Genomic DNA, 144,179 nt, shown 5'->3' with positions numbered 1-144,179 from the left:
ACCACGAGCTTGAGAAATATCAGTAATGTGCAAGAAGCTGATGAACACGGTACGGGTTTATGGTAGGAAATGCCTTTCTGGTATTCATTTTCATACCTTAATATTTTTTGTTTGTTTTCCTTTGCCTGATTTTATCAATAATACCATCAATATGTCTAAATGTATTATTGTATTCCATCTGTTTGATGCTAAATAATAGATCATTCTTTACAGATAAATCTATCTTTTTAATGTCATTCAGGAACCCAGCCATAACTTTTTTGTTAATAATACCCAAACAAAAATGGAGAAAACCCTCACAAAACCATACTAATAAACCAAAAAAGTGAGGAATCACTAGGTTGACCCAAGCAAACTCAGAAGTATCTAAGGCATCAAAACTCAATGAAACAGAGGTATATAAAATCAAAATAGTATTTTATTCATAGTTAAGCACTTTTGTCCTTATGTCATCTGGACTTCATCAGATCTAAATCAAAACACACAACTGTCATTCGTCTTGTGTATTCAGATAAGAAGATGAGGCTTGGATGTTTGCTTAAGTTGTTTATTACACACAAACACATCACGATCGATGACTTGAACATAAAACCTAAATGAGCTGACTAACTGACTGATTGCTACACACATACATGCTTTCACTCCAGCTGCTCACTCAAAATGGCACTCTTGCTTGTGTGTGCTCACTACATATATGCATGTGCCCACTGACTGTAATGGCTCTTAAAGGTACAACACACACTCTAATCTGCATCTACCCTCTTTGACTATTCTGTCATGCAAATGAAAATGACAATTACATGAGCATGCAAATTATACAGACATATATAAACAATAATAATCATGTCCAGGTTGCCATGTGTCTAGGACTAGGTCTTGAGATACGACCTGACCTCATAATGTAACAATCAGAAGTGAGTTAGCAACAGGGATACTCACTGGGGAATGTTCTGCTTCAGGATTTTTAGGGATACTTTCAAAAACAGGAAGACATGATGAAATATCCTCTGGGACAGGAACATTGGACAAATCTCTCTGAGAATTAGAGTCTAAATTACAGGCAAGATGCTGTACCACTATGTTAGACACTAAAGGTAGTAAAGGTAGTAAATGTTTCTGATTCTGCCTGAATTCCATACCTTGTGACTCAATGATGTACGATGTTGGTTCTCACACAAATGTTTCACAAATCCTATTCAGTCAAATCCTTTTGGTGTCTGCATCCTCACTACCTCTCCTTCTTTTAATGGATTCAGAGGCTTGCTGGTTTTGTCATAGTAGGGCTTTTGGGACAAACCTTTCTTTAGGAGTTGAGCTTGTACAGCTTTGTTGTTTTTAGCACTTGGAATCAACAAATTCTTACTGATTAGTAGTGTGGTTCTGGTTTGTCTCGACGTAAGTCTCTGAGCAGGTGAATCATGTAAATCGTTGCAAGGAATTCAGAGATTAAGCATGTTAAGAGAAACATCAGTATTGTCTCATTTGGATTTCTCCAACAGCTGTTTTGCACTTTTGAACTACATGTTCAGCCAAGCCATCAGATTGTGGGTATTCAGAACTACAAGTAACATGAACAAAGTCCCACATTTCAGCAAATCTTTTGAACTGCTGACTTGTAAACTGGGCGCCATTTTCCGAAACAACTTTGTACGGACTACCATGGACAGAAAAATGTCGCTTCAACTTCATAATGACAGTACTGAAAGTTAGGTTAGGAAGTAGGTCAATCTTGAACCAATTTGAGTAAGAGTCTACTAACACTAAGTAATGTTGACCATCCCACTTGAAAATATTTGTAGCTACTGACGACCCAGGTAGTTCAGGAATCTGGTTTAGATGAAGTAGTTCTTTTTGTTAATGGGGTTTAGTACTATGACAAACAGAACAAGCTGAGATGGAACTCTCAATATCTTTTCACATAAAAGGCCAACATACTAGTTCTCTCGCCCTTCTTTTGGTAGAATCAGTTCCTGGGTGGCCAAGATGCAAGATTTTAATATACTCTTGTTGCAAGGGTTTTGGAACAATCACTTTTAGACCTTACCTCCTGATAAGGGTCTATATTAAATAAGTGAACACTTAAAAAAGCGAATGCTTATTCATCGACCCTAGTTCAGCGAACGATGAGAATGACGAACACTTAGAACAGTGAGGGAAAAAAAAAATCGCTGTTCTACAAAAAACAAAAAACAAAAAAAACTGTGCCCCCCACACCCCCTACTTAAATATTCCAACTCCGAGATCGCACCACAGTGGAGGAAATGGCAAACTCCCAAAACTGGCCCAGCAATTATTTTCCCTGAGAAAAAAATTGCTGTTCTTGGTGTTCAGGATTTTCAGCATTCGCTGAAATAGGGTCGATGAATCAGCGTTCTCTTTTTTAAGCGTTCGCTGATTCAGTATAGACCTCCTGATAATACCATCTCCCTTCAAAATCTCATCTCTGTAAGGACAATTCTGCTGCACATCTACTGGTAAACAAGATTGCTTTGATAGCCATCCTCGACTGATAAAGTGGTTGAGCTTCTGGGCAATTGGATCTGAAGCTGTGTGAATTCTAAGCTCATCAATATGTGTGGAAGAAAAAATTTTCACTTCCATGACTTCAAAATTAGGTTTCTCACTCTCATGCTATTCAGTGTTTTTTTTTCTGGGCAATTGGGATAAAGTATCAGCAAGATAAAGAAGTTTGCCTTTTATGTAAACCAACTGGAAATTGTACTTTTGCAATTTTAACATCATGCATTGCAATCTTGCAGGATCCGTGTGCATTAGCTTTTTCAAAATAGTGACCAAAGGCTGGTGGTCAGTTTCAGTTTGAATAGTTCGGCCATAAATATAATCATGAAACTTTGAGCATGCAAACACAATTGCTAAAAGCTGTTTCTCTATTTGAGCATACTTCATCTTGGTTTGGGTTAGCGTTCTAGATGCAGAGGCTACTGGTCTACCCTCTTGAAGAATGACTGCACCAAGACCAAACTCTGAAGCATCACAAGAAAGAGTTACTGGTTTGTGAGCATCATGATATCTTAACATGTGTGGACTAGCAATTTTCTGTTTCAGGACATCAAATGCTCTTTGGTGTTGTGCTGACCAGGTCCAAGTAACATTTATGCATGTCAGTTCTCTTAATGGTGTTGAAAGTTCATTCAGATCTGGAATAAACTTGCCCAAATAGTTGACCATGCCAAGAAAACGCTGTAAGGCTGTGACATTGTCTGGAGCTGGCATCTCAAGAATTGCAGTTTGCTTGGAAGGATCTGGTCATAAGCCTGAAATGGAAACAAATGACCCATATAAGTAAATTCTTGCAGCCTGAATTTACACTTCCGAGGATTCAGTTTAAGATACACTTCACAAGCATATTCCAGAACTTTCCTGAGGTTTCTATCATGCTCGACTTCACTATTGCCTCCTACAAGAATATCATCTTCTATAATGGCACAGGGATATCCAGAAAAAAATTTGTTCCATTGCACGTTGAAAGACTTCACTGGCAGAATTTATCCCAAATGGCATTCTCAAAAATCTGTACCTTCCAAATGGTGTACTGAAAGTGGTTAGCAATAAAGATTTTTTGGTCAAACAAAATTTACCAAAATGAACTTTTTGCATCTAAGACACAAAAACCAGTGGCATTTGGCATAAGGGCAGGAACTTCTTCAACTGATCGCATTCGATGATGAGGTTGTTTTAGTGCTTTGTTCAAATCTCTTGGATCTATATATATTACCAGTCCAAAAACACTCGTGGAGGAAATAAGGCTACAAATTCTTCTTTGCCACATGTTTAATAGTATAATCCACAAAATCCTTAAGACACAGCAACACCAGGAACAAGCCAAAAATCAAAAACACAAACGTGTGGCAAAGAAGAATTTGTAGCCTTATTTCCTCCACAAGTGTTTTTGGACTGGTGAGGTTTTGTATTTTACACTTGCCTCCATATATTTGTTTCATTGGATCTATATATATTCTAATATCATCTGAGCTTTTTTTATGAGCTACCACCGTGGAGGATACCCATTCAGTTGGTTCTTCTACTGGACAAATTACTCCTAGATGCACCATTCTGTCTAGCTCAGCTTTGACTCTGTCTTGCAAGGCTACTGGAACTTTCTATGCTGGCCTAATGACTAGACAACTTGTGGTCTAACTTCATGGAATATACAACTGGGAGTTTGCCTAACTTGTCTTCAAAAATATCAACATAGTCAGAAAAAAAAGTTTGTGCGAAAGTTTAATTTTTACATGTATATGGTGGACTTCTTTATAAGCAAAAGCAGTGCCATTTTCAAACTGTCCTTGAGACCTAATAATGACTGCTTGCCTCTTGACTATGTAAAACTGCAAGTCATAGCTGTTCCCAGCAGAATAACATGAGAGCACTACTGAGCCTTCATTTTGAATTTCTTCACCACCATAAGCAACAACCTTCGCACACTTTGCCAGATCAAGTTTCTCACCAGCTTTTACTCTAGCAAACACATCTGCTGACATAACATTGCACTTTGAACCAGTATCAACTTTAAGCTCTACAGGTCTCCCATTAATCAGAACAATACAAAATACTTCACTTTTTGCCCACATACCTACTGCATTGACTGTGTTTCACCAAGCACAGACACACCATCAACATAAAAAGTAGGGTTGCAGATTTCTAGTTGATCAACTTGCCTCTTTGAATGCTGTTTTTTAATAAAATAATGTGCCCATTTAGATTTACAAAGCCTTTTGAAACTATTCCACTTTTTACATGTGTGGTACTGCTGACCAAAAGCTAAGCACTTCTCTTACTTGGGCTCATGGCTACCTCCACAATTAGACAGTTGATTTTGAGGCTTGTCACAGATTTTGCTGAGCCACTCCTTTGTTTTACTCAGTGTGCCCTGGGTTTCACTGTAGCTGCTCTGGGTTTTGCTGAAATTACCACACCCTTAGGCTTGTATCTTTTAACCTTGTCCTGCGTACTATCAACATTCATGCTGGAAGAAGCTGTCTGCATTCTCTTTTCATTTGCAAGCATATTCATGTGCTTTTCTGTAAGCTCATATGTCTGACAAATCTCTATGACTTTGCTTAAAGTTAAATCACTGTCTTGAAGCAAAATCTTTCTCACTGCAACATTATTAACACCATACACAAGCCTGTCTTTTATAAGCTCATCTCTCAGATCAACAAATCTGCACGTGTTTGCCTTGTTTCTCAAGTCAGTTATATATGTTGCAAAAATGTCACCAGGCTTTTGATCTCTTGTGTAAAATATTTGCCTTTCCATTGTAACATTTGTTTAGGGGTTGTACATTTCTCTAAATTTACATTTTAAGTACTCAGGGTCTTTCTGCGTTTCAGCCGGTACCACAGTTTGGCTGTCTTCCCCCTCCCCTGCAAACACAGCAGGTGCATACATAAATGAATGCTCCCTTTCAAAGGCTTCTGAACCAGCTAGATTAAGCAGAATAAATGCCCTTGTACATGCATCTTTGTCATAAAAAGCAGCCTGTATGAAAATATTGTACTCTTGTTCAAACACTCTCCAATAATCTGCAACATTATTATCAAACACATGGGGATCAGGTTTGTGAAATCCTTCTGTCATGCCAACAAACAGTAGTATAAACCTGCATCTTGTAATTATGTTCAAATATACACCACATACTTGAAAAATATTCAACTGCATAACAATCTCTTCGAAATAACTGTATTCTGAGAAATAACTGTACTGTAATACTGCATACACTTGCCAACATTGCACAAGTTTGGATACTTCGAATATCTTTAGTTAATATAAAAAGAGGCACATAATGAAAACGTACAGTTGTTTTCCCTTTTTTATACATTTTATGGGATTTAGAAGTTAGAAGTTATTTTAATTATTTTTTTAAGCATTTTCTGTACTTTTATCAACATTTCGCAATTTCAAACATTTTGTTTAATTAGACATTCACTTTGAATGTTTTGAATGCTTTATGTTATATTCATTGCATAAGAAATCATTTAATCAAGTTTTGGTACCTGGAATTATCTTTCTGACCAGTTTGCAAGTTGTTTGAGCTTCGGATGATTCACCCGTGTATATTCCTCCATTACTGACTGTGCGCCTCATGATTTGGACTTCGGATCACATTCTGACACCATGTCGCTTGTCTTGTGTATTCAAATAAGATGACGAGGCTTGGGTGTTTGTTTAAGATGGTTATTATACACAAATACATCAGGATGGATGACTGGAACATAAAACCTAAACAACTAACTCACTGACTACTACACACATACATGCTTTCACTCCAGCTGCTCAATCAAAATCGCACTCTTGCTTGCACAGGCTCACTACTGATATACACATGCCCATGGACTGAATGGCTCTTAAAGATACAACACAAACTCTGATCTACAATAACTATTAGCCCTTAAATCAGCCCAGCATTCAATGAATTAAACAATTACCATAAGCAATATCCTTAAAGTGCACCATACCTTAAAAACATATTGAGTGTACTTAAATATTTTTTTATAAAATATCAAATGCATCTAACTGATTCAGACAATCTTCTCTTTAAAATGGTTACAATAAAATGTTACTTTAAAGATGATAATACAATTGTTTATAATTCTGATGCTCTTAGCTTAAGAGCTCTACTTACTGAGACAGCATTATTCAGACCTGGGTATAAACTAGCATTTAATCTAATCTACCACAGCAGCTATCTATATGCAAGCCTCAATTCAATGGCATGAGTCACAAAAAGCTAAATATAGTATCCCCTGACTATTACAATCATAATCAGTAATTTTAAACTCAAAATTTATAGACTTAAGGGTTATATTAAGCCCCTTATAGATATATATATATATATATATATATATATATATATATATATATATATATAGGGGAGCATTACAGAATCCTGAAAGACCAAAATCTCGAAAATTCAAAATACTGAAAAACTCAAAATACTGAAAACACACAGGATACCAACACTTACTATATTCCAGCACAAGTACATACAGAAACATATTACCCTTCAACTATACACAGGGGGGCAAGCCCCCCTGCACCCCGCATGTGGGGCGCAAGCCCTCCACAGCCCCTGCCACTTAAATATATCAACTCCGAGATTGTACTTACTGTAGTCAAGTGCAATCTTGGAGTTGATATATTTAAGTAGCAGGGGTGTGGTGGGTGCAGGGGGGCTTTGTTTCTGTATGTACTTGTGCTGGAATATAGTAAGTGTTGGTATACTGTGAGTTTTCAGTATTTTAACTTTCGAGATTTTGGTCTCAGGATTTTGGTCTTCAGGATTTTGGGCTCTCAGAATTCTGTAGCGCTCATATATATATATATATATATATATATATATATATATATATATATATATATATATATATATATATATATATACACTTACAGTAAGGGCAAGCTCCACATTTTTCATACCCTTACTAAATTTATTAGATAATGGTTTCCCATCTTTCTTTTAGGTTAAATTGTCACTTGTGACTATATCTCGGATTACCTTGTAGCTTGTTGCAACCACCATCATACATAATACATTTCCAATTGTTCACTAATATTTGCTTTATCTGGTTGCTTCCACTACCATATTTAATGGCCATGCTTAATTCAGAATTATTAAAACCACTATCTTTTGTGGTATTGGTTTCCCCCATTGTTTTCAAAAAAATATATATACCTAACAGGCAACAGAATATTCTGTTCTTTCATTTTTGTGTTACCTCACATTTAATTTGTTCTGCATATTCATGGAGGGACCCTCTTTCTGAAAATATAATCAACAGATTGTCAATTTCAGTTAAAACTCTGCATCTTCAGATGTTAACCTGGATGCTCTTAGCATTTGCCTAAGATGCATTTGATATTTTATAAAAATTTTTTTGCGTATACTCAATATGTTTTTAAGGTATGGTGCACTTTAAGTATATTATTTATGATAATTGTTTAATTGATTGAATGCTGAGCTTATTTAAGGGTTGGTAGTTGTGTGTATTGATTTAGTTATGATGAAGTCCAGATGATGTAAGGACAAAATCACTTAACTATGAATAAAATACTATCTTGATTTTATATGCTTCAGTTTTATTGATTTTTGATGCTCTGGATGCTTCTCAGTTTGATTGGGTCAACCTAGTTTTTCCTTGTTTTTTTTTTTTTTTTTTTTGTATATCTCTAAGTCATTCCATCTCTTGTGAAGTAATATTCAACCCCTAGAGTGATCCTACGGACATCTGACACTACCTGTGGAGTTTTCAGAGAAAGGGAAGATGGGAGTAGGCTGCCATTTCTTTCTTCTGAATCATACGCACATGCACTTGCAGGCTATTTAGGGACCCTAGTCCACCTTGCATCGTCTTTGCAATGTGGTAGTAAACCAGAGCACCCAGAGAAAACACAAGCGAACTCTACACCAGAGGCACCCCAGATGAGACTTGAACCAGAGAACCACTTGATAGGAGGCAGCAACATGACCTGTTGTGCCACTATGCCATCCCCAATTTAAAATAAGTAATTTTAAAATTAATTTATACTGATACATTTGTTTTGGCACATGGGAGTGGTGGTCCCCTTTTCAGAAAGGAGAGCAGGATTGTGTACTCTGATTACAGAGGGATTGCAGTCCTGGACATCTCTGGAAAAGCTTGTGTTAGGCTACTGGAAAGGAGACTTTACCCAATAATCAGTTCAGGAGAAGCAGTGTTGATGTTTGTCTATGGCTGTCCTTGCATCTTTCAAAACCATTGTCAATCAAATTTTCTGGTGTCACAGTTGGTAATTTAGGTTATACCCAGCCAAGTCAGAATGCAAAAAAAAATATGGCTTATGAAAAATAGCATTTTCTGACATTTTCCTAAATCCCAGATGTTGTTTTGGATGAGAAAGTCTTTTGTTTGTTATTCTGCTGTTCACCTACTCATTATGATCTTATATAATATCAGTTATCATACATGTCACAAATATTCTCTGCATAGACAATATCTGCTAGTCTATGACAGAGAGCTGTCTATAGGCACTGGAATGTTCATTATTCCAGTTCAGAAAGCATAATGCCTGTTCACATCTTCCGTATTACTGTCTGTTTACAGCTGTAGAAATCCAAAAGGAGAGAGTGCATTTTTAGTATTAGGCCAGGAAGAAAAGATCCATTATAGTAACAGATATCTTGGCACACATAGTAATATATCATACAGCCTATCCATATCACTAGAAGGAATTTGAGAATGACATGAAAAAATCTGCAGAAAGGAGATCATCAGAATATACTACTCTGGCAAGATAAGATGGTGGGGATTACAAACAATAGCTAAGAAATTAGCAGTATCAAGAAAATCAAAAAACATCAGCAAATGGAATGCCAAAAAAAAAAAGAAACAGTCGAGTAGAGCGAGCAAAGAGGCTGTAGGTACCTGAAGCATCTTAAAACACAGACGAAAGCTTAAGAAAAGAAATGTTACTTAAAACTTTGTATACGTCAAAGCTATTGTCAATATAGAAATAGTGATGAAAACCTTGTTTTTCTTTACAGTTGGTTGTAATGTCACAAAAATAAGAAGCTGTTGGAGCCATCAAATCACATGCTGTGTGAAATGCTTAACAAATAATGTCATTTGATAGAAAAATGTGGCTAGTTTGCAGTAAATTAGAAAAAAAACACTGAAAAAATGAAATTTACTGGAGCAAAATAACAAATAGGAAAATCTGGTACAATGGCCTCAAAGACGATAATCACTTATGCAAAAAAAATACCTTAAGTAAGTTGACATAATGAATCAGATAACTCAAGTAAAATATCTGCCAAAGAAGATTCATGCACTCAGATATAAACAGGTGTATACTGCTGCATTTATAGTTATAAAATAACTTCCAAAAGGAATGACGTAGGCACTGAGATTCAGAAAAACTGATCATCATGTCGAAGCCTAATCTCGGAAGATTTCTATGTTTTGGCATATTTATCCAATTTAAACCACTCTACTATGGGCTTTGTCTTGTGTGGAGGGGGTCTTAGCATTAAGAGTGGTCTTTCTGAAGATACTGCATACTATTGTAGTAGTCTGGGGAATGGTTAATGCTGATTACCCATGTGGTCTCCCCAGCAATTGTTTGCAGTTGAAGATAAACCAGGCAGAATGACTCAGGGAATAACTCTGTTGAATTAATTTGTAGACAGCGTTCTCCAATTTAGACCTATGGGAGTAATGGTAGTACAGGTAAGCACAGTGGAGCCAAAGGTGTATGTCTCCGTGTGTGTGTGTGTGTGTGTGTGTGTGTGTGTGTGTGTGTGTGTGTGTGTGTGTGTGTGTGTGTGTGTGTGCGCGCGTGGCGAGAGTGTCTGTGTATGTCTGTATGTGTATTTGTGTGGACATGTGGGCTCATGTCTGAAGGGTCACAAATGGAGTTGAATGAACATGTGTATATGTGTGCATTTGTGTATATATGTATCTTCTGGGGTGGTCACACTACAGGACTTAGGTAGGGGATGTAGGCTGTGTGTGTGTGCTCATAGGTTCATAGGTGTTTACTAGACTAACCACCACAAGGGCCTTTTTAAGCCTAGCCATGCATCCCAAACCTCTGACAAATTCTGATACCCTTGATAAGTGTAAGCAGGGGTTTGGGCGATGAAACATTTAGAGCCTGGAAGATTAACCATTTACAGGTTGCCTGAGTCCATTAGAGATATAGCTGCCAAACCAGGGATGAATTTCCTATTCTCCATCCAATTGTCCAAGTTGCACTTGAATTGGGTTAGGGAGGAACTCTGCTTCACATGGATGGGGAGCCTGTTCCTTAGACAGGGTAGTCTCTAGGATACATACCTGTATCTCCAGCAGGTCCTATGTATATCACAGGTAAAGTTTAAGTCTTTAAAAAGGATAATTCTGGTGCTGTTTGTTTTGTGGATATGCAGAAGGTCCATCACAGTGGAGTCTGAGAATGCCCTGTATGCCAGGCGTAGATCTCCCCTCAAAAGCCTGTAGGAGACAGAATATAGGGATACAGTCTTGAGGTGGTCTGCATAGGACATTTTACTTATGCCCTGTATTCTTTTAGTAAGGAAACTCTGTGGATGTTCCATTTGTTGGATATGCCTGGTTAGGAACATACCAAAGGGGGCATTGTACTCAGTGATAGGTCTGATGAATGCCAAATACAGTGGAACAATGACTTCCTTGGACTTAGATGACATATCTTTATTTATAAGTTGCGCAACATAGAATGATTTCCTCACTACTGTAGACATGTGACGGTCAAAGACTAGATTACTATCTATGTGTGTCCCTAAGTCCCTGACTACTGGGTCACCACCAAAGGGTGTCTTGTCAATATGATAGTTACCAGGGGTGGAGGACTTCCCAAAGGATACTATTATGTATTTCTTGGCATTTAGTTTTACTCCATGGCTCTGACATCAGTTGTTTTTCTGTTCAACCCCTCCTGGAGAACATTTGTGTCAGTGTGGGATTCAATGGCAGCTCCTAATTTGCAATCATTTGCAAATTTTGTCAGTCAGAGACCAATGACAATGGTCTTGACTTCAGAGAAGTAAATGCCAAAAAGGTGCAGTCCAAGAACTGATCCCTGAGGGACTCCACTTGTGACTGGCCTCTTTGTAGAGGTTGACTCCCCAGTTCTAACTTCCTGGGTCCTGTCTGTGAGCCAGATGGCTATCCAGTGGGTGACATACGAGTTTGTCAATAATGCCTGCATGGAGTATAGTGTCAAATTCCTTGGTCAGATTCAGGTAGGCAGTGTGAACCATTTTTCCCTCATCCATTGCTTTGGTTACCTTCTCAAAGAAGTCCACCAGGTTGAGTAAGCATGATCTGGGTTGAGTCCACTGTGTGTAAGTTTACTTTATCTCTTTTGATCATTTCCATGATAATTCTTTCCACGGCTTTACATATAAGCCTAGTGAGACTTATGGGAATGTAGTTTCCAGGATCTGTAGATGGTCCACCTTTGTGCAGGGGGATGATGGTTGCTGTTCTCCATTCATGATGCATGAACCCTGTTTGGAGGCTGCAGTTAAATAGTAATTCCAGAGGCACTGATAGGTCATGTTTTATGCTATTTAGAAGGCATCCTGAGATATTATCTGGACCCACTGATACAGTGCTCTTGGTCATGGAGACAGCATTAAGGACCTGTTCCTTAGTGATAGTATGGGGAGTTATATTTGATGATATTTCCTGTGGGAATGTTTAGTTAGAGAGACAGGTAAAGTTAGAGCTGAATTTATCAGCTAGGAGGTTGGCTGTATCTTCTGGCTCATTATAGGTGGCTCCATTTACAATGAGCTCTGCACACAATTGTGTATTGCCTTTGAGACTGTGGACATAGCTAAATAATGCTTTGTGGTTGTCCTTGCCCTGGGATGCCAAACTTACCTCAAATTTGGCTTTCGTAGACTTTATTTGTCCTCTGAGTTGTTTAGTTTGATGGGAGTACTTTTATCCTGTTGGGTACTCCTCCTCCTAATTTTTGCCATGATTTTCTTCCCTCTGTTATACACCCTACTGATTTTGTGATTCCACCGGGGTGCCTTGTTTTTTGTTAGTTCTGTACTTCTTCCTGTTTGTGCATGTACTCGTGTGTGTGTGTGTGTGTGTGTGTGTGTGTGTGTGTGTGTGTGCAGGCATGTCTGGGAATGTGTTTAATGTGTGCACACACGTATAGGGGGTGCCAGTGCTACCTTGATGTGTTGGCTGCTAGTGCAAACATGAGAGATGTCAGGTGTGACAGTGCAAGTTCTGAGAGGCATGGTAATGAACTGTTAGTGAGGTATTTAAATAACAGAAATTTTCACTGCAAACATCGCATTTAAAGAAAATTAATCAACATGTATTTCTGCAGAATGCTCTCTGGATTCATCAGTAGTCTAAAAAATGTTTCCATAATTCTCTCTGTCAATGACCTAATATTGTTTTTAGCATAACATTAGCTGCCTTCTCAGTGCACACAATAAACTGCTTCTCAGTTTGAGAAATACAGAAATCATTAGGTCAGTATTCTAAATTACTTGTAGTCCACCGTGTAGTGAAGTCTATAGTCATAAACATAATGACTGCCAAATATGTGTTTTCCCATGGAGTGGAGTGCCTATTATTGTAGGTGTTAGCGACTTGGAAAAATAAAATTTACTTCAGCATTCTGAGAAAAAAATGGGCAACTTGTGAAATAGAGTTTGCTATCCTATCCTTTCTGCAAATAGAATATGCTGAAACGGTTGTAAAGTATAACTAAATATACATTATTAGAAATGTACATTGTACCGAAAGGAGGAAATTAAATTAGTTTTGGGTACCTGAATGTAGTGTACTGTAAGAGGGTATATATCATACAGTAACACAAAATGTATTTTAAACGAGCATTTTATAAGATTTTTGTGATGTGGAGAATAACATTTAGGAAAAAACTTGAGCACAAAAGTGCACTGTTTTTCAGTTGTCATATGGTTCTTAAATATGCCACCTATGAAGGATCATAATACCTGACCATTACAACCATGCTTTTTTTAACTATCTAAACTGTATTTTGTATCACATATGACATACTAGCATTTCTTTACTACTGACCTGTCTCCTATGAAAAATGGGAAAACAGATATGACCTCATATATGCATGCTTTGTATGTGATCTAAAATCTTCCAAAACATGCATGCATACCAGTCCATAACACAATAATCACAAGATGTTGCATGTCAGCCACTGAAGATACAGAAGAGCAAATTAGTTTTCGCTCCACATGAAAGTTAAAGGGAAATTTGTAAGTCAGATGTTCTGCCATCATTCCTAGGAACAATATGCAGTCATGGAACATGCAACACTTGAATATCTACTCCCTGCTTTCCACTCCTGATTAACTTTAAGGAAATTATTCAGTTGGTATGCATACAGGACATGTTTAACGTTTCAGTCTTGGAGTTGTTTTTTGATAATACATGTTAGTTTTGGGTAGTATCTCCTCATTATAAAAATTAGATGAGAACAGACATGATTAATCACATTATTTTCACTTTCTCCAAGCGGGATTAAAAATTGCCATCGTTCAGGTGCCTGGATACACAGCGGTTGTCTTCTGTAGCAATTCCCCCTCCTCTAGGATAGATTTGTCTCACATGTGTCTGAGTTTACAGAATCAATGCAGCTACTAAATCTGGAACATAATTGTTGTCACCAGACCAGTGATCACATTTATTTTTAAAAGTGGCTAAGTTATTTGAACTTGTAATTTTGGAGACTAATTTATTCAAGACAACAGGTGTCCTAACTGTTACAATTTTTCTTTTCTCTTTGAAGTTCTACATTTTTTGTACAAAGTTTGTAGTTATTATTATGAAGAGAAAGAGTCCCAACATTACTTTTCTGTCTGTAAGTGGCTTGCAACAATTGACTGTAATACGTTTTATGTGCCAGAATAAATGTACATTTCTGGTATTGATAATGTACAGTATAAAGCTCTAATGTTTTGCATCTGTCACATTCTGAGGGCCAGAGTACTTTTTTAATATTCTCTGAACCCAGTTTGAGTTGTCCTTTACTTTACACACACAAACTACTATTACACTCAAGTATGGCTCTAATATGAGGTTCACATAATTCTGATAAACAGTTAAAATCTCTGATCATTAGATTTTGCAACATAATCTTAAATTCTCTCATTGCTTGAATTCAGACAGAATCAATATGTTTACAAAATGTAAACTTCTTACGTATGGTAAATCAAATATCTTAAAAGAAGTCAACTTAATTAAATTTATGTTGCTCAAATGTATTGGTTCAAAGACAGATTCTTTTTAATTATGTAACACTACATTTATCAGTACTAAAACTCATGCCTGTGTTATTAGCTATCCATGCTATTTCTTTGATGTATTCCTTGCTATTAGATAGGTCCATGCAGTTATTAACAATAAATACCATATTAAAGTTGTCAGCATATTTACTCACATAGCATGATTTCATTTGGAATAAAGATTTTATGACTATATTAAACAAAACAGGACAAGTACAGTTCCTGTGTAATTCCATCAATAATTGGTATATTGGAGTAATAACCATGACTAACAACAGATTGTTTTCTATCCGTTAACCAGTTCTTAATCCATCTTATGAAATAAAGGTTAATGTTTGACATCCTTAGAGTGTGCAGAAATATTTTACTGAGCAGCTGTCAGTTTGACTGACAAAGGTAAGTGGCGTTTGGGTAAGGTGGGAAGTTTGTGCGTGACTGTGTGTGTGTGTGTGTGTGTGTGTGTGTGTGTGTGTGTGTGTGTGTGTGTGTGTGTGTGTGTGTGTGTGTGTGTGTAAGGGCTAGCGTAGAGGTTAGGTAAGGGGACAGGTTTAGAGTATGAGTGACTGTGTTTATTTGGGTTAGAGTTACGATTAGAAAATGGGATAGATTTAGTAACTTGAGCACTAATCCAGGCATTCTTTAAAGTATCCAATTGTATTTATTACTGCTTGGTAGTAACTTGATTAAAGTGTAGCTATCATTCTAAGTCTTTTGGATTAAGCACTTGGGCTTCAGACCAGTTGTTTTACATTAGGAAGGTTTGTGGCCTGCCCTGTGGTGGCAGGACAGGTAGCTGACATCCTTCTAAGTTGGGAACTGCTGATTGAGGGCTCAGTGTCTGTTATTCTAAAAGTGTATTAGTTCTGGTTTAAGCACTTGGGCTTCAGGCCAGTTATTTTACATTAAGAAGGTTCGTGGTCTGCACTCTTGTGGGAAGAGAGGCTGGACTCTGCCCTTCTGAGCTGGGAATTTCTGGTTAAAGGCTTATAGTGCCTGCATATTTGAACTGTTTCTTACTGAAATTGGTACACCTTGTTTGCTGTAGCTTAGACTAGATCCAGGCCTGCTGAATCTAGCTTTGTTTGTATGCTTGTTGTTTGTTTGCTTGTTATTTCCCTGAAACGCTAATTCCACCTAAAATGCGGCTTTTCAGCGCTTCTGTGGATCCCTAGTGATATCTGCATTGCTTACTGTACTTATTTCCTTGTTTCACTTGAAAGAAAGTTACTGTTTGTCGTTTTTGCATTTAAGTTACATGTAACACATTGCATTTAAGTTACCTGGCACTTGCTCACTAAAGCAATTATATAAGTCAGCACTAAAAATTAAAAGCACTACACCCTCACAAACTCCCCTTGAGTACCTTGTTCCCCATTGGCCCTTTTTTTCAATTATAAAAGAATTCCCAATACTATTCTAGCATGTCCAAAGGTCAATTGTCAATCTCCTCTCCGGTCCAGCTGGTGAATCTGGGAATCTTGAGGCAATGTTACAACTGCCTCATGTACACTGACAACCCTCTCCTCCTCCCAACAAATTCCAACACATGTGAGGGATGCAAACATATAGCCAAACTGGAGGCTAAGCTCTCTCAACTCAGTACTGGCGTAACCAGTCAGGAGGAGAAGGAAACCACACTCACTACAATTCCAGTCTCACATAGACCTACCACGACAGCAAACCAAACACATAAACACACAAAAACATACTCGGAGGCTCTAAATAAAAATCTGCCTAAGCAGCAGAGACCTCCAAAGCAGACACCCAAGCAACCGCTACCCCAAAACAAAACACATGCAACACATAGCTCACAAAGCCAGTGTGCCGAACAGTCACAACCCTTAAGGCTAAACAACACACCTGATACACTTGTAATAGGTGACTCTATCATCAGGCACATTGACATCCCGCTCAACAGGCTGAACAAGGAGAAGGTCACGGTGAGCTGCCTGTCGGGCGCTAGGCTCCGCCACATAACACAAGCACTCAGGTCACTCCAAGGCAAGTACAAATATGACTCAGTCATTGTCCATGCTGGTGTGAATGACCTGAGACGTACCTCTCTGGACTACATGAAAAGAGACATAGAGGAGCTCTCTGAGCATGTAGCCCAGGCCGGTATGACCCTGACCTTGAGTAGCATCTTACTCTCACCAAGAATGATGCCACAATATGAAGACAAGATGATCAATTTCAACAATTGGCTTAAGTATTGGTGTCATTCAAAGGGGATCCAATGCCTGTCAGCCTGCGATGACATGCTCGACAAGCCACGATGCTTCGCTAGGGACGGCTTGCACCTGTCACCCCTGGGCTTTCGGATATTGGCAAAGGCTCTTGCTACCCCCATAGTGCCTTTTTTAGGCAAGGCTCAAAAGACAAACCCACCTCCATAGGTATCACAAGGGATAAGAAACTAAGAGTAATGCTACTCAATGCCAGAAGTCTAAACCTCAAGATGCATGCACTCAAAACTCTCCTTAGCATGGAGAACATCTATATCTGTGCAGTAACAGAAACCTGGTTCAAGGCTCCCGAGAACACCCCAGCACTACCAGGTTATACCTAATACCATGCTTTTTGGCCCCAAAACTTGGACCGAACCACAAAAGGAGGGGGAGTATCAATATTCGTCAAAGATACCCAAACCTCCAGGTTGGTGGCACAGCACGAAGCATCAGAGACTGTCCATGTGCAACTAACAGTGGGTAAAACTACCTTCCAGTTTATAGCCTGCTACAGACCACCCTCCCAAACCCAGGAACCCCACTTGGTCTTCCTGAGAACACTGGAATTATGAAGGTCTCTCCAAACACCATTATATTGGGCGACTTCAACTACCCATGCATAGACTGGGAGCATTACTCTAGCTCCAACACCCTAGCCCAAAGATTCCTAGAATTTATAAACTCAAATGCTATGGAACAACTTGTTACCACTCCCACAAGAGGGGAAAACATACTGGACCTGATCATCACCAACATGGGGACTCTATGCTCCAGACCAGAAATGTATCCCTCACTGGTAAGATCAGACCATAAACTAATCTCACTGGATATTCACATCCCGACCCCACCCCCTGCCCAGAAAACCACAGTGAAAAACTTCTCTAAAGCAAATTTCACACTCCTCAAAACCGAGGTGGAATCCTTCAAAGCCCCCGGGCCTGTGGAAAATACATCCCAGACCGCAGAATCCTTTATAAATGCATTCTAGGAACAGCTTCAGGAATGCATGGATCATGCAATCCCAAATAAAACCAAGACCCAATCCTCCAAAGGCAGACGTCCTGTCTGGTGGACCCCAGCCATAAACAAACTATACAATAGAAGGAGGAAGCTACTACATGATAGAGCAAAATCCCAAAAAGGGAAGGCATCTCTGATCAGTATTAGCAAAAAACTACGGGCACTCATAAAATCGTCTAAGGCCAGCTTCGAGAGAACAATTGCACAGGACACTAAGGATAATCACAAGGCTTTCTTTAGTTATGTTGGGAACCTGGGTGGGAATTCCCAGATATGCTCAGAATTAGTCCAAAAGGACAAAAGATACACCGAACCCATAGACATTGCCAACATCCTAGCTGACAGGTTCAGCACAAACTCCCCCCCTCCCCACCAAAAGGGCAAATATCTATCCCAGCAGAGTGCTGCCCCCCCCGACATCTCAGATGCTCAGGTAAGAGCCACCCTCTCCAAAGCAAAAAAAACACATCATCAATGGGACCAGACAGTGTCCAGGGCTGCATCCTACATGAACTCCAAGAAGAGCTAAACCCAAACATAAAACTACTGTTCAATCTCAGCCGTACTACAGGATATGTACCCAAAGAGTGGCGTACAGCAACAGTGGTCCCTCTCCACAAAGGTGGTGCCTCAACGGATCCTGGAAACTATCGCCCCATAAGCCTGACTAGCTTGGTCTGCAAAGCTATGGAAAAGATCATCATGGACCTTATAAATAAAGATATTGGGGACCTACAGACACTGGATCCTACACAGTTCGGCTTTGTTAAGGGCAGATCCTGCCTCTTAAACCTGGTTAATTTCTTTGAAACAGTCACCAAGGCCATTGACAAGGGGAAGGTGGTCCACACAGCCTACCTGGACCTCGCAAAAGCCTTCGATACAATACCCCACTCAGGCATTATAGATAAGCTCACCAGCTTAAATATAAACCCCTATGTCACTAGATGGGTTGCAAACTGGCTCAAGGACAGAACCCACATGGTTAGAATTGCTGGAGCCATGTCAGACTCCAAACCAGTTACATGTGGCGTCCCACAAGGCTCAGTCCTGGGACCTCTCTTGTTCGGTATATATTTCTCGGAGGTACAGGCCAACACGGAAGGACTGTGGCTGACCAAGTTCGCAGATGACTGCCAACTGGGCGCCATAATCGACTCTCCAGCCGACACAAGCATCCTCCAAAAGGGCCTCTTAGAAATAGACAACTGGTGCCAGAGCCATGGCCTCAAGCTAAACGCCAAAAAGTGTATAGTCATTCCCTTTGGCAAAAACAAAGTGCCCACAAATTACCACATAGGTGGTAATCCATTAAGTACAAAAGAAGTAATTAGGGACCTGGGGAACCAAGTTGAAAGCAATCTCTCATTTGACAACCACGTGGCCAAAGTGGTTAGAAAAACATTTTATATAGCCCACCTAATCATGAAGGGATTCACATCTAGATCAGGGGAGGTCATCGTGCCTCTTTACTCATCCCTCATCAGGCCCATAATTGAGTACAATGCCCCTTTTGGGATGTACCTTACCAGACACCTGCAGCAACTGGAAAGACCCCAAAAGTACCTCATCAAGAGGATCAAAGGGCTCAAACAGATGCCATATGCTGCCCGGTTAAAGAAACTCCAGCTCTACTCAGTGGCATACCGCCTGCTCAGAGGCGATCTGTGCCTGACGTATAAAGCCATGTTTAACCCAGAATTAATGGACATGCTGCACCTCAGAAAATCCAAATCCCATCGAGCTACGTGCTCGAGAGACTTGAACCTCAGCACTGAAATAAATAGGACATGCTGGAGGGACAGATTCATAACCCAGAGGCTCCTTTCACTCTGGAATAAAATCCCAGTCCAGGTTAGGCAGAGTCCCTCATTGACTCTCTTCAAGAGGAATCTTGATGAGTGGATGGGAGATCGTAGGTTTACCCCGGGTATCACTTCTGTGTCACTGTTAGACAGAGGCACAGTATACTAACCTCGAAAAAGGGCATAGCAAAATTAATTTAAAATGGGTGGCGAAAGCCAAATACACTCTGGCTAGGCTTATAAATGCCCTAGAGCAGATAGCCTAGTATGAACCTATGAACCTATGAACCTATATGTGTGGATCAGGGTTACAGAAAGGTTAGGTAAGGGTTTGCGTGTGTGTGTGTGTGTGTGTGTGTGTGTGTGTGTGTGTGTGTGTGTGTGTGTGTGTGTGGATTAGGGTTACAGAAAGGTCAGGTAAGGGTTTGTGTGTGTGCGTGTGTTTGTGCGTGTGTGTGTGTGTGTGTGTGTGTGTGTGTGTGTGTGTGTGTGTGTGTGCACGCGTGTGCGCACATGGATCATGAGGGTCCCTCTGTCTGTTCTATTTTGTTTAGTAGCAGTGTTACAGAAATAGTCTTCTTTTTGCCCTTAACCTTAACAGTGCACTTTAGGTTAGTACTAGCAGTACACTACTCACACAAATTTGAGCTGAATTTTGGTAGGGTTTGTGGTTTGTACACTGAAAAAAGAAATTTGTTTCCTTTTTCTATGCACTGAGTTTTGATTACTTATGTTGTTGGTATTTTGAATGGTCAACATGTTTTGTTTCAAATTTAACATGTTGACCATTTATGATATATTCCTATACATATATACACACATGACGTTGTAGTGGTGCAGCAGTTTGTGTTGTCATCTCACAGCAAGAGGTTCTCCAGTTTGATTCTCGGCTGGGGTGCCTTCTTTGTGGAGTCTGCATGCCCTTCCTTTGTTTGTGTAGGTTTCCTCTGGGTTCTCTGGTTTCCTCTCACGTTACAAAGACATGCATCTGAAGCAAGGGAGCCCGCAGGATTTTTTGCAGGGGGGTGCAAACCCAAGCCCCGCCCATGCAGCCCCACCCCCTCTGCTGCCCCGCCCACTCAGCCCCCCCCCCACAGCCATTCCAGTGTCCCATTACTTGGCTATTTCTCCCCATTTGTCATAGACACTGTTCAAATCTCTGTGTGCATACTGTTTTATGCTTTACTTCTACAATGATTACAGATATCTGGATTTCATTTACAACTTTTATTTCAAATTTTATAGCACAAACACTGATAGACATTTACTAAACCTAAACAAAGCAATCGAAACCCACATTCAACGAACATGCATCTGGCCAGTGGCAGGTTAAGTTTACCTTTGGCCTGTTTCCAAATCATAGGCTCCTTGACACATTTTTAGAACCATGCAAAAGTTCTTTGATTCACCTTCCTGACTGTATTAATTATACTACATAATAATTGAATTATATCCCTTGTATAATACAGCACCACTTGTTAGAGTGTGTTTTAAATTTATAGTTCTGAGCATTTTTCCTTTAAGCAATGAAACAAATCATATGAACCAATAATGACAACCTGCCCAATTTAGAACATGTCAACCATAAAGGGCCACTCAAACTTCTGTCATACAATCCACCAATATCAATCAATATGCAGAATATCTGCAGAAGTATAAATCATCTGAATAATTCCACATTAAATAGATCTGAAACCAATGAAGAGGCTGTTGCTGGAAAAAACTTTATTTCAGTGTTTCATTTACAAATTCAGTCTGTTGCCCTTGAAGAATAAATTGCCTGTGCTACATTAAAATAAATGGTAAGTTGGTATATTGCAATAGGGAAAGGGTGGCAGGCTGAAAAACAGGTTCATAGTTATTAGGTGTTTCATCCAAAGGAGGACATACTAAGAACTGCAGTACCATACCCCCCTTAAAATACAAATGTACATGCTGTACGAAAAGAACCTACAGTCCTTTGCATCAAGATGCAAGTATGCTGCCTGCTGTGCTAACACTGCTTTAAAATTCTCTACCATAATAACGATACCATTTGCTAAACAAAACAGTTGCACATTTTAAGCAGACTTAGCATGAGCAGCAGTAACCTTTGTTTCCCTTGAAGCTCACAATTCCTTGAAAATGCACTTGAAAATAAATTCCACCTGCTAGGGCATTTCTCTCTCTGACACACACACACACACACACACACACACACACACACACACACACACACACACACACACACACACACACACACACACACACACACACACACCTCAACTTCTTAGTGCAAGAAATACATAAATAGATTTTTTCAAAGTTACAACAACTGTAAACTCTGTGTGACCATGGTGTGTGTTTGTTTTTGACAGAAAGGTATAAAGGAAGTTACAAAAACTGTAAACTCTGTGTGACCATGGTGTGTGTTTGTTTTTGACAGAAAGGTATAAAGGAAGTTACAACAACTGTAAACTCTGTGTGACCATGGTGTGTGTTTGTTTTTGACAGAAAGGTATAAAGGAACTCATGGCTATGTATATAGTTGAATCTCTGTACTGAAGTACTCCCTACCATGATGCTGCTTTAATAGTGTGTTTGCATTCAGAAACTTTTACAGTTTTTATACTGAATTTTATAGCTACATGAATTAGAAAATAACCAATTTTCTTTTCCGAGCATAAGCTAAAAAGTCCACTCCTTACAAGCACTGCTTCCCCTGGAAAACATCTATATATGCATCACAGAGACCTAGTTCAAGACCGATGACAGCACTCCTTTAACGCAGGATTTCAATACCTGCCACAAGTTCAGGCCTATCACCCGAGATGAAAAGGTGATGGTGTCTACATATTTTTAAAGAACATTTCATCATCTCCAGACTTGCTAGGTGAGATAATGACGTGGAATTCTTCGGCATCCAACTTAGCATTAACAAAACTCCTTACTGTGTCATACCTAACTATAGGTCCCCTCTATGTACCCCATCAGTCCATATCTCCTAACTAATATTGTGTCCCTATGCATTAAGCCAACACCATTATTCTAGGAGACGTCAATCACATTTTCTTCCAAAATTGCCATTTTGAGGAAGGATTATTAGGGGAGAGCAACACTGAGCCAAAATTGGGGACAATGGAGAGGTTTGGATATTCCTAATTCTACAAAGCAATTTGCACATACCTCTCAACCTCTTAATGCAGGAAATCTGGACAAGGCCAAATATATTGGGGGAACATACAAACACTACTAAAAATTGCTCTTGTATAAACTTGACAGTTGATAGAACAGGTCTTGCATTAGCATGCATTTTTCTGAAGGCTATGATGTCTGAAACTCAATGTCTGTCATTTAGTGACTTCATTGTATGAAGAACAAACCAAAAATAAGAAGTAAATATCTATTTATTCTGCAAAAATATGGACAACTGAGAGGTATAGTTCAACCGGGGCTGTCTGAGTTTGCTACCCTCCCCCCCCTCACAAAATCATGGTCGAATGGAGCCTCCCCCCTGCAGCCATTCCAATGTCCCATTCCTTGGTTATTTTGCCCCATTTACCATAAACACTGTAATGTGCATACTGCTTTACTTCTGTGATGATTTAGATTTCATTTGAAAGTTTTATTTTGCATTTTACAGCACAAACCGTAATAGATATCTGTTAAACAAAGCAATGCAGTCTCACAATGAAAATAGACTTAACATTAAAACTTCTCTGCCCTTGAAACTCACATACATTGTAACAGCATTGAAACCCACATTCAAAGAAAATACATTTTGCCAGTGGCAGATAAATATTAACTCTGGGCTGTCTTCAAAATCATAGGCCCCTTGAACATGAAACATACACATGCTCTTTGATACACCTTCCTGACTGTATTACATTATATTCCTTGTACAATATAGTACAGTTGTTAGAAGGCATTTTAAATGTATTGTTTTGAACATTTTTCCAGTAAACAATGAAACAAAATGCATACACCAATGACAAAACTGCCCAACTCAGAACATTTCCATCATAAAAGGTCTACTCAACCTTCTATAGTCCACCAGTATCAGTAAATATGCACAATCTCTGAAGTAGTAAAATCGACATTAAAGAAATCTGTAACTAATAAAGAGGTTGCTGCTAGCAAACAACTTTATATGTCATTGTTTCATCTACAAATAAAGTGCCTGTTGCCCTTGAAGAATAAATTGCCTTTGTTGCATGCATTAAAAACATGATAAGCTAGTAATACCACAATAGGGAATGGATAGCAAACTGATAACAGGTTCATAGTTACTAGGTATCTTTGCCAAAAAGGACTGCAGTATCCACCCCCTTTACAACACAGTACAGTATCAGCAATGCATCTACCTACTGTGGGAGTAGAACCCACAGCCTTCAGCACCAAAAGCAAGTACACTACCTGTTGTGCTATTAACAATACAAGCAGATTGCACATAAGCAGCACTAAACTTTTGCTCCCCTGCAGCTGTCACCTCCTTGTAAAATCTACTTGACACTCAGCTGTATCTCTGAACTTTGCAGCACAAGAAATCTGGAAAAAGCCAAAATTTATTGGTGGGGGGGACAAAAGGCCAAAAACCAGGGACACATTTTAGGCTTGTTGGCTGTTGGTGAAGCACCCACAAAGAGGAGAAAACGCTGAGAGAAGAAAGGAGCCACTTTTGAGACTTTAAGTATTTTTCCTCTGTTTATTTGCTAAGTTTTTCTGCATAGCCACCTATTTTGAGCATTTTCTGGCTTGTTAAATTTGATTTCTGCATTAGTAACTGTATTTAGAGCACAACCTAGAGCTGTTTACTGAATTTCCTGTTTGCACTTATTTTTAAAATCGTTTTTTTCTCAAAACTTGCATTTTATCTGTCTTTGGCCTAGCACTCCTGTGTGGGGTCATTTACTGCACTGTTATAACTTGTTGATACTTGTTAACCTCTGCTATCTCTGAAAAAACAAAAAAAAAAACAAAAAAAATCTTGCTTTTTTCCCACTTTTCTGAGATTTAAAAAAGTTCAGTTACAGGCTTGCTGTTCTTGAACTGTTTGTAAGTTTCTGTGAGGCCATGTTTTGCTTAGGCTAAAGGAAAGTCTCTCTGTTGATCAGTGGCAGTGAAAAACATTGAGCAGCCTGTCTGCCCCTGTGGGAGTGGTTACTGACTTGAAACTGTAGTTTTATTGGCCATTCTGGGTCAATTCCAAAACTCCTTCATCTTCCTCTCTTAAAACCTGGTTGCCTCGTGGTTTTGGCATCTTTTCAGGCTTGTTGGCTGTTGGTGAAGCACCCACCAAGAGGAGAAAACGCTGAGAGAAGAAAGGAGCCACTTTTGAGACTTTAAGTATTTTTCCTCTGTTTATTTGCTAAGTTTTTCTGCATAGCCGCCTATTTTGAGCATTTTCTGGCTTGTTAAATTTGATTTCTGCATTAGTAACTGTATTTAGAGCACAACCTAGAGCTGTTTACTGAATTTCCTATTTGCACTTATTTTTAAAATCGTTTTTTTCTCAAAACTTGCATTTTATCTGTCTTTGGCCTAGCACTCTTGTGTGGGGTCATTTACTGCACTGTTATAATTTGTTGATACTTGTTAACCTCTGCTATCTCTGAAAAAACAAAAAAAAACAAAAAAAATCTTGTTTTCCCACTTTTCTGAGATTTAAAAAAGTTCAGTTACAGGCTTGCTGTTCTTGAACTGTTTGTAAGTTTCTGTGAGGCCATTTTTAGCTTGGGCTAAAGGAAAGTCTCTCTGTTGATCAGTGGCAGTGAAAAACATTGAGCAGCCTGCCTGCCCCTGTGGGAGTGGTTACTGACTTGAAACTGTAGTTTTATCGGCCATTCTGGGTCAATTCTAAAACTCCTTCATCTTCCTCTCTTAAAACCTGGTTGCCTCGTGGTTTTGGCATCTTTTCAGGCTTGTTGGCTGTTGGTGAAGCACCCACCAAGAGGAGAAAATGCTGAGAGAAGAAAGGAGCCACTTTTGAGACTTTAAGTATTTTTCCTCTGTTTATTTGCTAAGTTTTTCTGCATAGCCACCTATTTTGAGCATTTTCTGGCTTGTTAAATTTGATTTCTGCATTAGTAACTGTATTTAGAGCACAACCTAGAGCTGTTTACTGAATTTCCTGTTTGCACTTATTTTTAAAATTGTTTTTTCTCAAAACTTGCATTTTATCTGTCTTTGGCCTAGCACTCTTGTGTGGGGTCATTTACTGCACTGTTATAACTTGTTGATACTTGTTAACCTCTGCTATCTCTGAAAAACAAAAAACAAAAAATCTTGCTTTTCTCCCACTTTTCTGAGATTTAAAAAAGTTCAGTTACAGGCTTGCTGTTCTTGAACTGTTTGTAAGTTTCTGTGAGGCCATTTTTAGCTTGGGCTAAAGGAAAGTCTCTCTGTTGATCAGTGGCAGTGAAAAACATTGAGCAGCCTGCCTGCCCCTGTGGGAGTGGTTACTGACTTGAAACTGTAGTTTTATCGGCCATTCTGGGTCAATTCTAAAACTCCTTCATCTTCCTCTCTTAAAACCTGGTTGCCTCATGGTTTTGGCATCTTTTCAGGCTTTTTGGCTGTTGGTGAAGCACCCACCAAGAGGAGAAAATGCTGAGAGAAGAAAGGAGCCACTTTTGAGACTTTAAGTATTTTTCCTCTGTTTATTTGCTAAGTTTTTCTGCATAGCCACCTATTTTGAGCATTTTCTGGCTTGTTAAATTTGATTTCTGCATTAGTAACTGTATTTAGAGTACAACCTAGAGCTGTTTACTGAATTTCCTGTTTGCACTTATTTTTAAAATCGTTTTTTCTCAAAACTTGCATTTTATCTGTCTTTGGCCTAGCACTCTTGTGTGGGGTCATTTACTGCACTGTTATAACTTGTTGATACTTGTTAACCTCTGCTATCTCTGAAAAAACAAAAACAAAAAAATCTTGTTTTTTTCCCACTTTTCTGAGATTTAAAAAAGTTCAGTTACAGGCTTGCTGTTCTTGAACTGTTTGTAAGTTTCTGTGAGGCCATTTTTTGCTTGGGCTAAAGGAAAGTCTCTCTGTTGATCAGTGGCAGTTAAAAACATTGAGCAGCCTGCCTGCCCCTGTGGGAGTGGTTACTGACTTGAAACTGTAGTTTTATTGGCCATTCTGGGTCAATTCCAAAACTCCTTCATCTTCCTCTTTTAAAACCCTCTTTTGCGTGGTTTTGCACGTTTTTGAGCATAGCACAACAACGGGCAGTGCTATGCTCAAAAACGTAGCGCAACAAAGGGCAGCGCCGCCTAATTGGGTTTAAACTATTCCTGGCTCCACAAAGTCTGCGCTTCACTTTTTCCCTTAGAACTGCTCTATCTCTCAATTTAAACACCATATTCTCATTCTAAGGCCCTTCTCTGGTCCAATTAAGTAATCCTACAAGTTAGCACTATTAAACCATAAGCACTACTTACTCTTATACTCTCTACAATTACCCTGTCCTCTATTGGTCCGTCTTAAATTCAGTTTCCCTATTACTCTAGCATGTCCAAAGGTCAGTCAATGGTTTCCTCTCCAGTCCAGTTGGTGAATCTGGGAATTTTGAGGCAATGTTACAACTGTCTCATGTACACGGACAACCCTCTCCTCCTCCAAACAGTTTCAAATATATGTGAGAGATGCAACTATTTAGCCAAACTGGAGGCTGAGCTCTCTCATCTCAAAACTGGTGTAACCAGTCAGGAGGAGAAGGTAACCTCACACAACACAATTCCAGTATCACATAGTCCCACCACATCAGCGAACCAAACACATAAATACACAAAAACATACTCGGAGGCTCTAAATAAAAATCTACCTAAGCAACAGAGACCTCCAAAGCAGACATCCAAGCAAACGCTACCTCAAAACAAAACACACACAACACATAACCCACAAAGTCAGTGTGCCAAGCAGCCACAGCCCTTAAGGCTGAATAACACACCTGATACTTTTGTTATAGGTGACTCTATTGTCAGACACACTAATGTCCCGCTCACCAGGCTGAATAAAGAGAAGGTCACAGTGAGCTGCCTGTCGGGTGCTAGGATCTGACACATAACGCAAGCACTCAGGTCACTCCAAAGCAAATACAAATATGACTCAGTCATTGTACATGCTGGTGTGAATGACCTGAGACGTACCTCCCTGGACTACATGAAAAGAGACATAGAGGAGCTCTTTGATCATGTAGCCCAGGCTGGTATGACCCTGACCTTGAGCAGCATCTTACCCTCACCTAGAATGATGCCACAGTACAAAGACAAAATGATCGATTTTAACAATTGGCTAAAATTTTGGTGTCATTCAAAGGGGATCCAGTGTCTGTCAGCCTGGGATGACATGCTCGACAAGCCACGTTGCTTCGCTAGGGACGGCTTGCACCTGTCACCACTGGGCTTTCAGATATTGGCAAAGGCTCTTGCCACCCCATAGTGCCTTTTTTAGGCAAGGCTCAAAAGTCAAACCCACCCCCATAGACAGCACAAGGAACAAGAAACTAAGGGTAATGCTGCTAAACGCCAGAAGTCTTAACCTCAAGATGCATGCACTCAAGCTCTCCTCAGTATGGAGAACATCGATATCTGTGCAGTGACAGAAACCTGGTTCAAGGCTCCAGAGAGCACCCCAGCACTACCAGGCTATACCTCATATCATGCTTTTCGCCCCAAAACCCGGACCGAACCACAAAAGGAGGGGAGTTTCCATATTTATCAAGGATATCCACACCTCCAGGTTAGTGGCATTGCACGAAGTATCGGAGACCATCCATGTGCAACTAACAGTGGGCAAGACTGCTTTTCAGTTTATAGCATCCTACAGACCACCCTCTCAAAGTCAGGAATCCCATTCGCTTTCCTGAAAACATTGGAGAACATGAAGATCTCTCCGAACACCATTATATTGGGCGACTTCAACTACCCAAACATTGACTGGAAGCACTACTCAAGCCCCAGCACCTTAGCCCAAAGATTCCTGGAAATTATAAACTCAAATGCTATGGAACAACTAGTCACCACTCCCACAAGAGGGGACAACATACTAGACCTGATCATTACCAACATGGGGACTCTATGCTCCACACCAGAAGTATATCCCTCATTGGTAAGATCAGACCATAAATTAATTTCACTGGATGTCCACATGCCCACCCCACCCGCAGCCCAGAAAACCACAGTGAAAAACTTCTCAAAAGCGAACTTCTCACTTCTCAAAACTGAAGTGGAATCCTTCAAGGCCCCAGGGCCAGTGGAAACTACAGCCCAAACTGCAGAATCCTATATAAATGCATTCTACGGACATCTCCAGGAATGCATGGATCATGCTATCCCAAAACAAAACCAAGACCCAATCATCCAAAGGCAGGCGTCCAGTCTGGTGGACCCCTGCCATAAATAAACTGTACAACAGAAGGAGGAAGCTGCTACATGATAGAGTAAAATCCCTAATAGGGAAGGCATCTCTGATCAGTACTAGCAAAAAATTACGATCCCTCATAAAATCCTCCAAGGCCAGCTTCGAGAGAAAAATTGCACAGGACACCAAAGACAATCATAAGGCTTTTTTCAGTTATGTTAGAAACCTAGGATGCAACTCCCAGACTTGTTCTGAATTGATTCTAAATGACAAAAAATACACTGAACCCACAGACATCGCCAATATCCTGGCAGACAGGTTCAGTGCAAACTTCTCCACCCCCTCCCCCCCAAAAGAGCAAGTATCTATCCCGGCAGAGGGCTGCCTCCCAAACATCTCAGATGCTCAGGTGAAGGCTGCCCTCTCCAAAGCAAAAAACACTGCTTCCATGGGAACAGATGGCATCCCAGGTTGCGTCCTACATGAACTACAAGAGGAACTAATCCCTCAAATAAAACAGCTATACAATCTCAGCCTCACTACAGGATATGTACCCACAGAATGGCATACAGCAACAGTGGTCCCACTCCACAAAGGTGAAGCCTCTACGGACCCTGGAAACTATCGCCCCATAAGCCTGACTAGCTTAGTCTGCAAGGCTATGGAGAGGATCATCATGGAGCTCATAAACAAAGACATTGGGGACCTACAGACACTAGATCCTACCCAGTTCGGCTTTGTCAAGGGCAGATCCTGCCTTTTGAACCTGGTTGACTTCTTTGAAACAGTCACCAAAGCCATAGATGAAGGGAAGGTAGTCCACACAGCCTATCTGGACCTTGCAAAGGCATTTGACACAATACCCCACTCGGGCATCATAGATAAGCTACCCAGCTTAAATATAAACCCCTATGTCACAAGATGGGTCGCAAACTGGCTCAAAGACAGAACCCACAGACTGAGAGTTGCTGGAGCCATGTCAGACTCGAAACCGGTCACAAGTGGTGTCCCACAGGGTTCTGTCCTGGGACCACTCTTGTTCGGTATATACTTTTCCGAGGTACAGGCAAACGTGGGAGGACTATGGCTCACCAAGTTCGCAGACGACTGCAAACTGGGCGCCATAATCAACTCTCCAGCTGACACAAACATCCTTCAAAAAGGTCTCACAGAGACAGATAACTGGTGCCAGCGCTATTGTTTAAAGCTAAATGCCAAAAAATGTATAGTCATACCCTTTGGCAAAAACAATGTGCCCACAAATTACCACACAGGCAGAAACCCATTAAGTACAGAGAAAGTTATTAGGGACCTGGGGACCCAAGTTGATAGCAATCTTTCCTTTGAAAACCACATTGCCAAAGCGGTTAGAAAGACCTTCTACATAGCCCACCTCATCACGAAGGGTTTCACATCTAGATCAAGAGAGGTAATCGTGCCTTTATTCATCCCTCATCAGGCCCATCATAAAATACAATGCCCCTTTTGGGATGTACCTTACCCGACACCTGCAGCAATTAGAAAGACCCCAAAAGTATCTCACCAAGAGGATCAAGGGTCTCAAACAGATGCCATATGCTGCTCGGTTAAAAAAACTCCAGCTCTACTCAGTTGCATACCGCCTACTTCGAGGCGATCTATGCCTGACATACAAAGCTATGTCAAATCCAGAATTAATGGACATGCTCCACCTCAGTATATCTAAATCCCTTAGAGCCACATGCTCGAGGCACTTGAACCTCAGCACAGAAATAAATAGAACTTGCTGGAGGGACAGGTTCATAACCCAGAGGCTCCCTTCGCTCTGGAATAGAATTCCAGTTCATGTGAGGCAGAGCACCTCACTGAATCTCTTCAAGAAGAATCTCGATAAGTGGATGGGGGATCGTAGGTTTGTCCCAGGGATTACTCCCGTGTCACTATTAGACAGAGGCACAGTAAACTAAACCTTAAAAAGGGCACAGTATACTCAAATCAAGGGGTGGCGTAAGCCATACAGAATCGGGCTAGGCTTATAATTGCCCCAGGGCAGATAGCCTAGTATGAACCTATGAACCTATGAACCTAAACATTGCTTGTATAATGTTGGAAAGTTGCTAGAATAAGATGCTGCATTACCACCATACATTTCGCTGCCACGTCTTGAACCCAGGGTACCCTGTGCAAAACAGTCAGAGCAACATACCACTGTGCCAAATCAACTGTTTTGTGAAAGAGGAAGACTGAAACTTAAATGGCTACCATTTAGTGAATTCAGTTCTCACCATAGCACAGCTGTCAACCTCTTAGCACAAAACACCTGAACAAAGCCAATAATGGGCACAAAACACCCGAACAAAGCCAATAATGGGTGAATAAAGCCCCCAAACATTCAGTGAATTCAGTTCTCACCACAGCTCTCAACCTCTTAGCAATAAACACCCGGACAAAGGCATTAATGGGGGAATATAGCCCCCAAACATATTCAGTGAATTCAGTTCTTACCATAGCTCTCAACCTCAGCACAAAACCTGGATGAAGCCAATAACGGGGGGAATACACTCCCAAAGATAGGGATAAGTTTCAAATATCCATCTTATACACTTAGAAAATTGCTAGAATAAAAGCTTTTGTGTTACCATGCACTTTCTGAAGAATATGAAGTCTGATATTCAAATGAGTGTCATTGTTTTAACATTTAACCAGGAAAGTCTGACTTGGAACAAAAGCTAATTTTTAGCAGTGGCCCAGGGAGAAACACTCCAGACAGACATGTTTTTGTAAGATGGGCGGAAACAAAAACAGGGAGGGCATACAGATTCCACACAGAAGGTAAGGCACCCCAGCCAAGAATCAAACCAGAGAACATGTAGGTGTCAGGCAACAATGTTACCACTGCCCCAATGCACTTCTGGCTTTGCAAGGACACAAATACAGAAACCACAGATTTTATGAGGAACAAAACAAGTATGAGGGAAAAACCTGCAACATTTTTACAAATGGTGGTGGGTAGGGAATTCAGGCCCAAGGTACAGGGTTCAAGCCTTATTCTCTACCCACCACCATGTAGCACCGGGGGCATTTTACACACACACACACACACACACACACACACACACACACACACACACACACACACACACACACACACACACACACACACACACACACACACACACACCACCCTGAAATCCCATCCACACACACACACCACTATGAAATCCCACACACACCACTCTGAAGTCCCACACACACACAAACCACTCTGAAATCCCATACACACACACCACTCTGAAATCCCATCCACACACACACCACTCTGAAATCCCATCCACACACACACACACACACACACACACACACACACACACACACACACACACACACACCACTCTGAAATCCCATCCACACACACCACTCTGAAATCCCATCCACACACACACACACACCACTCTGAAATCCCATCCACACACACACACACACACACACACACACACACACACACACACACACACACACACACACACACACACACACACACCACTCTGAAATCCCATCCACACACACACCACTCTGAAATCCCATCCACACACACACACACACACACACACACACACACACACACACACACACACACACACACACACACACACACACACACACACCACTCTGAAATCCCATCCACACACAGACACACCACTCTGAAATCCCATACACACACACACACACACACACACACACACACACACACACACACACACACACACACACACACACACACACACCACTCTGAAATCCCATCCACACACACACACACACACACCACTCTGAAATCCCATACACACACACACACACACACACACACACACACACACACACACCACTCTGAAATCCCATCAACACACAAATCCCATCCATACACACACCACTCTGAAATCCCATCCACACAAACACCACTCTGAAATCCCATCCACACACACACCACTCTGAAATCCCATCTTACACACATTACTCACTCTGAAATCCCATCTTCCGTCCGTCCGTTTCTGAAATCCCATCTTCCGTCTGTCCGTTTCTGAAATCCCATCTTCTGTTTCAGTTCCCGCTCGCAAGTAGTCCTCTAAACCGAACCGCTCACTCGCAAGTAGGCAAGTAGTCCTCTAAACTGAACCGCTCACTCGCAAGTAGTCCTCTAAACCATCCGTTTTGGTTCCCGCTCGCAAACTTGAAAATATGTGCACTACGCGCGATGATGTCAGCACGCCCGCGACTAGACTTCTTTCTTCTTAGAGAAGAACGCCCTAAAAAAAAATATATATATTTTTTAATTAAATGATTAACTATTCAGCGGATTCCAGGGGGGTGCAAGTGCACCCCCTTGCACCTGCCTGCAGCCGCCCTTGATCTGGAGTGTTTCTCCCTGGATCTCTGCTGAAAACTGGCTGGTTCCAAGTTTGACTTTCCCAGTAATAAATATATAATCTCTCTCTCTCTCTCTCTCTCTCTCTCTCATTCTTTGGTTCTCTGGTTCAATTCTTTGCTGAGGTGCCCTCTCTGTGGAGTGTGCATGTCCTCCCTGCAGTCATGTGGGTTTGCTCTGGATCTCTGAAGAAGGATCATTAAGATCCAAAAGTGCTTATCTGTTGTGGTTTATTGGTTTTATCATTTATCTAATTAAAATGTTGTGTTTGGAAACAAGAACTCTTGCCTGATTTGGACGAACTCTGGCCATGATGACTGTGTTGGTTTTCTTTATCGCTAGATGTATATACATACATGAGTATGTATGGCAATATACTCATGTGAATTAAAGCCAGAAGACTGAGTGAAACTGCTGGATTTTCAAAATATCCAAAAAAAAAATAATAAAAAACAAATTAGCAGTGTTTTTTTGGGGGGGAGGTGGAGGGGGTGAAACCCCACACTCCTGCTTGTTTATTTATATATATATATATATATATATATATATATATATATATATATATATATATATATATACTTTCCATCAGCTGTTCATCTCTCTCTCTTGCAAACACAGATACCTGTGCGTATGATTGATAAATGGTACAGGCATCCATGCAGGCAACTATTTATCACATAGTTCTATATTTCAACTCACAGCAGAGGCGACAAATTGTCTTTTTGATCAACTAAAAGGCACCAGTATTAACAGACAAGAGAGTTTGAAAGACACAGCACTGCACAGTGTACTCCTGTGCTTTTTATTCAGATATACTGCAGTACCTCATTATTTAATCCTTGTGGTATTGTAAATACAAACGCACACACACACACACACACACACACACACACACACACACACACACACACACACACACACAAGTGCACACACACACACACACATGCATGCACGCACATACACACGCACACACACAAAACTAGTCATGTAGGAGGTGTCAGGCCATTGCAGGATACACACGCACACACACACACACACACACACACACACACACACACACACACACACACACACACACACACACACACACACACACTCAAACATGTTGTAACAAGCTGCCAGTAACTTTTCCTCTTTAAATGCTGTAATTGTTTTGCTTCCTACAGACTTACAGGAACTGGCAAATTATGTTAGCTTCCAAGTAATGCCTTGCCATTTCATAATTCAGACTGTTACTTGTAATAGCACCTTTTTACATTTTCCAGGCCACCCCACTTTCAAAGGTTCTTTATTTTCTTTAATAGTTCGGCCTGTTCTGCCTTAAGGGAGACATAAGTAAATAAAGAAGATTTATTTATCCACAGCTTATAAAATCCATTGTGTTCAGCAAAATGGTGATATCAACTGCCTCACAGTGATGACTGCAGTCTAGCTGTCCTTAAAATCTTCCTGTCTTTTGTATAATCTCTCATTTTCAGACTAAATTTTGATTTAATTATTGAAAAGTATTTTATTTAATTTGCATGATTGTGCTAGTCATTTTAATCACGATGAAATGCTCTCATTACTGCTTTTTGAAAAGTCACTTTCATGTCTACATCAGATCAGAATGACATTTTTTCTTTTACCACTTTGAATCCATTTTCTATCAGAAAAATGCATTCTACACCTTTGGGAATCAATGGTTAGCTACAAGATAAAAGCTCAAGAATGCATTACGTGATAATGGCTTTCTGAAAAAAAATGCTTTCCCAATGTCTGATGGAAGAATTTCAGATGTAAATGGCTACAGCTAATGTACTGAATGATCTTCAAGAACTGAAACAATGTGATCATATTTCCTTTCCAATTTAGCAGATATGTATTCGTGTATATTAAATCAACAAATGAATTCTCAAAGGCTTGCACTACAGTTATTCTGATACAAGCCATACAATATAATACAGTGGACTTTGTTGCGTCAAACCAGGAACCTCAGACATAAATGTTCAGAGGAATAATGTTTCTTGTACAAAAGTGAAATTATACTGATACATTCTGCATCCAAAACTCCAATAATTGATGTATACATATTACCTCTTAACCTCTAAGTGCAAAAATTCTGGACAAAGTGAAAAATGATGGCCAAAATTAGGGAATGGTTTTAAATACTGCCCTAAAAACTTAGAAACTTATTAGAATAACTGATTTTGAATTAGCTTGTATTTTCTAAAGGGTATTAAGTCTGAAACTCAGATGTACGTCATTATTAAGTGACGTCATTCCTCGACAATTTTCTAGAAAAACAGAAATTTTGTGAGGAACAGTCCAAAAATATTATTCAAAAATCTAGACATTCTTCTGTGAAATTCTGGACAGTTGAGAGGTATACATATGCATGTTTGTGTGTATGTTGTTATTCTGAGAAAATGAGATGTGGAGTATAAAGAAGCAATTTAATGTGGTAAAATTCATGGATTGATGAAGGGGTGTTATGTTTAACATCATGTTTCCTTATTTTTGACTATTTATGGATTTTACTCTTCATCTAATGTTTTAGAAGATAAAGGGCAGGATTCACGAAGCCTCCGTGTAAGAGATACACGGCTTACACGGAGGCTGCAGTTAAACGGTGTGACGTCAGCATGTCATGCATATGCATGAGGGCATGCTGAATCACACCGAAGGCTAACACGGTCCGTGGAAGACAGTAGGGGGCATGTCCGTAGGCTGAGCCCTGCAAGTGGACATGCCCCCAGAAGAGTAAAATTGCCCAAAGTAAACACCCACGACAGAGGCCATGGAAATGTGAATAAACACAACACAACACATGCCCCCACAGACTATGAACATAAAATATATAAATGAACATCTTATATATTTTTTTTAAACATAAAGATGTTTGCCCGTGAGTGCGCTTGTTTGCGCGGGCGTGCCCGTAGCTTAGCCACAGTTAGCAGTCAGTGGAAAAGCATATAAGAACTACATATGCAAAGTAAGCCAAGAAGCAATAGCGTAGCGGTAGAGACGTCGGCTGAAGAGCAGGCATTCATGGTTCGAACTCCCACAACACCAAATTTTATTTTTAGTAAAATAAGCACGAAACAAGTCCCTGACAAACATGTACACATATAAAATAATAGTTCATGTAAAATGTAATGAAATAGTCCATTTATTTTGAAAAAATGTGAGATAACAAAATAATAAAAAATGCCAGATGTGCCTATAGCTGAGCTACAGTTTAACAAGGTGAGTGCATCTGCCCGTAGGTGAGCAGTGGTTTAACAGGTGCAAAATGAGTGCCCAAAGGTGAGCAGTGGTTCAACAGGTGCAAAATGAGTGCCCAAAGGTGAGCAGTGGTTCAACAGGTGCAAAATGAGTGCCCGTAGGTGAGCGGTGGTTTAACACGCTGAAACTGTGTGCCCCTAGCTGAGCTGAGCGTAATATGCATGCTGATAGCCAAATGAGGCGTAAACCAGCGTACCCCATTTGCGCGGAGCTGAGCACCACGCCAACAAGCTAACCGACGGGCAACATTGAGCAAGCCGTATCAAAACTGCCTTTACACAGACACACCCCTCAGCCTGTCTAGACAGTCATAAAAAATAAAAAGCAGTGGCCAGGTTCAAACCCAGGATGCTATGCACCATAGTCAAGGTACTGAACCACTAAGCCATGACAGCAGTACCTATAAATGCAGTAATAGCAAATATATAGGAATGAATACAAAGTGGAGCATGACAAAGCAGGTTTTGTGAAGTTGATACAATTCCAAAATGGCCAATCACAGATATGTGCGGGAAAAACGGCATAGATAAGCCCCATAGGTGGGAATACACAGCATAAACGATTGTAGAACTGACTTGCAGCCAGAATGACAGGAGTAGGTGAGGGTAGCTGCTTTCGAGCACAGAGGTGGGGCATTGAGGAGTCCAGATACATGGTCTGGCTCCTAGTCCACAATCATGAGGCCCAACTCATGCAGGGCCAGGTCCTGTGGGGAGTATATAGGGCTGAGGCGTGGGACCGGTTGGCTCATGATCTCACCAGTGCCACAGGGATTCCAAGGACTGGTGAGCAGGTTCGTCAACACCATGCGGACCTGAAGAGACGCAAGCAGGACCAATTGAACCTTTGGATCCAGGAGGCCCGGCAAATGCCCAACGCCCCACTACTGAGTAAGTTACATGTAATTATGTATGTAAGAAATTAAACTAGCTGATATTATGGAGATGTGTATTCCAATATTACTTCATTTATATTACAGCTGCAGGTGTCCGTTCTGCGAACCGCAGAGCCTATGGCGATAGGCTGGTGCGGTTGCGCCACCAGGCAGGTCAGTAATCCTCTCCCAGTAATTGTAAAGAAATATAAAAGTATGACAGTTAGCAAAAGAGTGCAGTGTAGTCACTAAGTAATAGAATGTGCAAGTAACAAGTGTAAGAGTGTTTGCAAGTATTGCTTGATTACAAAAGTGTGTTGCAGTCTGTAATCCAAACAGAAAAATTAAAATGTCTGAAATAAAGTCTGAAATAAAGATGCCCCACCTGTAATATAATAGTACACAACCAGCAGCAGGCTGAAAAGTACAGCTGCAGAAGATGAGCAAAACACATGTGTGAAATATACCCCTGGTGAAATACTGAAACATGACAGAAGTGAGACTGCTGGAAAGGATTGTAATAACTACAGGTAAAACATGTCAATAAAGCCTAGAAGTAAGTACCATCCTGAATAGTAAAATGAAAACAAGTGAGAGAGTGTGAGAAAGTGTTATGAATCCACCAATAAAGTAGTAATAACCCCTGAATAAAGTATACTGCAGTCAGTACAGAATGAAATGCATGTGAGAAGCAAAACCAAACAGCGAAATCTGTTCAAAGTGTTGCTGCAGCTGGAATGTGTATCCCAAAATCTGGATATGTTGCTCTCAGTCTGCAATATGCAGATAGTATGATTGTTTGACATACCAAACATCCACAGTTGTCTATAGATATATAAAGCAAATGTAGCAGGATGATGTAGCTGAACAAAGCCAGATATGAATGTGTATGAAGAACAATAAAATGTATATTGATGTAGCAGTAACAGTCCTATCACCAAACAGAAGTAGTTATCATATAGGAAACTGTAGTTAGAACAGTAGTGTGTATATATGTGCAGCTATTAGAAATGTACAGCATATGTATTGGTATTCGAAGGTGTTAATATTATTTTCTTCACCCCACCCTATAACCACATATAACCCATTCCACGTGAAAATGGTATGTGCAATCACAATTAACACCCCTGGACATTTGTCCTGTTGGGTCATAAATATTTGCATGTCCGTTGATGCATCTGCCCTGTTCATACATCCAAACCTGATGGCCTGTTGCCATCAATCAACCCTGCATGTTGTTGGACTGTGTATTGCTGTTCAGATTATGCATGTGTTATGCTCGCTGTTCAATGGTGTGAATATCTGGGTGTTTGGTTAATGGGAATACTAATGCATGCTGTTACAACTAATTGTGAATGGTATTATATGTGACTAACCCAAACTGTCATGACATAATGCAAAACATAGGACGACAGGGAAGGCGGGTTCCAGCGGACCCACCTCTCCCACCTCAGCTGGCGAGTGCACCTGGCACTAGTGCCCAGTCTGGACTCTCCTCCGTGGCCCTGTGCCACTGCGGGTGGAAGCGCTGCAGGGGATGGGGCTCGTACCCCTCTGCAAGTGTGGCCGGAGGAGAACCAGCACTCATCCTCCGTAGCATCCGGACTGTGGTGCGTAGGGAGATCCAGGACTCTGTTCTTGGGCCCCTACGCCAGCTTGAGGCACAGATGGCACAACTTACGGGCATGCCTGTTGCCCGGCCTACACAGCCCCTAGCACAGCCCCGTCCTGGGCAGTGAAGGAACAGTGGCAACTGCCCATGGGTGGGGATATCAGTTCCACTGTTGCCATCTGTGGGCTCATGGGCTCTGGATATCCAAACCTCTGTCCCCGTCAATTGTGTAACCCCCCACACGTGTCATACACCGCCCCTGTATGCGTCTTGTTTGTCTTGTCTGTTGACCTACCCAACCTACCTCCCCAGCTATACCGACTTCCTTCACCTGACATACCACTCTCACCTGAAAAAAAAAAAAAAAGGGCACTCTGTACCCACAAAAAAATTACGCCCCATACATAGCTGCCCATTCCGCACACATGTCTGCTGGACATGGAAACTATCAATTACAATTGGCTGTACAACAAGTATTATTGTTGTCCTGACACCTCTCTCAGGGGTGGAAGGTTTCAAATGTGACACCAAATTAGATACATATGCACAGCTGTTGCTGATGAAGAAATGGGCAGCTATGGGCCTTACCTACATCCCTCCTGCAAATCCCAAGCTTGTTTCCCTACTGTCTTACCCTCTTTGTGACGCCTTTTTCACCACTTTCCTGTCTCCCCATTTTCATTTCTTTCAAAGAAAACAGTGCGGGTGTGCGCCAGAGTAAGCACTGTTAAGCGGTTGTAAGCGGGTGTGCGCGGGTGTGCGTGGAGCTAAACGCCAGTGCGCATGCGTGAGCTCCACGCAAACCAGCGCTAACCCGGTTACAACTGCTTAAAAGTGCCTTAGTCACTCTGATTGACAGGCCCTGTAGTCAGTTCAAAAGCAAAATAAAATCCCACTGTCAGTCCCGAACCCAGGACCTTGGAAACAGTATTCTGCATAACCTACCACTAAGCCATGACTCTTGTACAAGAACATTGTGCTAAAATAAATATATCATGTAATAGTAGGAATGAATGTAAAGGGAATATAGGATGTGTAGTACACAAAGCATGTCATTTAGAATTACTGTCAAAACTAGTGGATTTCCATAATAGTAGTGTGTGAACAGAAACAGCCATGCTATTTGGTAGCTAGTAGGTAATAATGTCAGTTAATGTACATATATAAATGCATATATATTTACATATATATATATATATATATATATATATATATATATATATATATATATATATATAGTTGTAGGTGTCATTGTGCATACACACTTACTACAGGGAACAGGAGAGAGGAATGGAGAAATGTGAATCTACAACACAGCCTGAATCATGAGAGAGATACTAACCTTTACACTCACAGAACAGTGTCCACAGCATACCAGCATGGTCCCCGCCCTTACAATCTGAAAGGGCAACGCCTATCTCACATATCCTTTTATAGCACTGTCCTGAAATCACAGTGAGAACTGCAATCAGTACACAACTGGCTGCATGCAATTAGCAAATGCTGGCTTACAATTGCTGCAGAGGCCATCACATGGACCTATGCAGATACCTACAAAAGCATCCTGTACTAACACTCCACACATGCAATACGTTCATTGCACTGTCTGGAAGCAGACAGAGGGAGAGAGACAGACAGAGACAGAGACAGAGACAGAGAGTGAGAGAAAAAAAAAATACACACGCTACACACTGAGTCTAAGCTGTCAGCAGTGACAGTAGCAAGCCATGCCAGCAGCAGCAGGAAGCTGAAGTAGTGGTAACGCAACCAGCTCTGACAAACACAGGTAATGTAAAGTAGCAGGTTAATAGTCTGCATACTGTGAACCCTCCAAATGTGTCATAGGTCTGTATCTATAGGTATGTCCATATGATATGTTGTGTGTACGTAGTTCCACCAAATGGGGATGACTATACATTACATGTCAGTCAGTGTTAGGCCATGATCCTGGCAGCAGTTGTCTGTGCGTTGCCCTCATCAATGGCTGTAGTGACTGTTTTGAAAGGTCAATCAGGTTCAAAAGGCAGGATCAGCCCATCACAAAGGCAAACTGGCCGGGAACAAGTGTCTGCAGGTACTCAATATCGCTGTATATGCGTCCCATACTGAATAATTCCATAGCTTAGCAGACCAGGCCGGTTATGCTTATGATGCGGTAGTTCCCAGGGTCAGTAGAGGTGCCTCCTTAGTGGTGTGGGACCACTGTTGCTGTATGCCAGTGTTCAGGTACATATCCTGTAGTACGGCCAAGGTTAAATATCAGTCTTATATGTGGTTGTATGTCCTCTTGGAGTGCACGTAGCACACATCCAGGGATACCATCAGGTCACAGTGATGCTGTGTGTTTTGCTTTGCTGAGGGCGGCCCTCACCTGGACATGTGAGATGATAGGGAGGTTACATTCAGCTGTGATAAGTATTTCTACTTGTGGGGGAGAAGGAGGGGGAATATGTGCACCGAACCTGTCTGCAAGAATGTTGCCAATATCTGTGTGTCCGGTGAATGTTAAGTAGGTGTGTATTAACTCAGAGCGTATCTGAGGCATTTGGTCCATATGTGTAACATAACTGAAGAAGGCCTTGTGGTTATCTATAGTGTTTGTGGCCGTTTCCCTCCCAGAGTAGGCCATGGCCATTGTTATGAGAGACCGTAGCGTATTACCAGTGCTGACCACAGATGCCTTCCCTTAATGTGAATCTGCTCTGTCCTGCAGTAGCCTCCTACTATTGTTATACAATCTGCCTCTGGCTGGGGTCCACCGGACAGGATGCCTAACCTTTGTGCATAGGGTCTGGGTTAGAAATGTGTGTGCAAGTTCCATGCAATCTGTGGGATGTCCATGGTAAGCTTTCGCAAAGGGGTCAGCAGTGTGGGTTGTGGCTTCCACTGGCCCAGTGGGCTGCATGGATACCATCTCAGTCCTAACAAGTGAATAACTGTCTAATCACATACATATCAAAGTAGTCTACTGTGCTGGTGGTGGTGGTGGGATATGTATATCCAGGCCGAGTAACTTGTGTCCACATCACACTAGTGGATGGCGTTCCACATACAGTACCTTGGTATGAACCCCCAGAGTGAGGTTGTGCATTGGACCTGTCGCAGTGTGCTGACCGATGGGTCATGCTACTATGTTGTATGGAATGTGGCAGGTATTGTTGCACAGGTGTTGGCTGAGCACTGATATCTGGCCATGTACTTGTGTATCCACCACGAGACACACACATGCAACATATGGGAGTAGTAGTATATCACTACACTTGAGTATCATGTATAGTATGTGTGCCATATATTGCTGACATAGTCTGCTGATATCCTGTTTGTGTTCTCTTCCAGGGAGATGGCGCGTCAGCGTAATCCCGCCTACTCTGCAGCGGAAGATGAGGAGATACACCAGAGCCTGGTGCGGGATTATGACATACTGTTTCCCCGCACCAGCCAGAATCAGCAGGAGAGGGCTGCACTGTGGCAAGACCTTGTCCGTAGGGTAAATGACATTGGCACGCATAATAGGACATATGAGCAGGTACAACATCACTGCAGTGATTTAATCAGAAATGTCCGTCAGCGTGCGTCGTTTATCCACAGGCAACAGGTAGCCACAGGAGGTGGGGTGGCCACACATCCCCCCCTCACCAGACTGGAGGGGCTACTCCTAAGTGTTGTGGCTCCAGCCCCGGAACAGCAACAGCAATACACCTGCATCATGATGGAGGCTGGATCCACACAGCAGCACGACATGGAGCGTGCAGGTAATATGTCATATGTACACTTGACTGTTCTGTACACTGTTAGTTTATGCATGTGTAAGGTGTGTCCGTGGTTTGTAGCTGTCAACATAGTATGTAATTGTGCATGTGTGATATTGGCAAAATCAGCAGCTGACATGTGAAAGGCAACTGGTGTACTGCTGCACTGTATCATATGCAGTATCAACGGCACAGTTGTGCCCACTGACATTAATCTCCTCATTTCTGCAGGTCCCTCCGGTGTTACAGCAAGGCAGGCCATCCATGCTGGTGAGTGTGTTTAACAATACCTATAATAGTCCTGATAGTGCTAGTAATACTAGTGTAACTCAGTAGTGCTCTGTGTGTATACTGCGGGGTGTGCATGTGTGCAGGTGTGCCTGTGTCCACGTGTGCATGTGTGCATGTGTGCATGTGTGCCTTTGTCCATGTTTGCATGTGTGCATGTGTGCTTGTGTGCCTGTGTCCACGTGTGCATGTGTGCATGTGTGCATGTGTGCATGTGTGCATGTGTCCACGTGTGCATGTGTGCATGTGTGCCTGTGTGCATGTGTGCATGTGTGCATGTGTGCATGTGTCCATGTGTGCATGTGTGCATGTGGGCATGTGTCCACGTGTGCATGTGTGCATGTGTGCCTGTGTCCATGTGTGCATGTGTGCATGTGTGCATGTGTGCATGTGTCCACGTGTGCATGTGTGCATGTGTGCATAAGTGCATCACTCGTAACATTGTGTGGACACTGTAAACTGTGTTTCCTGTCTTCCTCCCACAGGTTCTGGTGCTGCTCTGGTGTCCTGCAGCAGGGAACCTGAATCTGGTGCCACAGGTACTGGTAATGATGATATCTGTGTAATGGTACAGGAAGGTGTGTCAGGGTCCGCCATTGGTCAGCCAATTGACAGTACACAGCTGTCAACCCCATCATTGCGCACAGTCATCCTGCCAGTACATCCTTTGTCACCATTGTCCCTAGGTGATGGACAGGATATAGTGGGCATTGACCAGGGTAATGTGGTATCTGTGGCACATGCTTCCCCACACAGCAGCCATGGGCAGGGTCCTGCGATGGTACCACAAAGACAGTTGCCCATGGGTTCTCGTGGGAGCATCCATGGGCGTACTGCCTCTGGCAGACGTGCCCAAAGAGGTCTGTCAACCTCAGCTATGTTTCAGGCTGTCATGCAGGCACAGTCGCATATGGAAAGGTACACCAGAAAGGGTCTGAGGGAGCTGAAAGCATGTCGCACAGCCATGACTGACAGTATGCGTGACATCGCGGATGCTATCCGTAATTTCACCGATGTCATAGACAGACATTGTGGGGACATATTACAGCAGTTCCACAACCAAATGTCCATGAGCCAGGGCAATGGTGGGCGGTTGTGGCGTCGACGTGGCCATATGCCAGCAACAGCAGCAGCTGGCAGTCGGCATGGATGACAACAGGCCCACGCACGCCCCCATAGTGCCAGCAGCAGCCCCAGCAATGCTGGGTCTGTGCTGTCATCGGAACACCCCAGGAGACCACGTGCACGTGGCTCTGGACAGTCCCAACAGGGACCTGTGTCCAGTCAACACACTCCCGCTTCTGATGACAGTACCCAGTCTGGATTAGTACCGGATATGGTCCGTAGCACCCCTGCCAGGCACAGGTACCGTGTCCATGTCCACAGACACTGATCTGTATGACCTGCCAGGTGCAGTCTGTGGCTGTCCACAAACCCCTGTATATGGCAGCCATGAGGTGGAACTGTGTGCGTGCATACACACATGCGAAATGTTAACACCTAGGGCTACCACATACATGCACACACTGCACCAACAGTGCCCCATCCTGTACTGCTGTCCCTCACCAACACACATACACACACATGTCAATTGGTGGTATCAGTGGCAGACTCAGGCATACCTAATTCACACCCTGTGCATATGATGAAACTGTGCCACCTCCTGCAATCTCCAACATCAGTGCAGGAACAGGTAAACATGTTGCTGATGCACAGGGTGACTACATAGAAGTGTATTAGTAGTATCATGTTGGTAACAGTACAGTGTGCTGATATGACTGTGTGTATATCCCAGCATGCCTGATGCAGTAACCGTATGACTGTCCTGAATTGTTATCTGCACCCATAGTACGTACCAAAGTATAACAGCTGCACATAATTGCATACCGGTGGTAAGGATGTCAACAGATAGCCACATACATGGGTAGCACAGGGGGGAAGCTAATGCAAGTAGTGATATCCAATGATGGACATGTACAGTAATGGTGGCAAGTTGCCCACAACGAGTATGCAATGTGGATGTTTGCGCCTGTTGATATGTGTGCAGTACCAATGTAATCCAAATCACAATTAACTATGACATAATATCATTTCTACCATGGGCATCTGCGCTGTGCATTCCTGGGTACATGTTGATAGTGCCTACATATTTGCACTGTTACCTACTGTTAGTGTTACCCCTTCTTTGTTGTACAATGGACTACTTCCAGCCCTGCTTACTGTAGCTTTGTTTGCATGCATGTTCGCTTGGGGTTCCCTGGAACACTGCTTCCATCTGCAATGCAGAGTTACAGTGCTTCTGTGGACTCCTAGTGACATCTGCATAGCGTACGATGCGTATGTCAAGTTTACACATGACAGAACGTCACTGTCTGTCCTGTTCGCATGTACATTGCCTGTGACACATTGCACATGTCTTACCTGGCATTTACCCACGTGTGCAGTCATATATGCCAGTGCTGTGAAACAGTAGCAGTACACCCACACATACACACCTTCAGTATGTTGTTCCCCATTGGCCCTATGTGTTGGTACTCACCATGGCAATCACACTACCAGGGTAGCATGTGCAAAGGTAACCCGTGAATCACCTCTATGGTCCAGTTGTGGTTTATGTGAGTCATGTGGCAATGTCACAGCTGCCACATGTATGCAGTCAACCATCACCCTTGGCCAGGAATGTACAACACATGTGTGGGATGCCACCACATAGCCAATCTGGGGACTGAGCACTCTGAACCCAGTAATGCCATATCCTGTCAGGTGGCATGTCATACTACAGTGACTACAATACCAGTCAGACATAGACATGCACTGACAGCCAGCTGAACACACTGGGGCATATGTGGGGACTCAGAATAGCATCCTGCCTGAGCATCACACACCTCCACAGCTGGCACACAGGCATATGTTACGTCGGATCAGAGCACATGCCACACATGGCACACACATCCCATGTGCCACACACTCACAGCTTGTAGGGCTACACAACACACCTCCTACAGATGTGTCAGGTACCTCTCTTGGCCGCTGCAGTGGGGTCCCGCTCAACAGGCTGTACATGGTGAAGGTCACAGTGATATGCCTCTGGGGCACTATGGTCCACCACAAAACACATGCATACAGGTCAGTCAGAGGCATGGACACATATGACTCAGTCATTGACCATGCCACTATGGATGACCTGAGACATACCTCCCTGGACTACATGATAGGGAACATAGAAGGGATCTCTCAGCATGTGGCATGGGCCAGTATGAGCCTGATCTTGGTTGCCATCATACCCTCACCAGGTATGCTACCACTATATGTAGGAAGGGTGTTCTATGTCTACATTCTGCTCAGTCTCCAATGTCATTCATAGGGTATCGACTGGCTGTCAACGTGTGCTTACATGCTAGGGAAGCCACAATGATGTGCGAGGGGCAGCTTGCACGTGACACCCATGGCCCAATGTATATTGCCAAAGCCCCTTGATACACACATACTGCCTTATGCTGCAGGAAACGGATTACATAGCCACCTCCGTGGGTATCACACAGGATAGGACACTAACAGTGATGCTACACAACACCAGCAGTGTACAACACAAGATGCATGTACTGGACACTATCCTCAGCACGGTGAACTGCAATGTCTGTGCAGTACCAGAGTTCTGATTCATGGCTCACAGGTGCAACCCATCACTGCCAGGTTATAATTCATACCATGCCTGTCGTCCCCTACACATGTAACACTGGACAGGGGGGTGGTATCCCAAGGCACCACAGATACACACACCTCCAGGTTGTTGGCACAGCACAAAGCATCAGGGCCTATTCATGTGCAGCTAACAGTGTGTCGGACTGCTTCATAGCCTGGCACACACAACCCTCCCATACACAGGAAACCCACCTATCCTCCATAACAACACTGGCAATATGCAAGTCTCAAGAACTGTCTTTATATGGCTGGACTGCATCCAGCCAAACATTGTGCGTGAGCATTACTGTAGCTACAACACACTAGTTGAAGGGTTCCCAGCATGTGGTCACTGAATTGCTGTGGAATGACATGTTACCACTCCCACAACAGGTGGGAACATGCAGCACCTGTACATTGACTACATGTAGATTATATGGCCCAGACCAGATGTGTATCCCCTGCTGTAGGTATTTTACCGTATACACCCACACTGTATAGACACATACCGCATGCGGCCCCTGCACAGTAAGACAGTCATATTGTTATGCATTGCAAATACCATTTATCCACTCGAGGCATGTGTCAGACATGGTAACTACTGCAGGTCACAGGTATTTATGTGTATGTGTCACACACATACATCATGTGTGCATTGCCATTGCTGGTTTAGGCAATGGCATGCATTGTTATGCACAAAGACCCACACAAGGTCATAATGTGTGACACAACCACACATGGCAGTTGTGGGTTACCAAAACATACCTATCTGTACTCTGACAATGGTAATAGACCCAGTAGCAGAGCGCACTATTGGCATTACTGGCCAACTAGCCCTGTTTGGCTGTGCTGATAGTGTGGTGACATCCCCTGTGTTTACTGGGGGAATATGCAGCATCTGGTGTATTGTCGTATTTGCCAAAAGGATCTGTTCTTTCACACTTGCATTTACACACACCCTACTACCCCCACACACACACTTGCCATTTGCAGGATTCATACCCCTACCTAACTAAGTCACGACATGTGAGAGAGACGCACTATTCGGATTACTAGGAGGTTCCTCTTCTCTGGCTGTACTTATAGGGTGCTGACATCATCAGTGTTTTGAAAGGGTAATGTGCATCAGGTAGTGTGATCTCCTGATTGCCAAAACTAGCATGTTTTTCATACAGAATTGCACACACACAAACTCCCCACATCCAAACATACACACACTTGCAGGTTTCAAACCCCTACCTAACTATGTTATGACACTTGAGAGTGACATTGTAGCAGACTGCGCTATTCGGATTTCTGATAGGTGTTTCTTCTCCAGCTGTATGTTTAGGGTGCTGATATCATCACTGTTTGGAAAGGGTAATGTGCATCATGTAGTGTGATCTCCTGATTGCAAAAAAGCACATGTTTTTCATACAGAATTGCACACACACAAACTCCCCACATCCAAACACACACACTTGCCATTGGCAGGTTTCAAACTCCTACCTAACTATATTATGACACTTGAGAGAAATGCATTAGCGGAGTGCGCTATTCGAATTACTGGGAGGTTTCCCTTCTCCTGCTGTACTGACATCATCCGTGCTGAGATAGGGGAATGTGCATCCTGTAGAGTGCTTTCACAGTTGCCAAAAGGGACATTTCCCTCACACACACACTAACCCCCCTCCACACACACTGGGCAGTTGCAGGATTCAAACCCCTACCTAACTATGTTATGACACTCGTGACAGACGCATTAGCAGAGCGCACTATTCGAATTACTGGGAGGTTTCCCTTCTCCTGCTGTACTTATAGGGTGCTGACATAATCCGTGCTGAGATAGGGGAATGTGCATCCTGTAGAGGGACATCTTACACACACACACACACACACACACACACACACACACACACACACACACACACACACACACACTGAGCAATTGCATGGTTCGAACTCCTACCTACCTATATTATGACACTTGAGTGAGATGCATTAGCAGAGCGCGCTAACCGAATTACTGGGCATCTGGTCTGCACCTGCAGTATTTATAGGGTGCTGACATCTTTATTTCTACAGAGTTATGTACATCTAGTACTACCTGTCAGGTGGGGGATGGCATATATATGCATTTGCAGCCACCTACGTCAGGGTCAGATATGCACATTGCACTGGCAGGTTATGTTCTATACCATGCTTCGTGACCACAGGACCTGTAACACACAACACAACCAGTCCAGAACACCACACCCACATCCAGGACACACACTTAGCTTCCCTGGGAACAGTGCCGGGATATGCAGGTGTTCACATACACCATTCCAGTTGTTAACATCAGGTACAGGCATATTGTGTGTGAGAACTACTCAGGCCTCTACCACTTTACCCTACAGCCACTACAATTTGTGGGTCCATGTGCTATGGCAGAACCACACACCACAGCCACATGTCCATCTGCAACATGGGTACTCACTGTTCCACACCAGAGGTAGACCACCATTGTTGATATCTGACCATACCCACCTTTCCCTGGACATCCATATCCCATACCCACCCCCAGGCAAGGTTGTCACTGCACACAAACTGTATTTAGCACAAGCAGACTCTACACTTGTGAAGACTGGGGTGGCCGACTTCAAAGGCCCCATGCTGGGGGACTATACTGGCCACTCAGCATAATCCTTGCCAATTGCATTCTATGAGCATGTGTACGGTTTGCATTGATCATGCTATCCCACATATACCCATGACTACTCCACAACAAGACACCTGTCAGGTGTACTCCAGCAATATATGAGCCGTCCAACAGACAGAGTGAGCTAATACATTGCAGAGCTGTAGCCCACAGAGGGAGGACATCTGTGAACAGTTCCGGCACGACACTTCATTCCCACATAATCATCACAACACAGTGTTGACAGTGGAATTGTCCAGACAATGCAGATAGGGCTCCCCTCAGTCTGTTATTGACGTCCACTTACTGTTAGGGATCCTCTGCAACCCTCTTCCAGCACACACCAACAACATGGCTGTGGCTTAGCACATTCAAACCCTGGGATCTCCACTGTGCCCCTGCTTGACAGAGGCACAGCTCACTAGTCTCACACGTTGCCTTATGTGACCTACTTTACAGTGGCACAGTAGCCTACTGTACTGGGGATGCAGATGCCAAGCACACTCTGGCTGAGCTGTCATTCCCTCGAGCAACAAGCCTAGTATTGACCTCTACACCCATATGTTCAATTGTCAGATGCACAATATTTGTTGTGCTGTTCTACTGTTTACAGGTCTTTATTGCCATAGCATTCCCTGTTCCTATGACCAACTTGTGTATCTGTGGAAGATGTTTGCATATGACGGTGATCCACTATATCACTTATGTCTCTGTAGTCATTTACTGTGTGCACTGGGCAGATTGCTATGTTGTGGTTGGTTCCTGGAATGACATGTACAAATATCAGATATGTGTGGCCAACTGCTAAACGAAGATATGGCCTAAGTGTGTGAGCATGCCCAGTTCAGCCTTTCAATGGCATGTTGTCTGACATATGCCTCATTTATCAAAGTGTGCAAGCATGCCCAGTGTGAGCTTTCCATATGTTACACTCTGAAGTCCACCACATATTTGGGTGTGTGTGAACTTCAACAATATCTCACGTTTATGGTTGTGTGTTGGGTGTCATGTTGTGTACTAACTGGCCAACTGCTTCGTGTCTGCCACAACAGGGATTATACTGTGCCTGCAGGGCTTGCATGGGATACTTTGCAGACAGTTGTCAACATACTTTCATAATGACCTAACACTGTAGTACCGTATAGTGTACTGGTTCAGTACTTTTACTGTGGTGGACAGCATCCTGGGCTTTAGTCCTATCACTGCTTGACATCTTCATAGTGTGCACAACAGACTGTGTGGGGGCCAGTTGTGCACATATGACCATGTTGCATTATGTTCAGATATGGACTACCTACACCAGGCTCGTCCAACATTGGTAGTGTATTCCACAACATAGGTGGACATTGGCAAACACTAGCGATGTTCCCTAGGCCATTTCTGATGCTAGTCACAGGGTGTGTTTGTCTTTTGACACACATTGTAACTGGAGTTTGCCATGACATATGTCATGGTTGGTATACTGTGCCTCCGTCTACCTCTGACATAACAGTGATACCCAGGGTTAACCTACCATCTCCCATCCACTCATTGGGATTCCTCTTGAGGGGTGTCGATAGGTGACTCTCTGGCTAACCTGTACCGGGAGTCTACTCAAGAGTGGGGGTGCCTTCTGTGTTATGTATCATTCTGTACAGCTTGTCCTATGTATGTCAGTGCTGGGGTTCAGGTCTCTCATGTGCATAGTTCACTGCCATTCAGATTGTACAAGGTGCAGCATGTTCATTGATTCCAGGTTGGACATGGCTTCATACATCAGGCACAGCTTGCCTGTAGCTGGGCAGTATGGCAGTGTGTGGGGCTGCAGTTTGTTTACTCAGGCAACACATGGCATCTGTTCATGCTCTTTGCTACTCCTGGTGGGGTACTGTTGTGGACTTTACAGTTGATGGAGGTGTCTGCTGAGGTATATCCCACAGGGGCTATTGTAGTCAATTGTGACACTGATGAAGGATGACTGCAGAGCCACAGTGACCTCCCTTATCTACATCTGACAACCTTCATGATTGGGTGGGTATATGTTATGTTTCTCTGAACACTACAGCCACATGTTTGTCCAGTGCAGGATATCTATCACCTTGTGTCCCCAGGTCTCTCATTACATGTTAGGTACGTAATGGGTTAGCACCTGTGTGGTAATTTGTGGGCACTTACTGTATATCCACGGTGGTTGTCTATCCACAGTTCTGCAATTAGCTTGCTGACATGGCTATGGCTCCAGTTGTCTGTTTGTAGGTGGCCCTTTTGTGGGTTGCTTGTGTCAGCTGGGGGTCGGATATGGTGGGCTGTTTGTACTCCTCTGCATACATGTTCAGTCACAGTCCTTCCATGTTGGCCTATACCTATGGGACATATATACAGAACGGGGGGGGGCCCAGGACCAAGCCTTGTGGGATGCCACTCATATCTGCTTTGTAGTATGACATGGATGCAGCATGTCTGACCATGTCAGTTCTGTCCTCGGTCTGGTTTGCAACCCCTCTACTGACATAGAGGTATATATTTAAGCTGGTGAACATATCCATACTGAACTCGTAGGGTATTGTCTAGAAGCATATGCACGGTCCAGCTACGCTGTGTGGACCACATTGCCCTCATCAATTACCTTAATGACTGCTTCAAATGGGTCAAACATGTTTAGGGGCAGGATCTGCAGTTACGACAGCCACACTGTGTAGGGTCCAGTATCAGTAGGTCCACGATAGCTTTATGTCTGCGGTACATACTGATCCTTTCCATAGCTATGCAGACCAAGCTTGTCAGGATCCTGGGGTGGTAGTTTGCAGTATCCATTCAGGCAACACCTTTGTTGTGAAGGACCACTGTTGTTGTACACTGCTCTTTGGGTACATATCCTGTGGTAAGGCTGACATTGGGCAGTAGTGTGATTTGACATTCCATTATTCTTGGAGTCCATGTTGGCCTCAGCCCAGGACACCATCACATACCTTTGCTGCTGTGTGTTTTGCTTTGCAGATGATGGCTGTTACCTCAGCATCTGTAATGTCAGGGGACCAGCAGTCTGCTGGGATAAATATTTTGCATTCTGGGGGGGGGGGGTTTGCACTGCACCTGTCAGGTCGTATGTTGGCAATATGTGTGTGTGTTTGGTATGTTGTTTGTAATATCTGTGTGATTCGGAGCATATCTGTGGATTCCCAACATGGTTCCTACCATCAGTTAAGTAAGCCTTGTGATTATCCTTAGTGTCCTGTACAATTTGTATCTTATAGGTTCATGGGTTCATACTAGGCTATCCACCCTAGGGCATTAGTAAGCCAAGCCAGAGTGTGTGTGTCTTTCGCTGCCCCTTGCTATGTGACTATTATGGCCATTTATGATTTTTTTTACTGTGCCTCTGTCTGGTCGTGACACAGTGAAGACCCCCAGTATACATGTACAATCATCCATCCACTTGGCAATATTCCTGTTGAGGGGTGTCAGTGAGGGGCTCTGCCTAACATGGATTGGGATCCTGTTTCTGGGTGTGGGTTGCCTCTGGGTTATGTATCTGTCCCTCCAGCACATCCTATTTCATTATGTGTTGAGGCTGACATCTGTCACTGTCACAGCTCCAATGGCTTTGATTTCCTGTGGTGGAGCATGTCCATTACTCCTGTGTTGGACATGGCCTTGTACAACAGACATACAATGCCTCTGTGTAGGCAGTCTGTGACTGCATTCAGCTGGGGTGTCTACAGCCAGGCAGCATATGACATATATTTGACACCCTTTATCCTCTTAGTGAGGTACCTTTGAGGTCTTCCGAACCGCTGCAGGTGTCACATACAGTACATCCCATATGAGTCATTGTACTAGATTATGGGTGTGATAAGGGAACAGTACAGAGGCACAGTGACCTCTGTTGATGTAGATGTGAATCCTTTCATGATACGGTGTCCAATATCGACAATCTTCCTAGCCACATTGGCATTGTGTGTGTCACATGACAGATTACTGTCGACTTGTGTCCCTAGGTCCCTGATTACTCCTTGCATACATAATGGTTTACCACCTATGTGGTAATTTGTGAGTACCTTGTCTGGTATTTGGTGGGACATTCATTCTGTCCAGTGTCTTCAGGATGTCTGGGTGGAGTTCTTGTGTGTGAGAGTGTGGTCTGTCACATGCTACAGACTGTACAGCTGTTTTGACTACACTTAGGTGCACATGGGTGGTCTCCACTGCTTTGTGCATTGTCAGTTACCTGGCCATATGGGTGTCTGTGCTGCATATGGATACTCCCCCTCCTTTGATGTTTTGGTCCAGGTGTTGGGGCCATAACGCATGATATGTGGTATAACCTGGTAGTGCTGGTGTGCTATCACTAGGCTTGCAGCAGGCTTCTGTCACTGCACAGACATCGATGTTCTCCATACTGGGAAGTGCCTCAGGGGCATGCATATTGCAGTTTACACATCTGGCATTGGTCAGCATTACCCTTATGTTTCTTACCACTTATGTTTTCTAGGGTGGTGGGTAGTCCTTTTGGCCTTGCCTACATACGGCTCTATGGAGGTGGCAAAGGCCTTATCCAGTATCCAGACGCACAGGGGTAACAGGTGCAAGCCATCCCTGGAACAGCAGCATGGCTTGTCATGCATGACATCTCAAGCAGACAGACATTAGACCCTCTTGGACTGACAGCTGTAACTGTGCCACCTGTTAAAGATGATCATTCTGTGTTTGTACTGTGGCATCATTCTTGGTGAGGGTTGGATGCTGCACACGGCCAGTGTCATACCGGCCTGGGGTACATACTCAGAGAGCTCATCCATGTCTCTTTTCATGTAGTCCAGGGAGGTACATCTCAGGTCATTCACACCAGCATGGACATTGAGTGCATCATATTTCTGCTTGCTTTGGGGTGACCTGCATACTTGTGTTATGTGGCATATTGTGGCAGCCTACAGGCAGCTTACTGTACCCTTTCCCTTGTTCAGTCTGGTGAGTGGGACAGCAGTGTGTCTGCCTATACAGACACCTATTACAACTGTATCAGGCATGTTGTTTCTCCTTCTGGCCTGTGACTGTTTGGCACACCAGCTTTGTGTACTATGTGTTGCATGTGCTATGTTTGGAGGTTGTGGTTGCTTGGGATCTGCTTTGGAGGCTTCTGTTGATGTGGTGTGTTTGCAATTAGGGCCTCCGGGAATGTTTTTCTGTGTTTATGTGTTTGGTTTACAGTTGTGGTAGGTCTATGTGGGACTGGGTTTGTGGTGTATGTGGTTACCTTCTCCTCCTGACTAGTTTTGACAGTACTGAGTTGGGGGAGCTCAGCCTCCAGTTTGGATACATGGTTGCATCTATCACATATATTTGTATTTATTGGGGGGAGTTGTGGTTGTCTGTGTACTTGGGACAGGTGTCACATTGCCTCTGGATTCACAGATTCTACTTGTTGTGGCTGGCCTTAGTGGATTGTATGTGTGGACATATGTTATTGCCATACTACTGATCAGTGATTACTTCCCTTTTTATGTTTGCTCTATCATGTGGTAGCTTCCTCATTCTCTTGCATGGTTTGGTAATGGCTGGAGTCCAGCATGCCAGAAGCCTGCGTGTATGGCATTGTGTCTTGTTGTTATTTGTGATTGCATACTCCAAGCATTCCTGGCTGTGTTCATGCAATGCCTGTATAACATGCTCTGCGGTGTGTCCCATATTCTGCACTTGCACAGGGCCTTTCGTGGATTCCACATCGGTTTGGAGGGGTGCAATCTATGCTTTACACATGTTTTTCACTGTAGTATTCTGGCCAGGGACTGGGGTTGGGATGTGTATATCCAGTGTGATTACTCTATGGTCTGGTCTTACCAGTGAGGGATACACTTCTCATCTTGCCATCCAGTACACATGTTGCTGATTATCACATCCAGTATGCTTACCCCTCTTGTGGGAGTGCTATGTTGTTCCTGGGCATTTTGGTTTATGGATTCTGGGAACTTTTCTCTGACTGTGTTGGTGCTAGTATAATGCTCCCGGTGTATGTCTGAGTATTTTCAGTCAAGCATTATAATGTGGTTTGGGGGGCTTGATATATTCATGTATTCCAACATAGGCCAGGTGCAGTTCCTGGTATTAGGACAGTAGTGTGCAGCAGGCTATATACTGGGAGGCAGTTTTAGCCATTGGTATTTGACCATGGCTATTCAATGCTGCTTCTTGTTGTGGTACCAACATGGGGGTGTGGTTATCCTTGACATTTATTGCTAGTCACCCTCCTTTTGTAGCTTGTTCCATGTTTTCTGGCTGTACAGCACAGTATGAGGAGTGACCTGGTAGTGTTAGGGTGCTGATGTGGGCCTTGACCCAGTTTTCTATTACAGGACTGATATCTACATTCTCCATACTGTGTGCGTTTACACTGCACAATCTTGCTGTTTAGACTTCTGGCATTGGGTAGCATTACATCTAGGTTCCTATCCCTTGTGGTACCTATGAAGGTGGGTTTGTGTTTTGAGACTTACCTATTCAGGGCATGCTGTGGGTACTGCCAGCCTTTGCCAGTATCCATGGGGCCTGGACTGATAGGTGCACGCCACCCCTAGCAGGTGGTGCATCATGTCATGCTCCGCATGTCTTCCCAGGCTGGAACACATTGGCTCCCCTTTGACTACCTGCATTACTTCAGCCAGTTATTGCTATTTATCATCCCATCGTTATTTTGTGGCTTCATGCTTGGTGAGGGTGGATGTTAGTCAGGGTCCTCAGGTGTGCATATAATACATGGTGTTACATTACTTAACACATGGCATTCATGCCTCAGGTGGTGCTGCAGGGCTGCCTCTGTCGGATGCGAATATTACCCTCCCTGTACATGTTTGTGAGCAGGTCATGTCAGTTTAGGCATCCCTGTTATTATATGAGTGAGTCAGAGGGGGTATCATTCCCAGGGTTCCTACTGAGCCAGTGTATGTGCTATGCGTTGCCTCTTTGCCAAGGCCAGGGCATACTGGGCACGCCTCCTTCTGCCTACTGGGGCAGGCTCAGGTTGTTGCTCCTCTGAGTCACGCTCTGCCTGTGATGGCCTTGGCAATGGTGGGGGGCTGTTTGGCCCAGCCCTATGCTGGTCCTGCTGCAGCTGTTTTCGCAAGATCATATTATATAGCATAGCACATACCATGACAATTTGGGTACATGTAGTTGGTGTGTACTGCAAGGCTCCACCAGATGTGTCCAGACACCGAAACCATGACTTGAGCATCCCAAACACACGCTCTATTAAATTACGTGTTTGTGCATGTGCCTCATTATGGCATTCCTGTTCAGGTGTGTGTGCGTTTCTGATGGGTGTCATCAGCCACGGCTCCAGTGCATAACCTGCATCCCCCACTAGGTGTCCGTGTGGCATGTCCCCATTGGCAAATGTCTGGTACAGCTGCGTCAAATGCCAGATGTGGGAATCATGGTAACTCCCAGGGCAGCCAGCACACACATTCATTATTATGCCCTGGGCATCACACATGACCTGGCAGTTGATGGAGGGGAAGCCCTTGCGGTTAATGTAGGCCCTACCCTGCTCACCGGCTGGTGCTTTGATGCATATGTGCGTGCAGTCTATTGCACCCACTACCTCAGGGTATTCCGCTATTTGCTGGAAGAGACGCATATTGCTGGCCAATACCTCACGGGCATTGGGGAAATATACATGATCACCGACATGTGCTGACATGGCATCCAGGAACTGGTGCAGTACCCTGGAGGCTGATGCCTGTGATATCCCCATCATATCACCAGTTGGTCTCTGGAAGGTACCTGTTGCTAGTATTCTTAGGCCAACACATACCTTGGTTTCCACTGGGATGGGTTCACCTCTGTTGGTTCTGTGTGTGAGGCGTGGCCTGCACAGCTCAACTATTTGCTGCAGGAGCTCTCTGTCCACTCTATAGCTCTACTATCTCCAGCTCATGTAACCCGTGGTAGGTGACCCTGGGCCTGTACACTCTTCTCCGTCTCCTCACTGTGGGTTGTCTGGCACCATCTGCATTGTCACCACCCTCAGCAAGTCGCCTATGTCTCATTATGACAGCTATGGCAGCCCCTAACATTTCTGCTCTGAGTGAAGCTTTTTCAGTTTTCACTTCTATTAGCTTACTCCTGTCTTGCAGTGTCTCTTGAGAGAAACATCCTGCACTGCTGTTTGCAGAGTTTTAAGTGCTGGGCTGGACTACTATTCTGCCTGTGTAATTGCCTGCTTCTAATTGTTTTCACCTGCTAGCTCCAGCAGTATTCCCTGCTAGCTTCCTACTAATTCTGTTGCTTCCTTTTTCCTTTCTGTTTCCTCAGGGGGGAGCAGCGTGCATACCAGCAGAAACACGCTCACAGTGGCTTACACGCACGCACACATGCTTACACGGTTTACAATCATCTTATTCGGGTTAAAACGCGCGCACACCAGCGCAAACAGTGTTACAGGTCTGCCAACAGGCTCCTACATGCTCTGTCTGCCTTACACGCACGCACACTGCCCTACTCACGCTTCATGGCGCGCACACGTGAGCATGCACGCCCAGCAAGAAACTTTAGTGTAAGTAACAGTGTACACCTTCCATTTCTTGACTTTCCCAGACTTATCTTGTGGCACTCCTCTTTCCCTGATCTGTGTCTGTCATCTGTCATGTTACACTGACCTCCAATGAACTGCATTTCTTTCTACCATTCCCCCCTGTGATGTCACCTATCTCCTACTCTATTCCTCCCCCTTATATATCTCTTACACTACTCAGACTGTGCTCATTTGCTATGTGACTGTGAGATTCAGTATCCTAACCCTCATTTACATGAGATTGCCTACTAATGCTTAGTTACATGTCTTACACTCAGCTTCCCCCCTTAGCAACCACTACACGGTGGCCATGTTGTTTTTGGTCTGCTGGTCCCTGCATTGTCATTCCATGTATTGCATAAAACCCACATTTGTGGGTTTATAACCTTCATTTTTATGTTTTATACAGCGCAGCCTGTTTGTGCGGGGCTGCACTGGGTTTAAACGTCGGCGATCGCCGAAAAAAAAAATTATATTTTTCTTATTTTTGCATCGGGTTACCTTGCCAATGGCCACATATTTGGCCATTGGCATGCTGCCTGACACATATGCACCCTTTATTTGGAGCTGACATGGCTCCATTGTGAATTTTGCAGAAACGTACTCAGTTGTCAACTGAGTACATTTCTGCAGCTAAAACGTCTCTTACACGGGCTGGTTTCTGCTTCGTGGATCGCTAATATACCTCATTTGCATACCTTTCGGCTGCAAGGGAGGTATTTAGCATGTCCACGCCCAGTCCGTGTAAGAGACGTTTTAGCTGGTCTCTTACACGGAGTTTAGGGCTGTTCCTGGATCGCGAGGCTTGCATGGAGTGTTACACGTCTCTTACACTCCGTGCAAGCCTTCGTGAATCCTGCCCAAAGTCTCACCTGCTTTAGAACAATTTGTTTAATTAATAATCCTCTTAATATTATAATTGTTTGCAGATTTAATATCACTTGTGCAGGGTACATATATAATAGAGTACAATAACAGTTTAACAGGTGTCTGCATTTGTTACATTTCTTACAGAAATGTAGTGATGTCACACAGGTGCAACTATCGTAGGGTGTCATTTTTATGCAGAGAGGATGTTGACAGAATGCACAGGACACATTAATATAACTTAACATAACTGCATTATTACAAAGCTCAATTCATGACTGCATTAGTGTAAAATTAAAGCCCTGCTTAGCTACTGGGGGGGGCTGCACTGTCATAGGAGGTAATGGGGTGACAAAAATAAGGTATTCCCTAATATTCTACATTTTCAGTACTGACAGGATATTACCAAAATGGATCAATGCTGCTATGTAGGGCCCATGCAGGTGTTTGAGAAGAGTATTAACACAGTAAGCACTGTAGTGTCAGATCAGTGTTGACTGATAATATCTGTGGAAACTGGACATGACTGGTATATTTACAACACGGTATTACTGTCCATTATAAATCAACTCCATATGTAGTATGGGACTACAGTGGCACTGACGGCGTTGTAAGGCTATAACAGCAGCACCCTGTCATCCCTGTGCACACTATATGTTGTCAGGAGATTTAATATATTATAACAAAATGATACTATCAGCACAACACTCCCTGAAAAAAATCACACACGTTATATTAGGGGTAGTGTGATATCACAAGCAATGCATAATGTAAGTGTTGTACGAACCAGATGTTCACAGACTGAGTCACACTTAATATTATATTCAGACATTATGTGGACAAGGATAGAAGTAATATATTGCAGATAAATGCTGTACAATATTATGGTCTGTGGACCATTGTATTTCATTCTAGGTTGTTAGTTCTAGTTCATTAATTATATGGAGAAAAATGCATAGAGATCTCAATGTACAAAATGCCAAATGTATATTACTGAGCAAAAAAATCACATATGAAACTCTAGGTAACCAAATATACCCTTATTTCTTCCTTATTAGGCATACCTCTCAACCCTTAAGAGCAAGAAATCTGGACAAAGCCTGAAATAATGGGAGGACAAAGGCCCAAAAATAGGGACAGATATTTAATATTGCTCTTATGAACTTAGAAGTTAGAATAGCAGGATTTGTGTTAGCATGCTTTTTCTGCAGGATATGAAGTCTGAAACTCAAATTTATGTCATTATTTAGAAAGTTCAGTCCTCAGATCATCCCAGTGATTTTCCAGAAAACCACACATTTTATGACAAACAGACCAAAAATATGAAGTGTAAATATGGACATTCCACAAAAATCTGGACATTTGAGAGGTAGGTTTGTAGGAGACTGAGGCTCACATCATGCAGGCAGCTGTGTCCAGTGCAGTGAACTCTTTTGACCATTATCTTTCAATGAGTTGACCAAAACTGTAATTTGAGTCATTTTAACTAGTTTCTATTTTCCCAAACCAGAAACAATTGTAACCATTAAGAAACAAAAATACAAATATATAGATTTATCATCTTCCAGTAATATCTAGATAATTCCAAGCAGTTGTATAAGGTATGAAATAAGAGGACATGCTAATTTATAAAGCACAGTACAAAAATGCTTCTATTTGCTCTAGCCAGACACAAACACCCAGTCTAACCTTCAGCCCATTGAAAAATGCTAAGATAAGCAGTTTTGTAGGTGGTCTAGCCTTGCCTTGCATGCAGCATTATTTATTTATTTATTATTTACTGACATTTGTTAACCGGGTAGTGTTCGACTGGGCCAAGAGCCCATTTCCAGTGGAGACCCGGGGAGAAAAGCTCCACAAACTAATGATAAAAAATTAATAATACAATACTCCAGTAAGTAATCATAATAATACCGTGCAAACAGTAAGTTTAAAAGCATTTGCAAACAATTTTGGTATGAAGTTAACATTGGTAACAATGGTAAGCTAAGAAATATAATAAATATAATGTAGATTATGTGCAGTTAAAAGGTTAGGACATGAAAACAAAATTCAAGAGACATTCACATTTCTAATTAGAGATTATTGATAATTTCAGTACTTGAAAAAGTCTACCTGTGCTTGCGCCCAGAGTTTAAAGAAAAACTCATTAAGGAGACAAAAGGGAAAAAAAAGAGCTGTGTAGTGGGATGAGGAAATGGGGAGGTAGTAGGAGGGGAGGAGATTAACCGGGAGCAGTAAAGGGCAGATCCAGGTTTTGAGATATTTTTTTATTTGTGTTTTAAAGGTAAGTTAGAGCATACTTGTGTATGTTTGGGAAGAGCATTCCAGGCCTTAGCAGTTTTGTTTGAAAAGAGGGAGACACCATTGTAATTGTTGGACCGGGTTATTTTTAGCTGTAGTCTGTCTGAAGACCTAAGCGACCTGGTATTGACATGAGTTTGGACCAGGGAGGAAAGGGTAGGGCAGTGACTGGGGTTGTGAATGATTTTGTGGGTGAAGGTAAGTTGATTTAGTGTCATCAGGTTGTGGAGTTCTAGCCAGTTTAGTTGTTGGAGAACAGTACAATGATGAGTTTTATGGGGACGGTTGAAGGGAAATTTTGCTCTTTTATTATAAAAGGAATCCAGGTTGTTTAGGCCTGCCTTGCACAAGTTTGTAAAAATGTGAGAGCAGTAGAGAAAGGTAGTTAGAAGTTGGGATCTAGCTGTGGCTAGTCTGGCTTGGTGTGTTAGGAAGGGTCTAGCCTTGTATAGAGAGCCGAATTTGGCATGGACTTTTTTGATTCCTTGGGAAATATGAAAATCAAATTTCAGCCTGTCATCTATAGTTAGATCAAGGAGTTTGGTGTAATTTTTAGACTCAATTTTAGTACCATTTGCAGATTGAATATAGAGTGAAGGAGAGTGGGGCTTGGTAGGTCTGCTTGATAAGTAGATTAGCTTAGTCATATTTGGGTTAAGGATGAGTTGGTGGTTAGATAGCTAAGACTATCTCCTGGAATGATTTTTGAGTCCTGTGTTGAAGTTCTAAGTGGGTGGGGGCAGAGCAGATAACAGATGTATTGTCTGTGTAGTGTATAGTTGTTGCCATTTGGGTAGCAGTATTTAGATCACTGGTAAATATGATAAAGAGAAGGGGTCCAAGTATGGACCCTTAGGATACACCAGTGGAAACTGAAAGCAGAGGAGAGAGAGTATTTTCCCATTTGGTGGACTGTTTTCGGTTAGATAGGTAGCTGAGAAATCATGTAAGTGCAGATGAAATGAGATTGTGAGTGGCAAGTTTGTTAAGTAGGAGTTGATGGGAGACAGTGTCAAATGCTTTTGACATGTCAAGGCAAATAGCTGAGACTAATAGTCCACTGTTCTTAAGGTGATGAATAGTGTCAGAAAAGGATGGGTACTATGTTTAGGTCTAAAACCATGCTGGGTGTGGGACAGTAGGTTATTGGAGGTAAGATGAGTTAGGAGTTGTTGGTAAATGCATTTTTCAAGTATTTTGGTTATGGAAGGGAGAATGGCAATGGGGCGATAGTTGGAAATATTAGTACAGGGGCTGCCCTTGTGGAAAGGAATGATGTAGATCTTCCAGAGGTGAGGTACATATTGCTCAGAGATCGAGTGATTTATTAAGATAGAGATGGGATAAGCGATAGATGGAGCCGCTATTTTTAAGAATTCATTTGGCAGTTGGTCATCAGCTAGGCAGCATGTGGATGATTTTGCCCCATACCCTGCTTACTTATATATGATCTAACAGCTATGGAGAAAAAAGTCTCATAAACAGACTGAATCACTAATGGTGTTTTAATAAAAATACCACCAGCAGTGATTTACTATGAAGAAAAGCAATCAGTGAGTTGCAACTCATCTAGATGTCATTAGCATGTTGCAACCTCATCCAATTTGCACTTGACCACCTCAAAGGAAGCCACAAATAATTTGTAATATGATTTTGTCTGCTCGGTAGTTTTATGGGATTCTTGATCTGATTGCATATTTATGACATTTTTATTTTCATATGGAAGAGATTTTCCTTTGTATAATACAGGCATATGTTGTATTTTTTGTCTGGAAAAGAGATTTTTGTATTTGTAAAGTGTAGCATTGTTGTTTCCTTTTCTAAAGCCGTAATGCTTAAATGGAACCCAATTTTCTACATGTCCTTTTGTACAGAAACTAGATTATCAGTAGCTGTGATGCTAATTTCCTGCGGGGGGGGTATTTTTTCAGCTTTTGAAAAATTGGTTAAGCCCTAGGTAGGTTTAAGAGTATGTCATTTCAGAGGAGGATAAGTACAACAATATTTCTATTTAAAAATATTTACAAAAGTGATTATTCTGTGCCCAAAGCTGATATTCAGAGGTAGGCTCCTATTATGGTGCATGAATAGCCTCAAACCTCTGGTTCATACCAGCAAACACATCTAAAGGTCTGTGACTGTTAATCCTCAGGCTATAGATATACAAAGCTTCCTAACAGAGCATTTTACCAATCTAATGTTATGTTTAAAAAGGCTCTTGTCAGTATTAAACTATGAAGCAGCAGTTAATATTTTTCTGTGACTGGGACAATGACTTCTTGGTATTACAATAATTTGTTTCTCAAATTTGAACTAATCAGCACAAGGGAGATTTTTCTGGTAGCCTTAATTACTTTTATCTTTACTTTGGTTATCAGGTTTTGTCTTTGATTATGCGGGTTATGAAATAAGGTGTTTCAGCTTTCTGCAATAGGAGGCTATTGAAGTTATTTGGTAGAGCTTCTCCATTACTTTATCTTTACCTGAAACCTCGGACCTTTCCAAATACATCTCTTCAGCGGAAGTTACTCAGGCCTGTTTTTATGCCAGATCTTACTGCTGGTTAATATGCTTTATACAACAGTTACTCTCCTGAACACTGTAAGAGGGACAGGGATAACGTACAGTCAGCTAAAATCCTGAATCACTTGCTTTTTATGCACTCTTTTGTTATGTTTTGCAGCAAATGAGAGATTAGAGCTGGGTTTCTGACTCTATTATGCTCCAAGACAAAGGTTAGTTACCAGGTAATTTGTTGTTTGTCAGTGCCGGACATTTTTACAGAATCTCTGTAGAATTTATATTTTAGAGAAGCCCAGTCAATACTCGTTTCTTCTTTTGGGCAACACTGTTACAAAGGATAAATAGCTACAGGTGCTTTCTGCTGCAGACTATCTTATATCATATTTCCAGACTTTGAATAGTGAAACGATCAAAAGAAAGCAACAGATGTGTAGGGCTGGTAAGCACTTTAAGCCATCTACCAAAAAGATTATGGTATATACTATATAGTTTCTATGTAATTCATAAAAGTGTATTACCTACTTGTAGTATCTTTATACATGACTCCATAACTACACAATGGCAGGTACCCAGTAGGTACACAAATGATGCACCGTTGCATCTTTAGTGATTCACAGAAGTGTGAATTATAGAGAACAGTGTGCAGGGAAGTGCAAAATTTTGTAGGTTGCAACTGTGGACCACTCAGGGAAAACTTAAAACTAACATCCTGATGGCCCTGTGAAACCAATGTTGCCCACAGTGGGAACACTGCTAAGCAGTGACTTTAGCATAAGTCACTGTAGTACTGTTAACAACACTTTAATTCTGTACACATTTACTGGAACCACCATTACTCTGTGTATCCTACACATAACTACAGGGGTGCAACCATACTATAAAGTTACCAAAGCATTCCTGTGCAACAGTGCTCTCACCAGTGGGAGCTGCCATAGCAACTGATCCCCTAATTACGATAACGTGCAAAGCAGCCTAATCCACATACGTTTCAAATGAGGCATGACATTTCATGGCTCACCTATTGCCATTAATGTGCATTAGGGAATAGTATACAGTAACCGTTATAGGACTGACATGAACAGTAAGGACATGCTGGTAAGCAGCTCCTCCCTTCTCTTCCAGCGGGATGAAACCAGAGCATCTGCAAAACTAAAGTGCCTTGCAGTTCTGTCTCAGACTGCATTGTTTTGGACAGTACTGGGGATTATTGAACTTTCTTGGGATTAAGGATTTTTCCTTGCAATGCTAGACTTAATCCTACCCACTGTTAGCCCACTACCTCCAATGTTACCGACTCTCTTGAGTGTAGTCACCTCATCCACCTCACTGAGTACAGAAATTTGTTAACGAAAGTGGTAGTGTGTGCATGTATAGTTTTGACTTCAAAAGATTGCTTAATAACCTATATTGATTTTGCAGTGTTTCTTACTTTAATTGTTTTGTGATAGCTTAGGCATTTTTATTTGGCATTTAAAAAAGCAGTGTTATCAGAACTTCTTACAAATAGTCAAGTTACTTTTTCATTGCTATTGCAACAATCTTAGATAAAAATAAGAAAATGTCTTACTCGTTTAAAAAGTTTTGGATCATGAGGCTTATACTAGTAAGGTTTAAAGATAACACTTGGCATTATGCTTGTTTACCTTAAGATATAACCAGTCTATTTAAACTTTAAAGAGATAACTAAACCACTGAATATGGTATAATTTCTGAGAAGGCTGAAAGTGTGATTTTCTAGGTAAGTGGAACATTATCATTATATCTGATGTCATTTTCATTTGTTCCTCACTGAATGGGTCTCAGATCTGACCCTTGGATCCGACTTGGTGGCTCTCTCTAAATTCTAGGATCTGACTCTTGAGTGCCTCCCTTTTCCCATAATGCCCCTGGCCACTACATTACCTCAGATTTTCTTTGCTAGTCTAACGTTTCGGTCAGGATTGCATTCTCTTGAGATCAACATTGGTTATATTTTTGGGAATAGTGAGTAAAAACTTTCAGATTAACTTAATGTCTACTTATTTAGTCTTCTAATACTATCCTCTCTTTACCGCTAAACTAACTTTATTCTTTTTACCATTACTTGGTATTCTTTTTTACAGTAGTTTTTAACATTTTTCCCTATTTCTGTACCTTCACTGTGAGGTATTAAAAGTTCTGCCATTGTTGGTATAACTTTCCCTTTTTCTAATTCTATTTAAAAAAAAAAAAAAAAAGAAAAGAAAATCTTTCTACTTTCCTTGATGGGTTTTTTGCTGTTAGGCATTCTGCATAACTTGGCTGATTCTAAGCCTACTGGATTTAAGAAATGCACTTCCTGTGGGCTCAAAATACCCAACTCTCATACCCACAGGGGTGTGTTTATTGTTTAGGCCCTTCCTACCTTCTTACTTCTTGTGCTATTTGTGTTGGCTTCAATGTCAGAGCCATTAGCGATCATCAAAACAAGCTAGTGCTTAAGGGCCTTATACCTGCTTCTGTACCTTCTTCTACTGTTTTTACTTCAGGGGCTGAAAACCCCTGTCAGAAATCAAAATCCATGGAGCCCAGGGAGCATAGGAAGTGCTCTCCTGTTAGGTCTTCCAAAACCTCTCTGATATTGGAGCCACCAACTAAGGTTTCTAAACACTCAGATTCAAAATCCTTCGATCTGATGCCTACTACTTCAAAATCTCCTCAGATCTGAAGCCCCCACTTCTCTCCAGAGCCGGTGTCTCCTAGACTGAACTCTCCTTTCCTACAGGAGACACCAAGAAAGTCCTCTCGACCTCTCTGCACTTACTCTTCAATCAGGTCCTCCAGAAGTCTTTCTGAAGCAGAAGTAGATAGGATGATGAAAAAAATTCTCAGAACACAGATCCAGAAGGGGGTCTTGTCGGCTCCATCTCCCATCTGATCCATGAACCTTAAACCTCCCTCACATACAGTCATCACTCCTTCTCTGATCCGACCTTCTGTTTTGGAGCCCTTGGATCTAAGATCTCCGAGAGTCAAACTGTCAGATCCAAAGATGCTGTTATCATTTATTCCGATGTCGTCTCTGATCCATTCGGCTCTGACCCCCTTGAGCAGAACATGTCTCAGAGCTGAAGCAATGGCATCAAATCTGAGGGAATGACTTTGACTGTAAAGCTTTCAGAGTCATCGCTTCCTCTTGGGGCTTTAGTGCTGGACAGCTGGGCTCCGAATCCTCCCTCAGAGCAGAGGGTCAGGGGCCCCTGGTTTGTCTGATCTGAGAGTTTTGGCTCTGGTCAGATTGGCCTGGGCTTCTCCTGGTCCATCTGCCTTCAGGGTGGTAGAGAGGGTATTCTCTCACTCTAGAGAGGTCTCAACTCTTTCCGCTTCAGATCTTATTCCTGTTCCATCCTTGGATCCTGTGCCTGAGACTTTTCATCTTATGCCACAGGGACTGCCAGCCTGTAAGAGCTTCCAGGCAGTTCCAGATAGGGAACTCCCCACCTCTTCTGATACCACTCTAGAACAACCCACTGAAGAGGTTACATGAAAGAGGTCATGCAAAAGGAGGCACTTAGATTCTCCCCAGGAATCTTTGATAGAAGACACTAATTTTGATGAAGGAGAAGGGTCCCCTAGATCTCCACCAGAAGATGTCTCCTTTGGAGACATTCTAGAAATCATATGCCAAAAAGGTGGTTGGTCTTCCAAAATCCCTTCCCAGGAGGAATCGGTGTTTTAAGAAGCCTTCGAGTTTGGCCCCTCTACATCTTGGGTTACCCTCCTCAGCAGATGAGCTTATAGACCTTGTCTCCCACTGGGCATAGAAGGAACTGGACACAATTGAGCCTATTCCCAGGTGTCCAGATAAGATTTTTGGAGAACTTACCGAGAGAGAGAGTATTGGAGGAAGGGTATCCCTGTAGATGCCATGGTTATTGTGGCAGCCACCAAAAATGAGCTGGCCAAGCAGAGCTCCTCTGTCCAGCTCTCTAATAGAGAATCCTATGGTGTTGGACAGGCACAGGAAGCGAGTTTAGACCTCAGCAACCTTCAGCTTATGGTCGCTAAACTACCTGGCACATTTGACTAGATTACAGAGGGACTTAGTTAAGGAGATCTCTAACTCTACCCCTGGGTCCATGTCAGTGAAGGAACAGAAAACTTATTCCTCATGATTGGCCACCCTACAATCTATATCGAATGCATCCATGAGGATAATCTCTCATGTAGCTGAAGGTTCCTCACGGGCTGCTGTTTGCCATTAGGAGACATGTCTGGATGCAATTATGTAAATTTACTGAGCACTTTAAAGTGTCATTCATCAATACTCCATTTGATGAATCTATTCTGTTTGGGCCCACTGTTAAAGAGACAGTTACCCACAGTGAGCAAGATGGAAAGAACTTGCCTGCTATGGGAATCCATTTTTCTACCCTGCAAAGATATTTTTCTATAAATCAGTACAGTGGTAAGAAAATGTGGTTCTAGAAATCTCAAGGACCTTTTCAAGAATCACGTGAATATTTGTACCCTAGAGGCAGATGGGTCCACAAAACCAAGGCTTCTGAGATTCCTTCTCAGACAGACCTTTTCAGCACTCCTGAAGGATTGCCCAACTGTTCTTCTCTGGAGGCAGTCAGGAAGCGTATGTCTTTTCCCCCAAAAGCCTGGCAGCCATCACAAGAGATACATGGGTACAAAGAATCCTATCCAGAGGATATTTCATTCCCTTTTTGCAACTTCCCTTTATGAAAAGAAAACATCTCCCTGATGTTCCACTCAATCAGTTGGAGTTAGTAGCTCTAGAGATTCAAAAGCTGTTAGACAAAAGAGCAATCCTAGAGGTTCCACCAGACCAAAGAGTATCCAGATTTTACTCAAGGTTCTTTTTAGTGCCAAAGAGAACAAGGGACCTGAGACCCATCCTAGATCTCAGTTATCTGAACCACTTTGTGAAGAACTCCAAGTTTCAGATGGTCATGGTTCAGTCCATTCTGGCTCTGCTGCAGAAGGATGACTGGATGTGCTCTGTAGATCTTCAGAACGTGTACTATCACATCAAAATGAACAGATGCTGTCGAAGATACCTACACTTCAGGCTGGGAGCCAGACATTATCATTTCAGAGCCCTGCCCTTTGGTCTCACCACAGCCCCCAGGGTGTTCACCAAATGCATGACAGTGGTAGCATCTCATCTAGGACTGCATGGATTCAGAGTGTTTCCTTATTGGGACAAGTGGCTCTTCACCTCACCAACCAGGCAACTCCTAGTAAAAGCCAGGAATTACTTACTCCAGTTATCTCAATCCCTAGGGATCACAATCAATCTTTCAAAGTCCCACCATCAACCAGTTCAAGACTTGGAGTTTACGGGGGCTCTTTTAGATACAGTCCATTGCCTTGCTCTCTTACCACAAAACAAAATTCCTTCCTACAGATTGCATGTCAGATAGGTTCTTTCTCATCCCTCTCCCCCCAGCAAAGCCCTAGGATTGATGGCTGCAGCGATTATCTTAATATTTACTGCCTGTCTTCTTTTGTGAATCCTCCAGTGGACTCTGACAGTACAATGGTCCTCAGAAATGAATATCAACCAAATCATCAACTTGCCAGTTTTCTTTCCTAAATTTGACAATAAAGGAGAATACATGCTTCTTCTTGTAAATGTACATAGGCAACTTCATTTCTACCTTCATAGCACTAAAGAAATTAGGAAAACTGATCAACTGTTTGTTTCATTTGCCAAGAATAAGTTGGGGAAATCAGTTTCAAAAACTACAATAGCCAAATGGATAACAGATTGTATTTCTCATGTTTACTCTTCCAGAGGCTTAACCTTGCCTAGACAACCAAAAGCACATTGAATTAAGATCAATGACTATGGAAGCTACCTTTTGGGCCAGAACTTCTATAGATGACATTTGTACAGCTGCCACTTGTTCCAGTGCTCATATCTTTATTGCTCATTACTAGTTGGATATCATCTCCAAAAGCAGGGCTACATTTGGTTCTGCAGTTCCCCGGAACATCCTTCCATGATGGCCATCCAAGGTTACTGTAGCTGGGGACTTTGTCCCGTTTGTTGAGGAATAAATGAAAATGTCAACATCAGATATAAAAGTTATGTACTCACCATAACTATGCATCTGCATTGTCCCTTTTCATTCCTATTCAACTTCCTTCACCTTCTTCCTATCCATGTCTTTAAAAGTGACCTGGTAAAGCTTTTTGTTAAGAACCAGAGTTCTTGTTTGAGCCCCCGTTCTGTTACTGTTTCACCTTTTCTGCAGTACTATCATAATTTTTATATTTCAAAAACAGTATAGTAGCAGCAAACTCGATCAGAGGTAATGCAGTGGTCAGAGCCATTATGGGCAAAGGGAGGAGCTCAAGAGCTAGATCCTAGAATCTAGAGAGAGCGGCCAAGTTGGATCCAGGAGTTGCATCTGCGATCCATTTGTTGAGGAAGAATGAAAATGGACAGCACAGATGCATAGTTATGGTGAGCACATAACTTTTTATTTATCAGCTTTTCAAAGGGCAATATACTTAAGACATTATGGGATTTAGAATACCTCGTTGATAAAAAATATTCAGTAAAACCCAGGAGAGAACAGTTACTGCATCCTTGTGCAATCTGCAAAACACTTGAAATGGTAAATTCACTTTGAATGCTGACAAGTATACCTTTGGAAATACATTATATTTTTGACTTATAATTTTGAAAGTAGAACAGCAAACTCCAAGATGGCTGATGTGAATAAAATCTTGCACATTACATACCAACAGCTCTCAAACAAGTAAGAACAATGTCAGTGGTGCAACAGATGAGACACTTGTCTTTGATGCAACAAGCTGTGGGTTCTATTCCCACACCAGGTGCATAGGTTGCTGATGTTGCACTGCAGCATAAGGAAAGAGCTGTCCTTCTGAGTGCTTTATTCTTTGTATGGGATGTTAAACCATGGTGTCATCTGTTTGGTTTGGTGGCAGCTCAGTTGGATGTAAAAGGTTCTGCAGCACCTATGTAAAAAGTAGGGGAAATTCCATGAAGCCCTGGCTAAATTTCCCCTAGTAGTATAAATGTCACCTCAAGTCTCCTCCAAAAAGAGGTCACTACACTAGTGTGAATAACCTGATCAACAAAGGTTATACAAAAGCTGTGATAGTTTCTGCTAAAACTTAATTACTCACTTTGCTAACTCAATGACTAAATCACCAACTTTACACAAAGAAATGACAGAATATTGAATTGCTATCTAACTATCAGAAAGCATTAGATCATACAGCAGAGACGTAGCCATTAAATCTGTATGGAATTTACAAACTCCTTTATTTTAATTCACAGCTGTATCTATCATGAAACTATTTTAGTTCAGGAGGGCAGTTCAGCATTTTTATGTTATGTAATGGAAAAGGAATGTTTAGCAATAATATAGAAATTCTACTAATATGGATTACATTTGAGTTGAGTGAATGTTCAGTAGGCCAACATATAGTAATAAGGGACCTTTGTGTCAAAAATGGGTAAGATTGATTGACATTACATTGATTAACATGCAACAGCATGTTGTGTGTTGAGTGTGTGGGATGTGGCATGCACACTTGCGGCTGTGTGATTCGTGGTATATAATTTTACATGACTACACTGTGCTAGCTATCACTCACCTATTTTGCAGTTTTTACCACAACTTCCTTGTGAAAGGTATTTGAATGCTGGGCCAGTATGGTGTTGCATTTTTCTTAACACCCTGCATAGTCAGAGCAATAGCAGATGTATATCTCAATGCTGTCACATGTAATGGAAGCGGGTTGTTCATTTGCAGTGTGTGGTCCTGGTGTTATTGGAACAGCATATCATTGTGTCAAATCCAGAAGGGGAAAGACATGCTTTCACTCAATGGATATTTATACTGATGTAATAAAAATCAAGATGACCATCACGGCTAAAAACATGTACTTTAATCCAATGAATAAATAAATAAAGACATACAATGGAGGCCTAAAAGAAAAAAATAGCGCTTTCACACAGTAAGTGCTTCTTCATTTACTCATTCAAGAAAATCAGCCTAATTTAAAGACACCAGCAGCCAATAGGACAGTGAAACCAATTAAATCTGATAAGAAAGCCTGTGAGCTTTTAAAGCAGGCTTTAAAGGTACAAACCCATTTAAACTGGCATCTTTATCAGCCTGTATTTGATTGCTAAATGGGATTCCTACAGTTGTTTGGAGTATCACAATTGTTATCATTTCCCTTTGTTAGATAAGTGGTGTGTTGGCTAATTGTGTGACAGGAGTTTAAAATCTAGTTTCCCTGTTCTGGATCGACATGTCAAGGATACGATAGAGCTGCTGTGCTGATAATAAAGGATTTCCTGGTTTGTTGATGTAGTGAATATTGGTAGTTTGATTGCTTAATGTTAGGTGTTTGCAATGTAGTGGTGTTGCTGTTTAAGCCGTCGACCCAACAAACATGTTGGCGCAACATCATATAACTGAATGGACATTTATTATCTGAACAACTGTATTACTCATTTGAAATTATTCCATTGTCTCACAATATAATTGCCAATTTGTTTAGTCAATATAGGTATTATGAAGATTCTGCTGAAGCTACATGTTTGGGGGATAGTGCACAGGATTATTGTCTCACGCTTCTGAGGGAGAAAGCTTCACACTGGGGATTGTTTTGATACATACTCTTATTACATTTTAAGACAAAGTTATAGTGAGAGACCTGCGTTCCACTGCTAATAACCTTTAAGTGAATGTATAAAGTCTGAGAAGCTGCAGCTTTGGCAATTGTTGTTTCCTTTGTAAATATGGTTAAATCAGACATTCCAGAGCTGTGATGTAGTGTGGATGTTTTGTCCCCATTTCAGCTGTGCATGCAGACCACATTACATGCATACTTTAGAGATTCTACAAACCTTTCATTCATCCATTAATCATGCAATGCTTACTTTAACGTCAGTGAACAATGTACTGCATACAGCACATGAGAATTTCATGGATTAGAATGTTTATTATTTTAGCGGATGTGTATGTTACCATTCTTTTTTTATTTTGTATTCTTTTTATGTATGCTACCATTCAGATGACCTCCTTCCACTACTTTGCATTCAGATTTTAGAACAAGTACTGTATTTACGTTTACTGCAAGTGTTCAAATTTCTGGTAATCCTGTGCTGGGCTTGTTAGGCGTCCAGTAAGGTGGATCCCCATCCTGCTGTAATGTAACTCCTTCATAAACCTGAATACAAAGTGGCGTCTCATTTTACCCAGATATATGTAAGGCAGAATTGTAGAATGTTCATAAAGGACTGCTTGCACAATACCTCTTTTCTACTCTAATAATGCACAGCACCAGTAGCTGAGTTATGTTGTACAATAGATATTTAATGGGTGCTTTAGAATGCTTGTGCTCATCAATTTATTCTCAGAAATTAAAAATGATTAATTTCCTAATATTTTGTTGAGAGTGACATCTGGAAAGGTGTATATAATATGGATAGCATGCAATTACAGGAACTGCATGATGCAAACTTTACTAGTAAAAGAATCTGCACCTACAAGAAGAATTACTAAAGAAAATAGTACTTTCAAAAAATGTGTTGCAAAATTCTACTTCTATACTGCATTATTCAAATTCACTCTGCACCTATGACTTCATTTGATGCAATAATTTGAAACAATGTTTGGGCTGTGCTTTTGAAGATGCGCACTTCTAGAAAAAAACAGTACACCTACTGGATTAAACTGCTTGGCACAATCAGGTCTTAATTATGCCAGTGATTTCACTGTCTAGGCTTTTCCCTGCAAATCATTTATATCTCATACCATGGCTTTAAACACTTAATGCATAGACATTGAAATAGCAGAAAAAAATAAAATTCTTTCTCTGCTTCCACCCAAAGGGATAGATTATTGTGTTCATAACTGAAGTGAATGATTGGATGGGCTCACATAAATATTTAAAAGATTTACAATAATCATTACTTCTATTAGCCCAGAAGTTTGAAATTATTATCTGTCTACCTATATCATTGTGTATCTTATACAGTAGGTCAAATTTATCACATTATGATAATCTAAAAAAGTTGCACAAGGTATGGTTTTATCTCCTCCATCCTTCTTTGAGTACCTATCCCATAGCTTCTGCATTGCCCATTTAAAAATAATATGTTAAATTTTGCATTTTACTGAGAGTTCTCTTCTTCCGTTCATATGTAAATATATGTCACATATTGGCTGAAAGGTACTTTAAATGGTAGAAGTCATCATCTGTTTGGGAACAAATAAAAGTAGGGCTCCTCTACATACCACTAAATGCTCCACCTCTGTATTCAACATCATGGAGCTACAACTGAATTTAATAATCATTCGAATGAAACATGTCTCACAGTCATACTCAGGCAGAAAATACTAGTACAATTACTTCAAATGAACATGTGCATCATGTGATATTTTATTTATAACCAAGATGTAGGGTGATATTAGGAGTCCTGGCTTTCACACCTGCATAGTTGTTATCTGTGAAGAGCACCGCTACATCTATATATTATTATACAATTACTCTCTGAAGATAACACACTGTGTTATGTAAATTCATTCAAATGTTTTATTCTATATTTCTTTGCTATGTTTTTTCTTCAATGTTATAATGTCTCTTACTATATTGTACTGTGGAGCTTTATCTACATTTGTTTAACTGTTTTATTGTAAATTTTTCACTGTATTCATCTTCAGTTTTGTAAATTTTCTTGCTTACTTGTACTGTGGAGCTTTTCTCCCCGGGCCTCCACTGAAAAATGGCTTTTGCTCAACAATGGACTATCCCAGTTAACAAATGTCAAATAAATAAATAAATAAATACAATAAGGGCAGATTATTCACGAAGACTAAGGAAATGCAAAGTCAGCTTGATAAACTCACCTGCTTACTACAAAAGAAAAAAGTACCTGACGATAAGCAGTAGCTATATGTGAAGGACTATGTGAAATTTATAGGCTTTTAGGTGATGTCGTATGTACTCTTATAGGGCAGACAAATGTGGCTATGTGCCATCACATTTGAAAGACTTTGGGTAAGTGATAAACTCCACAGCTTTTATTATTAATATTAAAAAAATAATAAAGGTTTCCCGTGTGTTATATAGGAGTATCCTTATACGGACATGCTGTTGTTTTCATTAGACAGTGGAGAAGAAGGAGATGGACAAGACTGAAAAAGGGGAGTCACAACAAAGAGGGAAACACAGCAGGAACTGATTGAGAGGGTTTTGGTGGGAGAGGTGGGGTACTGTGTTTTTGGTGGAGAATAGACCCAACTTTTCTTTTCAAAATTAATTATGTAAGAGGGCAGTATGGGTGGGAAGTAGTTAAAAGGGTGTAGGAGAGAAGACGAGGTGAAGAAGAGAGGTGCCCAACAACAGTCTCCAGTCAACAAGGCCTCAAATGTTTCCACTGACAGATACTGTTGCAGTGGAGGACTCTGATGTTGAGAAGGGAGGGGCCTGTCGTAGACCAGTGGTCGGCATAAACCGTGGCAGTGAATCTTCCAACTGCTGAAGAGAAGCCTCAAATGGCTGAAGCGATTTGCAGCATCACATTGTCAACCAAGTCCCACAGCCCCTGTTCAATGCTTGACATGTTGCCATGTGCCAGGATACGTACAGCACTGCTGCTGCTGCCCTGATCCTGTGAGGACTTGTCTGGATGAGCAGAGGGTGAATATTACTTAACCTGGGAGATACATAGCTGGGTTGCTCCTGAGGAATTTGGATTTGTAAAAAAATTAACAAAAATGAAAAAAAAAGAAAATAATGAAGGAATGCTTAACTGAAATAAGAAAAAGAAAGAAAAGTGTGTGGGGAGGGCAAATAAAAAATACATACAATAAATCCAAACCTAATGTTAGATAGCAGTCACTTTATTATCAATAAATTTTATTGATTACAAAGTCATGCATCTGGAGCGTTTCTCCCTGGGCCTCATCTGAAAATTGGCTCGTTCCAAGTTGGACTTTCCTGGTAAAAAAATGTTAAATAAATAATGCAGTCTTATTAAATCTGTATTGAACTAAAACATAATGTATGGGAAGTGCTTTTGCATAGCTGGGAAGAATAAGTGTATTGCTATTAAGTATTAGAAGGGTCTACATTTGCAGTCTACTATAGTAACATAAGAAATGAGAATACATTTCTATTTGTACCTGATATGCAGTGGCGGCTGGTGACTTCAAATTAAAGGAGGGCTGCAGGAGACAGCTGAATGGGTGGGGCCAATGGGAAGGGATGTGGCCAACTAGAAAGGGGTGGGGCTATGCTCAAAACCACAACAACTGGAACTTTAATTAAATACGCTGCCCTGAGTGCCAAACAGTCATTACGAGAGTCCAATCAAGACAAAATGAAGTGTAGAAGAAAAAATATTTCAATGCATTGGCTACATGACAACTTACTTAATATCCAGATGGAAACAGGTTGTGAGGCATGAAAAAATAAATTACTTTTTAAATACATTACTGAAATGCCAGTCAAAAATCAAGTATAAAAAAACAAGCAGCACTCAACTCAAACTACTACTCCTTGCACTGCAGTTCTAATTATAATTTATATTCAGCTTTATAAAATTACCAAGTAACATGCTGAAAGTAGCAATCTCTGTGATACCCCCACTTGTAAAAATGTTTCTTATCCAAAAGACCTGCTGCCTGACACAACTATTCACTTGTTTCATGGGGAAGACATAATCAAAGTAAAAAATGCACAGCAAACAAGAAACAAGCTCAAGATAAATTGCTTAACGGATTCCTGCACAAGTTATGGACCACACATGATAGATTGGCATTCTGTTTAGTTTACGGGTAAAGCCTGCAAAAATGACTGCAAGTCTCCAACAAAAGATGACTGCAAGTCTGCAACAAATGTAATGAGCTTCTGAAAATACTGTAATCCTGTCCTTTTATTACAAATACTGTCATATGCATTTCAATACCTAAGGCTTATACATTATCTAGTTATGTAAATATTCTCTGCATGGCAACAACGAAAAAGCTTTCAATTAAAGCTTACTTGCATCTTACAATCTCCAACAAGCTTACCTGATGGTCATTAAATCATTGCTACTTAAACAGAGCAACAGGGCACTGTGACAGCATGCATTTCCTGAATAATAATAAGCATAAATCAACAGTATAAAAATATGAAAGAAAACCAGAACATTCTGCAAAATCAAGGACAGATGAAAAGCCATGGTCGTACTTGTGGTCTACCTTGGATGGGGGAATACTCTGCACACTTACACTGCATAACTGCTCCTTGCCTTCCTTGGACACATCCAGAGCCACTACAATGGGAAGTGGGGTGCAACAAGTATGTCACAATTTCAAATGTCTCTGGCTGACGGTGATGGCTCTGACACTCATACCTCTCAAATTCAGAGAAAGAAATCTGGACAAAGCCATACATAGAACTAGAAGTGGGACACAGGCCCAAAAATAAGGACAATTTTTAAATATTGCTCTTATAAACTCCGAAAGATAATACAATAGTAGGTCTTGCATTAGTATGACTTTTCTGAAAGGTATGAAATCTGAAACACAAATGTCTGCCATTATTTTCTAACTTCAATATTTAATAACTTGCCACTAATTTGCCAGAAAACCACAATTTTGTGAAAAACAGACAAAAAATGTGATGCAAAAATATAAAGTTGCCACACAATACAGCTGGGAACCTGTCAAAAAAGGGACAACTTTTTAATATTAACACTGTTAACTTGAGCAGCTAACAAAATAAGAGCATCTACATGCATTTCTGAAATAAAAGTAATCTATAACTCTGATCATTACAGTTATATATAATTGCAAACCCTCCACGTTTTCTTCCAAAATTGCCATTTTAAGGAGGGATTATTAGGGGAGAGCAACATTTTGAGCCAAAACTGGGGACAATTGAGAGGTTTGGATATTCCTAATTCTACAAAGCGATTTGTACGTACCTCTCAACCTCTTAATGCAGGAAATCTGGACAAGGCCAAATATATTGGGGGAACATACAAACACTACTAAAAATTGCTCTTGTATAAACTTAAGACAGTTGATAGAATAACAGGTCTTGCATTAGCATGCATTTTTCTGAAGGTTATGATGTCTGAAACTTAATGTCTGTCATTTAGTGACTTCATTCCTAAATGATTTGCTAGAAAACCACAAATTGTATGAGGAACAAACCAAAAATAAGAAGCAAATATCTATTCATTCTGCAAAAATATGGACAACTGAGAGGTATAGTTCAACCGGGGCTGTCTGAGTTTGCTACCCCCCCCCTCACAAAATCATGGTCAAACGGAACCTCCCTCCTGCAGCCATTCCAATATCCCATTCTTTGGTTATTTTGCCCCATGTACCATTAACACTGTAATGTGCATACTGCTTTACCTCTGCAATGATTTAGATTTCATTTGAAAGTTTTATTTTACATTTTACAGCACAAACCCTAATAGATATCTGTTAAACAAAGCAATGCAGTCTCACAATGAAAATAGACTTAGCATTAAAAATTCTCTGCCCTTGAAACTCACATGCATTGAAACAGCATTGAAACCCACATTCAAAGAAAATACATTTTGCCAGTGGCAGATAAAGATTAACTTTGGGCTGTTTTCAAAATCATAGGCCCATTGAACATGAAACATACACACGCTCTTTGATACACCTTCCTGATTGTATTAAATTATATTCCTTGTACAATACAGTACAGTTGTTAGAGGGCATTTTAAATTTATTGTTTTGAACATTTTTCCAGTAAACAATGAAACAAAATGCATGCACCAATGACAAAACTGCCCAATTCAGAACATTTCTATCATAAAATGTCTACTCAACCTTCTATAGTTCACCAGTATCAGTAAATATGCACAATATCTGAAGTAGTAAAATCCACATTAAAGAAATCTGTAACTAATAAAGAGGTTGCTGCTAGCAAACAACTTTATATGTCATTGTTTCATCTACAAATAAAGTGCCTGTTGCCCTTGAAGAATAAATTGCCTATGCTGCATGCATTAAAAAAATGATAAGCTAGTAATACCACAATAGGGAATGGATGGCAAACTGATAACAGGTTCATAGTTACTAGGTATCTTTGCCAAAGAAGATTGCAGCATCCACCCCCCTTTACAACACAGTACAGTATCAGCAATGCATCTACCTACTGTGGGAGTAGAACCCACAACCTTCTGCATCAAAAGCAAGTACACTACCTGTTGTGCTATTAACAATGCAAGCAGACTTAGCATAAGCAGCACTAAACTTTTGTTCCCCTGCAGCTCTCAGCACCTTGTAAAATCTACTTGACACTCGGCTGTATCTCTGAACTTTGCAGCACAAGAAATCTGGAAAAAGCCACAATTTATTGGGGGGGGGGGGGACAAAATGCCAAAAACCAGGGACACATTTTAAACATTGCTTGTATAATGTTGGAAAGTTGCTAGAATAAAATGCTGTGTTTCCACCATACATTTCACTGCCACGTCTTGAACCCAGGGGACCCTGTGCAAAACAGTCAGAGAAACATACCACTATGCCAAATCAGCTGAAACAGAGGAAGACAAACTTAAATGGCTACCATTTAGTGAATTCAGTTCTCACCATAGCTGTCAACCTGTTAGCAAAAAACACCTGAAAAAAAGCCAATAATGTGGGAATACAGTTGCCAAACATATTCAATGAATTCAGTTCTCATCATAGCTCTCAACCTCTTAGCAAAAAACATGTGGACAAAGCCAGTAATGGGGGGAATACAGCCCCCAAATATTCAGTGAATTCAGTTCTCACCATAGCTCTCAACCTTAGCATGATATACCTGGACGAGGCCAATAATGGGGAAATACAGTCCCAAAAATATGGGCAAATTTTAAATATCCATGTTATAAACTTAAGACAATTGCTAGAATAAAAGGTTGTTTTACCATGTACTTTCTGAAGAATATGAAGTCTGAAATTCAATTGCCTGTTATTTTTAAACATTTGTTAACCAGGAAACTAGTCTGACTTGGAGCAAAACAAAGCCAATTTTCAGCAGAGAAGGGAGAAACACTCCAGACACATCTTTTTAAGGGATGGGAGGACATGCAGACTCCACAGAGAAGGCACCCCAGCCAAGAATCAAACCAGAGAACCTGTAGCTGTCGGGCAACAATGCTATCAGTGCACCACTGCACTACAAACCTTTGCAAGGAAAACTGAAGATACAGAAACCACAGAAACCACAGATTTTATGAGGAACAGAACAAATATGAGGCAAAAATCTGCAATTTTTTACAAAGAGAGACGGGTAGGGAATTCAGGTCCTTGCCACCTGCATCCAAGGTACAGGGTTCAAGCCTGAGTATCTCTACCCACCACTATGTGTTAACAGGGGCATTTCACACACACACACACACACACACACACACACACACACACACACACACACACACACACACACACCAAACCTTACCTCTCTCCTCATTGAAGCAGCAAAATTCCATTGTCCGGAACACGCTTGACCGACTTCAACACTTTCCTGCAAGCCACACACAAGGTCCAACTCCACCACACACCAAACCTTAACTCTCCCCTGATTGAAGCAGCAGAACTCCATTGTCCGGAATGCACTCGACTGACTTCAACGCTTCCCTGCAAGCCACACACAAGTTCCAACTCCACCATTGTCTGGAAACCCGTGCTCGACTTCAACACTTCAAACTCAACTTACGTCTCTCCTGATTGGTCCTGCAAGAGCTTTGATTGGTCCTGTCTGCAGATCAAGCAGTCCGGAGCTGTTCTGTGCGGTCGTATACTGCACAGATTCCTGGGCATCTGCGGGGCAGAAAATACCTTCCCTGTATCTGGACTGCTGACTCAGGCAGTCAGAGTTCACACAGATTCCTGGGCATCTGCGGGGCAGTCTGAGTGTGTCTGTGCATGTGCGGAAGTTCCGGTACTCGTAAAATTTTTTTTTTTAATTTTATGTTTCACAATTTTTATTTCTTTTGTTTCTAGGTGGGAGGGCTGCAGTCCGATAGCACGAGCTGCCACTGCTGATATGCATTTGGTTGATATATTGTACCAAAACCACCCTTTATAAATATAGTTATAGAGCTATATATCTATACACCTATAAAATCAGTTAAAGACAGATACCACATTTACAAATTGACATATCTTTTAGATTTGGTTGTGGTACTGAAAGCACTTCAGGCCTTCATTAGTATCCTTTATAAACACTTGCAGTTTATGTATATGTATATAGCGAACCAAGACAACACCACCAACACAGTCAGGTTAGTTCCTTCACCTCTTATAGAAAAGGGTGCTTAGTATAAAATCCAAGGAAGATGTAAAAGTATAATTTAAATAATAATGCCATTGTAACACGTTTTTCTTATAGGAACAACAGGAATTTAAAGCAGATTCTCTGCAATGATGCAGGAAAAGGAAAGAATAAAAGCATTTTGACTCAAAAAGGTATATTCCCTTATCATAGATGCGCAAGTTGTAAGTACATCATTACTGACAAGAGTTTTACACATCTGATTCAGGGGAAGAAACATACCTTCAACTCATACGCAGATTGTACCACTAGAAATGTGATCTACCTGACCACATGTGATAACTGTAACTCTTTTTATGTGGGCAAAATGACTAGGCAACTTAAAGAAAGAATTTCTAAACATGCCAGTGATATAAGACTAATGGATATAAAAAAAACTTTGGTAAAACATATTGCAGAAAATACAGAACACAGCTTTCATTTTAGAGTGATGGCAAAAGTCACCAAAGACAATAGCGGAGGTGATATTGATAACTATGTTGAGTTGGAAGAAGCAGCATGGATTGGAAAGTTGCAGGCATATAGATTACCCAGTTTGAACTCAAATTATCTATTAAAGCCAGCCTTAAAAAAGAGAAGACTAAAAAGACATCTGTGATTTACTAATGAATATTGCTTTCACTAGAGACGCTTAAATTACCTTAAGTCTTGTTTAAGGAGCCCTGAGAAGTAAGGGTATGGATTTTTATGCAGTTGTTAGTTTAAAAAGAACTCTACACACATAAGGTGGTCAATTTTTTGTTGACCATTTAGTGCATATTGATGGGAGAGTGTGAGAGATTAAGTATTCTATTGATCTTAAAGAAAAAAGATCCTTTACATCAATAAACATGACGGACTACTGTAGCCCATACATGGGCCACTCAAATATTGATAATTAATTTAGTTTTTTTTTATAGTAAAAAGAAGTATGAGTTATATAAATCCCTTTCCTCAGATTGGCTATGTGGAGGTTTGCCTTAGCCTATGTAAGGGCTTTTTGGATATCGACAGCCAATTATGTCAATGTGGCTTTATGGGGGGAGGGTATGAGACATGTTGACATCCTCAAATTGTCTCCGTTTGTTGGAGGACCAACAAAATTTGTTTGTGTCAAATAACAAGATCATTATAGTTACACATATTAAAGCACATAATGCGGTCAATGACTCTTTGAGAATTTGAATGAATATTGATGGATGCCGGATAAGGATATGAATATTTCACTGTACCCAAAGGAAGGATTGCTGAGTGTATACTGTTGGGTGAGAAGCAAGGATCTAGACATTTTATTTGTCTCAAGGAGGGATCTGTATAATATTAATATGAACATGAGTTCTAATCTATCTAAATGGTAATTCTGAAGCAAATGGGTAAACAGGTCCAAATGGTTGTATGAGAAAACATAAGACGTAACTTTCACCTTTTGATTGGCTCAGAGGAATTCTGTTCTAGCCTATGAATGAGCCTTTTGGATACTGATAGCCAATCATGGCTTAGTGGCAGCACAAGGAAGTAACAGACGAGAAGTTACAATTTTATCAGATTTGATTGGTGGTGAACGAACAAGAATGTTCTGTATATATTTTTAGAAACCCTTAATACAAGCTTTCTATTTACAAAGCACACAGTGCAGTCATCAAGTTTATGTATATTGACTCCATGTTGTTGGGTGCTGTACGATGATATGAATAATTAGTCCTATGACAATGATTTTGTGCAACACAAAGAAATATGAGCCGTAATGCCATTTTTAGATTGGCTCTGGAGAATTCTGTTCCAGCCTGTGAATGGGCCATCTGGATGCTGACAGCCAATTATGGTTCTGTGACTGTATAAAGAAGTTGTTATTCACAAATTGTTTCTGATTGCTGGTGGGAAAATAAAAGATGCTCTTGACAGATGATATGGATTTATACACATATAAAAACATATAATGTTGGCAATGACTCTACTAATATTGATGGGAGTTAGGTGAGGCTATGAACATTTCACCTCCCTAGTTGAACACATATATTCTGATGGTCTCATGGAAGCAAGAGAAGTGGGGTTATCTCCTAGACCACCTCTGGTTACCGGTGGATAAATTAAAATGTTTTGGCCATATTCTATGACAGGAACTTTGATTATGAGTGGTCATTCATTCCACAGATACTGAATGCATATTGATGGGTACTGCATGAGGATATAAAGCTTTATTATATTTTGCTTTATTTCAACTTATAGATGAGTCATTTGGATGTTTTCTTGCCTTTGTAGACATATAAGGAAGGGAAAGGAGCAATGCTATTCTATGACTGGCTATTAGATGCATGAACTTTTCTGCTTCCGGTTATTGATGGATGGAAATTGGTGCACTTTGACTTATAATAAATATGCATAAAAAACATGATTGGATATCCCAGATATTTCAACCAAATATGTTCCTGTGGCTGAAAAAGGAAGTTGGGGACATAGTGGATTTTTATTGGTTTATATGACATGAATGCAGACCAATAGATAGTTTTAGCATGGATCCTTGGTATGTGCATCTTTGCAATTACATCGGTCAGTTAAGATGAAGATGACTTTTAATTGGACATTGGTACATACATGTGATTTTAGTTAATTAGATCTGATGAAGGGTTGTAATAACCTGAAAGCGCTTATCTTATTTAGTTATGATTGTTTATTTTATTATTTAAATTATACTTTTACGTCTTCCATGGATTTTATACTAAGTACCCTTTTCTATAATCTGGCTGTGTTGGTGGTGCTGTCTTGGTTCATTGTATATTTCATTTTATAACACCACACTTCAGCGGAAGTCTCCTCTTTCTAATTTTGATTATATATGTATCTGTAAATGTATAAATATATATATATATATATATATATATATATATATATATATATATATATACACATACACACACACACACACACATATATATATATATATATGTGTGTGTGTGTGTGTGTGTGTAGCCTCTCTTTCTCTCTGTATATATATATATATATATATATATATATATATATATATATGTGTGTGTGTGTATGTGTGTGTGTGTTTGTGTGTGTGTGTGTATATATATATATATATATATATATATATATATATATATATATATTTATATATATATATATATAATCAGTTAAACACAAAATATAACTTTTATTAGTTTATACTTACCAGTTACTTCAACCTGTTGTTTCATGCTCCTACTTTGTTAGGCACAATTATAACTGATCTCCTCTTGCACTACAGAGAAAAGGCATAAGACCGTTTCTGTTTACATGTATTTCACCTTGTTTTTGATAATATTTCTGATATGATTACTAGTACTGTGTAAAGCATTTTCAATTACTGTTGCAGTTGCTTAGCATATATGTGTTTAACTATTTATTCATATCTGAATAATTGTGCTGTGACAATATTTCTTTAATGTAAGTTAGAAATAGTAGGACTGCATCTTCCTTCAAATGTGTACACTTTTATATGTGTACAATACTTGTTTGTTTGGAGGAGGAGTGTTTTATACACTCCTGGTTCTACTTTAAACTGTTATGGTTTGCATAGCTAAGATGCAGTTGCATGTAACAGTCTATGAATTTTCTTCAGGCAGAAGAAGAAGAAGCTGTACACACACCAAAGACTATAGCAATTGAAGGAAGTTTTCAGTTCCTTTCTATTCTACCTTCATTAAACAAAGCATGATATTGTTAACATATGTCTGGAGTGTTTTTCCCCAGTCCTCTGATGAAAATAGGCTCTGTCCTAGTCGGACTATCCCAGTCAACAAATGTTAAATAAATAAATATGGATGCAGTACATATAGTTCAGAACAATAATGTGTGCTTTGATAGTTTTTAATGTGTGCTTTGATAGTTTTTTGCTTAATAACTGCAAGCATAAAAAGGGATTGTTTAAAAATTGTATACAGATGTTAGAGCTGGTCATTTCTCACTAAATTATGTACTGGCCATTCACTTATCACTGCAATTTCCACCCCCTTCCCCTATCCTCCACTCTGACTAGAGTGTGGTGCCTGATTGAGTTTGCCATCTTGTATGTGCAGTTAATATTGTGGAAAAAATGACTGTCTTATACAATTACTGTACTAATAAATATTAGTAAATAAAAATAAAATATAATAAATATTTTTTAGCCTACATTAACAAAATCCCTTCTTTGCAAAAACTGCCTGCATGCACTTCAATTACTAACTAAGGTAATACATACTGTAAATGAAATTATGTGGCAATGCAAATATTTTTTGTGTATAAATGCCTATGTTTATATATGAGCACTTTATAAGCTTGAAATACTGAAATCTCGAATTTCAGAATCTCGAGCTCATAAAGTGGAAGGATCGGAAGATCGCAACCCCAGAAGCGCAAAATTCAAAATCTCGAATGCAGGAGATTTTGAATTAGCAGATTCTGGTGTTGCGCTGTGTTCATGGATTTAGGTAAGTGATTATGTTTAAGAATGTTAGGTATGTGGCTGTAGAGTGTGTGTTAGTGTGTCTTGTTACTGTCATGTGTGTGTGCGAGAAGAATATCTAAGGAATGCAGTTTGTGTGGTGGTGTTTTGTGTGTGTGTGTGTGTGTGTGTGTGTGTGTGTGTGTGTGTGTATGTATGTAGTGCAACCTTGGAGTTAGAATATTTAAGTAGGGGGTGTGGGGGGCACAGCCCCCTACATGGGGGGTGCAGGGGGGCTTGCCCCCTGCATATAATAAGGGTAGGTGTGTGTACTTGTTTAGTTGTGTGCTTGTGTGTTCTATTGGTGTGTTGGGAGTTTGAATTTTGCGGTTATGTGGTTTCGGGATTTAGGCTTTCATGGTTTTGTGGTTTTGGGTATTTGGATTTTCCACTTTATGGGCTCGAGATTCTGAAATTTGAGATTTCAGAATTTCGAGCATATAAAGTGAATCCGTTTATATACATGAAGAAATAGTTGTAAGTGTACTTATGCAGATGTAAATCTGTAATTTACTGACATATATATTCATACTTACATATATTTCTTTGTTCATACATATGCATTTGCATTTATACAGGCAATTATACTATCACATAAACATTCAATATATTTTTATATGTATGCAATTCTGTGTCCATATATGTTTATGCTTTCGTATGCATTATTACAATAACATTATTCAAATTTGCAATTACACATAATTCTTCTGCCAAATAATGTCAATTATGGAACATTATTATAGTTTGTTTTTTAAACCTATATTTAATATGACCAAAAAACTAAATAAAAAATAATACTTACTACAGACTTCTGCCCTTCTTGTCACTACCATTTCAGCCCACTCTGCTAACTGGTTGGACTTCCTCTTCTGTAGGTTATCATAACTGTGTCTGTACTGGGGGCCAAAGTAGGTGATCCCTGACAGAGATGACAAATACTCATCCGACTCCTATCAGATGTCTATATTTTTTTCTAGTCAGATCCTTTAACACATACCTGGATCTTATTCCAGTACGAATTACTCAAAAGTTAGTGAATTATTTTGGTCTTTTTATCTGACCAGCTTGGAGAACAGCCTTGTGCCATCACAGGTGCTGCTATCATTTGAAGTGTCAGTACCAGAATGAAGAAAGTATGATCTAGGCTGTGGTTCACAGGTTTAGAACCACACTTTCTATAGTGTGACTGTACATTAACCAAAACCAGTTAACCAACAGGTACATTGGACTTAGTACTGTTGTTATTGGAAAGTTTGGTTTGACCAAAAATGTTTTTTCACCTAAATTATTTTTTTTCTGTTAAAGGGCATACATTCACATTTCATTTATATGGCAGATAAAAGTCATTTATGAAATCATCAGGGTTTTATTTTCCTTACAATTGCTACTGCTGCTGAGCATTGCCTTAACTACCTTTTTGTAGTACTACACCTGAATGTCACTTGCACATTCCTTGTGCAGTATAGCAGCATTATTAATGTTTTTGGGGGAAGGGGCTGCTTTATGCAGAAATAAATCTTCCTATGTGTGTGAGCAACAACTTTTACTAAATGTTGAGTGCTTTGACCCAATAAGGTCTGACAGATAGTGTTAGATGGGCAAGGATGATGCTTCATGGCTGTGCAAACTCACAAGCACATGATTCCATTTTGACTTTTCTAAACATGGTCAGGTTAAAGACTAACTAAGACTGTCTTTCTGTTCCTGCCACATTCTGGGAACTACTGAATGGTGCTGTGGATTCTGAGACTATTCTAGTGTGTATATGTGGACCCAGTGCTGGTTTTTGAGCACCGGAGACCTAATTACATGGATACGTTGTTGTACCCATACTTGTATTACTGCAATTCATAGAGATTTTTGTTGTTGTTGTTGTGTCTTTCATCTTTTCCCGATTAGGGGTCACCACAGTGGAACTTTGGTCCACTAATGATTGGCAATAGATTTTTACGTGCTGTGTTGCCGGCCCTGACGCACAGCATTCAACGAAGGTACGCCCATTCACGCATATCTCCACACAGAAGATGCTCTAACTGAGAATCGAACAGGACAACGTCTTACTGTGAGGCGACAACGCTACTGCAGCACCAGATAAACATGTAAACATGTAAATGACCCTGAACTTACATGAATAAGTTTAACACCACTATAATAACTTGTGATTAGTCGAGTTAGGCAGAAAATGACTCAGGAAACCACAGACATTTAGAGTAAGAAGAGTAACAGAAATATTGCAAATTAATATGAAACTGTTCAATTTGATGTAAGATTATTAAGTTCATGTCAAGAAATGTTTGTTTTGCTTATTTGATAGGCATATTACAGTGGATTTGGGTAAATACTGTAAAGCTGTAATTTGTAAATGGAAAGTCATTACAGCAGCAGTAGAAATGAGTAATAATTTCTAAAGAAATAATTTGCTTTTATGTCATTTAATGATTGTGCATACATGGTAGAAATGCAGTCATTTAATTGTGAAATACTGAAGTGGCAAATTTCTTTTGGCTGAACATGCGAACGTCTTTCCTGAGAGATTTTTGAGAGTCATTGCTGAATGAAAATGACAATATTATAAATATAAGAAAGTGTTGGGGGCTAAGGGAAGGATGCATCTGCTAACAAACTGCTTGCCTTACTACTGTAAATGTATTCATGATCATTCAAACATTACTTCAGCATAACGTTACTTGGCTGGACTGAGACTTCTTTTTTTTTTGACTGCTCCCATTAGGGGTCATGAAAGTGGATCATCTGTTTCCATTTCTTCTTATCCTCTGCATCTTGCTTTGTCAAACCAACCACCTGCATGTCCTCTCTCACCACATCCATAAACCTTATCTTAGGCTTCCCTATTTTCCTCTTACCTGACAGCTTCATCTTTAGCATCCTTCTCCCAATATGCCTAGCATCCCTCCTCAGCACATGCCCATACCAACCCAATCTCTCCTCTCTGGCTTTGGCTCCAAACCATCGAACCTGAGCTAACCCTCTAAAATACTCATTTCTAATCCTGTCCATCCTTGTCACACCCAATGCAAATCTTAACATATTTAACTCTGCCACTTCCAGGTCTGACTCCTGCCTTTTCATTAGTGCCACTGTCCCCAACCTATATAACACAGCTAGTCTCACTACCATCTTGTAGACCTTCACTTTCACTCTTATTGGTATCAGTCTGTCACAAATCACTACTTACACTCTTCTCCCCACACTCCACCCAGCCTACACGCTCTTCTTTACCTCTCTTCCACACTCACCATTACTCTGAACTGTTGTTCCCAAGTATTTAAACTCATCCACCTTCTCCACCTCTTCTCCCTGCATCCTCACCATTCCTCTGTCCTCCTCCTAATTCACACACATATATTCTGTCTTAGTCCTGCTGACCTTCATTGCTCTCCTCTCTAGAGCATATATCCTCCACTCCAGGACCTCATCAACCTGTTCCCTACTCTCAATGCAAATCACAATGTCATCCACAAGCATCATAGTCTACATCATCATAGAGACTCTGCATGTATATATAATTATGGGGTTTATGTCACCTTTTTCTTTTTTTCTGTGGATGGCTGGCAGTGCGTTCATAGTTATGTTGTTTGACTGATGATTACATCAAAAGTTTTTTGTGTATCATTGTGCAAAATAAGAGATCAAGGTAGAGAAAGGACAGCTTTAGCTGTGAGAAAAAACTCATCCTCATGACAGCCCACCAAACATGTGGTAAACATCTGTTTGGCAAAGGAGGGGCCCAAACAAGTTGAGAAGGAGTATGGACTCAAGTTGTAATGGACATTAATGTGGTTGCTGGAAAGAAACATATATTAATACAGTGCAAGAAGAAGGCAAATGATATGGTAGGACTTGCTAGAGCCAAGGTGAGAGAGAATGCATTTGCTCATACCAGTACTGGGGGAGGGGCCTCCAACACTTATCCCTTTAACACCAGATGAGGAATATCTCTTTTCCAGTTGTGAGCATGACTGTGATACAGAAGATAATGGGACAGCAATAATCAGAAGTGGTGTGGACACTGTCTATTACCAGTGATTGCAGTAGCAACAACTGTCTGCTCAGGTAGGTTGTTTAAAAACAGGAATATATATTTACCTGGAGAACTCAAAGCTGACATGGAATGATTACATTAAACTCACAACAATTACTATTAACAGGTGAATCATCTATATCTGCAAAGAGTAACAATAAAGGTAAAGTCTGTGGCAAGTGTCCTCCTCACCTCCTTACTCAGCATACAGTAGTGTATGCTATTTCAGTATTGGTAATGTTTTCAATTGATTTTTTACAGGGTTAACAGCAGAATCAAACCGTTGCACTATACCAAAAAATCTGGAGGATATCTGCAGCAGCAGTATGGGTGCTGAAGTTGATGATGAAGATAAAATAGTTATATTTATGAGGCACAAGCAGTATATATAATCCACAGAAGTTAGCCACGGCACCAAAAGTCCAAAGAACACAGCACAGTCAGTGTGAAACAGATAAATCCAAGTCAGACAAGATCGTAGTAATAATTCACTGACGCAGACTTCAGCAATAGTCCCAATTTATTAAAAGTTAGCGCTTTCACCTCTCAGGCTTCATCAGACTTCAAAACTATTGTTAACAGTCCAATTTAAATGGCAAACAAATTAAATCTATTGGTTGATGTAATAGTGACATCATAATAACAACCAGCTTCAAATCAGCATTATTAAAACCAATAAAACCCATAAAACTCTATATTTATTCACAAAAAATAAAAAATCATAAAAAAAGAAACAGATATGGAAACATAAAAACATATGCAAGGTGGCAAAGAATCTAACAATGTTCATTAGATATAGTATTAATCCCTCTCTTGTTGACAGATAGCTTCCTACCCTTGAGAACAGGCTTAAGGGGAACCTTGTCATTAAGCCCAGGGGAAACATCTGCCCTGAGCCGAATGATCCATCTTACTTCACATTCTTCAGTATAATTACCTATGTCACCTCCAGGAGGATTAGACCTAATATATTGCAAAACAAAGAAGACAAATGAATGTGTAGGACCATTCAAAGAACAATGCTTAGCCAGAGCATTAGACTCAGATCCAGTGCGTATTGAATATATATGTTCTCTTATGCGTTCACGTAATTTCCGATTGGTCTTGTCAACATAGAATGCCTCGCATAACACACACCTAGCTAAGTAAACGAAGTTCTCACTTAGACAATTTGTGTTGGTATAAAAAGTATATACCGATCCTGTAACAGGGTGTACAAAAACGTTACTAGTATCAATAAAAGCACATTGTCTGCACTGACAACAAGGTATGGTATTAGCCCGATCATCCATCTGATCTATACTCATCCTATCAAGTGGACAATGACACAAAAGCCGTTTTAGATTCTTCTTGTTCTTAAAGGAATAATTAGGTTTGGGACCTACTACTTCTGCTATCCATTCATCTAATAATAGGGTATTCCAATGCCTCTCTACAATATGTATAATCTCAGTTATATCTGAAGTAAAAAACATAGACAACCTCACAAATTGATTCTGTTTATTTAAAGGTAGCAGATCAACATTTAAGTCTCTATCTGAAAAATACGGACTCGCTCTCGTCGCTCTCAATGAATCTGTCTCAATCATAGCTTTATCAATTTCCCTCTGACTATACTGGCGATGTATAAACATGTTCCTAAGACTACCCATCTCCCGTTGGTAGCCTTCATCACTCGGATTCAACCTCGAAGCTCTCATACACTGTCCCTTGACTACATTATTAAAAACAAAGTGAGGGTGCATACTCTTACGATGCAGCAAAGTATTTTCATAGCAAGTTTTTCTATGCACAGCAGTGTTGAGTAAACCACTGCCAAATCTTTCAATCTGTACATCGAGAAAAGAAATACTACATCTAGAAAAATTGACAGTAAACTCCAGAAAAGTAGTTAACATATTCACCGAAGATACAAATTCCAACAAACTAGACTCATCACCTCTCCAAATCAGGAAGAGGTCGTCTACAAAACATCTATAGAAACCAACCGACTGTTTAAATGAATCCAAAGTAAATAACTTTTCCTCCTTCCAGCTGGCCATAACTATGTTGGCATAGCTATTGGCACAAGAAGTGCCCATAGCTACGCCATCATTCTGTATATACATATCGCCATTGAACATGAAAACACTATTACAAAGGACGACATCAAGAAACAAAGCTAACAGGTCTATTTGTTTGCTCCCCATATCCGAATGTCTAGACAAATAGGAATGAATCATCATCACTCCTACATCATTGGGTATGACAGTGAACAAGTTCTTTACATCTAGCGTAACAAGAATATATGACTCCTAAACACCTATATCCTTGATATAGCCATATAGATCTAAAATAAACTGTTTAGTATCCCTTAGAACATAAATATTAGAGTCCACAACTGGTCTCAAATGATGTTCCAAGTACAATGAAAAAGGCTCCGTTAGCCATCCACGTCCCGAAACAATTGGACGCAGGGGAGGATTCACCAGTGACTTATGAACTTTAGGAAGCCCCTGTATAATTGGTATTAAGGGATTAACCACTCTTAGAAACTGGGATAGCTCAAGGTCTATGTCATGACTTCTCACCAAATCATCAAGCATACCATAAACATCAAACACTCTTCTAGTTACTCCATCCATATCAATCCGAGTATAGTAGCCTTCTTCTTGCAACATAGCCCCCATATCATGTATATATGTGGAACTATCCATTAAAACAATGGGTCCACCCTTATCTGCTGGTCTAACTACCAATGAATCATCATTTATCAGACTTTGTAGGGCCTTCTTTTGCAAAAAAGTAAGGTTAAAATTTCTAGGGCGTATCCTAACTCTATCATTCAAACTATGTATATCATTCTCAAGCAATTTGGAGAAAGTATCCACAAGGGGATGTAAAACTGGGACATAAGTACTTCGTGGCTTAAACATAAAAGGTCCCCTATTACTGATGTTACTACCAAAATCTAATTTCAATTGAACATTGTGTGCAAACAGTTTAATATCTAGTACAGAATCAGTTAAACAACTAGCCACAGTCGGTATAAATGTAAGTCCCTTGTTAAGGACTTGTTCCACAGATTGACTTAAAGTCCTACTGGATAGATTAACTATTAACAATTCTCTACCCGCTCCCACATTTTCTTCAAGGTGGGACCTGAGTGATCTCCCCCTGACCCCTTGCGTTTCTGCCTCCCTCGACTGAATGATCTCTGTCTCTTGTTCATATGTGGCTGTTCTATAGGGAAAGGGACAGACGTATTATTACTCTGTCCTATAAAGGCTGTAGAAGTATCAACCTTGGATGAAGCCTTTCTTCTAACCACCTGATCACTAGGACCAGAAGGAAAGGTATTCACTGAATTGGTTCTGGTGGTAGTATTCTCAGTGGTAGGAGAGGTATATAACGTAACATTACTTCCTAAAGAAGAGGTAGTATTGTCAGTAATAACAAGATTGTGAACAGTAGTAGAACCTCGCATAGCATTAACATCAACCATGTCATTCACAATATTACTAGAAACATTGTCCGATTGTCTAACATGATGAAAGTTCGTTGTATTGTCAACAACTACAGAATTATTAGTCCCCCTAGGCCAAGTAAAGACATTGCCTAAACCAAAATCTTTGGCATCTCGGGAGATTTTGCTCTTTTTTTGTTCCAGTAATTTTTTCTCATATACTAGTACATTGTCAAGTAGTCTGTCCATCTCTTTCTCAGTCTTACTGACAGGGTATCTAGATGAAATATACTCTTGTTGTTTAACAACATGCTGTCTCAAATGCTCCTCTTCCGGAGCAAAAAACTCATTCAACAAACGCATGTAATTGAGACTCAAATCCAGATTAAGCTGTTGCCATTTGAACAACAGTTCTGGATATAAGTTCCCAGTCGTAGGCATCTTAAGAATACGTAAACCCCTTGGCACTATTTTCTTAGAAAGACATACCTCGAAATGCTGACGTTGTAATTGCATTTGCTTAAGTTTAAGAAAGTCAAGTTCCAACTTATTCAAGTCTTCACATAAACCCATGGAGTCATTAAACCCCACGTCACATTTACCGCCATTCAAATTCGGTTCAAATGACATCAAGGCATTATCCTTACCGGAAATGCAACTATGGAAACGATGCCACTTCCGGTTCTCGGTCTCGACTCCCTGTATATTGTATGGTAGCTCAATATCATTAGCGGCATTAGCCGTTCCTGCCATGTCCATATGGTGGTGCAAAAAGGAGATAATAACAAGTAAAAATGTGAAAACGCACCACCAACCGGTAAAAACTGCTGTGGTATGAATCCAATAAATCACAAGCAGTATATATAATCCACAGAAGTTAGCCACGGCACCAAAAGTCCAAAGAACACAGCACAGACAGTGTGAAACAGATAAATCCAAGTCAGACAAGATTGTAGTAATAATTCACTGACGCAGACTTCAGCAATAGTCCCAATTTATTAAAAGTTAGCGCTTTCACCTCTCAGGCTTCATCAGACTTCAAAACTATTGTTAACAGTCCAATTTAAATGGCAAACAAATTAAATCTATTGGTTGATGTAATAGTGACATCATAATAACAACCAGCTTCAAATCAGCATTATTAAAACCAATAAAACCCATAAAACTCTATATTTATTCACAAAAAATAAAAAATCATAAAAAACGAAACAGATATAGAAACATAAAAACATATGCAAGGTGGCAGAGAATCTAACAATATTCATTAGATATAGTATTAATCCCTCTCTTGTTGACAGATAACTTCCTACCCTTGAGAACAGGCTTAAGGGGAACCTTGTCATTAAGCCCAGGGAAAACATCTGCCCTGAGCCGAATGATCCATCTTACTTCACATTCTTCAGTATAATTACCTATGTCACCTCCATGAGGATTAGACCTAATATATTGCAAAGCAAAGAAGACAAATGAATGTGTAGGACCATTCAAAGAACAATGCTTAGCCAGAGCATTAGACTCAGATCCACTGCGTATTGAATATATATGTTCTCTTATGCGTTCACGTAATTTCCGATTAGTCTTGCAAACATAGAACGCCTCGCATAACACACACCTAGCTAAGTAAACGAAGTTCTCAGACAATTTGTGTTGGTATAAAAAGTATATACCAATCCTGTAACAGGGTGTACAAAAACGTTACTAGTATCAATAAAAGCACATTGTCTGCACTGACGACAAGGTATGGTATTAGCCCGATCATCCATCTGATCTATACTCATCCTATCAAGTGGACGATGACACAAAAGCCGTTTTAGATTCTTCTTGTTCTTAAAGGAATAATTAGGTTTGGGACCTACTACTTCTGCTATCCGTTCATCTAATAATAGGGTATTCCAATACCTCTCTACAATATGTCTAATCTCAGTTATATCTGAAGTAAAAAACATAGACAACCTCACAATTTGATTCTGTTTATTTAAAGGTAACAGATCAACATTTAAGTCTCTATCTGAAAAATACGGACTCGCACTCATCGCTCTCAATGAATCTGTCTCAATCATAGCTTTATCAATTTCCCTCTGACTATACTGGCGATGTATAAACATGTCCCTAAGACTACCCATCTCCTGTTGGCAGCCTTCATCACTCGGATTCAACCTCGAAGCTCTCATACACTGTCCCTTGACTACATTATTAAAAACAAAGCGAGGGTGCATACTCTTACGATGCAGCAAAGTATTTTTGTAGCAAGTCTTTCTATGCACAGCAGTGTTATAATAACTTATTTACTTTGGATTCATTTAAACAGTCGGTTAGTTTCTATAGACATTTTGTAGACGACCTCTTCCTGATTTGGAGAGGTGATGAGTCTAGTTTGTTGGAATTTGTATCGTCGGTGAATATGTTAACTACTTTTCTGGAGTTTACTGTAAATTTTTCTAGATGTAGTATTTCTTTTCTAGCTGTACAGATTGAAAGATTTGACAGTGGTTTACTCAACACTGCTGTGCATAGAAAAACTTGCTACAAAAATACTTTGCTGCATCGTAAGAGTATGCACCCTCACTTTGTTTTTAATAATGTAGTCAAGGAACAGTGTATGAGAGCTTCGAGGTTGAATCCGAGTGATGAAGGCTACCAACGGGAGATGTGTAGTCTTAGGGACATGTTTATACATCGCCAGTATAGTCAGAGGGAAATTGATAAAGCTATGATTGAGACAGATTCATTGAGAGCGACGAGAGCGAGTCCGTATTTTTCAGATAGAGACTTAAATGTTGATCTGTTACCTTTAAATAAACAGAATCAATTTGTGAGGTTGTCTATGTTTTTTACTTCAGATATAACTGAGATTAGACATATTGTAGAGAGGCATTGGAATACCCTATTATTAAATGAACGGATAGCAGAAGTAGTAGGTCCCAAACCTAATTATTCCTTTAAGAACAAGAAGAATCTAAAACGGCTTTTGTGTCATCGTCCACTTGATAGGATGAGTATAGATCAGATGGATGATCGGGCTAATACCATACCTTGTCGTCAGTGCAGACAATGTGCTTTTATCGTTACTAGTAACGTTTTTGTACACCCTGTTACAGGATCGGTATATACTTTTTATACCAACACAAATTGTCTGAGAACTTCGTTTACTTAGCTAGGTGTGTGTTATGCGAGGCGTCCTATGTTGGCAAGACCAATCGGAAATTACGTGAATGCATAAGAGAACATATATATTCAATACGCACTGGATCTGAGTCTAATGCTCTGACTAAGCATTGTTCTTTGAATGGTCCTACACATTCATTTGTCTTCTTTGTTTTGCAATATATTAGGTCTAATCCTCGTGGAGGTGACATAGGTAATTATACTGAAGAATGTGAAGTAAGATGGATCATTCGGCTCAGGGCAGATGTTTTCCCTGGGCTTAATGACAAAGTTCCCCTTAAGCCTGTTCTCAAGGGTAGGAAGTTATCTGTCAACAAGAGAGGGATTAATACTATATCTAATGAATATTGTTAGATTCTTTGCCACCTTGCATATGTTTTTATGTTTCTATATCTGTTTCGTTTTTTATGATTTTTTTATTTTTTGTGAATAAATATAGAGTTTTATGGGTTTTATTGGTTTTAATAATGCTGATTTGAAGCTGGTTGTTATTATGATGTCACTATTACATCAACCAATATATTTAATTTGTTTGCCATTTAAATTGGACTGTTAACAATAGTTTTGAAGTCTGATGAAGCCTGAGAGGTGAAAGCGCTAACTTTTAATAAATTGGGACTATTGCTGAACTCTGCGTCAGTGAATTATTACTACGATCTTGTCTGACTTGGATTTATCTGTTTCACACTGACTGTGCTGTGTTCTTTGGACTTTTGGTGCCGTGGCTAACTTCTGTGGATTATATATACTGCTTGTGATTTATTGGATTCATACCACAGAAGTTTTTACCAGTTGGTGGTGCGTTTTCACATTTTTACTTTATATTTATGAGGCAGTTTGAGGAAAGTGGCACATGGTCCCCAAGTTAAATGGCAGGATCTCAACCCCCCACAACATGATACTTATTCTGCAGGAAGTGACAGTGCATCATAAATTCAAGCACATGCTGACATTACACTTCATTTTATACAGGGAGAAAACCAATGTACTTCTACACCAGTATCTCCAAACCCGGATGAACACTTTTAGGATGATAGCAGAAATTCAGAGGTAACAGTGTCTACAGTCACACCTTTGGAAAGAGGCACCAGGTGCAGAAATTTGTCAAAGATACCCCAGAAAACATGTGAAGCATTGGATGCCCAAAACTGAATGTGCTCTGACATTGTTAGGACTCTGAACACTGTCACAGAGAGTCAGCTGGAAAAGGTCAGAGTCCTCCAGAGCATACATGAGGATTTCCAGCATTACACGGAACTAGCAGAGAGTAGGTGATAGTGCCATGATCACACTGATGCAGAGTATGGTGGCACATCAAACAACCATAGCTGCCTCCATTTGTATACTAGTTAGGACTTACCAGACTCAACTAGGAGTCAGTCTTGGATAAACTCTGAGCTTTGGCCAGCTAAGACCTACATGCAATCAACTGGACGTATAAGTGAATTTAAGTAAATCTTTATCTACACTTTTTTCAAATAATACAGCATTTAAATTGATTTATTTGTGTTGCATTGAATACTATCTAGCTGGAAGTTGTGGCTCTGTTTTTTTTAGTTAATGCGTGTTAGAATTCCTGCATAGCTAGTGATAAGTGAGGGTAGTTCACTTCATTGTTATTCGGTTTCTGCCTTATATAAGTGGTACATTTTGGATTATTTTCTGCTTAAACTCTAAGCTTTGGCCAGCTAAGACCTACATGCAATCAACTGGATGTATAAGTGAATTTAAGTAAATTTTTATCTGCACTTTTTTCAAATAATACAGCATTTAAATTGATTTATTTGTGTTGCATTGAATACTATCTAACTGGAAGTTGTGGCTCTGTTTTTTCAGTTAATGCTTGTTAGAATTCCTGAATAGCCAGTGATAAGTGGGGGTAGTTCACTTCATTGTTATTCGATTTCTGCCTTATATAAATGGTACATTTTGGATTATTTTCTGCTTAAACTCTGAGCTTTGGCCAGCTAAGACCTACATGCAATCAACTGGACGTATAAGTGAATTTAAGTAAATCCTTATCTGCACTTTTTTCAAATAATACAGCATTTAAAATTATTTATTTGTGTTGCATTGAATACTATCTAGCTGGAAGTTGTGGCTCTGTTTTTTCAGTTAATGCTTGTTAGAATTCCTGCATAGCCAGTGATAAGTGGGGGTAGTTCGCTTCATTGTTATTCGGTTTCTGCCTTATATAAGTGGTGCATTTTGGATTATTTACTGCTTAAACTCTAAGCTTTGGCCAGCTAAGACCTACATGCAATCAACTGGATGTATAAGTGAATTTGAGTATATCTTTATCTGCACTTTTTTCAAATAATACAGTATTTAAATTTATTTATTTGTGTTACATTGACTACTATCTAGCTGGAAGTTGTGGCTCTGTTTTTCAGTCTTGGTGGCTTTGAAACTGCCTGCCCCTCTTGTAAATTTGCATTTGGATACTCCTCCTGGGCCCATCTCATTTGCTCACTCAAAAAAAAATATTTGCACTTTTTTTCATCTGCTTTTACTGTATTTGTGTTTCTTCCTACTTTATTACTTTATTTTGCTTTTGCATCATCTTAAAAGTACTCAATTGTATTTATTACTGCTTGGTGTAACTATCATTCTAAGCCTTTTGGTTTAAGCACTTGGGCTTTAGTCCAGTTGTTTTACATTAAGAAGGTTTGTGGTCTGCACTCTTGTGGCAGGACATGTAGCTTACATCCTTCTAAGTTGGGAACTGCTGATTGAAGGATCAGTGTCTGTTATTCTAAAAGTGTATTAGTTCTGGTTTAAGCACTTGGGCTTCAGGCCAGTTATTTTACATTAAGAAGGTTCATGGTCTGCACTCTTGAGGGAGGAGAGGCTGGACTCTGCCCTTCCGAGCTGGGAATTTCTGGTTAAAGGCTTATAGTGCCTGTATATTTGAACTGTTTCTTACTGAAATTGGTGCACCTTGTTTGCTGTAGCATAGACTAGATCCAGGCCTGCTGAATCTAGCTTTGTTTACATAACTTGAGCACTAATCCAGGCCTTCTTTTTTGGAGAAGGTTCCCCTGCACCCCAGTGGCCATAGTGTTCAGTTAGAACTTGTCTGATTGAAGACTACACTACAGGAACAGGGCTCAGTTTTGAATTTTTTTTACTGGTTAATTGGGTAATTTGTTTAAAAGTCTTTTCTGGTTGCTTGCAGTAATCTAAAGCTGTTTTAAGTGTATTTTGTACTGTTTGTAGTCATTTAAAGCTGTTTAAAGTGTATTTTTTACTATTTTTGCCTTATCTTTTAAAAAAAAATGCTTCCTTGTTTCCCACCTTTCTAAGCTAGTATAGTCCAGTTTTCAGGCTAGTGCTGAATTCAGGGCTGTGTTACAATTTTCTGAGTTGCCCATAGCTTACTTGGATAGAGGGAGATTTCTCTGTTCACCTGTGAGAGAGGGAGCTCTGAACAGCCATCTGTCCCTGGAGGAGTGGTTCCAGCCCAGAAGTTAGTAGTTTATAGGCCATTTTGGGCTAATTTCTATCTCTTTCATTTCCCTGCTGTAAAAACCTCGTTTGTATGGTTTTGCACATCCGGGCAGCGCAGGTTAGCTAGGGCTAAATTTATCCCGGCTCCACCAAGTCTCCTCTTCAGTTTTTCCCTTGAAAGTAGTCTACCTCTCAACCTAAGCACTTAAAAAGCATCCTACAGTCCAGCACTTGCTCAGACCTAATAGCAAGCACTAATATACCCCGACACTTGATTGCCCAGCAGGCAAGGCTCATTATTCACCCCTCACCAACCAAGCGACTAAGCAGTCACCCTACTATTCAGGCATGACCAAAGGGCAATTTCAGGTATACTCTCCAGTCCAGCTGGTGAACCTGGGTATCCTCAGGCAATGTTACAACTGCCTCATGCACACAGACAACCCTCTCCTCCTACCACAAAACATTAACATATGCGAGAGATGCAATTATATAGCTAAACTGGAGGCTAAGCTCTCTCCACCCAAGACTGGAACAGGCAGTCATGAGGAGAAGGTTAACACTTGCACCACACCTCCAGCCTCACATAGACATACTAAACCAGCACTGGCAAAAAATGCACATAAATACACAAAGTCATACTTGGAGGCTCTAAATAAAAACCTGCAAAAGTATCATAGACCTCCAAAGTAGACACCCAAAAGACCTGCACCTCCCATCACATACCAGACAACACATAAAACACAAAATCAGTGTACCGCACAATCACAGCCCTTAAGGTGAAATAACATACCTAACACACTAGTAATAGTCAGGCACACTGACGTCCCACTCACTAGGCTGGACAAGGAGAAGGTTACTGTTAGCTGCCTGTCGGGACCCAGAATCCGCCACATAACACAAGCACTGAGGTCACTCCAGAACAAGTACAAATATGACTCTGTCATTGTTCATGTTGGTGTGAATGACCTGAGGCATACCTCCCTGGATTACATGAAAAGAGACATGGAAGAGCACTCTGATCATGTAGCCCAGGCAGGTATGACCCTGACCCTGAGTAGCATCCTGCCCTCACCAAGAATGATACCTCAGTATAAAGAAAAAAATGATCAATTTCAACAATTGACTAAGCTTCTGGTGTCATTCAAAGAAGATCCAGTGTCTGTCAGCCTGGGACGACATGCTCAACAAGCCTCGTTGCTTCGCAAGAGATGGCTTGCACCTGTCACCCCTAGGCTTTCAAATACTGGCCAAGGCTCTTGCTGCCCCCATAGTGCCTTTTTTAGGCAAGGCTCAAAAGTCAAACCCACCTCTGTAAACAGCACAAATAAAAAAATGAGGGTTATGCTACTCAACGCCAGGAGTTTAAATCTCAAAATGCATGCACTCGAAGCACTCCTCAGTATGGAGAACGTCGACATCTGTGCAGTAACTGAAACATGGTTTAAGGCTCCACAGAGCACCCCAGCACTACCGGGTTACAACTCATACCACACATTTCGGCCACAGAACATGGACCGAAACACAAAAGGAGGGGGTGTATCCATATTCATCAAGGATACCTACACCTCCAGGTTAGTGGTGCAGCATGATCCCTCCGAGATCATCCATGTGCAACTAACATCAGGCAAATCTGCAATGCAAATTGTGGCCTGCTACAAATCACTCTCTATGACCCAGGACCACCACTCCGCCTTTCTGGAGACACTGGAAAACATGAAGGTTATACCGAACACCCTGATATTGGGCAATTTCAATTACCCTAACACTAACTGGGAAAACTACTCAAGTACAAACTCCCAGGTCCAGTGCTTCATGGAATTTATCAGCTCAAATGTCCTGGATCAGCTGGTAAACTCCCCTACCAGAGGTGAAAACATATTGGACTTGGTCATCACCAACATGGGCGACAGGGGTTCCACACCGGAGGTCAACCCATCACTGGTTAGATCAGACCATAAACTAATCACTCTGGATGTACACACCACACCACCACCTCTAACCAAGGAAACCACAACACTTTTCTATAGAAAACTTCATGTTACTTAAGACAAAGGTGGTAAGTTTCACAGCCCCTATGCTAAAGAATAACAGTGTCCAAAATGCAGGAACCTTTACAAATGCAGTCTATGAGCACCTACAAGGATGCATGGATCATGCCATCCCTAGCAAAATCAAGACTCACTCCCCTAAGAGAAGGAAGCCAGTCTGGTGGACCCCTGCCATAAACAGACTATACAATAGAAGGAGGAAACTAGTTCAGAAAAAAAGCAAATCCCAAGAAGGAAAGACATCCCTGATCAGTATCAGTAAGAAACTAAGGTCCCTCATAAAATCCTCCAAGGCTAACTTTGAAAGAAAAATAGCCAAGGATTTGAAAGATAACCACAAAGCCTTCTTTAGCTATGTCAAGAATCTAAGTGGCAACTCACAGATATGCTCTGAGCTAGTGCAAAATAGCACAAAATATACTGAACCCACTGATATTACCAACAACCTGGCAGATAGATTCAGTGCAAACTTCACCCCCCTCTCACCCCCAAAAGGGTCCAGAACAATACAGGAAAAGTGTAGTGTCCTGGAAATCACAGATGCACAGGTGAAAACAGCCCTTTCAAAAGCCAACAGCACAGCATCAATGGGGCCAGATGTTGTCCCAGGCTGCATCTTGCACGAACTACAGAACAAACTAACCTCCCACTTAAACACACTGTTCAATCTCAGCATCTCCACAGGCTACGTGCCCATAGAATGGTGCACAGCAACAGTTATTCCACTCCACAAAGGAGGGGCCACAACTGACTATGGTAACTATCGCCCCATATGCCTGACTAGCCTGGTCTGCAAGGCCATGGAGTGCATCATCATGGAACTCATTAACAAAGACATTGGGAACCTCCAAACACTTGACCCGACCCAGTTTGGCTTTGTTAAGGGCAGCAACCAAACATAATGCTGTGCACGTAGGTTCCGCATGGCCAGAAAATACCATAAGAGAAACATAGTTAGCCAGCAGTTGTAGTGATTCAAAGTATGAGACACATAACACCAAATAAGATACTAAATAAAGAACTTTATTGGACAGACCAGTTTCGGCAAAAAGATGCCTTCTTCAGTGTGGAATAAATGGACATACAGAATCAATCATGGCATGCATATTTATATATACCCCCAACCAATAAAATCCATAGTATATTCCTGCAAGCCATTAAATAAACATGAGCTGACAGTTAATCTGTAATATAATGGAAATGTATATATATATATATATATATATATATATATATATATATATATATAATGAAGGTTACAACATTTGGATAATGGGTTTGAATCAAAAATGATAAACAGTGAATGAGCTGAAAAACCCTATGATGACCATATAATAAACCAAATAAAAACAATAGGTATGTACATGTTTGTAATGCTAGACTAATGGAAAAACACAACTACACAATATGTATAAATTTACTTAATCATGTAGTACAACAAATGTGTAAAAATAATCAAGGCAAAAGAAAACATGAGAAAAGAAAATGATATAATAAATTGATATACATATAAAGTCATATATCAAAGAAAACTCAGATACCAGATTGTATAAAGATACAAATATCTAAAAATAAAATAATGTGATGATAATAGTTACTATGTACATAAACCATGTTGAAATGAATACCTTATTAATAAGTGAGAATATATCATTCTTCATAAAAAATGTTTTTCTTCATTAGTTTCTTTCTTCTAGATTTACTAAACAGTTTTCTAGTCAAAATACCAGCAGAGTATTTGATTGTAAAATTTTTGGTAATTGCAGTAGCGATTGGGTGGTTTATTTGGCAACTTGCCAGTGCTTGGCCTTTTATGTGGGCCAGACTTCCAGATCACTTAGAACCCGTATTAATGAGCATAGAAGTGATATCAAGAACAAAAAAGAAACTAATGCCCTTTATCGTCATGTAGTGAAACACCAGCTAGCCCAATTTTTGTTCATGGTCATCGACAGAATTATTGGTGATAGAAGCAACCCCCAAGGATGACACAGTATACTTAATCATAAGGAGAAATACTGGGACTGAATGACCATTTATAACCACATTTTTTATGAAGAATGATATATTCTCACTTATTAGTAAGGTATTCATTTCATCATGGTTTATGTACATAGTTACTATTATCATCACATTATTTTATTTTTAGATATTTGTATCTTTATACAATCTGGTATCTGAGTTTTCTTTGATATATGACTTTATATGTATATCAATTTATTATATCATTTTCTTTTCTCATGTTTTCTTTTGCCTTGATTATTTTTACACATTTGTTGTACTACATGATTAAGTAAATTTATACATATTGTGTAGTTGTGTTTTTCCATTAGTCTAGCATTACAAACATGTACATACCTATTGTTTTTATTTGGTTTATTATATGGTCATCATAGGGTTTTTCAGCTCATTCACTGTTTATCATTTTTGATTCAAACCCATTATCCAAATGTTGTAACCTTCATTATATATATATATATATATATATATATATATATATATATATATACATTTCCATTATATTACAGATTAACTGTCAGCTCATGTTTATTTAATGGCTTGCATGAATATACTATGGATTTTATTGGTTGGGGGTATATATAAATATGTATGTCATGATTGATTCTGTATGTCCATTTATTCCACACTGAAGAAGGCATCTTTTTGCCGAAACCGGTCTGTCCAATAAAGTTCTTTATTTAGTACCTTATTTGGTGCTATGTGTCTCATACTTTGAATCACTACAACTGCTGGCTAACTGTGTTTCCCTTTGTTAAGGGCAAGTCATGCCTACAAAACCTGGTTGACTTCTTCGAGACAGTCACCAAGGCCATAAATGAGGGGGAAGGTAGTTCACACAGCCTACCTTGACCTTGCCAAGGCTTTTGGCACCATTCCCCACTCTGGAATTATAGAAAAACTCACCAGCCTGAACATAAACCCCTAAGTCATGAGATGGGTTCCCAACTGGCTTACAGACAGAACTCACACGATAAGAATAGCGGGCTCCAGGTCTGACTCTAAACCAGTCACAAGTGGTGTCCCACAAGGCTCAGTCCTGGGACCCCTACTGTTCAGCATATACTTCTCAGAAGTACAGGTAAACACAGGAGGACTATGGCTAACCAAGTTTGCTGATGACTGCAAACTGGGAGCCATAATTGACTCTCCGGCTGACATGGACATTCTCCAAAAGGGCCTTACTGAGATGGACACCTGGTGTCAAAGTCATGGTCTCAAGCTAAATGCCAAAAAATGCATAGTCATCTCGTCTGGGAAAAAAAAAACACCCATGAATTACCACATAAGTGGCAGCCCCCTTAATTCAGAAGAGGTAATAAGAGATCTGGGGACCCAGGTAGATAGTAATCTCTCCTTTGACAATCATATTGCTAAAGTTGTTAGGAAATTCTTCTATGTAGCCCATCTAATTACTAAAGGGTTCGTATCTAGAAATAAAGAGGTTAGAGTGCCCCTCTACTCATCACTCATCAGACCCATCATAGAGTACAATACCCCATTTGGGATGCACCTCACAAGACACTTCCAACAGCTGAAAAGACCACAAAAGTATCTCACCAAGAGGATTACTGGCCTCAAACATATGTCCTATGCAGCCCAACTGGAAAAACTCCAGCTGTACTCAGTCACATATCGCTTACTCAGAGGTGATCTCTGCCTGACTTACAAAGCCATGTCCAACTCAGAATTGATGGACATGCTCCACCTAAAGAAATCCAGGTCACTGCGAGCCACTTGCTCTAGTGAGCTAAACCTCACCACAGCAATAAATAGAACATGCTGGAGGGATAGATTCCTGTCACAGAGACTCCCCATGCTTTGGAACAAACTTCCTAACTACATTAGGCAGAGCCCCTCACTAATACTCTTCAAGAGAAACCTTGATGAATGGATGGGTAACAGAAAATACACCCCTGGGATCACTTCAGTGGCTCTCCTTGACAAAGGCTTGGCTAATTAATCAATGGAGTAGTGAAAGCTGACACACTCTGGCTACGCTTATAAATGCCCTCGGGCAGATAGCCTAGTACCTACCTATGAACCTATGAAGGAGAAGAGCACAGGATACTGTCTGGACACATAAGGGCAGATCACATGAGGCTGCAAGTACTTCTCAAGAAAGTACTGTAATTAGCTGGGGGGAAACAAGCACAAGCACAGATTTAATGCAGGCCACATCAGTGTTCATCTTCACCAAGCAGAAACAAATGTTTGTAGGTTACCTATAGTGCTATTTAGGATATCCAAGATTATCCTTTCTATAGCTTTGCTTTTCAGGCTATTCAGGCTTGTAGGTCAATAATTCTGTGGGTCCATAGATGGCCCACACTTGTCCAGTGGGATAACTGTTGTATTCCTCCATTTGTTTGGCAGGAAGCATGTTTGCAGGCTGTGGTTAATAGTGTTTATAGTGATTCCTATAGTTCATATTTCATGATATTAAGGAGGCACCCTGGGATATTACTGAGACCATTCAATGCAGTGCTCTTGGCCTTGGAGAGCACCTTCAGCATCTGCTGTCTAGTGAAAGTTGATGGAGTTATGGATGCAGGTATTTCCTGAGGGACATCTGGAGGGGAAAGGGAGATAAAATTGGAGCTAAATCTTTTAGCCAGGAGGTTTGCTAGATATTCTGGGTGAATACAGGTGGTTTATATTACTGAGCTAAACTCACTAATTGTCGAACACCGATTTTTCAATCCCTTTTTGTCGAAGTCACAAATCAGTGAACGGACTTTTCATTGAAACTTTTCCCAGGGATAACCAATGGTAGGCCAACCTAGTGACTGTCAAAAAAAATTGTAAAGTTTAAAACCTACCCAGGTGGGGGGGCTGCACACCCCCAAATAAATATACCAACTCAAGATCGCACTACAGTGGGGAAAAGGTCAAATTCCAGATGGTGACCAACCATTGCTTTGCCCTAGGAACAACTTCAATGAAAAGTCCATTTGCTGATTTGTGACTTTGACAAAAAGAGGTCGACGAATAGATGTTCAATTATTAGTGAGTTCATGTAAGTGAAATAGACCCGGATACAGGTGGCATTATTTGCAATTAATTTTGACATTTATGTTACTCATAATCTGACCTTCACAGACACATGTCAATGTTAATGTACAGTTAAAAATGCGATTATTGTTTATATGATGCCTTATGACATAACTGAACAGAAGTTAGTGAGCACTCAGGTATGACTTTGAAAATAATAATATGAGCACCTATTCTGAAATAAAAAAATAATTATTTAAAGATGAGAATGAATGTCTTATGAACTGTGACAGTCAACTATGCACCACTCAGCACAGCCCACAGATATCACTGCATGCATCAATTATACTGTATGTGTTTTTTACAAGAAAAGAAATGCTAACATGAATATCATGGTCCATAGCTCTGAACTAAATGCTGTCTGTTTAATTGCACAGCTGCATGTTCATATTGTGCAGAATGCAACAGGCAAAGAGCATCCTGGGCCATACTGATGAGCACTCAAAGACTCCTCAAAGCACCTAAAATGAGTCTTCAAGGCACCAAAGAACCTCTCAATGAAAATATGTATCTGGGACAGGGCTGTGTTGAAGTTTTGTTTTGCAACTGCCTTCGATTTTACAGTAGTGGCATGAGTCATGGCTTCAATGGATATCCAGGACCACCTAAAAAAAGAAAGAGAGAAGGTGGAGGAGGAGGCAAAACAAATAAATAGTGCATTAGCATTTTGCAATACATTTAGCATGAATAAATACTTAAATGAAAAAGAAAATAATTTATTTTTCCACTTAGAAACAAGATGACCACTGGGCATCCTACCATTCAAGAAGAGACAGTAGAGTGAGCTAGTGTGCCAGATATGGTAATTGTGTGCAATGCAGAGCCATTTGCGATACACCCCCATGCGTTACACACTACCTGGAAGATGGTAGAATGGTAGCCCTTCCTGACTACATAGATACATTTTGTAAAAAATTTACAATGTGAAAAACTCCTAATAAATCCATTATTAAAAATATGCAATCATTTAATCAAAGAAATTACTAAGGATTTATTTTCAAATCAGTCCAGAACAACACCTATTACAAAGAATAACTGGATATGTCTTTAACAGAAAATGTTGAATAGTGGCAATCACTAACATTAACATTAAAATAAATGTTTGAGTATCTTAGCTTCTACAATGTATTGCTGGTCCACTCATATATTATCATCACAATTTCCTTCTGGTTTTATTCCTAGTTGTTAGACCCAGGAAAACACAGTGACTTTGAATTTGCTCATTAATTTAGTTAAATGGTTTAAGCATGAAAGTACCATCATGACTCTCCTTTCAAAAATATTTTTAGAATATGGGTTCTCAGACAGGTTTTAAACAGTTATACATATCCTGAGATATCCATTTAAGTGAATGAAAACCTACATTTAACCTACCTACTAGTCTGTGTCTAACTGCCAGATTTTCCCATCTGTTATTAGTAAAGGTTCTTTATATCAGTGCTGCCTATTATCTTCATTTTAGCAAATCTTTACTCACATTCATTCTTTACAAATCTGATTTATAACATATACAATATTACAAGTGACTGACTGTAGTTAATATTTTAGTAGTACTTTAAATTATAAACAAAATTCACGATCTGTCTAGTGTGGAGAGCAACAGCTTGTTTTACTGATCCTTCGGAAATAAGATAGAGTGCTAGCACCCTATTATTAAATATTTTGTCTCTTAAATCCTGCTTGGACAAATATCACTTTATGTTTTATATCAGAGAACCAAAATTAAAATTGCCAAACATGACAATATCAACACAACAGTAATAAAATGTAGTCTGAAGCTACAAACATCAAATATCTTCAATGAAACAAGATTACTGTTAAGAAAATTATATATAAGAAAATTATACATAAACAATAACTTTCTATGAGAGTCAAACTCCCATATGCCATCCCCTACTAAACGTAATTATTTCTGAAGTTGTTAAATCTCAGAGTAGAAGGAGATACTCCTTTGTGGTTGCCTCAGAGTATGTAAGCAATCACAAGCAGACATGCATGAAAACACATACAATTCTGTCACACAACTCCCATAAATACTTTCATATCATTTGCTATAGAAATATGGCTTTTTCAGTTAATAACTGAACATAAAACCAAAGTCAATGCTTTTAGTTTTGCTTACTAGTCTTTTTTTAAATGAGTTGGCAACCATGCCTTTTTATATTTCAACATTTCCAGGGTAATACTGTGCTCTCAAATCTGATTGTCTTTACTGTGGGAAAATGCTAACTTGAGGTAAATTTTCTTTTTACTGGTATGGTCAGACATGCAAGTCAAAAATTTACGTATAATCCAAATTATTTTAAGGTCAGCATTTTACATAACTTGACCAAAGTGGAAAATAATAAATAATTTTAGTTATGAAATAAGAATCTTTAGAGGTGCTTAGAATATAAGGATATTACATAAATTATATAGTGTTATGAAAATTTCATCTCTAAATTTATATTATGCTACACAGTACTGTGCTATACTGTACTCTTCTATACTATACTATACTATACTATACTATACTACACCACACCACACCATACTGCACTATGCTGTACAATGCTGTGCTATGTTCCACTGTGTTACCCCAGACTATACTTCAGAAATAGTACATGACTGGGTGTTTTGCCCACAGTTAGTGTGGTTTGATCATGAGGGTAAAGCGCAAGTGAACAAACAAAGCTAAACATGGGCAAAGCCTGCATTACCCATATACAATAATGAAATATTACTATTATGCAATGACATTGTTTAAGAAAATATTCTAAATAATGTTATTGTATATATATATATATATATATATATATATATATATATATATATATATTTTAGTGTTGATCCATGGCTCATTTGTTGTAGCGCTTGTCTAAATGACATACTGAGCATGAACTCTGTGTGTTGAAGTTCACCTTGCACAGTGCATAACAGTTTCTGTTGCTTCTTTATTTATTTATTTATTTATGTATGTATTTATTTAATTATTTAATTATTTAATTATTTTTGAGGGAGTCAGGACTGTGTATGCTCATTTTACACTCCTGGCATCCCAAACCTTGAGTTTTTTAAATGTATGTTGTAATGCATTTGCTATTAAAATATAACAGAAATATAAACATAACAGAAGATTAAAAGCAGGGGCTGTGATGTTCAGATGTTGGGAGCTATGTTAAAAATAAGTATCACAGCAGCTTGTTTGCCACTGATAGTGGTTATGCTTATTTTTGTCAGAGCCTAGTTATTTTCAGTACAGTTACTGGTTATGGAACTTCTGTGAGCAATGCTGGATTTACATTTGGCAGGATGACTGGACTGTACAATCAGTGTGCACATTTCTGAATAATTGCAAGCCTTTCTAGTATAAGATAGTGTAATGTTGTATATTATACAATGACAGGTCATTGTTATGCAAAATGTGCACGCTGGTTCGACAGCCCAGCCAGCATGCCAGTTGTAAATCGAGCATATACCAACAGAAAAAATCTGGCCGATAAAGTACCATTGAGTGGCCAGACTTTTCTACTTATATATGCTATAGATGGCAGACCAAATGCAAGAAAAATCAGGTATGTTCTGCAAAACTAAAGAAACAGAAATATACCTGATTTTCCTTGTATTTCTGTGCTGTCTCGGCAGACTGTCGTACCTCTGAACAGTCAAATTTTTGGAGGATGTACACATTTTTGCCTCATATTTAAACAAAAAAACAACAACAGAGATTATTTTTTCTCCACTGCTTCTGTTGAACAGCACTGCTGTAGTATGCAAGAATGGGAACAAAAGTCCCATACACATGCACGGTACATCAAAAAATACGGAAGAATAGGAAACAATGAGGAGGAACCCTGCAACACCATTATACAATGACGTTATTTAAGAAAGCTAAACAATTTCTTTCTTAAATAATGTCATTGTATAATAGCAATAACCAAAAAGTAGGTGTGGGTTTATGAGGATTTACCCATGGCTGGCCTTGTTTAATCACTTGGGTTCCATCCTTACGATCAAATAATGCCAACTGTTGGCAAATCCTCTTATACCCACACCCATGACTGGGTTATTGCTTAACTATACTATACTATATATTTCATTTAGTTAAATGGATTAAAATCTGTTACAGAAATCAAAATGTCCAGATATTATCATGATGCAAACTTTCATAAAATAATTAATCTAATTAATATTACTTTTACAAACTCATCTCAAAAGGTTTATGCTTGCCTTTGATACTTAGAAGATCAGAAGTATGTTGGTTCTTTTCCAACAGCAGAAACGTTCATGTTCTTATACTGACAATGAAGGGCCCTACTGGGGGTGCTGATTCTAAAGAGCTGTCCTTTAGGTAAGAAGTTAAACCAGGTCCTATATATCTGAGTTAGGAAGTTAAAATGAATGCTGAAGGTGTCGTGGAACTTACCAAAAAGTGTCATGGAATTTCCTCTCTGGCCTGGACAAATAACAATCAGTGAACTCTGGTCTATACTTGTTAACAATTCAGAATAAAAAACAATAAAATAAAAATATGCCATGTGTCTAGAGGGACTAACCTAAGTAAGGAAAGCACAAATAAATAAAAATGTATAAATACATAAATAAATAATAATACTTACTTGTGATACATATTTAGCTTGCAAAAAACGCAATGCAGATATTAAACAATTATTGATTTTTAGTTTATACAGCTCATCTGAACATACCTCTCAACTTCTTAGTTCAAGAAATCTGGACAAAGCCTAACAAAATGGGGGGACAAAGGCTCAAAAATAGGGACATATTTTAAATATTGCTCTTATTAGCTTAGAAGGTTGGTAGAGTAACAGATATTGATTTGAAGTCTGAAACTCATATGGGTGTTATTATTTGGTGACTTCAGTCCTCAGATCACCCCAGTGATTTGCCAGAAAACCACAAATTTTATGAGAAACAGACCAAAAAAATGAGTGAACTATCTGGACATTCTGCGAAAATCTGGACAGTTGAGAGGTATGCATCTGAACTAAAAATGAGATTCATGAAAATAGGGAACAGATCCATAAAAGCACTGTACAGCTTACATTTAGTATATAACTGGGAAATACAGTGATTGAATAACAATAGACCCTGGGGAACACATTGTCATCCCATTTTTTTCAATGCTGAGCAGATGTGCCTGGTCCTCTAAAAAATCACTAGGTATTCTTGTGCTTGGGATGTCAGTGACGTGTAGCTTGACAGCACAATATAGGGAAACAAAGTAAGTCATTTTAACTTATCTTTTACCTTTTGACAGTGTGCCTCACCAGGCAGCTGGATGCAACTAGTTGTTAAAGTTTACTGCACATGCCCAAGCTGCTTCATTTCAGTGCATTGTTGTTTGCTGACCTGACTGACTGCGATTCATAAAGAATTTACAGTCAACTGTCATAATGGCAACTGGACTCATTACCATATTATGCTAATCAGGGGATCTAGTCCTGTGCATGCACTCACTGGTGGGAGCTCACCAGCATTACTGTGGGGGGGGGGGGGGTTCAGGTTTGTATGAGGTAGCAGGTTTGCCTGTACTGTTGGGATCTGGGTTGCCAGTAGGAATTTTCATACCATGCAATGGAGGTGTTTTTCCCCTTTTCTTTGTTGCTTCCCTTTGTAATCTGAAATTAAAGAGGAGGGAAACTGCTGTGCTAACAAGTGCAGCACCATTGTTGTCCTGTAGGTTTCTCAGAGCAAGTTTGTCTCTGGTGGTTCTGGCTTTGGGAATTGCATACGATCTTAAGGGTTAATTATCACAAGGGTAGGTGCTTGGGATTCTAGTGGTATACAAGTGGTATACAATGAAACATGACCACTGTCTGCATCTTACTCCATTGTGGAAATGTCCCACAAAACACAAAGGGTTTTTGCTTACCCTTCTATGGCATACAAGCACTACTCCATGATTTTATTATAGGATTTATGTTTCAAACATGTTTTTTTTTTTACTTAATACAACTTGTTTTATTATTATTGTTCTTTAATTGCAATATTTCATGTTGTTCTTTTGAATTTGTATATTATTTAATACACATGTGGATTAATCCTAAATTCCACGGTGGTGCAGTGGTAGCGTTGTTGCCTCACAGCAAGAGGCTCTCCCATTCGATTCTCGGCTTGGGTTGGGAGTGCCTTCTGTGTGGAGTCTGCATGTCCTCCCTGTGGTCGAGTGGACATTCGAAAGACATGCGTTGAATGGGCGTGCTTTCGTTGAAGGCTGGGCATTTGGCTGCCAACTTGACACCATAAAAACCAACTGCCAATCATTAGCGGACCGAAGTTTCTCTGTGGCGACCCCTAACCGGGAAAAGCCGAAAGAACAACAACAACACATGTGGATTAATCCATGGCACACTACATTTATGAAATATCACCCAAAGATATTAATTCGGCTATAAAATTCCATTAATTGTTAGCTTACTATGTTGTTATTAATATATTGTTAGAATTTTGCCATCAAATTGATTAGAAAAAGTAAATGTTTTACAAAAGATTGTAAGTTTATCAAATATTATTTTGCTTTCAAATTGAAAATATGGATAAACTATGCTTCAATGGAATGACCTCTAATTTTACAAAAAGCTGTATTTTACAAACTTTCTAATACTTTTGAAAAGAAGTGTGAGTACCATGACTCAAGTGTAACGTTGGTGTCACATATCAAAAATGCATAACTCATTACTGTTTTTTGCTGTTACATCTCCCAGCTCTCACTGATCTATAGATAAAGTAAGCATTTATAGTCAGTGACTAACATTTACATGGTTTTCTTACTGATGGTTAAGTATTACAATCGATGGTAAATTGGAAATTTTTCCCGGGTCTGGCCCTCATGTCTCTGATAGACAGAGGCACACAGTAATGCCTAAACCAACGTACCTTGTCCCACATAACCTCTAAAAACTTCCTAACTAACATATCCACTCCTAATAAACCCCCATGATAGATAGGGACATAACTGGGTTGGATTGCACGGCTAGGCTTCTAAAAGCTCTAGTAGTCATTAGCCTTGTATATAACTGTGAACCAATTTAGTGACGAAGGTTCATAATTACCAGGTATACATTCAAGGAGATTATTAAGGAGCCTAACCCAGTTTCCCAAATGTCACAGAGCAATGTCTGGTTAAGTGACTTGGTAAGAGTCACATAGTAGGCAAATGGTGGCTGAAGGGAAATTTGCAATACCTGCAAATGGTCAGATCTGATTAGTGGTCTACCCCAGTACAGAAAAAAAAAATAAAGCAAACTGAGTACATGATTAGAGCTTATTGGTTACAGCTAGATAGGTTGTAACTGTGATTCCTAATTTGCGCTCAAATAAAATCATAGCTGGTACTATTTCTGTTACAGTGTTGGCAGTGATTCACTGCTTTTCCCCTTTTATCTATGGCTGTGCAGCTGTGTGTGTGTGTGGGGGGATTGCTTCACTACAAAATAAATTTTTTATGTTTAATTTTTTATCAGGGCAAGATTACATATGTATGCTTTTGTCCACTTGTAACCTTGCCACAATGTAACTCAATGAATCACAGTGAAACACAAGCTCTGTTAGAGAAGCTTTGGTTTCTGACGAAATGAGGCTTTTGACTGACAAGGCAAATGATGTAATTGTGGAATCAGACTGGCAGCTATCTGTGACCGAAAGGATCTATTTTTAATATAACCTTAAAAAAAACAATTTTCGGTTATGGTCTGAGTGATAGGCTTTCTTTTTATCCAGTTCTTCAGAAGAAAACACTTCCATAAAATATTCATTGCATTAGAATATTAATCTGTTTAATGGCGTTATTAATCATGTCATTGCTAGCTGTATTTATTACACATGTACGTAGGTAGTGTTTTATGGGTTGCATTCCAGCAGAGATTTTATTTGGGTGTAGGAACTGCTATAGTTCAGATGGTCTTACACATATATTTATAGTAAGTTCACCTGAGTAAGTCTTACCTCTTTTATTCTGTAAAGAAACAGTGACCAAAGGAGTTTGATCTGCACAGGAGGCAGAATTTTAAGATGAGTGAATGACAGTGACAAGGAATAAGTACAATGTGTCCCTGCTGGTTGTCCCCTTGGTTTTATGGTGGGGTGATAACTGACAACAGTTAATATCTTTATAATATTGCTGATGTGGTGATGATATTTATGAAGATTAAGTTTTGGAAAGAGAATGGACAAGAGTTTCAGTAAAACATGTACACTGTTGAATGTTTATGTCAAGACAGGCATTATATCTGGCCTGGATGGAAAAAAAAACTTGTTCTGTATACCTGATATCTACTGTCATCCACACATATTGTATAAGATAGGGCATATATATTTCACAGGCAGATGCCGCATTTCTCATCCTTTTTTGGTTTTCTATTAGTCTGGAAGTAAAAGTGATTTGCTGATTATTGTATACTTATTGCAACACAAAACGTAATGCATAAACTGGTGAACAGTCCTTTCCCCCATGAAATAATGTTTTTAGTTAAGTCTTCTCTTAAAAAAAGTACTTTTAAGTACCCAGTTTCCTTGCAATGTTATCACTGAATTTGAGTTCTCTGTTTTTTTCTCCGTGATGTTAGTGCATGGAAGAACATGTTTTGGGGTCTATATTAAAAGACCAAAAAATCAAAACCGCGAACGCCTAAAGAGCAAAAAAAAAAAACCGGGAAACTCGAACTTGCTATTGTGGGGGGCTGTGCCCCCCCACTAAATATATATTCCATCTCTGAGATCACACTACAGTGAGGAAAGGGCAAATATTCCAATCTTCACTGTACCGCGATCTGACAAACAGCACTTCGAGGTTCTGTTTTTTCGCTCTTTAGGTGTTCGCGGTTCTGCTCTTTTGGTCTTGTAATATAGACCCCATGTTTTGCACCTATAGACTTAATGGGCACTGTTCTGAGCATGTGCAAAGACACCCCATAAAAATCTATGGACATACTGCACGTTACCCAAGGATAATGCCACAATAGAAAAAGCTGATTTTTTTGGGGGGCGATGGTTTACTAAAAAGCTTACAAAACTTTTTCTTTTTTTTTTATTTAATGCCCGAAAATGTAAGGATGGCTAAATGAGAAAATAAAATGTAGCACTTGATCCATCAAATAATACAATGTATATAAGAATGTCGACAAGTCACTTTAGGTCACCTGGTAATTAGTCTTTCATGGTCTGGATAAGGGTGATTATATTTTCTGTTGAGCAAAAGCTGCCTTTAGGGTGCTGGTTGTTCCAGACTTGAAACAGGTGGTTTACACTGGAGGCAGGGTAGGTATACAAATGTTATTTTCATACGCCTGTTCACTGGGTGATTCATGTGAGAGGATACTGGGCGATCTAGACTTGGGTACTAAAATAACACCCAGAAATCAGTCAGAAATAGAAACAACATGCATTTGATGAGAAACAGGGATGGGTGGAACCTGAGAATCTTACTTAGAGAACTGGAGAACAACTGGAGACTGTATGTAACAACAGAAGGGAAATGCAACTACTGGTAAGGAATGTGTGGCAGACTGAAAAGTATGTGTCCACAGATGTTATTGACAATGAAATCAGATATGCATGTAGCAGGTATGGCATTTTTTTAATTTTCCTTTAAATTCAGACTCCAGTAGAAAAGCATAGAAGACAGCAGTTCCTCTGAGTGACATATGACTGATAGAAAGAAAGTTTGGGTTAAGTAAACATTTTGGTGTTAGATATATTGAAAGTTGTCCAAAGGATGCACTGTTATGAACAGACAAACAGCACTGCACTATAATATTTGGTAGTCATACAACTCACACACACTTCTTTTTTTTCCTCAAAAAATGTTTTTTTATTGGTTTTAGTGCACAAAAACAATTATGTATGTCAGAATGTTATGGTAAAGTATACAGTGATAAAAGTATTATGAGAACAGAATAACAAGCTTTTTCTACAGTTCAAATCAAGCAAGTTTGTAAGGCTCTTTGTTCACTTACAAAGAAATCTGTAACACTTTTTAAGTGTTTCAACTGCATCCAGAGGCATTCGGGCTAAGATAAGAATATTTTCTTGATTTATTGCACTTGTTCTTTCTTTATACAGTAATCAATAATGTGTGTGCATTTTATAGCATTTATTTAATGTTGTAGCACAAATAGTAATTTCTCTGTTTGCTTTTCTAGTTCTGTGTACTTCAAAATCTTCTTGGAGAAGGGTGAATTAGCCAGGGACTTAGTTGTTTTGTAGCCGTTTGTTATATAATCAGCATGTGAAAGCTGATTTTGCTGTGCTTTTTACAATAAGAAATTCCAGGATCATTCATATTGTGGCAGAAGGTGTTTATCTGGTCTCTCCGAGTTGGAAAGCAGTCCAAGAAACTCAAAGTATGTTTCTTTATTGGCTAGAGGGCACAGGAGTCAGTTTCAAGCTGTTTTGTCTGCTATAAATCAGGCAAGCTGGCACAGAGCAGTGGTTAGCAGTGCCCTGTACAGTAGCAAATGCTTAAACAGTAAACCTTCCCTATAAAGTTAGGATTAGATCCAAAAGCTGCTAAACAGTGTGGCATTGTGCAGAAATAAGCTTAGAACAGCTAGCTTGTGCATCAAACAGCACTACCACATCAGCATTGTATAACATCTTGATCTAACCCAAGCAACTAGTTTATGTATCAAGTAGCACTACCATATCATATCACTATATATCATCTGGCCCTTAACCTCAAAAACTATCCTAGGAGACCCTTGTTAAAACCCAAGCCTTAACCCTAAACAGTCCACACTATTACAGGACCAGACAAAATGGGTATGCAATTTCCAAATATCTCTGTGGCCAGCTTGGTAGATATGGGCATCCTAAGGCAATGTAGCAATTGTCTCATGTGCTCAGACAACCAGTTAATCATTAAAGAAAATACCATGTTATATGAGACATGAAAATATGCAACCTCCTTGGAGACAAAAATCTTGCATACAAATGAAGTTGCCAGGAATACCCACACTACATCCCTCACACACACACTGCTCATGATACATACAAATTGTGTTACGCTGAGGGTCTCAAAAGAAACCTTCCTCAAAAACTTCCAAAACCACCTAATGGCAACACAGCTCCTCAACAATCACTAAAGCACACATCAAAAATACCAAACATCTCACATAAGCCTACACCCAATTATTCCCCAAGATCAAAGCCCATAAGACAAGTATATATTTTACCTAATACTCTCTGATTGGAGTCTCCATTGTGTGACACACACAGATGCCCCACTCACCAGGTTAGACAAGAAGAAGGTAGTGGTTAGTTTGCCTGTCTGGAGCCAGGATCCACAATATCATGCACACACTCAAGTTACTGCACCCCCCGGTACCAAGATGGGTTTATCCTAGTCCATCTGGGTGTAAATGACCTGAGTCACACCTCATCAGACTATATGAAAAGAGATATAATGGATCTCCTGAAATATGTGTCACAGACAGGTATGAGCCTTGCATTGAGCAGCATTATACCTTCAGCAAGGATGATGCCACAATATTAACATAAAAATAATTGACTTTAATAATTGTCTTAGTTTATGGTGTCACCCCAGGGGGATCCAATGTCTGTCAGCATGGAAGGATGGAAGGACATGGTCAAGATACCATGTTGTTTGCCAAGGATGGGCTGCACCTGTCACCTCCCTGCTTTTTGGTATTGGCTAAAACTTAATCAATCACCTTAGAGCCTTTTGTAGGCAATGCCAAAAGACAAAACTATCAAAAGTCTATAAGCAACATTAAGGTATTACTGCTCAGTGCTCAGAGCCTAAACAAAATATTCCACACCTTTCAAGCCTTCCTCAATCTAGAGAATGTAGACATCTGTACTACGACCAAAACTTGGTTTAAAGCCATAGAAAATACTTCAGAAGTGCAAGGCTATTGTGCCTTCTACACATTTAGACCAACAGCAACACAGACTGGGGCTAAAGGTGGAGGTGTCTTGTTCTACATTAGCAACAAACATACCTCCAGTTTGGTTAAACAGGATGATGCCATAGAGCGCACACACAGATAAGGTCTCTAAACCATATCATGGCTAACTACAAGTTACCATCTATGCCCCTATAGTCTCAGACTCCTACCTAAACCTACTAGAGATGCTTACCATCCAAGCAAAACATCCTATTCATGGGTAGCTTTAACTACTTCTGTATAGACTGGGAAATGTACTATCCCTTAAACTCACAAACACAATGCTTTGTGGACTTTATTAACACAAGCACCATGGAACAGGTAGTGCATAGTCCAACCAGAGGATCAAACAGCTGGATCTAGTACTCATCAACATGGCAGAGCATTGCACCCCCCCCCATGTCACGTCCTCATTAGTGAGGTTGGATCACACAGCTGTGTCATTTGAAGTAAAAATCAACCAGAAAATTCAGTAACAGGAATTATTCAAATGCAAACTACATCTTATTAAGGGACAGTCTGTCAAAATTTAAGGCTCCTGCAACCCTGAGACCACAGTTACCTATACAGAAATATTTACAGAGACACTATACAAATATATGAATGGCTGCATAGAGGCTACCATATCTACCAGAAATAACATCAAAACAAACAGTAAAAGCAATCCCCACTGGTAGAATCCTCACCTGAACAGATTATTAAACAGAAAAGAAGAAAACTCATGTTCAAAATAAGGAAGACCAATTCCCTTCTTATTAAGTCCAACAAGGCCAACTATGAGGTCAGGATAGCCTTGCAGGCTAAGGGCAATTAGAATCCTTTCTTCAGCTATGTTTGGAACATTAGAGACAGAACACAGCAGTGTACTGAACTGCAGTGAATGGTGCCACCTTCACTTATCAGAGTGACATAGCAAATCTCTTGGCTGATAAATTCACCTCAGACTTCATCCCCCCTTCCCAGCTCCACCAGGTGTAATCTCTTCCAACAAAATTCCCCCAGCAATCAGCAGGGACCAGATGCTGGCAGCACTTGCTAAAGCCAAGAACACTGCCTCCATGTGTTGTAACAACAACATCCCTGGTTGCCTACTGAACAGTTTAAAACATGACCTATCAGGACTACTTGAGGCAGTCTTCAATGACAGCCTTGAAACAATCTATATTCCAAGTGAATGGAGGACTGCTGCAGTCATTCCCCAGTGCAATGGTGGACTATCAACTGACCCAGGGGACTACAGATCCATTAGTCTAACAAGCCTAATATGCACATCCATGGAATGAATTATAATGGAAATGATAAGCAAGAACATTGGCAACCTATAGACACTAGACCTATCTCAACATGGCTTTGGTAAGGGAAGTTCATGCCTGCTTAACCTGGTAGACTTCTTTGACAGGGATGCCAAGACCACGGACAATGGTAAAAGAGTGCATATTGCATATCTTGACCTGGCTAAGGCATTCACTATAATACCCCACTTAGGCATTCTTGACAAGCTCTCTTGAGCTAGGTACAAAAACATACATAACTCACTGGATTGCCAACTAGCTCACAGACAGGATCCACCTCCACCAAGAGACCAGTCACCAGTGGAGTACCCTAGGGGTCTGTGCTAGGCCTGCTCCTGTTTGGCATCTACTTCTAGGAAGTCAAGGCTAATGTTCAAGGCCTCTGGCTCACCATAGATTCATAGGTAAGTACTGGGCTATTGGCCCTATTGCCTAAATAAGCCTAGCCAAAAAGGTACCCTGGCTTTTGCCACCCAAGACAATTATTTTCCTGTACCCCTGTTGAGCAGAGCCACAGAAGTGATCCCTGGGGTGAATTTCCTATCTCCCATCCAATCATCAAGATTTTTCTTGAAGAGTGCTAATGAGAAGCTTTGTTTGATATAGATAGGTAGTTTGTTCCAGAGTATGGGAAGTCTCTGGGACAGGAATCTATCCCTCCAGCATGTTCTGTTTATTGTGGTGACAAGGTTTAGTTCCCTAGAGTATGTAGCTTGGAGGGATTGGGATTTCTTTAAGTGGAGCATGTCCAGCAGCTCTGGGTTTGACATAGCTTTGTATGTTAGGCAGAGATCGCCTCTGAGTAGGTGATATGCGATGGAGTAAAGCTGGAGTTTTTTGAGGCGGTCTGCGTAGGGCATCTGTTTAAGGCTGTTAATCCTCTTTGTGAGGTATTTCTGCAGCCTTTTCAGTTGTTGCAGATGTCTTGTGAGGTACTTACCAAAAGGGGAGCTGTATTCTATAATGGGTCTAATGAGTGATGAGTAGAGGGGAACAATTACCTCTTTTTTCCTGGATGAGAAACCTTTTGTGATGAGGTGTGCCATGTAGAAGGACTTCTTGACTACTGTGATGATGTGATTATCAAAGGAGAGACTACTGTCCACCTGTGTCCCAAGGTCTCTTATCCCACTTGCGGTGTTAAGTAGACTACCACCTATGTGGTAGTTCATGGGTACAGAGTTTTTACCAAAAGGGATGACAATGCAATTTTTGGCATTGAGCTTGAGGCCATGGCTTTGACACCAGACATCTGTCTCAGTGAGGCCCTTTTGTAGGATGTCTACATCGTTAGGAGTTTCGATTATGGCTCCTAGTTTGCAGTCATGTGTGAACTTCGTTAGCCAAAGACCTTCTGTGTTAGCCTGTACTTCAGAGAAGTAGATACCAAACAAGAGAGGACCCAGGACTGAACCCTGTGGTACTCCACTTGTCACTAGTCTGAAGTCAGATTTGGAGTCTGCTACTTTCACAGTGTGGGTTCTGTCAGTGAGCCAGTTGCCAACCCATCTTGTGACATAGGGATTTATACCTAGTTTAGTGAGTTTATCTATAATTCCAGAGTGGGGGATGGTGTCAAAAGCCTTGGCAAGATCTAGATAGACAGTGTGAACCACCATACCCTCATCTACGACTTTGGAAACACTTCAAAGAAGTCTGTCAGGTTTAGAAGACATGATCTGCCTTGTACAAACCCGAACTGGGTGGGGTCCAGAGTTTGGAGATTACCAATGTCATTGTTTATAAGTTCCATGATGATACATTCCATAGCCTTGCAGACCAAGCTCATCAGGCTAATGGGGCAGTAGTTCCCGGGGTCCATGGTGGCTCCCCCTTTGTGGAGTGGGATGACCATTGCTGTGCTCCATTCAGTGGGTACAAAGCCTGAGGTAAGGCTATGATTAAACATGGTACTTAGGTGGGGTGCCAGTTTGTTCTGTAGTTTGTGTACAAAGCAGCCTGGGATGTTGTCAGGTCCCATGGATGCTGTGTTCTTGGCTTTAGAGAGTGTGTTTTTTACATGTGCAGCCATGATTACAGGAACTTTGCATTCTTCCGGTATAGAGATGGGCCCTTTAGGGGGTGAGAGGGGGTAAAGTTAGCACTGAACCTATCTGCCAGGATGTTGGCAATATCAGTTAGTTCTGTACATTTAGTGCCATTGCACTGTAACTCAGAGCAGATCTGAGTATTGCCATTGAGATTCTTGACATAGCTATAGAATACTTTGTGGTTGTCTTTAGAATCAGTGGCGATTTTGATTTTGTAACTAGCTTTGGAGGATTTTATGAGGGATCTCAGCTTCTTACTGAGGCAGATCAGTGAGTTCCTCCAGTCATGGGATTTTACTCTTTTTTGCAACAGTTTCTTTCTTCTGTTGTAGAGTTTGTTTATGGCAGGGGACCAACAGATTGGCTACCTTTTTTTGGAGGATAGTATCTTTGTTCTGTTAGGGATTGTGCAATCCATGCACTTGTGTAAGTGCTTATAAAGTGCATTTGTGTAGGATTCAACAGTCGTACCACTATTGTCTGCATGGGTGTCGTGAAGTTTGCCACTTCTGTCTTAAGAAGTGTGAAGTTGGCTTTGGAGAAATTTTTTGGTTTCCCTAATGGGGGTGGGGGGTGGGGGCGGGATGTGGATGTCTAGGGTGATTAGCTTGTGGTTGGATCTGACCAATGAGGAACTGATCTCTGGTGTGGAACATCAGTTGCCCATGTTGGTAATGACCAGGTCTAGGATATTGCTGCCTCTGGTGGGGTTGTGGATAAGGAGTGTAAATTGGGAGCTATTATAGATTCCCTCCAATTCAACAACATCTTGCAAGTGGGTTTAACACAGGCAAATGTCTAGTGCCAAAGCCGTGGCCTGAAACTTAATGCTAAAAATGGATTATAATGCCCTTTGGGAAACTGTCAACCCAAGTAAATTACTCCACCGATAAAACACCCCTAAGAGCTGACCCAGCAGTAAGCAATCTGGGAACATATGTAGATAGCAATCTGACCTTTGACCAACATGTAACTAAGATAATAAGAAAATCATTCTATGTCACCCAACTTACAGGTAAGGGCATGACATCCAAGTCAAAAGGAAGTTATAGTAGCACTCTTCTCAGCCTTTATCGAACCATCATTAAATACAATGCCCCCATTGGCATGTATCTAATCAAATACTTGGAACATTTGGAACACCCCAAAGGTTACTCACCAGGAGAATGCAGGGCATGAATACCCTGTCCTTCACTGATTGACTAAAAGTTCTGTCTCTATATTCAGTCTCCTTCAGATCTTTGCTTGGCTTACAGGACTTCCTCAGACAAAGTATTAGTTTAAGGGTGTGCACACTTATGCAACCAGCATATTGTATGTTTTTTATTTTTTATATTTTTTCCCCTAACAGATTTGTTTGTTTTTCAATTGAATTGTACAGGTTATAGGTCACATTAGAGGTGGGAAAAGTTTTGAAATGATTTATTGTGGTGACATTCTTTATATCATTAAAACCTGGCATTTTAACAGGGGTATGTACATTTTTTTATATCCACTGTATATATATATATATATATATATATATATATATATAGGTTATATATATATAGGTTTACCATCAAAATGTTGACTGTCACATCGTCTAGTCAACTTAAACGAACTCCATACTCTGAATTCTGAAAAACTGGAACACCGTAATTCCGAACTGCAAAATCTCATCCCCCCTTTTTCACCCACATTAGCTTGTTTTTAGGTGTGGAGCAGTCGGAAATATCACTGTTTGGTATAATTTCAGCATTCTGAAATCTGGTAATATGGATTTTGCAGAAATTTGTCAATGATGTGCACATTTGACTATGTGCAATCAACAATTTGAAGGTAAACCATATATATAAATATATTTTGAATTTCACTTGAAACCCTCCTCAGTATGGAGAACATCGATATCTGTGCAGTAACAGAAACCTGGATCAAGGCTCCAGAGAGCACCCCAGCATTACCAGGTTATACCTCATATCATGCTTTTCGGCCCCAAAACTCGGACTGAACCACAAAAGGAGGGGGAGTATCCATATTCATAAAAGATACCCACACTTCCAGGTTAGTGGAGTTGCACGAAGCATCGGAAACCATCCATGTGCAACTAACAGTGGGCAAAACTGCCTTTCAGTTTGTAGAATGCTACAGACCACCCTCTCAAAATCAGGAATCCCACTCGGCCTTCCTGAGAACACTGGAGAATCTGAAGATCTCTCCAAACACCCTTATATTGGGTGACCTCAACTACCCAAACATAGACTGGGAGCACTACTCAAGCCCCAACACCCTAGCCCAAAGATTCCTGGAATTTATAAACTCTAATGCTATGGAACAACTAGTCACCACCCCCACAAAAGGTGAAAACATACTAGACCTGGTCATCACCAATATGGGGACTCTGTGCTCCACACCAGAGGTATACCCCTCTCTGGTAAGATCGGACCATAAGTTAATTTCACTGGATATCCACATCCCTACCCCACCCCCAGCCCAGAAAACCACAGTGAAGAACTTCTCAAAAGCAAACTTCACACTTCTCAAATCTGAGGTGGAATCCTTCAAGGCCCCCGGGCCAGTGGAAACTACGGCCCAAACTGCAGAATCCATTATAAACACATTCTATGGACACCTCCAGGAATGCATGGATCATGCTATCCCAAACAAAACTAAGACCCAATCTTCCAAAGGCAGGCGTCCAGACTGGTGGACCCCAGCCATAAATAAGCTGTACAACAAAAGGAGGAAGCTACTGCAGGACAGAACAAAATCACTAAAAGGGAAGGCATCTCTGATCAGTACTAGCAAAAAACTATGATCCCTCATAAAATCCTCCAAGGCCAACTTCGAGAGAAAAATTGCACAGGACACTAAAGATAATCACAAGGCTTTCTTTAGTTATGTCAGGAACCTGGGTGGCAACTCCCAGATATGCTCAGAGTTGATCCAAAATGACACAAAATACACTGAACCCACAGACATTGCCAACATACTGGCAGACAGGTTCAGTGCAAACCCCCCCCCCCACCGAAAGAGCAAGCATCTATCCCAGCAGAGTGCTGCCTCCCGAACATCTCAGATGCTCAGGTGAAAGCAGCTCTCTCCAAAGCAAAAAACACAGCATCAATGGGATCAGACGGTGTCCCTGGTTGCGTCCTGCAAGAACTCCAAGAAGAGCTAAAACCTCACGTAAAGCTGCTGTTCAATCTCAGCCTTACCACAGGATATGTATCCAAAGAATGGCGTACAGCAACATTGGTCCCACTCCACAAGGGTGGTGCCTCTACAGATCCTGGAAACTATCGCCCCATAAGCTTGACTAGCCTGGTCTGCAAAGCTATGGAGAGGATCATCATGGAACTCATAAACAAAGACATTGGGGACCTACAGACATTGGATCCTACCCAATTTGGCTTTGTTAAGGGCAGATCCTGCCTCTTGAACCTGGTAGACTTCTTTGAAACAGTCACAAAGGCCATTGATGAAGGGAAGGTAGTCCATACAGCCTACCTAGACCTCACAAAAGCCTTCGACACAATACCCCACTCGGGCATCATAGATAAGCTCTCCAGCTTAAATATAAACCCCTATGTCATAAGATGGGTTGCAAACTGGCTCAAAGACAGAACCCACATGGTCAGAATTGCTGGTGCCATGTCAGACTCAAAACCAGTTACAAGTGGCGTCCCACAAGGCTCAGTCCTAGGACCTCTCTTGTTCGGTATATCTTTTCTGAGGTACAGGCTAACACGGGAGGACTGCGGCTGACAAAGTTCACAGATGACTGCAAACTGGGCGCCATAATCAACTCCCCAGCTGACATAAGCATCCTCCAAAAGGGTCTCACAGAGACGGATAACTGGTGCCAGTGCCATGGCCTAAAGCTAAATGCCAAAAAGTGTATAGTCATACCCTTTGGCAAAAACAAAGTGCCCACAAATTACCACATAGGCGGTAATCCATTAAGCACGGAAGAAGTAATTAGGGACCTGGGGACCCAAGTTGATAGTAATCTCTCCTTTGATAACCACATTGCCAAAGTGGTTAGAAAGACCTTCTGCATAGCCCACCTTATCATGAAAGGATTCACATCTAGATCAAAGAAGGTCATCGTGCCCCTCTATTCATCCCTCATCAGGCCCATAATAGAATACAACACCCCATTTGGGATGTACCTTACCAGGCACCTGCAGCAACTGGAGAGACCACAAAAGTACCTCACAAAGAGGATCAAGGGACTCAAACAGATGCCATATGCTGCTCGGCTAAAGAAACTCCAGCTCTACTCAGTTGCATACCGCCTACTTAGAGGCGATCTATGCCTGACATATAAAGCTATGTCCAACCCGGAATTAATGGACATGCTCTAACTCAGAAAATCCAAATCCCTTAGAGCTACGAGATAGAGGGACCTGAAACTCAGCACAGAAATAAACAGGACATGCTGGAGGGACAGATTCATAACCCAGAGGCTCCCTTCACTCTGGAATAAAATCCCGGTCCATGTTAGGCAGAGCCTGTCACTGACTCTTCAAGAGGAATCTTGATGAGTGGATGGGAGATCGTAGATTTACCCCGGGGATTACTTCTATGTCTCTACTAGACAGAGGCACAGTAAATAAACCTTAAAAAGGGCACAGTAAACTCAATTCAAGGGTGGCGAAAGCCAAACACACGCTGGCTAGGCTTACAAATGCCCTAGGGCAGATAGCCTAGTATGAACCTATGAACCTATGAACCTATGAACCTATAAGAATGCAAATGCCTGAAACACGTTCAGTCTTATTTTTCTTGCTCTTACTAATGATTAGAGGTGGGATTTTCTTTCCATCTAGCTGAATTGCCAAAATGCTGGTAACACGTGCACTCTCGTAACCAGTGGAGGGAATGTAGATTGACGAGGCACCCCTCTGATCAATTGTTGTTTGAGATCCTTGGCCCATAAACACTGCAGTTTCATCCATAGCAATCATGTTGGAGAGTTGGTATTTAGAAAAGTCAATGCCATCAACAAAGGACTTGAACGCAAGTGCACGTTTAATAACTTCAGTATCTTCCAGTTTGAACAGTATTGTTGATCTTAGAGACAGTTCATATCTGTGAAGGAAGCCATCCAGCCAATGTTGTGATGCTTTGAATTCTTCTGGGGATATTTCTAACTGTGGTGCCATTGCAAGGGCAAAAGCTTGGATATCAGCCCTGTGCACAGCCAAAGCCTTTGCTCTCCTGTTAGCAATCCACTCACAGATGATGTCTTCCAGCTCAGGAAATAATGGTTGCTGACCTGATCCACACTTGCACTTCTTAGGATTTCCCTCACTGGCCTGTTGACTGAGTTAACATATGCTGCACACCATTTTTGGACCATTCGGAGATCTAACTTCTTCCCTTTTCCGAAAGCCATCAGATTCTTTCCCCGGGAGTCTGCCACGATTCTTTTCTTGTACGCGACGGAATAGCTCTTTCTTTTTGCACTCATCTTGTCTGGGGGGGGGGGTTAATTTGAAGACTTACGAGACCAGAGTGGCAACACAAAATGACGCTGTTTACAAAGAGAAGGCACACCCACAACCATGCACTATCACGTGCGCATGCTTTACGCACATTGTCTGTACACTGATCGATCAAAAAATGTCTGCCAGTGTTTATGGGCCAAGGATCTCAACTGTCAAGTGTGAGTGATGGTTAGAGTTACAGTAAGAATTGTGGAGGACTCCCAGGCAAAGAATCTTACGACTTTCTACAAAGAGAAGAAGTTGGGTGTCCAAATGGTCTGAAAATGGTGAGCAGAGTATGATAACCTCAGTCAACGGGTGACAATAATATTATTTTATAATTCAACACGTCCATCATGTGTTGTTGACAAGCTTAATTGGGGCTTATTTTTGGGGTAGGGTTTATATCATGACCACCCTGGAAAACCATGCTAGGCCTTATTGTCTGGTTAGGTCTTATTTACAAAGAAATATGGTATGTATATATATATATATATATATATATATATATATATATATATATATATATATATGTGTGTGTGTGTGTGTGTGTGTGTGTATATATATATATATATATATATATATATATATATATATATATATATATATATATATATATATATATATATATATATATATATATATATATATATATATATATATATATATATATATATATATATATATATATATATATATATATATATAGATAGCTAAATAATGTAGGCATCAAACGATCAACATTATGCACACCAGCACACTATTAAGCATGTGCCAAGCATCAGTGTTGGTGAATGCAAAAACCTTAAAACAAAATTAAAAAGAAAATATTGTTTTTTGCAGGGAGGCAAGTCCCACTGCACCCCTTATGGAAGAGAAAGGGCAAACTCCCCATAAAGTTATTTTTTATTTATCATCTCTTTCGGTAAAAATATGTAGGCAAGACAAATGATCTTAAAAGTGATGGGAAGGAACAGATGAAATACTGAGGCTAGGACATCATTTAGAATACAGCTTGAGGTGTGGGGATTGAACAAACCATGCTTATCTACCCTAAAGTATGGAGAAATACATAAGTAAAACAAGGTATTAACAGATGGAACAAGTATCGTGAGTGAAACAAAAGCATACAACATGGCAAATCCTGCTAAATCTGAGTTTGCTGTTAAAGTATAGATAATGACTTTGTCAGAAACACACGCAGGCAGTACATAATCTGAACAGGAATGAATGAAACAAACATTCCCAATGATTACCACATAGAGTTGCTCAAAGGCAACTAGTTGGACTTCATTAGCAAACACAAATATTTGGAAACTAAGCAACACTCTCTCATTATATCTCATACAAAATGTTTATACAAGTGGCTTTGGCAAAACTTAATATATTTTGCACCAATTTTTTTTAAATTAATCTGGAAAGCATAAACTGGGTCAGATTGTCTTCTGTTTTATAACAGGCACTGGAGATTTGATTTGTTCTAATTAGATGGGGACTGTTAATGCTTATTCTCGTCAAATGCCGATGTGTAACATTGTTTGCAATAAGATGTGGAAGCTGACCATGTTTCAGTTTCCATTAACATATTGCAGCTGGTATGTAAATCCAATTTAGTGGTAAAATGTTTCATGTTATGCTACAGCACCTTTCTCTAGCATAAACAGTACAATGTTCTACATCAATACATTTTGTTTTATATAAATATATCACTCCTTCCCTTACTTGTGAACATATCATTTTGCTTTGTCTTCCATGAATTATTGAGGGAAGGATATTGTTGTCGCTTAAATCTTGTTGGTGCTTAAATCTTGTTTAGTTTAATTCTGCATCTAGGTCCTGAGGTCCTAACCTTGTTTTAACCTCTAACGTGGCCTGGAGAAGCCTACTCATACGTCATACCTCTGACATTTCTCAAAGGCTTACTATTCACTGAAAGCCGGCATATGATTCCAGTCAGTTTTAGCTCTGCTCTTATTGATCTTGGTGTCTCTAGATGAAATGTGCTGTTAGACCATAGGATTGTGTGTGTTAACGCATATCGCTCCTTGTACTGTTTTAAGAAGCTTGATAATAAAAGTAGTGGAAATGTATATAAATTCATGTAAGTCATGCATTCACTTAATCCACCCACAATGACATGGTGTGTGTGTGTGTGTGTGTGTGTGTGTGTGTGTGTGTGTGTGTGTGTGTGTGTGTGTGTGTGTGTGTGTGTCAGACTATGTTCTTAGAAGCAACTAATATGCATCTTGGCATAGAAGGATGGAATGGAAATATTTTTCAAATTATTAGAACTGACGTATTAGTGTGGAATCTATCAGCACACAGCTACATAAAGGCACATGTCAGTTGTTTTTCCATCACAGCTCAGGTGCAAACAGTAGAAGCTGCTTCACAGTGATATATCAGATATCCGAGGGAGAAACATTTCATAGTTTTAAACTGCTATACCTCATCAGGGTGCTTTTGTATGGTCTGTATCTAGAGGTCCTGGTCTGCTTTTGCAAAGTTTTGTTGTCAGCTCAATGCCTTAACTATCTGTAAGGGAACTCATCTTCTTATTATCAGCTGAAAAAACTATACACAATATGTAGTGAAATATATACATATTTTGCAAAAAAAGAAGTTTAACCTGACTTAATGGAGATAAAGGAATTAAAGTATTAGAAATATAGTCTGCAGTTTATGAAAATGTTGTAATGGTCAGTCTACCAGCCTAGAAGTTTAGATGCATAACTATGTTTTTAGTCCCCTTCTTGATTTTTCATCTATGCCTACTATAACTACAGTTTTAGTTCTGCATCTAGGTCATGAGGTCCTAACCCTCCTTGTTTTGACCTCTGACATGGCACAGACGAACCCACTCAAATGTGATACCACTACTACTTCTGTTAGTATCTGGTTTTGTTAATCTTAAACGTAACCACCACACTTACTGCACTCGTATTCCAAAATGTAGATTAAAATACAGACATATATTACAGTATAAATTATGTATTTAAAAACAAAGCTATTATTAATATAGCTTACTGGCATACCCTTTACCTACTCAATGCAAAAATGACAGATTGAGATAAAAAATAAAGCAAATGCTAATAAAAACTAACCCATTCTGTTTATTTTTATAATGGTTTGCTTTGGTATGTAAATATCTTTTTCATTCTAGGACAAGTTATTTTCCTTTAAAATTGTATTTTTATATAAATTTAGTGTTGAGTGGGGGGTACCAGACATTTCAAATATAATATTGTCTTCTTGAGAGCAGAGGGAAAGGGTTTGATACTGGTGAAGTATTACAAAGTACATTAACTGGTACTCCATGCAGACGTGGTGTATGAAGTTACTTGTACTAGTTGGGGGACTTGAGGCACCAAGTCTTTATCTCCAGCTTATATGCTGAGCTATGGTAAGCAAGGAATAGTTTCACTAGGGTACTGCAGAACAGTGTCTATATCCATTAAAGAGCATTCAACAAATGGGGTAAACATATTATGCAGTTGTGCTACCAAGTGGAAATTACTGTAACATTGTATTAAGGCTGTGCATGATGGTGAACTCATGGAGGGAAAGAATCTACACTGTGGAATGAAGATCCATTCATCGATTTACCCCAACCATGAAAGGATGAAAGTCCAGTCATTTATCTCTTTATTTATGGTAATGCAGAACTTAATACAGATGGAAACTTAAATACCTGATGAGGTTAATGGTTTATGAAAAGCAGCTGTGGAAAATAAAGGAGCAAAACTATTCCAACAGGTCTCAATTCATAGTTGGAAAGCAGAAATGGAGGTACGTATGTGAATTAAAGATGTCAAACTAAGAACCAAGGAAAAATACATCAGCCTTTAAGAAACATTGTTGAAGGTAAGATGTGTAGAAGCAATCTCCAGGTAGATGCTCCTTATGTGCAGAACTTCATAGGAGATTATAGAGTGTACAGGCAGGTACTAGACAAATGAAGACAGCAGCACAGGTGACACAGTAACACATGAAAAGGAATAACAGGAGTACAGATAGGTGGGAGTAAGGAAACACCAATCTTGTGAGATGGAGAAGTTGCACTTATTGATACTTAGTGGAGACAAAGTGGTTAGTGATCAGAAAATGGTAGCTGAAGAGAGTGAAGAGTGTTTCCAGGAATTTTTGGTCAGTGTAACAAATTCAAGGAGAAAAGTGGGATTTTGGGGTGAAGATTACAAATGCCAGGTTAATAGGAACAGCAGACAGCCACTTGGGCCTCATGGATGTGAAATAATCTTCCAGGGGTAGTGGTGCAATTTGGTGCACCCCTTCTGCCTTTTGCACACAGATGTATTCTGTTATACCAACAAGAAAAAATTATATCTTTTAAATATGCATCAGTGTTATGGGGATGATATTTGCACACATGCTGTGTCTATACTGAGCATGTATTAAGAGATAGAGAGGTAGACAGTCACTGATTTTTTTTATTATTTATTACAATTTGTTAACCGTGTAATGTACTGGTCACCACACCCTATTTAACCTGACCCATAGGGCAAAAAGGTTAGGAATGAAACATATTGTAATAATAATCAACAAAGACACAAAATGTGCAGTACTCCTGATATTGATGTGCAATGAGAACAGCATTAACACATGAACACAGGTAACACTAAGATATGTACAAAATATCTTCAAGATATTAAACATCAAACCACTGTACTGCTTTGTGAAGGCATAAACTGATGATCTGGAAGCAGCAGCACACATTTACTCATACTCAGTGTGACACCTGTGCCCTGGCCCAGCAATCAAGGAGCCTCAATCCTCACCACTAACACCAGAGTGGGCATGTCGTATATGAGGAAAGGATAACAAATATACACAGTAAAGTGCAATTTCCCTTAAGAGCACACATAGATCACAGTCAGTCCAGAGCTGGTCGCTCCCTTGCGCCCCAGGTCCCCAGTAAGTCTCCCCACTGGCACAGCTATAGGGTCCAAATCCCAACCTAGTGGGCAAGCTAAAATCTCCAGCACCCTCTCTGTCCAACCAGTGCTTCGTGTCCCTGCTCAAGTAGCTGACACCCACCCACTTTGAGATAAGTGTTTACACAACCACACAGACACTTCTGGGGAAGGCAGGCACAGGTTCTCCAGCTGTGTTCCTTTTACCCAGACTATACGGTAGTACCAGGTGCCACCACCCACTAATATTTATCAGCTACTCAAAGCCCCTTAAAAGGGTGTCCAATTATTACAGTGCAATATTATTACCCAATTGGTAGATGTGACTAAACAGTCAAAGCTTATTTGGAGTGACCTGGGCAGTAAACTCTATAAATATGGAATATACTCTAGAGAGCTTACACTATCTCTACACAAACCAGCCACAGTTAAAAGGTTTTAAAATATTTAATAATAAATAATTAAAACCACAAGACAATACTTTATACTACACAAAGATAGTCAAGTGTTTAGAGATCACACAGAAATACTTAAAATAAATCAGTAGTACAGTTCTGACATCACAGAAAAACACTTAGTCTAAACTTTCTAATTCCTAGCTATTGCTACAAGAAAACACACTTCTAAAAGAACTTACATAGAGCAACAGGCAGTACTGTGAGTTGGAGAGTCAGACAAAAATGCTTAATAATCTCTGGTTCTCTCTGTTTAAATTGAAACTGCAGTTCTGCTAAAACATTACATCATCTTTTACACTTTCCTGGTGTTCCCACACTGACAGAAACTGCATTTACAATAAAGGACATTCCACATGTAAATTCTGGTCATTAACTTTAGCCTTAAAACAATAGGCAGGAAGCCTTCATCTAGCCAGACTGGAGCCAATTTGTAAACATGAAAGGCAGTGATGAAATAATTTTAATTTCAAAAGACGAACAAGAAATGCTTGACTTAGCTTCCTTTACAGCAGAGGTCAATGTTGCCACATTGTTTTAAGTTCAACATTTCACAGTTACAAATGATAGAATTATCTGCACAATTCCATCTGGCTAGGCTGGCAGCCTGAGCCTTCACGCATCTCTACCAGTCTTCACATCACCCCCCCCCCCGGGAGAACTCAAGTTAGTTATTCAAGTGACCCTTGAGAAATGCAGCTTGAGTGGGGTTAGGTCTATCTAAGTGTACCTCACCCCATTCCCTGTCTTGAGAGCCCATATGCATTGGCATTGCTAACCCCACTGCAGTGCTGCACTGACATATCATATGCTTGCAACCCTAGGCTCCATCTTAGTAACTTGGCATTTTGCTGACTGGCTCTTTTTAACCATGTTAGAGGGTTGTGATCTGTCATAACAGTGAATTTCCTTCCATACAGATAAGGCTGAAGTTTCTGCAGTGCCCACATTATGGCTAGACATTTCTTTTCTACAGCTGCATAGCATTCATCCCTGGGTTGGAGCCTATGACTGAGATAAACCACTGGGTGCTCTTCCCCCTCTGAATAAATCTGGCTAAGTACAGCCCCCACCCCATGGTTTGAAGCATCCACCTGTACAACAAATTCTTTGCTGTAATCTGGACTGGCTAGCACAGGGGGTCCTCCCAAAGCTTCTTTAAGCTTCTGGAATTCCTGCTCACATGCTGGAGTCCACACTACCTTATCTGGCCTGTTCTTCCTTGTCAGGTCTGTGAGGGGAGCAGCTATGGTACTATAACTGGGGATGCACTTTCCATAGTGCCCTGCTGTCCCTAAAAATGCCCTCACCTGCTTTTTAGTAACAGCTGCAGGCCATGCCTGAATGGCTTCCACTTTGGCAGGTTCTGGCCTTATCTTATCACTCCCACTCTTTGGAGGTAGGAGACCTCTGCCATACTCACCTGACATTTGTTCAGCGTAATGGTCAACCCTGCCCTCTGTAGTCTGCCTAGCACCTCTCTGACATGCTGAAGGTGCTCTGGCCAGGAATGGCTGTAGATGGCAATATCATCTAGGTAAGCAAATGCGAACCCTCCTGCTCCTGCTGGGATATTATCTACCAGCCTCTGGAAAGTCACTAGGGCATTCTTCATTCCAAAGGGCATCTTTGTGAACTCATACAAGCCAAAAGGAGTCACAAAGGCTGACTTCTCTCTAGCACTGGGAGTCAAGGGCACTTGCCAGTAACCCTTGGTAAGATCAATGGTTGTAAGACACTTAGCTCCACCCAGCTGCTCTAGGGCCTCATCTGTCCTAGGCATGGGATAAACATCTGACTCTGTGTGACTATTTAATTTCCTGTAGTCCACACAGAACCTGGTGCTGCCATCCTTCTTTGGCACCAGCACCACTGGGGAGGCTCAAGGACTGTTGGGCTCTTGAATCACCCCTAGTTCCAACATCTCCTGTACCTCCTATCTATCTATCTATCTATCTATCTATCTATCTATCTATCTATCTATCTATCTATCTAACACAGACACCCTATAAGGGGCATGCCTAACAGGCCTTTGGGGTCCTGTATCCACCTGGAGCTGCACCAGGTAGGTGCATCCTCGTTTTCCAGTGAAAATGTCCCCAAATTCCTGCAACACTGCTCGGATTTCTCAAACCTGGGTAGGAGATAGCTGTTGGGACATTGCTACTCCTTCCACTGAGGTGTCAGCCCGAGCCTCACTGAGGAGATCAGTCCCCAGATCTCCCTCAGACTCCTCCTGCAATCCACTGCAAGTGCTCATCAGAAGGGCCTCCCTATCATGGTAAGGTTTCATCATATTAACATGGTACAATTTGTGCCCCTGCCATCTGCCTAACAGTTCCACCTTGTAGTTAACATCACTTACCTTTCTTACCACCTTGTAAGGTCCCTCCCAAGCTGGTTGCAGCTTGTTGTGTCTGACAGGAATGAGAACCATTACCTGCTACCCCACAGCATACTCTCTAGCTCGAGCATTCCTGTCATACCACACCTTTTTCTGTTGTTGGGCTTCTACCAGGTTCTCCTGGGCCAAGCTCATGTATTCTCTGAGCCTTGTCCTGAGGTTTAGGAGGTATGCCACAACAGACTCCTTGTGAGCCTCGCACTCACCTTTCCACTCATCTCTAATTAAATCTAGAGGTCCCCTCACCCTATACCCATACAGCAACTCAAAGGGTGAACAACCTGTGGATTCCTGGGGAACCTCTCTGTAAGCAAACAACAGATGGGGCAAATATTTGTCCCACTCCCTCTTAAACTGATCTGCAAATGCCCATAGCATGGACTTGATTGTAGAGTTTAACCTCTGAACAAGACCATTAGTCTGGGGATGGTAGAGGGTGGTCTTCATGTGCTTCACCCTACAGGACTTCCACAGACAAGCCAGCAGGTCTGACATGAAACTGGCACCTCTGTCAGTCAGTATTTCTTTTGGGAAACCTACCCTGCTGAAAATCTCTAACAAAGCATTTGTCACATTCTCTGCCTCAATGGAGGTCAAAAACACTGCCTCAGGCTATCGTGTAGCATACTCCACTACCACTAGGATATACTTTTTCCCTGTGGAACTTGGGGTACTCAGAGGACCCACAATATCCATAGCTACCCTCTGAAATAGATCCTCAATCACAGGCAAAGGCATCAAAGGAACTCTCACCTTGTCTCCTGCCTTGCCTACCTTTTGGCACTGCTCACAAGTCCTCCAGTACCCTGTTACATCTCTGGAAATTCCAGGCCAATAGAAGTTCTGCATAATATGCCTCTTTGTATGTTTTATGCCCATATGACCTGCAAAGGGAATATCATGGGCTATGGCCAGATGCGCTAGATGGTAGGCTCTAGGCACTACCAACTGCTGTACTCTCTTACCTTCTAGCCCTCCCTCACGGGTCCACTCTCTGTATAGTAACCCTTTGTCCCGGTATACAGATTCCCCCTTTCCTTGAGAATCAGGTGACTCCCTAGCTACCTGCCTCAGGCCTTGCAATGCATGGTCTGAGTGCTGAGCCTGTCTCAACTCTCTCCTTGTAACCCTTCCCAGCTCCCCTTCCACATGAAGTCTGACATCCTCTGACAGTGGTATCTCACTGTCAGCCTGGGTACTACTACTCACCTCTACTTTTGCAGTCACTCTGTCCAAGGGAACATCAATACCCACAAGCAGCTATGGCTCATATTCAGTTTCACTGCTACAGAGTAGCTCCCTCCCTGAAGTAACCACCTCACCAGTCCTGGCTGCAAGTATGCAGTCTGTCTGGGTCCCCCCAGACTACCAGACCCACATGCTTGTCTCCTAGCCTGACCGCGTGTAACTGCATAAGCACAGGGTACTGCACTATCAAAATCATTCCCAATCAGGACATCTGCAGGTATATCCTCAAACACACCTACTTGCTGGCTTCCTTTTCCACCCTCCCAGTCAAGGTAAACCCTAGCCAAAGGTATTTGGAATGGGATCCCTCCTAAACGACTGACAGACGTAGACTGCCCAGGCAAGTAATGCTCCTCTGTAACCATTGCAGGCTTTACAATGGTTATATCAGAGTCTGTGTTTCTCTTGGTAATGGCCTCTTTGCCATTCAGTGGTCAGTGGACAGTGATCTCACCTTCAATAACCACATTGCCACAACATTCAGGAAATCCTTCTATGTGGCACACCTCATCACTAAGGGCTTTTCATTCAGAAAAAAAGGAGGTCATTGTCCCACAGTACTCATCCCTCATTAGACCCATTATAGAGTATAACGCCCCACTTGGTATGTACCTCACAAAACATCTGCAACAGCTGGAAAGGCTGCAGAAATACCTCACTAAAAGAATCACAGGCCTAAAGCAGATGCCAAATGCTGACCATCTAAAAAAACTCCAGCTATACTCTGTGGCATATTTTCTACTCAGAGGCGATCTCTGCTTAACATATAAGGCCATGTCAAACCCTGAGCTGTTGGACATGCTCCACTTAAAGAAATTCCAATCCCTCAGAGCCACACACTCCAGGGATCTAAACCTTGTCATCACAATGAACAAAACATGTTGGAGGGATAGGTTCCTGACCCAGAGACTCCCTATACTCTGGAATAGACTGCCCATACATGTCAAGCAGAGTGCCTCTTTGGCCCTCTTCAAAAGGAACCTTGATGATTGGATGGGAGATAGGAAATTCACCCCGGGGATCATGTCAGTCACCCTGCTAGACAGGAGTCCAGGGAAGTAAATATTGTGGGAAGAAATATCCAGGGAATTGTTATGGCTAGGCTTGTATAAGCTCTAGGGCCGATAGCCTAATACCAACCTATGAACCTATGAACCTATTCACTACCATAGGATATAGCCTCTGGTGGTAGTTTGGTACCCTTGTTGTCCCAAGACAACCTACTATTGGCATTTTGTCTTTCCAACTTACTGGCTCCCTCACCTTTGGTTCCCCACCTTGCCTCCATGAGCACCTGTATGCCACATGGCTCCACTGGTTGCATTCAAAACATTTAACCCTAGCTCCTGGACATGGACCTGGACTAGTGGCTTCCCTTGCTACTGGCAGATTCTGTTTTGGCAGTCTGTGCTGCCCACCATGGGTTCCTTTAGACCCATGAGCAGTACTAGGGGTCCCCTTCCTGTACAGGGCTGCCCTGATTACCAGGTATAGGTCTCCCTTCTTCCCCAACATATCTGAAGCACATTGTCTATCAGCTAACCAGATCCTCATGTCCTCAGGCAAAGTGCTAAGGGCTTGTTCCCTCACCAAAAGGTCTGCCAGCCCTTCAAAAGTGGTGAGCTGACATCCACTCACCCACCTATGGAAATAAGTGCTCAATTTAGCAACATATTTACATACACTTTCATCTGCCCTGCGTTTATGCTCATGAAACTTTTTCCTATACATTTCAGGTGTTAGCTTAAACAGTTCTAAAAGGCACTTCTTTACAGCAGTATAATCAAAACATGCAATGTTTGACATTTTAGATAAAACAGTTGCAGCTTTACCATGGAGTAAGGGGGTCAGGAACTGTACCCAGAGCCCTTGGTCAACTTCATACTGTTTACATACCCTCTCAAACATATGAATGAAACTATCAAAATTATCCCCATCTTTAAAGTGCGGAAGAAATTTAGTGACCTTTTGTGCTTCTGAGGTCCAGTTACTCCCTTCTCCATTACCTCCATGACTCTGGTGAAGAATCATCATCTCCTTCTCATGCTGCCTCTGCTTACACTATCTCTACACAACCCAGCCACAGTTAAAAGGTTTTAAAATATTTAATAATAAATAATTAAAACCACAAGACAATACTTTATACTATACAAAGCTAGTCAAGCGTTCAGAGATCACACAGAAATACTTAAAATAAATCAGTAGTACTGTTCTGACATCACAGAAACACACTTAGTCTAAACTTTCTAATTCCTAGCTATTACTACAAGAAAACACACTACTAAAATAACTTACTTGCATAAAGCAACAGGCAGTGCTGTGAGTTGGATAGTCAGACAAAAATGCTTAATAATCTCTGGTTCTCTCTGTTTAGATTGAAACTGCAGTTCTGATAAAACATTACATCATCTTTTACACTTTCCTAGTGTTTCCAGGCTGACAGAAACTGCATTTACATTATTTTACACTTAGAGCAATAAAGGACATTCCATATGTAAATTCTGGTCATTAACTTTAGCTTAAAACAATAGACAGGAAGCCTTCATCTAGCCGGACTGGAGCCGACTTGTAACATGAAAGGCAGTGATGAAATAATTTTAATTTCAAAGGACCAGCAAGAAATACTTGACTTAGCTTTCTTTAGAGCAGGAAGCCTTCATCTAGCTGGACTGGAGCCGACTTGTAACATGAAAGGCAGTGATGAAATAATTTTAATTTCAAAGGACCAGCAAGAAATACTTGACTTAGCTTTCTTTACAGAAGAGGGCAATGTTGCCACATTGTAAGTTCAACATTTCACAGTTACAAATAATAGGATTATCTGCACAATTCTATCTGGCTATGCTGGCAGCCTTCACCCATCTCTACCAGTCTTCACACTCAGACTGGACACATTCTTGAAACAGGTGCTGGAACAGTCAGTCACAAGTGCAGGTAGGCATCTGATGCCTGAAAACTTTGTCACTAACAATATACTCGGGTTGAATTTGCTTAGCCACACTCGTACCTTTCTTACCTGGTACAGAATGAACAAGCAGTTGATATTTCTTCCAAATATCATAAACTGTTTACAGGTACAAAATGAATAAACAGTGCACACTGGGGATAAGAAAGGCTCACTCTTCCATGGATTTTGCTCTGGGAAACAAATTTTGGAAGTCAATGGACTGATTTAGGAAGAAATGTGGGTTAATCCTAATGGACCATCAAAGCCAGATAGGGCTTAGTAGAAATAATGTCCTAAAGCTCTATAACCCTTTTTGCAGAAATAGTGTTCACCAAGAGCAAGGGCGGCCATGGTGGTGCAGTGGTTAGGGTTGCCACCTCACAGCAAGAGGCTCTCTGGTTCGATCCTTGGATGGGGTGCCTTCTGTGCGAAGTCTGCATGTCCTCCCTGTGGTCACATGGGTTTCCTCCAGGTGCCCCGGTTTCCCCCCACATCCCAAAGACATGCTGTAGGTGGACTGAACACTCTAAAATTGGCCCTAGGTGTGAGTGTGTGCATGTGTGTGCCTTCTGTGGAAAGGTTGGGTGCCGGGCTGGCAACTCAATACCGTAAAACTCTATTGCCAATCATGAGTGGACAGGTGATCCGCTGTGGCGACCCCTAACTGGGAAAAGCCAAAAGAAGAAGAAGTGTCCACCAAGAGCAGCATCTTCCAAGAGACAAACTTCAGATGTGCTGGACTGAAGGGGGGGAGGGGCCATGTCTGCCACTTTTGAAGCTCAAGCCCCAGGGAAGAAAATGGTTCTTTAATGCAGGGTGAGCAAGCAGATAAATCCTAAGGAAAAGCATGCAGATCCACCTTAAGGGAACTCTTTGACAAGTCGGTATTGGCTCAAAATCCTGCCTCCATAACACTGTGATATATTGAAGTGTCTGAAGCATGCACACCTTTGCTCTGGAGTAACTAACTTCTAAGTCATACAGGTGGCTAAGGGAGGTGAAAAAATCAACTGCAAACTCACTGATTGATGTGGCATATTTACTTCTCTGTCCTAATAGAGAAGTTTTTTTCTCATAGCTGCACTCACCTCTGAGATTTCTGAAGGAAGGCCGAACAAGGTCAGGGATTGTAACAGAACAGCCATGCTTGAAGATGAAACTAGTTGTTGCCCCAACCAATGGGAATTTTCTTGGTTTGTACTAGGATAGGTTCCTGTACTGCCAGAGATCTAGTATCCTGAAAGCACACTGTTCCTGGCCATCAAAATGAAAAGTTAAGCTGTAGTTTTTCTTTTCTGGCATTTCTTAGCAGATATTGAATCAGAGGTAGACGTAGAAAAGCATTTAGGAATCTTCCCTTCCAGTGCACATTAAATACATCTGCTACCAGGCTCCTGTTGTTTTATTGAATGACGCCTAAATGTGTGAAAATCACATGCTTCTTTGTAATGAATTCCATGTTCTCTCATTATCTAATTTTCAGACGATGGATGAAACTACAGTTGAAGGAGTCCAGCAGCAAACTGAATTCTAAAAGCTGTGAACAGATATGATGGAGATAGCTTCAGTCGATGCCCCAATATGGAACCTTCAGCACCTTAGCAGAGAAGGTATAGGTGTGTGTCCTCCTGCTTGCTCATATTCCATATCACAGACTGGTTGAACAATTGTAACAGAAGAAGTTCTAGTTTTAACTCTTTACAGATATTGTGAGGTGAGAAATACCATACTCAGCCAAAGAAGAGTTCATTTTTAAACTCTCCACAGCTGAACCTCAGCTGCCACAAATGCTAGTGAGGAAATTTTTATTTATATATGCGTTTATTTATTTACATTTGTTAATTAGAATAGTCTGACTGAACCAAGAGGCCCTTTTCAGTGAGATACTGGGGAGAAAAACTCCTCAAAAATATAACAGAATAATACAATAAATAATACAAATGAAGTAAATCAACATAAGCAAGAACAGTAATAAAAATAATACAATTATGGGAAAATAACAACAGTATGCTGTTGATAAGAATCAAGGCAATGTAAAAGGAAACTGGAGAGTTATAATGATTTCAGATTTGAACAATAGCAGAAAATAAAGATTATGCAAGTGTTTCCTAAAACAGGGATGGGTGGGGATAAGTGTAGGAAAGGAAGGAGAGATTAGAATGTCAGAGTAGGAGAAAGACTGAGAGTAAGGAAGCCAGAGAGTAGGAGAGCTTTACAGAAGGCTGAGAGTATGGATATAGCTTTGCTATTCAAGTATTACATGAGCATATCCATAAATTAGCTGCATGTTTATTGTTTTAATTTTTGTAAGAAGTCTGATTAGCAAGATTCTTCTCTTAGATCTGGTGACAGATAAGTTCAACAGCCTTACTACATGAAATGAATATTGAGAGATACCAAAGTGGCTTGTGGTTTGGAAGTGCTGATTTGACAGAAATGTAGGGATCACATTTCTTTTGCTGAGGTTTATTTTATGGTCAATGTTGAAGCAGAAAGGCATTTATTGGGGTTGTTTGTTATGATAAAGGCAGTTGTGAGGTGGTGGTTTACAAAACATTCTGGAGTTCTAGCCATTTTGGTTGTGTAGTGCAAGGCAGTGATGACTACTGTAGAGGTTAGTTGAGTTTATTGTGATATAATACTTATCAAGTTTTAACATGATTTTTAAACATTTCTGAATGTTTGAGGTGAAGATGCTGGTACAGCATCATACTGCTAGGCATGCTCTAACCAGTCAAGCTTGAGAGCTCCAATATGGCAGCCTTCAGGAAGTACATGAACACTTCTGAGTATGAGTGACTAGCTCTTCATACTGCTATTGCAGTGAGCCAGGCTGTCTTCTTTCCACCATGATGGGTGAGCCAGCATTTCTCACACACTCCCATCCTTGCCTAGTCAAACAAGGGTTGTATAAAGTGCTGTCAGGGCTTTATCTCTCTGAGTCATGGGGCTGGGTTTCAACTTAAGCAGTCATAGGTTCATAGGTTGGTACTAGGCTATCGGCCCTACAGCCTATATAAGCCTAGCCATAACAATTCCCTGGCTATTTCTTCCCACAGTCTTAGGTGTAACTCAGTTTTCATGAGAAATTCTCTTGCCCTATATCATGTTTATGGACTTCCCATCCCAGTAACAAAGCATCTGCTGTAAGAGTCTGTGACAGGTTTGGTTGAAGAAAGGGTATCTCCACATTGAGAAAGGGAGGACTGTCTATCACTCTGTCACTTGCTAACAGTAGTGTGGCACCTGTGTTCAGTGACCTTTGTTGTTAAGTACCTTTTATGTAGATGAGCAAATATGACCTAGAATATAGTTGTCACCATAAGATCCACTCAGAGGATACAGAGCTCCATCCATTCTGTATCTTCACCCAGGATAACAAGTACTTTGACTACATGTAACCTCTGTGGCAGGAATGGCAGATCCTGAAAACTCTATCTTCACATTTGCTGGCACAAGGGAAGACATCTCTCCATGTTGGATAATCTGTATGGTCTACAACCACAGAAAAACTCAAATAAAGACCACTGTCTCTATAGCTCTGCATTTGCTGGAACAGTTAAGGACTTTTTCCATTTTAGATGATCTTTATGATCTGCAGCAGAATGTACTGCTTATTTAGGAAATAATAGGTCAGGTTATTAATAATTATTTACTGAGCTATATTTTGATCTTCTGTCATGTAATAGAGACAGGAAACATATTTTTTTAGAAGTTAAAAGGTATCAGGTAGAATAATATGTTTTGGCCACTGTTGACATGCCCAGTTTATGTACTTCTATCCACCATTAACATGGCCTACATTTGACTTATTTCTTAGATAATACTGTTTTAAAATATGTTATGCAATTAACTGGTCTATTTTTACAGTAAGCCATAGTAATGTTTCATAACAATTATTTTAAAACTGCTGGAATTTTGTTTTAACAGATTAGGGGACAGCAATGGGGGTGGGGGATTTTTTGTCCAAGCTTATGCTATTACTGATGGGTCTATTTGAAACTGAAAATATTTATACTAGTGATTATTTTCAAGTTCATGAGTGTTATTACATTTATTTTTAGTTTACTGCTGATTAACTGTTTATTTGTAAAGGTGATATAGATGTGTTTGTAAAATGTATTACACAATTACAAAACAAGAGTTACTTTCAAAATGTCCCCAAATCTAGTAAATTATTTAGCTTTGACACTACTTTCCATTTATAGACAGATGGCTATAAAGTTATACATGAAATCTTCTGCTGTTTTAAGTTATTTGTATGGGAGTTGTGCATACTATGTGAGCTGTATCACATGGTCATGTTATGACTTAAGTTTTTGGACTGCGTTTTCTTTTTTTGCAGGAAGCTTTTATAATGTTATAATGTTTTATTAGCAGAGATTATGATGTAAATAAACAGGCCTTATCACATTGCCATGCATCTGACCAGAATCAACCAAATGATCTGGAAAATAAGAAAAAATATATTGGAGGGTGT

Source organism: Protopterus annectens, chromosome 1.part0, assembly GCF_019279795.1.
Source record: "Protopterus annectens isolate FY-2018-M chromosome 1.part0, PAN1.0, whole genome shotgun sequence".
Taxonomy (NCBI): Eukaryota; Metazoa; Chordata; order Ceratodontiformes; family Protopteridae; genus Protopterus; species Protopterus annectens.
The sequence above is the reverse complement of the archived record's forward strand: the minus strand, read 5'-3'. Positions refer to the sequence as shown.